Source organism: Larimichthys crocea, chromosome III, assembly GCF_000972845.2.
Source record: "Larimichthys crocea isolate SSNF chromosome III, L_crocea_2.0, whole genome shotgun sequence".
Lineage (NCBI taxonomy): Eukaryota > Metazoa > Chordata > Actinopteri > Sciaenidae > Larimichthys > Larimichthys crocea.
In genome coordinates, this window is record NC_040013.1 from 2,370,935 (window position 1) to 2,515,113 (window position 144,179).

The following is a 144,179-nucleotide window of genomic DNA, read 5'->3' on the forward strand; positions in this document are numbered from 1 at the left end:
ATAATATGTGCACAGGTAAAGAAAGGCATGGTGTGCCACAGGGCTCTGTTGTCGGTCCCATCTTATTCTCTCCGTACATGATTTCTTCTTATTCTTCTTGTCTTCTTTTCATCCGCCATGCTTTGGGAATGATTGATAGACTAAAAGTTGGACTTTTCTTTTGGGGAAAAAAATAATTTGCTAGACTTAAGAAATGCATGTTATAGAAATGTTTTCAATAGTTAAACACCCAGCTGAATCCTCGTACTTACTCTCAAGTTATCAGTCAATTACACCAACAAAAAAACACCTAAAGCAGCTAATTAACAAATAATGTGATGGGTTTGTCTTTAAAAAGTGGAACAAAGCTGCTCTTGTAAATTGGCCTTTTTGATATATGAAATAATGTTAATAGAGAAAGCTGCATTAGCTCCACACGGCAGCGAAGGTAGCAGGTTGGCGGTAAGGATGTTTGCTCTGAGGCACGGCGGGGCTGGGTGGGGGGGGGTGGGGGCTGTTTTCAGCCATCTCCTTGATGGGTTTGCATTTCAAAAGACCTTGGTCCAATCCATTAGGGGTGTAGGAAAACAAGATGTTCCTCTCCAGTCGGACTAATTAGGTTTTTTTGAGGGAACCTTCCATATCCTTAAATTGCTGTGGGGATCCAGATGTGTAACTAGGCTAATGACTGACTGGCTAACAAAGAAAAATGGGCTTTAATCCTTGAGCAGCATAATAAGTCACCTTCTGTGAGGCAGCAGTGAACAGTCATTGTCCATGTTGCGCCGTTCGCCGTGCAAACCGCAGTGTACAGCCAACCTTGATGTGCTCTGGGGTCAAAGTGTATGCAAGCTTCCCCCATTAGATACACTCTAAATAGAGTGATTACAAGTCCATTTACATGTGGCAACATCCTCTGTGCTGCGACAGAAGAGATGAAAAGTGACCACGAGAGGAGGGGAGTGGCCCGGGGGGTTGAAGGGTGAGAAGGCGCGGCAGTGTTGTGCTGAAGCCGCGTGTCTGCTTTGAGGAGGAGTGGAGCTGACAGAGGCCACCTCAAGAGACTCTTCACTCTCCATCAAAGAGCTGAGAAGAAGAGGCAGGGTCTGTCAGGGGTTCCCAATTCCTCCAGAGCACCCACATGCTGCACCTCCCACCCTAAACACCTTTAGTCAGTCTCGCAAAGGCTCCTCGCGCTGCCACAAGCCTCCAGATTCATTGGCAATGCATGACCAATCCCCAGCTCAACCACCCAAACATCACCAGAGTTTAGCACTGAGAACATGACAGACACGTCCGGGGGGCTTCATTTCCACACAGTCTGCAAACACTGGGATCATATGTAACTCCTATCCTATCCTATCACAGGTTAGCATCAGATAAAATGTACAGTACTGTTTCACAGCACAATTATCAAACAATATTATATTACGTCTGATAGAAATCCTAAACTATTGAGACAACTAAGATAAGATTTCCCCCAGTGGAAGCGGCCTGACCATATCTGGACAACCACTTTGACTTGTTCCCCCTGCAAATTGAGATTCCTTCATCCGCCCCTCCCACCCGCACCACATCCGAACAAGGCCTATCAGTTTTAATTTTCCAAACTTTCTCTTTCCCGTCAAAATTGGGTAGGTGGAAAAAGGGGGAATATAGAGGCAGAGACCACCATTCCAAGTTTTATCTGGTCTACAAAATGCCGTTATCTTAGTGCGGTGTCAAGAACTCTATCTCTTTTTTTTCCAGGTGACAGGCACAGACGAGAGATAAGATTGGAAAAGAATCCCACTCCACTGAGTAAATAAATAATCAATACTCATCTAAATGTAAATGAGAAAGTAGCCCCCTTTGATAGGAGGGTTTTTATCAACCAACCAATTTTCTACAGGCACTCACTGGGCCTCAACCAAATCACCATCATTCAGCTCCCATGTAATGGATAAGAAAAGGGGGTGAGGGTGGAGGGGGAGGCCATGGATGAGGAGAGGGGGGGAAAGAGGAAGGGTCATCTGAGATCAGCCAGAGGGCTGCACAGTCCCACCGACTACTGTATGCACGAGACTGTTAAATACACATTTGAATGACACAGGGTTAATAATAATGACTGAATGCACATTTCTTATGTTGGAAAAAATAAGAATCTGCAGCATGATTTGATGGGTTTATTGTAAAAGAGCCAGAATCCGATAAAAGAAAGAAAACATTCATCTTCAGTGACCTTCCTGGGATATTTGATCAAGGTTAAATATGAAATTAATGATAGAGACAGCTTCTTTTTGTAAGCAACAGAAGAAAAAAATATCACATTAACTTTCTGTACCTGAATAATCTCCATGTTTGGTGAACGTGACCAATCAAATTCACGACTGTCAAGTTAAATTATCTCAAAAAAATCCCGTGGACGCTGTGATTATTTCTCACGCTCTCTCTCTCTCTGCCGTGTTAACATTTCTGATACCTCTGCACTTTCTTTGCGTGATGTTTTATATATACACGGGGCGAGATTAGCATTTTATTGTCATCAGAATACACTGCTCTGACTTTAAATTGATCCAATAAAAACCCTCAAATACTATTTTCCTCATCCTCATTGCATTAGGTTTTATTTCATAACTCATAGATGTCAATAATGGAAACCATTATAAAGCAGTATACTCAATAACAGAATTTTCCTGCTTGAAATGCATGCAGTATTGATTTCATGTTTTTCTGGGTCCATAAGGGCAAGTAGCGTGGCGGAGGTTGTTTTACTGTACTCAGTCAGCAATGTGGAAAACAACATGAGGAGAACAGTGAGAGCTTCGCTGATAAAAAGTACAATAAGAAGGAGACTGGAACAACATTAACGTGTGAAAGAAAGGCTTTTATCTTAACATAAAAATGACTGTCCATGCACGTGTTTCAATGCAATAATAACAAAGATAATGTGTTATTCTAGATCTGACATCTTATCACATTTCAGATTGCTGTGGATGCAGTGTGTGAGTTCTGGGCTGCTGCTGCTGCTGCTGCTGTGCAGGAAAAGAAAAATGCTTATTTTCCAATGATAGTCCATTGTTTTATAAAGTCTAAAATGAATGTGGACAGCAGTATTTTTTACAACAGCTGTATAGTGTCTGAGGCTCGGTGCTGTACTGTGGAAGGCTCCAGGTGAAGCTGTGGTCTGTGGCCAAGCTGCGTTTGATTTTTATTGTGCTGAATTGGAATGACAGAGCAAAGCATTTCACAGAGTGTGTCTTCCATTTCTTCCCTGGGATCCCTCCAAGCTAGCCTCTCGCGTCCCATGGGAAACAGACCCATCCGGCTAATATGCCATAAGCTGACAGCCCTCCTCTGAAATGTGTGTTAAAGAGCCGGGTTTGGAAACATAAAGGCATTCTTCAGAAGCTGACGCAATTCCTTTTAGAAAATCACACCTCTCAGTACATGCAGAAAGCTCGTAGCCCTGAAATACCCACATAATACAGCGTGTGAAATGCATGTACGTTTTCTATTAATAACAACGATATAAAGAGACAAAATGCTTTTAAGATGAACTTCTAAATTCAGCACAGGCAGGCAACAAAGTCACAGAAAATGGACTTCACGGTATTATATGCCTCTGACTCACTGATATCTATGCAATTTAGCAAGTACATGAAATTGCCCCAAGTTTTTCCAACCTCAGCTGTAATCCGCTCAAGGAGGATTTGCAGACTATTCCTCCGAACCGTTTTAAATCAGCCAGAAATGCGAGGGGGTGAAAAAAAAAAAAAACTTTAAACGGAAAAATCCTGACAGGATAGTGCAGCGGTTGATGTTACACCACAGCTGCTTTTGTTTAAATCCAGCGAGTTCACACCTCCTTAAAAAATATTGCATCACCGCCGTTTTTTAAAGAAAAATATATATATAATCTGTTTGCAATTTCACTCTTTGATGGTCTTAAAGAATAAAAAGTGCTGCTTCTTGACTTATTTTCATAAGAATTACCGAGCGGCTAATGCGAGCGTTTATCACGCCACAAAGGCCGAGCGCAATCTCAACGTTTAGACGACATCCACACACCTACTCAGACTTCCTGTTGTGCCTTGATTCAATTTACACAAAAATATTAAAGCCAGAACTTTTTAAGTACAAGAGGCAATATCGCTGTTTCATAGAGCAATCTCTCACAAGCACATTGTTCAACAACAGAATCACCAGCCGTTTAAAGACCAATACCAGAGACCATAACGCCTTTATAGCTGGTGTTGTCAACTCAATTTTCAAATTCCACCCCACACTCTGGCTCTCCTATTGAAGTGTCATCTGATCTGCTGAATTACTGACAAGGCCACAGTCATCACCGTATCGCTCTCTGCCTTTCTCTCTCCAACAAACACCCATCAGCAGCTGCATTACATTCACCTTAAACCGGGGAAATAACAGCTCTGTGGAGGGAAGAAAAGCTGCTCGGAGCCGCCGTGCCATCAAACTCAACCAGCACCGCCGTCTTTTATCTGAAGGGACTGCATTGCTGCAGCTCACGGTATCACAGAGAAAGTGTTTAAATCATTTATTTAGATATCAGATCAAGACTGAATTAAGTTTAAATTCTCATTGATCGCGCGGGAGGACGACAGCAGCCGGCACGCTTCTTTCAGAGTCGGAGGGAAGTGCTTTGAAATATTCCAAAATGAAGAAAGATTAATTGTTCGATTCATTTTTTTAGTTTTGAGCATGTCTAATAAAAACTTATTTCTCTAATGTTGTGTCTTCCCAGCTGCTCGCATCATCACTGAAATCCAGTTCTACCTGATTCCGCCCTTATTAATGTAATCTGATTTTTTTTAGGTCATAGTTTGGAGCCGTATCAGACTACATTTCACTGAAAAGGTGTTCCCGATAGCAGGCCGTGGTATTGTGTTGCGCCGTATTGTACAGGTGTATCTAGCCTGGAGTCAGAGTATCATCAAGCAGAAGGGACAACGAAGTAAATAATCACTATCTACCATTGTTAAATGAGACATTTTTCACTGAGGTCAACAGAAATGAGTTCACTTTTGCAGTAGTAAGACCAGGATGACCCACAACACATCACCTCACAATGAAAGATTCAGCAATCTCACCTGAGACTTTGGTCCCAGGGGGGCAGCAGGAACGGCTGAGGGGAGGTCCTCTGGGAAAATAACGAGCTCGCAACCAAACAAAAACTCAAGGGCACAGGGTGTGGGATGGAGAGGTGGCCAATATGACCACTGGGGTAGAGGAGCGACAGACAGTCAAGGCAAAAGAGGAACGGTACTTTGAGCTGGCAGCACTCACTGCTCACTGTAAGGTTGTCAAGCACTTGCTGAGCTCCGGTTTCTGACAAGGTCACCAGGACACTGCGTGTTTTTTTTTGCTGGTCACTGATAGTGACTGTTTTTAATTTTCCCCTTTTATCATGCAAGAGAATGCTGCCATAATCAAAGCTGCACTACTGGGTGCTACAAGGTAACTTTGCACCTTCTAAAGACAGTGTGGGAAACTGTAGACCGCACACACTTGACCTACCTGCTGCTGCAGCTGCTGTTGCTGCTGCTGTGTGGTTGCTTTGTGCCAAAAGGGCCCAGAGAGATGAGTCTAACTTTCACTGGATGGAGCACTTCCTGTCTAGGAGACAGTTTGCATTTTATCCTTCAGATTTCCACTTGCCATTTCCAGCGAGTGGAGAAGCATCCCAAGATACAAGCGCACAGTTTCCATCCTGGAAAACAGGTTAAATATAGTCTCAATTAGGGTGAATGGAACTTTGCAAAATAAGTCTCAGGCATGTGCTGGAAGTTCAGCCTCTCCTTGTGGTAATCTGAATGTTAGGACGCTCCTCTGTGCTTGTTTTTTTTTTTCTTTATCAAGTAATTGCGCTTTCTGCCTCGGGCAGCAGCCGTCACATTACAGTTCATGGGGACACGTATGTGACTGCTACATAGACTTAAGCCTCTAAGAGACTGTTAGCACCTCTATTATTCATCATCAAATGGCCAAGTTGAATTTGGATGCACTTATGCTGAGAGAGAGAGTACGGAAGACTTTTTGACCTGCAATATGGAGGATCAAAATAAATGGCCCAAATTCTGTACATGCAGCAGCAAAGCCTCTTAAAGTTCAACACTTTTCTATTTGGCTTTTTAGTTTAGGGCTGTTTACACGTGCTGCAAGAAAGCAGAGGTACTGCCTCTATGCTGATGACATCTGATTTAAAATGACACCACACCTTCATTAGTCGTGTTTCTATTCATGTATGTTGATGCATTTTGAAGTATTGCATTCGGTTTGATGGAAACGGCAACATTTGAAATGAATTTAGCAAAAAAAAAAGGGTTTTACTTAAGGCAGCGTTTCAGTTAATGTTTTGAACGGGTTTAAACATTTAAGTCACATGACTGCTCAGCTGTTTCCGCTTCCATGGCTATATAATCCATCCATGATGGTTTTCTTGCATTGCTGTTATTGTAATTACGTCACCTTATCGTGCCCTCGTCTTTTGGTTCTCTGTGAACCAGCTCCTAATATTTGAAAACAATAGTGGATTTAAACGTAAAAGAATTAAGTCACATTTTCTTCCTATATTCTCTAAATTTGCTTCAGATTTAATGGAAACACAACTGCTGTTAGTACTTCTTTAACGGTACCGCGTGGATTTGGATTAGCTATGGATCAATGTTTTTATGGGTTTATTTGTCGTCTCATGCGATGCTACCTTAAACAGTTGGCTGGAAAACGTATCCAGGCCTCAGTGTGTTTAGGAAGTATTCACATCTTTAATACACCTTTAATATATTAATTCATATTTATTTATATTTCATGAGGTTCACAGAGAGGATTTCTGGAGAGAGATGTTGAGTTTTTCAAACCTAATTTTTCAGTTTGAACACAATAGCTGATATTCCATTCGTTTCCATTGTGTTAATGTGGTGGACTCAGTGTTAGAGCATGGCTCCATACCACTCGTGGTAATTGAGAAAATATGTGATTCTTTATTTTTTTTATTTGTGATTTGAGTGGACTGACCCTTTAAGTCGTGTGTGTGCATGTACAGAGCCGGGTCTCCTCTACACAGCTGCTCCTGGTAATGCCGTCTCCGAGCAGCATTCCTGATGCTCAGGTGAGTGTTCTCCTGGTGTGAATTGCAGACCTTGTGCTGAACATTGATGCACTGCCTCCATTACCGCCCTGCCTCCTTCCGAGGAGTCGACGCTATTGTTTATGACACTGACACATGCAGTAATGGGTATTTCACTTCTGCAGCTATACTGAGCGCGTGTTGAAACTGGAAACACAGATAAATATGGTGCGTATCCACAACATCAGTAAATTTCTATTTCATCAACTGAAGCATTAGACTGATCACTAGAAAACCACAGAGTAGTGGAAGCATCACTTGTTGGGTGCACCGCTATTAGAAACTGAAATCATAACGTTGTCTTAAAAGAGCTGAAATAATCCCCTGGGTAAAATAGTAGCTTCTACAAATTCTCTATCAGTCTACGTTTGGTCTCTGTTATATAAACGTTCTGGGAATTCAAGACGCAAAAACTTCTGAAAAGATTTAACTGGAACCTCTCTTCGGGAAAATCATCAAACATGTAAAGATGTGTCTCAGGGGATTGGAGCAAACTTCACACGTACTGTACGAGTCAGATGAATCCTCCAGTACAGTACGTCCCTGCAGACTGGAGAACATGGCAGCTGTCACTAACAAGGAAAGTCATATGCCACTCTGCTCCTTTATGTTCAAATACAAACACAGACTCTGGTGTATTAGTGCCAGATATTTTCAATTATCTCGTGTCAACCTTTATCTCTTCACGTTTACTGCCGTGCGGACGGATTGACGCCTTCCTTTTTTCATATTTCAAGCACTGTTGTGCTTCACAGAAGCAGGAGGAGGAGGAGGAGGAGGAGGAGATCACAACAGTTTCATCCAACTTTTATGTAGGTCTTTTAGATTCTGCTAGCCTCGGGGTATACGGTGCACGCTGTAAAAATCCTTTAACAATGCTTTTAGCCCAACAATGACTGTAAATAAAAACGAAAAGACTCCAAAGGAAATGTTTGTCTTGAAGAAATCTTGTTCGCCAAACGGGTCATTCATTTCAAACGCAGATAAAAGACTGATCAAGTTTGCAGATACAGAAAAAAGAAAAAACCCAGTGTAGTCCCAGTGCTGATGGTACTGTATATGTTTGTATTACAGAGCGCACAGCGTGCTTCTCACATCTCCTCACTAGTTTTCTATCACAGTGCGACAAAAAGCCTTTTTCTGTTTACACAGCCGGCTTGCATCAAGTGGAGGATTGTGCACATACAATTACAATAATAGGCGGCCACCGAGTTTGCTAATGTGCCTCTCTGGATGATAGGGCATGCAGAGACTTGCTGAGGAACAGACAATGAGGCAAAAACAGAAAAAGCCCCTTAGTATATGCTCATTTTTCCAGGCCCTGTTTAGTACATGGGTGTGCAGCCACCCCAGGAGCAGAGAGGTTACCCCACATCTGGAGAAATGAGTTTGACCCTCTCAAAGGGCACAGGAAGTTGCCCCTGAAAGCTGCAAACAAAAGCAGCAGTGGCGAGCAGGAGCCCAGAGCGCCATTCATCGCGGCTAATGACTTGTTCATTAAGAGTGATGATGGATAAAGACTTCTCACGCTGAGATGAAATCAAGATTTATATGCGTTGTTTCCTCACCCAACTTGTGGGAAGATCATCATCATTTAATTCTATCTCTGCGGCCGGTGATGGGCATCCAGAGAGCGGGCTATCAAACGGTGCAGTCAGCTGGCAAAATCCAAAACGTGCCGTTGGCACATCTGGAGCTTGCCGTCGCAGCTGAGGGTGAGCAATGGCTGCTGGCGGGTGGCCAAATTACAGGCAGAGACGCTTCAGGACTCCACAGCCTCCACCCCGGCTTCTCCTCGTTTAGATCATCATCATTATTTATTTGCTTATTTATTATTTTTTCCATTATGTGTGCTGTGTTGCATTTCAACAGCACTTTTTATTATTTTTTTTCCTTCTTCTTCTTCAGCATCAGCGTATTATCACACTGCGCTAGACCCTCGACCCACCTCTCTCTGTAGGTTCTTATCTCTAGCTGGAAATAGGCCCCAAGACACTTCATCAGTGTCCTTCACCCAGCTATCTGCTGCTCCCAACTTTTATTAAAACTTCAGCCTTTATCAGCTCCTGGGTAATTCAGGCATGACAAATTGGGCACCAGATGCCACCTCCATTTGAGGCCGCTGTACATCTCTTGCTCCCCTATCAAGACAATGGGAGGTGGCGGGCTGCAGCATTGTGGGATATCCACCTTCAGCCCACCACATCAGGTTACTCCAACAAACTTCCTACATCCATCTGAATGCTGGAAAACAGCGTGTGCCATTGTCAGAGTTCTTTAATATGCAGCTCCTCTACACTTTTGGAAATCTGTGATCTCATAAATTATATACATACATATACTTTTCAACAACCAGGTGCCAGATTAGCTTCTTTTCTGCTTTGTTTCCGTAAAATCTAAAAAAAAATCTTGTTGTTACGCAGTTTTATTTTCTTAAATCTCGTAAAATATCAATATTTCTGAACACCAATGTGCTCTTGCAGCCTACAAATACATTTTTCCATTCACAATAAATATAAAATACAAAGATTATCAAAGCTTCATCATGCCTCCATGGCTACCAATCTAAAAGTGTTATCATGATGTATTATTTGTAAGTTATTACATATCCCCTGATGGTTTCTGCAGTCGAGAAAAATCAACTGCAGTTTTTATGCTGAAGGGTGACAGGTGACTTATTTAGCCGTGTCAAAATCATTATTTTGTCTTTGAGCGCCCATGCACGTGAATCTGCTTTTGTCTTGAGAACACGAGCTGCATGATCATAAAAAAAAAAACAATAAATAAAGACGAGAAAGAATAATATTCATGGAGGATTGTGTTTCTGGGCCAGAAATGCACAATTAGCTTTCCATGGTGCTTTTGAATGCACTCATCTTGATGACATGGACAAGAAGAGCACCGGACAGCTCATATTTACTGTCTCCTCCTCTTGCACATTTCATTTTGGGCATGTTTAAAGATAGGACATAATTTATGATGCATTTAAAAAAGAGGGAATGTGGAGCAGAGTTGTACGCTCTGTTAAATAAAACCACAGCAGCTCCGGGATATAGAAAAAGAATCAGTCAATGCCATTAGTTCATTTATATCACAAAGATTAATAATCTGCAGGCTTTTTAGCTGACTGTGGTTCCTGAGACAGACAATACGTGTCTACTCACATGTGAGATAACCTAATTCTGAAGAAAAAAAGCTTGTTAAGTTGACAGCATTCATTGCCCTGCACATATTGAGGATAGTTGGATCGGTTACTGGAACTCTTGAATAGTATTCATAGTGATAGGGACAGTATTCATGGGATATGGTCTCTACCTAGACCTGCACATCATCTGCTCCTCAGGGGATTCAGCGAGGGTCCTGCCTGTAAATAAGAATCCATGATAGAGGGGCAGCAGGCGTGAAGCATGAGATTGGAAACCAAAGGCATCACACTGGGCTGTTGGATCTTAGTGATGTTTAGCAACGCATAACTCTACACATAGACCCTGAATTTGGCATGAGCTAGTACACACTCGTGCACACACACACACACACACACAGAGGGGCAGCCATGCATGTAAGCACTGTCTCTCTTGCACACTGCATTACAGTGAACTCGCTCTTTCACGCAAACACATAACGTCTTTCAAATGAGTTCGCGATAATCAAAGCCTGCATGTTCTTTTGCAAAGAGTTGTTGGTTCGGACAGGAATCGTGTGTGTCACCTCGCACACCTCAGCGTAGATCCACTCTCATCATTCCAACCGGATGTGTTTTAATTCCTCTCTCTCTCTAAACATCCACGTTTGGTTCTTTCCATGCCCAACACGGCCGCGCTGGCCAAGATGCCAGCTGTGTTTCAGGGCTAAAATGTGTTTTAAGAGCTGCTGCAGGATGGTAATGTGCTGTGCAACCTGCCAGCCCATGAGCATCCTGAGGCAAATGGGAGAAGCAGTGGTTAAAAAGCAGGCTTTTTTTGGGCTAGAGCCAGGGAGTAATCTACCACATAAAGGCATGGCATAACCGGGGGCTATCATATGGGATATGTTTCCCAAAAGACACCATTTTTTTTTTAATCTAGGAGACCTCCCATTATTTGGTGCCAATGGAATTTGGCAGCGAAAGCCTCTTTTAGTCAGTTAACGTTTAAAATTAAAAAGCGCTTTACACGGCCGTGTTAAGTAAATTAGCAAACAATAGATTCATTTGTCAGTGATGCTGCGAGCAGAGAAAACACTGAGTGTAAACAGGAAATACTGTAGAGGACGGCCATGAAGACAGGGCCGAGGTGTGCTCTCTCTCTCCACGCATTTACCTATTGGTTTGAAAAATATACCAATTCCCTGGCTGAAAAGCCTTTCATTTTGGCAATTTGTTATGTCAAATAAGTTTGCTGGGTAAACTGGACTTGGGTACAGAAGCCCGTGATGAATAGTATCCATTAAGGTGGAATCTTACAAACCTTAAAGTGAAAACATACCTAAAACAAGAGCATCATTAGGAAAATGAGCAAAGACCTGAACCTGGAGTGTTTCTGAGCAGAGATGAATGATGGCATCACACCTCAGTCCATTATAGACTCTATTTATACACAGGGACACAGAGGAGCAACACTAGTTAGAGGCTTCTCTCCAATTAGGTTATTACTGGTCTGGGAGCCTTTCTACTCAAGAAAATTTCAGAATAGAAATTGTGTCTTTAATCAAGCATAAGGAAATCTGTCACAGACCAGCTCACGTTTCTTCCCCTCCTAATGCTGCAGCGTGGAAGAGATTATTTTCCAGCATTAAAGAAAGTAAATATGCTACTGATGGTTCGCTCACAACACGAGGAAAAATGCACGGCTTCAATGTTTCTTATTTCTCAGTGTGAAAAATAAAGAAAACTTGAGATTATTTTGGTGTGATCATTGCTCAGGTATGTCAGTGAAACAATACTTACAGTACTTCCCAGTATCCCTGGGAATTGCATAAATATTGGAGGATGATGAATCTCATGGTTTATAACAACATCCGTCGCCTTTGCAGGAAGTAGTGCCTTTTTATGTAGCGAGAGGAATGGAAGGGTGTGGAGGACGGGGTGGATGGTGGATCTACAATTAATTAACAAATTAACAATAAAAAAATCCTAATGTTAAGTTGTCTAAGGTTGCCCATGCGCCACCATATAATATCCATAGTTTATCTGCCATAACCACAATATTTCTCTAAGTTTAAAAACACCTTATTGCAATATTAAAGATTTTTTTCTTTTAAACTATAAAAACACAGAGATTGAACTTCATCAAGTCTTGTCGCTGTAGGGTTAGCGTCATATCTCAATGCACAGGGCTCCGAGTTAACGAGTAACATGCAACACCTGGTCAGACTTTCAAAATAAACTGAGCAATATTTCAGATTTTAGGAGTTTAAACTGTTTGCAATTTGTTTAGGTTTAGGCACAAATCTACTTGGTTAGGTTCAGGAAAAGATCGTGGTTTCCGCAGTTAAAAGAAGTCAACATGGGAACACTGACAGTGGTGAAAGCCTCCCCATTACGTGGACGTTCTTTATCCTACATTAAGCCAGCAATAGTAACGAAAGGGACATATTTTTATATGAACATGTTAGAATTCAGCTCTCATGAAAACACCAAAACAAACCAAAAGCAGTCGGCTGACTCGAGCCCTTTGTTTCCCACTGAAGATGCAAAACTTCATTAAAACAAAAAAAAAGGGTCACGAACGCTTTCATTATTTTAAAAAGTCTCTGACAAAACAGCTGTAATTTAAAAAAACAAAAAAACAAACTCACTTACTCAAACAGAATAAATTCTGCATTTGTTTGTCCGCCGTGAATTTACATGCACTCGTGGGCATTCGTGGCATTTATGTGGGATTGACTCAAAATGCACTACAGTGTGAGTGTCCATGATAATGAAGGGACGTGTCAGCGAGTGCAACAGTGTGAATCATTGATGTTTTTTGGACGGCACAGAGCAATAAGACATATCAGACTCTGATGACCTGACAATGGGATCAGTTCATTTTTGCTCTTTTCGTGGCGTTTGCATTAAGAAGAATATGACAAGTCACATCCTTTAACAACATAATCTATGCATGTGCTTGTTCTGAAGGGTTAAAAGCACCAATGTGTTGCCAATAAAGCGCGGGGCTAATGCGAGGCATGGTGTGGCCCCCTTTGCACACAGCCTGAGTGACAGGTCAGCGTACAGCCCTGGAATTCCCCCCGCGCTCCTCCTCATCGCAGGACATGGTGGCCTCACTTGAAGTCGAGCGAGGAATAAAGGATTGCCTTCTGTATTTTTTCATTAGACTTTTCTTTTGTTACTGAATACATAAATCCATTGTGGCAAGATGCAATATGTATCATGGCGCTCCACCTGCGGACGTCTCATAATGGCTGCCATGTCCCTCCAGTCAGGGATGATAAGTGAACCCCCCGTGAATGTTAATGATAGTGATCATTCTGAACCAGCCTGCCTCTCCGTCTTCGCTCACAGCCCGGGTGTCACACGCAGGGTGGCAAGGTTCAAGGGACTAAAATGAAAACAAACACTCGAGCAGATATATAAATAAATAAAGACAGAAATGAATGAATGAGGGGCTGAATGAATGCATGCACATAGCTGCACCTGAGAGAGAGAGAGAGAGAGAAAACAGGTTTGAGAATATAATGCAGTTTGGATTACTTTTACTTTATGCAATGTTTTGTTTCATAATGTTGATTAATTATTGTGTCATTTAATGCAAAGCCCGTGCTGCTGTAATATTTCTTATGCAGTAATAGTAATACGCTAGACTTATTTCATTATTTACAGGGCCGGTAAACACTGGGGAGCAGGTGGGTTCAAACAGATGTGGCTGTTTACATGAGCGCAATAGTCTGGGCTTCATATCTGGTCATTGCTCGTAAATAGCTTTGACAACATGCACACTTGCATGGCCAGACAAAGGCTCGGCTCGGCTAATCGAAACTGACAATAGTGAAATCACGACGAGCCTTTTTCTTTCAAGCGCTATGAGTCAAATAGGAGGTGAGCTTAAGTATCCCAATAATCTTGAACAGCACCCGTTCAGCAGAGATAACCTGCAGGAGTGGTACCTTGTTACAGAGATTATACAAACAGCTCTGCAGTCTAACGGGAACCTTGGCTTAATCACATTTCCACCACGCTTTCTGCAACTTTCTCCCCGTCTCTCTCTCCTTCAGCGTTCAGTGGATTGTTTTGACCAACACAGCAGCCTCTCCAAGCAACACGCCCAGCTCGAGTAACAGGCAGGGGAGAAAGCAAACACACAGTCCATGCCAGCTCATCCCCCTCTCTACATCTCACCGCTTCCTCCTTGTCTAACTTTGCCAAAGTCCTTGGAACTTGCCAAATCCGGTCATGCCTGCTTAGCTTGCTGGACTGATTGTGCCAGAAAAGAAAATAAGACACAGATGTATACAAACTCTTGGTGGTGCCAGTGGAGAGACAGCTAATGGCTTCATCTCGACCCTCCCATTGTAGCCGGGCACAGGTGGGGATAATTAGAGATCTCTCTCTCTCTGTCTCTGCGCTCAGAGTCGATTCTTTTCCAGTTGTGACAACAGAAAAGGAGGTTAGGATGCTGAGTTATGCCCCCTCCCCACCTCCAATCATCAACCTCCTTACCCCCATCACAGCCTTGGTAAGAACAACAAAACGTCAGCCGTACTGCTTCCTCCTTTATAGTCAGTGACACCGCTGGACCCTGCCTATTCCAGTGGTTTGTGTTGGCAACAATGGAGGAAACTCTGAGTTTTTGCAAATAGACACCGAGAAACATCCCGCTGGAAAACAAAAAGCTCCTTCGCAGACCTTCTCCTGTCAGGCCGGGGCCGTGTCATAGCAGTGGAAGAAGAAGAAGAAGAAGGAGCTGAGAAAAAGCATAGGCAGAGGGACTCAGGGGGGGTTCATAGCCAAGACTAATCTACTTCTCCAAACAGCTCAAGCTCGGTAGACGTAAAAAGTTCAGAAAAAAAAGCCAAGAAATATAATGTTTTTCATCCTTTGGAAATTGAATACCTCCAAGTGTACCATGAAAAACAGTTAGGTGTCTCAATCCAGATTGCTGCCTCATTTAATAATTTATGTTCCTGAACTCCAGATGTTTGAATGAGCTCCAGAGTGTGACCTCTGTCCTCTCTCTGGGAGACTCGTAATGAAATAATCCCGCATGAGCAATTCCTGATGCAAAGCGGAGCTCCATCATACAGCCGAAGCGGCCGCGTTGCTTCAAAAGGCTCGAAAAAAGCCCTTTTTCCTCCGTTAGCCTGAGTGACAGCAGAGAGACATGTGTCTTCAGATGAGAGGAGGCGAGTCTCATTACGCCGTATTTGGTTGACACTGAGTGATTCAAGTGTTCCTGGACAATTCAGACACACTGATATAAAACACATTAAATGTCTTTCACAGCACTTTACCTGACACTGTTCATCTGCGCTCATCTGTTATCCCTGACGAGCCGGCTTTTGTCGCTGCTTCAGGTCTGTGCTGAGAAGTGAGTAAAAAAAAAAAAAGCAGCTGTAATGAAACACACACACAATAAAATAAATAAATCAATCAGAATTGGAGATCTTAAGATGTGAAGATATCAAATCTCTCTTTGAAATTCGGGTTTCAAAGATGTTTTGCAACTTTCATGTTGCTCATCAGTAGGATGTTATTTAGTTCATAGGCATAATATCGGTGCCATGAAATAAGCCGATACAGACTTTGTCTGGCTTTGTCATATTTGACAGACCACATGCCGATAAAAATCAAACAGATATTGTAATCCTAGCTGGACGTTTGACAAGGTAAACCTTCCTAAAAATGATATTTCTTGTTGCACGGTAATCATACATGACACGCCGTAATATTGTTTTGACATTGTGCATTTAAAAAAACATAGAAGTAATACAAGCAGGCATGTATATGATGTACAGCCAATCACTGTGACAATGACGAAGAGGAGGCTCCTTCTTCCACCATTCAGCAAAAGTCAATGAATGAATGAATGAAGGTTGTCTGGCTGCTTTCCAAGTGCAGCGGCTGTGGAAAGCATGCAATCACAAAAAGTTTGAAAGGCTGGAGAAACTGCATTCTCTGTGTTAGTCACTTACGTTTAAAGTGAAGGTTTGTCACTTTGTCAGACTGGGAGAATTATCAAAACCCAACAAACCGAAGTCAGCACCCCGGAACCCAAACTTGTAAGTCCGCAGTCAGAAATTGTTAGCCTACATCTCTCCTCTTTGACACCGAGGCGTTGATCCTCGTTCTTTCCCTGCAAAGACTTTGAGGTGAGAGCGAGGCGAGGATAGAGATACGGTGGAGGCGGTGATAGGGCAGGTGAGCGGAGAGGATGCCAAGCCCAGTGGTCAGCGGGTAACAGAGAGAGGGCGGCTGTCACATCCTGCTGACTTAGCCAAGACAGATGAGACAATCAGCAACCCAAGGCCCGGACAGTTCTTCAACCCTGTCTGCATCCTGTGTTTGAGGGCAGCTTTCCACAACATCTCAGAGCTGCGGCGATGTGAAAGTGAGGCCGCCGCTCGGGAACGTTCTCCAATTCTTGAAGTCTTCAAACACACTGCATATGATGTACTGTGTTGGCAATGCTGATGTTTTAAATAAAAACAATGGGGCTAATCTTTAAGGGTTCACAGATAATTACCACCAGACTCCGAGCTCATATTTTCGCTTATTGTTTTGTCTTTGTCTCCCCCATAACTTCACTGTTTTGGATGACCTTCATGACCTTGTTTCCAGCAGCAATCTGCTGACAGATAAAGTTCATTAAATATTTGTTCTCAGGAGTCGGAGTAGAAAGCTAACCCAGAAGTTAACATTCCCCTGGTTCCCTCGATGGGATTTTTCTGTTGAAAAAACATTTGTGGCAAACAAAAGTTTATGATACTTAAACATTTTGTTCAACAGGATAATAAAATAGAAGTTAAAGGTAATGTTAGGCTATAAAGAACTACACCACGGGTGCATGACTTCACCACCACCATGTTTAATATCTCCAACATCCTCTGTAGCCTAATTTTTCATTTTTAGGACACGTAGACACTTTAGAATTCATAGGTTGGATATGTATTTATTTTATGTCATAGAACAGAGCATTCAAATATCTTAAAGTCCATGTAAAGTCAAAATAAATATTACTACCAAAGAAGAACGTGTTATAAAACCACACAGACAAATTTGAATGCTTAAAAATATTGACACATTTATGAAGTCAGGTGTCAAAATCAGGTAAAAATTACTTCTCAGCTGAATGTTGAAGCCACGCCTACATGTGGTAACAGTCAAGCGGCAATTTCGAAGCGACTGAAACGTGTCAGATGAGTTCAGAAAATGACGTGACTGACTCTGAAACACTCTGAGTGAGATGAATTCATCTCTATCTGCTCTGCTCAGGGAGACCTTAGCGTGTCATCGAGCCGCCCTTTAAGGACCGCCCACAAAAACCCTGAGACTGAAAACTCCACATTTCAGTGACACATCATTCAAAGTCTTTTCAGCAACTATTTTCCAACATATATAATGTGTTTTGACACGGACTTTAAGTTCCTGTTAATCCTTGTTTTGTGCATCTAACCAGAAACCCTTAGACTCCCAGACAAGTGCAAAAATGCAAACTCATTTACAGGTTTTATGACTCTTTCCTGCAGCACTCTATTGAGAGTAAAAGTCAGTATTGCCCAGATACACAACTCTAAGTCAATGTTGCTCCATGTGAATGTCCTGCTCACAGTTTAACATCTGTCACATGTTACAAGTCTTTGTGAATTCAACAATATACTGTGCATATAAATATGTATAATGAACATGTAATCTTTTGCGGTGTTCTCTGTTGCATGAAGCACGGTGGCTTTTCTTCCAACACAGACAGAGGTAAAGATTCCTCTGGACAGAGTGAAACGCTGGTGGCGACACATAGACCTTGAACCAGAGTCGAGGTATCAAAGGGGTTTATGGGGGATGTGGTCTTAATTTTGATAAACGCTAACATCAATAAAGGTGGTGTGAGACAGGGGGCAACCAATCATGTGGACCGTTGTCTCATTTGTTTGTGGTAATTACACCGAGGTGTCACAATTAATTTGACAATGACATACTGATATTTAAAAAGGTAACACGCTGCACCTTTAAGCAGCGCTTCACACATTTTGCTGACTGCTTCCTGGACGTTCGCTGCTCCTGCCGCTAACGACGACCTTAGTATGTCCCAAATAATAAAAGAGAAAAAAGTTTTCGAGTGTGTGTGTGTGTGTGTGTGTGTCAAAAATCTCCTAAAGACCATGCTGGACCCCAGGCCAGCTTCCAGCCTCTCTCCTAATTGCATTGATTTTTAGCACAGTAAATCTAGCTGTGTCACAATCTGCACTCCCCAGGCATGATGTACTGCTCCAACGCCAGCCTGCACGTCTGCTCCCAAATTTGCTGGCTTAAAATTTGAACTGTAACGGCGTGATTAATGGTTAAATTAATTAATTGCTAAATGTATGCTAATTGTTTAATTGGTTGCCTGATCTATATAAGATCATTTATAAATGAAATGAGTTGATTTACAAAGTTTATTGATTAAATGTGACAATGAGTTATACGGCTGACTACCTGATTTGCAATTTTACCAATTAAATTCACAAAGTATGGTTTTGCAAAGTGTGCCCCATCCGAGTGATCTATACCAGAGCTGACACTGCTGTACTTATTTATGAAATCAGACAGCTGATAATGATGCATTAATATTAATGCAAACTGTAAATTTTCATATTGCTCCGCGGAAACCAATCCAAGAACATTTGTCACTGTAAATCCATCTATATTTCACATTTTTAATGCAGATTAAAGTGGAAGTCCTCGGTAAGGTCAAGTATCTGGGAGGAATCTGATTTGTTTTTGGTTCCATGAGCTACAGGTGAATTATCTTTGGAAGACATGTGAAGGACAATCTGAAGGAAACGTTTTGTGGTTTAAAAAGTGCAACAATAAGTAAAAATGTGTTCCTTTAAACAAAAATACTCAATGTGCTCAGTATTTCTTTACAAGGCTCGACTAACGGCGGATGTAAACTCGCCCCGGCTGCATCCTCAGCTCTGATTTATAAGAGCTGTTTTAAGATACAACACAGCTAAGCTCTCCGAGTGTTTAGATCGTCTCAATACAATAAAAAATAAAATAAAATCCACAGAAACAATCACCAGTAGTCCAGCACTACACTCCACTTCCTGTCTGTGAATTACCATTTTTGTTGTTTCTCCCTCGGGGCCTCGAGGACATGCAGGGACGATGGGAAATGTGGCATTATGGCAAACCAATACAACTGCCCCTTTAGGCGTGATGGTGTGTGTGGCACCACAGATCATACATATTATTTTTCTCAGTAGGGTTTTTTACAAAAGTGTTTTAATATAAAGCGTCAGTAAAATGTAGTTTTAAACCGTTTCAGGTGATTATTGATATATTTTTGACTTTATTTGATGATGTTGTGTCTCGTCAAGTGTGTTAATATTAGTCATGTTCAGTGTTTCATGCTTTAAGCACTTCCTGTTTTATTTTGTAGTCACCTTTTCCCGCTCGTTTCAGACCCTGACTTCCTCCCTTTGTGTGATTTTCCCGCCTTTGTAATCGTTTGCCCCGCCCCTGATTGGTTTCACCTGTTTTCACTCACCTCATGTAGAAGTAGTCCTCGTCTTCTGTCGGTTCGTCTTGTTCAGTTTGTGAAAGAGCATAGTCCAGTGTTTTTGAGAGCGCCTCTTGTTTGATGGTTTTGTTGGGAAAAAAAATATATATATTTTTGTTACGTCTCCGTCAGCATTTTGTGTCTGAGCTCGTGAAATAAACACACAGATGTGCATGTAGTACCAAAATTCATCAGAATGTCAGAAAATCTGAAAAACAAAAACAAAATAATGTTATAATTTCATTAATGTGTGTTTTTGGCAAATGAATCACACTCAGTTATAACATGGCAACCAGCATTAAGGTTCATAATCTTTTACAGAGTGTGACTCACAAAGCGAGAACAGGAAGTTTTGTACAAGATATCAAAGTTTAATCGATTTATCGCGACACACCTGATCGCAATAAAGTCGCATGACTTGTTTCCATTGGTGGGGAAAAAGGAAGTGACATAATATCCATAATATTTTTATCAAACAAACATGAAAATAAAATAAAATAGATGTTCCACTGATCAAACTTACCCAGCATTGAGTTATTTTTAATAACACAGTTTGTTCTGAGCTTTTGAAGTTTATATTTTGTTCTAATCATGTGGCCACTGAGCTAACGATGATGATTCATTTAAAGCAGGAATCATGTTTACGTAACACGTACACTTCCATTATTAATTAGAATGTTTAATTAATGAATACATCAAGTGTGTTTATATGTGACAATAAATGATTTAGTGTGTATTGTAGTTATTTTTTATTAATTATTAAGGGTTATTTCACTCTCATGACAGCTGAGCAAACTGAGGCAGATTCATCTGAAAGTAAAAAATATTATTTCTAAACTTTGAAACTCAACGTGTACACGAGTTTTGAACACAGAACGTCTCCAATGTATCGATAAATATGATTACAGCTGTCCATCTTTAATCAGCTGTTCTTCATACGAGAAGTTGTGATTCTTAACAAACCCTAATAGCTCGTATATCTTCTTGTAATTATTAAAGTGTATTATTCGCCGTTTATTGAGTCCATAGCTGCTAAACAATGCTAAGACGCTAATGGGCAGGCTCCAAATCAAAGGTCTGGCCTCATCGACGTGCCTGAACTCAGAATGAGCAAAAACAATCTGTTGATTCCTCGTCTGTTGCTCTTCCTGAGCTTCCTTCCATCTTTTCCGCGTTAAAAGGTTTTTTGGCGCCGTTTTTCACGATCCGAATCGAAGGACAGAGGCTGTCGCACGGCGGACAGATTGTAAAACCTCTCGAGTCAAATTGTGATTTGTGATGACGCGCCGTACATAAATAAAATCTGACTTGACGTGACGTGTCACTCTTTTTTTTTTTTGGTAATGGGCTTCCCTGCTTGAAGTTAAGTTTAGCCATCAATACACGACTGACACGTCATACTTTTTGCTAATGTGAGTAAATATTTTACATAAAGACTGTATGTAATAAATAAAGCCGTGGTCCAATCTGGCCTGCTAAGCTCAGCACTAGATTGATGGGGAAGGTAATTTACAGTACTGGCCTACAGGAAAACACTTTGAAATAAGTACATGGTGTGTGTGTGTGACAGTGCACAGGGCAGCCACCGTCTGCTGCAGAGTCCGGATGGGGTGGCAGCGTGGAGGCGATGGAGGCCGCCCAGATCTGAACTGATTTAAGTACATCTCTGTCTGTTAATTGCGTACAGTATACAGTTGAACTGTTCTAATTTGGAATAATCCACGAGCATTTGTTCCAACTTTGCAATCAGCAGACGTCTGAATGAATTACTGATTTATTTTTTTACCTCCATATTCACAGTGACCCAAGCTGAAGCTGGCAGGAGAATCCTGATAAACAAACGTATGCTCAACGAGAGAGCGAGAGAGAGTTAGTCCACGATCAGTTTGGCTTGTTTCTGGAGGTCCATGGCCAAAAACTTCTACGTGTAAAAGTCCATGTTTTGTCTGGACAAAACATCATGCACAAACAGATAAACTCCAAAAATGTAATCCAGGTTTCTCGCTGAATTCAGAACTGCCAAGAATCCTACCTTTCAGACACATTCATCTTCTTCTTTGTCTTGTCTCCCACCGTCTGTTTATTCTGGCATTCATCAGCGCCATTACTGCCATGCCCGTCAGATCTCTTCGAGGGAAATGAAAAACAGCAGTCATTTTAAGGTGCGGGCTAAAGGTTAGTTCATGTAGTGGGAGTCTGGCACATCATTTCTTGCGTGCCTATCTCTCTCCCCATGCTGGGGTATTACTGTATTGTATTGAGCTGTGCATACCAGAGCAACGAGTACAATGAAAGTTCATAAAAAAGCCTTAAAAATTTGGTGTCCGGCTTTGAAAAAGGTTAAAAACTGCAGCAATAGTTCTGAAAGTAACAGACACGCGGGATTTGATTTTATAGGCTGTCAGGATCAGTTGTTAAAATGACAAAAAAAACACATAAAACCTGTCCTCAACTTTGCACTCAACACTTCTGAAGAGATTTACTTTTTTTTTTCTGGAGAGACAGACACATTTTCCATCTCAAATGCCTCATTAGATTATATCCATCCCCGCGAGTAAATGAAGAGCAATTAGCTCTGTTAAATTCTCCAAAAGGCCACAATGGCAATAAAAAGGAATGATTGTACAGGTGGCAAACATTCCCCTTGTCTTCAGGAGAGGAATGCACTTTTACTAATGTTGGCGGTGTTTGGTCCAGAGGTTACACGAGTAGCTGCTGGTGAATTTTTTTTTTTTTTTTTGTGCTTTTTTGTAGTTCCTCGGAGGTGATGAATGGCAATGGGTATAGTGCCAGTAGCGATGTCTCTAGAAGTAGCTTATTCTGTGCTGCCAAGCATGATTTATGACAAGAAAGGGAGGGGGGACTCTCTGACTTCACCATTTGCCCTCCTGCACTTTTCCATATCGTCCGAGAGGAGTTTGGGGGTATTGGATTGACACAGCAACTGCACACATCTGGTTTGGAGATATAGGCCCCGGTCCCCCTTTTTTTTTTTCAACAACCATTTGAAGGAAATAGGTGGAAATGGGGGGAAAATGGAAATATGATGTGGCAAGAAAGAGGGAATAGTCTCCATGACAAAAATTATTATTGCTTTTTTAAAGGTTCCATGTTTTCGCAGGAGTTTGTTGTCAAGTCTAACTCGGAAGAAGAAGAATAATGCGCCCGTGAGCTTTTTTTCAAGTAAATGTGGATTTGAGAGAGGATGTATCTTTTAAGCATATGTTCTCACATGTAGAAATATTGGATGCTGACTGGTTCGAATAACACTGCTGAGTGCAGGTTTTCTGTAGGGTGTGTCATTTGAAATATTACTGCAACCTGACTGACTGGGAGATTTAAGTCTTTTTTTTTTTTCCTCAGATGGAAATCACGTCAAATTGTGATGCATTTACGGGAGCTGGAGTTAATCTAAATCAGGATTTTCCTTTTTTTTTTTAAACGCTACTGTTGCAATACACTTTACTGAGAGAAATTTAAATAAACAAAAAGAAACTCCACAATGATTTTTCTATTCTTTCTCATTTCCCCACCTCTGAAGTCTAAATCAATAAGAACTTCATCATAAGTTTATTTTCAGACTAAATGACAAATCAATTAAAATTTTAAACCAATCTTTTTTTTCTGTTTAGTAAAAGTATAAATGCTGTGTTGTAAACACTAGTTTTTGTATCATACACATGCATACACCCTTAGAAATAAAGGTTGGAGTCTATGTGGGAACCTTTTGTGGTTCTGCAAGGAACTTTTAACCTGCTGGTTCTTCAAAGAATTATTTATTATCAAGCTTTTGCCAGAATTTAGTGCACATGGTATTGGTCCAATAGTTCATTCAAGATACAATACATAATAATTTCATTAAAATATTTATTTTAAATGCAACGCTGGGTAAATTACTTTAAAAAAAAGTATTTCAGTGAAGTTATTTGTCACTTCATATAAATTATTATCACATTACTAATTGCTTTCTAAAGGTAGTTGCAGCTGTTTTTCCCTTTTTATAATAAGAAATGTCACAACAATAATTTCTACACACAGTCACAAGTTATTCTGTATGTGAGTTGGCATATAGTTAAAGCCATACGTTCACAGAAAAAGGCTGTTTAACTGTGTTCAAACTGTCTCTTAAAGAACCAGTAATCAGTACTGCAAAGAACATAAAGATATGACATCAAAATGTTCTTCAAAGCACAAAAGTGCTGCAAGTGTGACTTAAAGAACTATTTTTTTGCATTCAGTTCTCCGAATGACCATAAACGTGCGTGACTATTCTTTATAATAACATATTTGCACCTTGTATTATTGCTGTCTTTAATTATACTTTTACCAACACTGGTAAATTAGTCATAAAAGGTTTCCACTTCGACAAAAAAATCAGATTAATTTGACGTTATGTGCAGAGGAAATAAACGTCACGAGAGTGAGATGATAGAGATGTGTTCCTCGGGTCAAGTGCTGTATTCAAACTCATAAAAATATGGTAAATACTATAACCTGTGATGCCAAAGAGCTTCTTATCTGCCCCATAAACTTTGCACTTTAACAGATTTGTAGCATTAAAGTAGCATACTGTGTCCCGGTAACCTCAGGCCATTAGTCCACTCAAACAGGCGTCCAGAATTTACTTTGGTTTGTTTTTCTCCTCGATCATAAAGCCGAAGCATCAACTGAGCATGTTCCAAACAATCCATTATTATATACAGCAGCTCTGATAAATCCAATGCTAATGATGGAACTTGAGTCTCAAGTAATTCTGGCCGAGCGTTTTATTGTTCAGACACGCTTTTAAGGACCTCTGTCTTCCTAAATAATATTCATATAAAATCAATGCGGTTAAAATGTTCAAGGAGGATTTTAGCACCATAAGGATGAATCAGACATTCAGAAACTCTATTAATTTCAGCAGTACGTGGCGTCATATTTAGATTTAATAGAAAGTTTTTAATGAAGCAGATTGGAAAAGGGATCCTTGCCTCCATTACCGGATGATGGATAACTGAGAAAGGTTAGCACCAACTCATTAACACTCTCTTAAATTACGAAAGTACTTGCCGCTTTTTTTCCCCCCTCTTTTTTTTTTCCACCTTTCATTTTTTCCCTTAAATGAGATAAAATAATATTGAGAGGATGAGCGCTGAATCAAGTCCAACCATAATTAAATACACTGATGGGGTTAAAGTGTTCTCTGGAGCTGGTGGTGTTTGAAAATGTTGCTGTGAGTTAAGATCATGTGGAGCACTTATGTTTCAGTCCGCCCGGCTGTCTGTGGGAGTGTGATGGATAAGTGCAGAGTACAGATCTATGTGTTGGAGACAAAATAAAGTACACACATGTGTGTGTGTGTGTCGTTAACCCTTTAATGAGATCATCCAGAATTTCTTCATTCCTCTCAGGACTCCGAACAAAAATGTACTTTTTCTCCTTTTTCTTAATTATTATGAACCTCCAAAAAAGTACAAGTTAGACCACAATTTGTGTTTTTCTTCTCTTTCCATTCATCAGCAGTCTTTGGGTAGCTTCAAACGTGGATGTATCACATGTTTCTAAACAGGACCGTTTAAAAATTAAGATTCATTTCATGTGAATAGTTGGATTTAAGATGGGCTATACTCTCTATATCTATACTACTACAAGTAAAATTTAGGTTCACTTAGAAAAGTTGTTTTATCAGTATTCTGAAGGTTTCAAATAATTTTATTATATAGTGTGTATATATATAGAAACTAGCAAGGGAGAACTAGATTTTAAAAGTAGCCAATAGAAAAATTCCTCCCCCTTCCCTCCAGACTTCTTTCCAAAGTCATGCCCTAAAAATGTGCAATTTATTCATTTCATCCTGCCCGAGCAATGATGCATCCTCTTTTTGTCATTTATAAAATAACATCTCTGATTTCTTATAAATATTTCATCTGAACTTCAGTCTAGATGCAGCCTTCGGGTAGGAGTTACACCGCTACAACATCACCCTGTTTATACTATGAACAATTACTGTATTTTCATCAAATATGAAACCGTACCCGGATAATAACTTCAACAGATATAATGAAATAACATTGGATTTATCACACAGACACGAGTTTATGATCAGAAAACTGCGTTGGTAATCATGATTCAGTTTTTCTAAATGGTGGAAGACATTAAAGGAAAACTGTGCTGCTTTTTGAGTCATCTGCTCCAAATGAATGCAATCTGCTAAAAAGAGGATTTAATGTTTTCTTTTTGTAAACTTTCTGAATATATGCATGGCATAAATTCTCACCTGTCAGATTTATCCTCGTGGCAGGTTAAGAACTACAGTAGATACACAAGAGGGAGACAGGGGTAACAGAGCATCTGATAAAAATAGAGGTCATAAGGTATTCTTCATTTCGCTGAGTGCTACAGAATTGGAACCACTTGGGATGTTGGTATATAGGACACCCGCTGCTAAAACACCGCCATGCGGCACCATGATTACGACTTGATCCTTCCTCCACTGAAAGCTCATGCTGGCGGAAATCAAGTACCCCGAGGCGTACAGCACGCAGCCCAAGGCCTAAAAGGTAATAGCATGAAATATAGATACGGAGGTGACAGATGTTTACAGTGCGTCGCGAGATGGCATTGAGACACAACACAGTGGCTCCCTCCATTGGAGAGGAACCTGATGAGTGCTATAGTAAAGAGATGGAGTGATATAGGAGGTGCTCCGGCAGTGTTTGCAGGCAGATCATTAGGGCCCCTCTTTAACTCAACCCCCAGTGACAATCTATTGCTCTCCTCCCCTGTCAGCGAATCATTATGGTCTGATCATTAGTGACATCGCCACATGCCCATCACTCAGGCTGGTGCCATATTGGCAGATGAACAGCCTCTGCCCCAGGCCCACTAATCTAAAGACTTCAGACAGGGAGGATGAAGGAATGTTCGCCGGGAATCAGAAAGGCCGGACTGGCTGCTTTCACTCACATCTAATGTGGACTTCTCAGCACCGATGTATGCAGAGGGGAGCCACAACAGGAGTGATAATTAAAATCAAGTGCTGTTAATTAATTAAGTCTTGATTGTTTTGTTTTTGCGCGTTTTTTGTTTTTTTTTGCGAGCCATCCGTAATAATCACTGCCATGCAGATATCCTTTACCCTCATCATACAGACTAATAGATGGGACTATTTATTGAGTTCATGTCTGCTGTGGGTCCAAAGTACAGCTGGGAATCTTTGCCTGAACCCGTCGGGACCCGACGGGACCTGCCGGGCTTGGACACATGATGCGTTTCGATTTATTTTAGCCGAGGCTACTTTCTTGTTCATACATTTGTAGTTCTGAATAAAAAATGTTCAAAATGTTCAGCACAAATGACTCAATCGAGACTGATAAGCCATATGCGCACAGTTGAATAACGTCGGGCTGCAAACGGGTTCGGGCTCTACAAAGCTGTCAATCCAAACAAGCCGGGCCGGGCTCGGGTCGAATTCTATCAGGCCTGGGCCGGGTCGGGCCTGACTTCTAAGGCCCGTTTCATGCTCTAGTCCAAAGTATCACTAACTGTGAGACCTGGATGTGGGATTGCCGCCCAGCCTTGGTTCCAGTTTTGCCCAGTGGCCACTCGTAGTATTGCAGTGAAAAATTCCCCTGCAGGCCAAACAGCGTTTTCCGGAAAGAGCGCCAGGTTCTGACTCCAATTTGACATTGAAGGTGTCCGTCGCGTGTGAGGGCCCAAAAAGACTTTTTATCATAATCTGACATTATGAAAGATGCATGGTGACAACCGTACACAAAATAATTTGTGTCACGGTCAGAATTTGATAAATTTGGTTCAATTACATTTGGAAAGAAATGCACAATTCTAAAACATTTTATAAACCTGAAGTTAGCGGCTCGGTTGGGCCCCACACTGTGGAAGCTCAGGGTCATTTTATCAGATCTTCTAGAAGAATGAGCGCAGCTTCCAATGCTTCCAACACTGTATCCATATCTGTTTATGCATCCAGACTACCATTATAAAAGGGACACCTTTAAAACTCCACCGAGGTTAAAATGTTCCTCAAGTCGAGAATTTTAAAAACCTGCGAAATCATCGCAATGTGAAGTCTGTGGGAAGTAAATTCAGAGGCTAGAGAACGTTTTTGACACGTGTGACAGGTGAGCAGTTCTTATTGTACATCTTTATTTCTTAGGTTCCATCTTTAGTTCTTTAATACATGCACAGGGTCACTGTGAGGAGACGGACACAGATTCCCCCATGTACTGTACAGTAAGATGATGTTAAGATTTAACAATACAACACAGAATAATGTTTGTTTCTTACAGTAGTCTGTTCTTTGAGCCCAGTCACCAGTTGTTGTACGTTAAATATGTTGGTAGGATGAATCCCGTCTCTCAGGTTAGCTCTTACTGTTTCCCACATCAGAAGACGTGGATGAAACTCATACATTTTATTTGAGAAAAACAGAGCTGATGAATTTGTTAAAACCCCTCAAACTTCACCGAGCCTCCAAGAATTTAATGTTAAATCCTAGAGAAGATCCAAAACACTGAATATGTGAGGCTTTAAATCTTTAAAAACGATGCACAAGAACTCTGGGAATCCATTTGATGTTTCCATTTGATGGGATGATGCAGCCATAAAACACACGAAGTCTTGGCTTTTATTATATTTCACTCAGTGTAAACATCACACAGCTTCAGTGAGGAGTTGATACAGGATATATAAATATATATGCAACGCTGTCACACGTGGTGGAATAAGACGATTTTTCCAACTTTAAAGCCGCTTAATGGAAAAAAGGTGTTTTAATTTTTCTGTTCATCACTTTGATTTGCAGAAGTCTGAGTGTTGATCGTTTATCATTTGCAATGCCTCAAATCATAAGCAACAACATTTGTTCAAGTAACTCACCTGCTCTGCTTTTAGTTCTCACTTTTCAACGTCTGCATGGCAGAACAAAGTAAGCAACTCCGTCTCACAAAACTTTACTTTGACAGACTCTGGATGAGGTTGATTATTGTCTTCATACATGTTTGTTTGGGAGGTGATAACTTGAGCCAAGTCATACAGGACGGGTTTAGGACTGACACACTGTTAGACTGTTGTTTCTGTTTATATTGTTCATTCTGTTCATACCGCCACATTTATACTATTTATATCTTCCAGACTTGCCACTGTCTTTTCTTGGATGTCAATTTTAATTCTCTGTATGTCCTGTACATATGGCAGCACTGATAATAAAGTTGACTTGACCAGTAGGGACGTAACGATGCATCGTGACACGATTAAAAATCGGTACAAATGCGTGATGACTCGCATCGGTTGACAGAAAAAATGAATCGCGATTCTTGGCGAATGGGAACCCGCACTGGTCATACAGGCTTCCCTGTGCGTTGCGTGAGCATGGCGTATTTGGTCCGTCCTGCACGCGACTTCATTTATTTTGAAAATCCACCGGATTCTCTGCTTTTTCTGTGTCTGGCTTTCGCCCACTCGAGGTGCTCTGTGTAAATTGACGCGTGCTGCTCGCAAGTTTTAATGTTTTTATTCTATTGTTATGTACAAAACTTAACAGCCACATTGGCTGGTGATCAAAAAAGTGAATTCAGAGCCCTGGTTACGCCACCTCGTGAGCGAAAACTGCACATCACAGCAGTTAACAGACGTATACTGTGAGATTGTTTCTAAAGAAAGCAGATATTTGTCATGTGTTTTGTTGTTTAAGATGTAAGTTGCACTTTTTATAAGCGAACACAAACTGTTTGAGAGTTTCTGTAAAGAAAGATTTTTCTTTTCTGTAAAGAAAAAAATATCGTGAACAAAACAAATCGTGACTCGAATCGAGTCGTGAGTTGAGTGTATCGTTACATCCCTATCGACCAGTGTACTGTACTGTACAATGACACCAGTTAATATGTTAGCATGTCGCTCTTGTTGCTATTGTTTCATTCAATTTAATAATTCATGTAACAAAGCAAAAGCTCATAGCAGTTCATTTATACTTTTAAAATCTTTGTTTTAATCAAGTGGCGACCTCCATGTCTGTGACGTGAAGCCAAGACAGATATGCCAAAAAACTGCAGTTCCTCTAACGTCCACCTGAGGCTGGCTCCAGAAGTGAGTCAGTCTCCATAAGTCCCCATGTTAGACAGCAGAAATAAACATGTTTACAGCCTGGTACAAAAAACAGTTTTGGTCTCTGTAGCTAATTTCCCCGTTCATGACAACTGTACTGAGGGTGAATTTATATACAACTCACCTGTTCACATTATATTAAGGCTTAAAGTTATGCAGGATTAAGAGCGTGGACGCTCTGACTGACAGGTTAGTACCATTACAGGTGGCTTATTTGAGCAACCAAGCGTCCTCCAGCCTGCTTCAGGTCCATCGATGAGCCTTCAGATCAGGCAGAGACTGGATTGCCAAATACAGTCACCGTTGCATACTGTACACTTTGTAATGCACAGTTTATGTGTGGTTGCTTCTTCCTCTCATTCTTTCACATTTAACACATGCTATGATTAAACAGCAGAAAACACAAATCATGCATTCCACTTCAACGTGCGCACAAATACCAGCACAAAAAAGTAATTAGTTTTGAACATAGTATGCATGTCATGATTGATTTCATGTGGAGGATGCTCTCAGCTCTGCGCTGTGCATTTTGAGACGATGATGCAAGGAGAACAGAAAATGCTTGGCCTCTGCTCTGTGACCTGTAAATAATTGATAAATCAATTTTCTCGACTAGAACACCAAATAATGAAGCAACGCAATTCTTATCAATTACATTTTCGTCTTAATTGTTGACTTCACTTAGCACAAAGCAGCACAGCGAAACACCATGCCATTTTTCAATTAAAAGGTCCAGATGTTTTTGGAGGCTTCAGTAGACACAGGCAGTTGTGAGAAATGCTTTATCTGCATTGTAATAATCACTAGAACATCAGCTCCAGGCTGCATTTACATACTCATGTTTTATTCCAGCCCTCTTTCTAATGCACCGCTTAATTATACCGAGCGCAGACAATGTCAGACCCCCATAGCCCCAAATTTATTATTGCACTGTGTGAAGCTGCAACCATCAAACCTCGTGCCCCTCATCACAACGCACCGCACTCATCACTGCTCTCACACTATGAAATACATATCGTGCTCGCAGTACTGAACACATATCACAATCTCTGATTCTGATTTTCCTTGCAATGCTCACACATTCAGAAGAACAACAGACAGATGTGACTGTAGCGTATTCAGAGATGTCTGTCAGTGTTGACCCACACCTGCAACATAGGAGCAACAACACTGTTAGATAAACACACGCTCATTAATGTCTGAATAATTCCCGTTAAGAGTTTGCTTTGTGTTTCATAAGAAAGATTACGTTGTTACAAAATGCACGATATAAATTTGATTCAAGATGTATAATCATGACACCTAATTACTTTCAAAAGGCCAAATAGCCGTCCGTCATAAAGAACAACACGTCACGTTTGTTTCAATCGTTTCTGTCATGAACGGTTCATCATGAAGAGGAGGAAGCATTCACAGCACAGCAGAAATACCATTACAAGGTGAATTCCTGCATTGAAAAATAGATAAATATATAAAAAGTATTAGAAGGAAAACACTGATTGTAACATTATTATTATTACCGATGCATTCATATGTAAGGAGCATTTCAAAGTTGGAGTAAATGTCTATACTGTTTGATCTATAACTAGTCTGATCTATAACGATAGATCATAACTGGTAAAAATTCAAATCAAATGACTCGGGAACTAGTAACTAAAACTCTAAGTAGAGTTTGTAGTTGTAGAGGGTCAAAAAGCTGCAATAATGTGTATTCATTTTATAGATTACATGATTTCTTGGCATTATTAATAATAACTATTTGTCTTTTGTTGTATCTTTTAGAACAGGAACTATATTTTACAGTACTTTATGAAGTGTCGTCAGCGTTGCGTTGTGCTACAGTTGAAGCAAACATTAAAGTAAACAAGTTCGGCTCAGAGAAAGCGGCGTTACATTAGCATGGAATGGAAATGATCAAAAGTATTTTGAGTGCTGTATAAATTAGACGTCCGTAAATATGTTTTGAAATTTATTTCAAGTAATTTTAATAAACATCCTTTCCTCTGTGGTCGATGTATATTTACTTCAAGGGGAGTATAATTCCATGTGGACTCATCTTCAGAGACATGAATCAAATCTGCCGTGCAAACAAATAAAAAACTAAAAAAGACAAACTCGTACTCTAAGTACAGTCAGTTTATATAAAAGCTTGATCTGTGGCTGGGTTCTCAAACTGTTTCTCATATCTCAGGATAAAAAAAGACATCCTAAGTGCACCGTACATTAAAAAAAAACAGTTCTTATAGCAATACAAGCCGACATCTCCGGTTTGGTAAGGTCACATGTTCCGTCACAGTGAGCAGAAAGTGGACCCCGCCAACCGCCAACCGCCCACCACCCAAACCCCCGCCTCATACATGCAACAACTCAGCCAATCCTTCTGAGAACAGCCAAGCATGGAAGAAATATTCTTATTTAGATGAGGGCTCTGCGAGGGGCATAGCATGGGATAACAGAAGAAGAATACAATGTACTGTGGCATGCATTGAGAGCGACTCCAATACAGCCCCCTTTACAGAAGGCAATCAAATCTGGCAGTCATGTGTAAAGATACTTATCTGCCTGGAGAGGATTTCAACACCATATTTCTGCGAGAAATGGAAATCAATGCTGACAGCGGCATGTCAGTGTTATATATTCAGAACATCTGATCTCAATAGAGAAACTTCCTCGCGAAAAAAAGGGGGAATAATGAAGAGATGTTTCGCAGTGAAAGGTCAATCCTACATCGTGAATAAAGTTAAAACAGGGCAGGGGAGGATTTGCTCCTGTTGGAAGTCTTCAGTATCCTGATGAGAATAGATTTTTCAGGACAACACACTGATCTCACAGCACGCTTTCTTTTGAAATTTGTCCCGTTTCATTCCAACAGATTTCTGAATCCATGCCTTTCCCCCGATATGTTTTCGTACCGTGTTCCTTTGACATATCTATAAATTTAGCACCAAAACTCACCACGGTGTCTCCTTCTGGGGGCTCATGAAATACGAGACTACTCCAGTAAAGAGAGACTTTGGCATGGACAAAGGCACTTTTTATGAGCTGGTATTCCTGCAAATGTGGAATTATCGCCCAACCAGCGAAACGACTTCACAATTCCAGCAAGCGGCGTTAATCAGATTTTCCCTCCAGAGCTGTAGTTCATTGTCATTGCTAATGGAGCCTCCTCTGCAGGTTGTTGCTCTTCACTAAATTAGTGTGAAGTCTTATCCCAAAAACATTGACTAATACTGCAGTTAATCTTAGAAACTCTCAACTCCCGTGAAAAATCTCATCTGGAATGACACTGATGCATCGGAGCGTCGGCCCGCATTGCATTCATCATGTTCCTGACAAAATTAATCTTGATAGACTGAAACCAAATTACACCTGAGTTCACACCCATTGCTCACCACAACCGCTGAATAAATATTTATTGATGATATGTGTAATTTCTCCCTGCAAACATGGTAAAGTTGTTTTAGAAAATAAAGATGAAATGAGAAACTTTTGAGAACAAAATGCTGTAAATATCTGTGCCGGCCGGACTCGGATGAAGACGATGTGCTCAGAGAAAGAGCCACAGGCATTTCCTCAAGGTGGAAGACTTGAAAGACTTCAGTGAAGGGAAGTTAAAACTGAACAATTAAAGGCTCAAACACTGCGCTGTGCTTTGACCGTACCGGATGATGCAGTCATGAATTATTTCAGTAAGAACTGAAGGCAGCCTTTTACGTATTTGATGCTGCTCATTGTGGGAACAGAAAACTCCAAAAACTTTCAAAATCTGACAGAAACAAGGCACCAAAAGGATTACTGTTACATTTTAAGCAGCGTTGGACATGATTACAGTGTAAGGTTTGGCAATATTTTGAGAATACTTCCATTAAATCCTTATCCACAAACATTTTATTTGCATCCTACTCCATAATTTTCTATTATTTATTATGAAACCTCCTGTGTTCCTGTTTAAGGAGCTTCGTAATCTATGCAAATTGCGCCTCTCTCCTCTCCGTGAAGACGGGCTGAAAAACACCCATCTTTAGCCCTGCCAACCAAAAACAGACATGCACAGCTCACGTTATTTATCTTCCAAATGAACTCATTTTTCACCACTAATTAAAACATGTTGAGAAGAGGAGGAACATGCAGGAAGGGGAGCATTTGTTTGAGAAGTGCACAGTCATTCATTCAGACACGTATGTTTGGCTTCTGTTTAAAGAAAGCAAAGTGATGTACGAACACAGAGCAAGTTGTTGTCACTAATAGCGGGAGGGAGTCGTTTGTATTGTTGCGTGATGCTGACGCACCAAACGGATTGACAGGCCTTAAAAAAAATAAAAATATCGGGAGCTCTGCCAGGCTTCTTCGGTCGCCATGTTTTAAAATAGATCATCCCGTCGCCTCTTTAATGTACCTTAATCTATTAGGTACACAGCAAACCAACAGGAATATTTTTAGATGATGGGCTTTTTGGCTTTGTGTTGGTGATTAATTGAATAAAAAGATGGCGTTTCACAAATCATCCCTTTAATTAGTCTGTGAGCGTCAGAGTGACGACGCTGCCTCCGTCTGAAAACACCGAGACGGGGGCTCGAGGTACCAGCTCGAGCTCCAGCAGGGGCCGGGGGGCCGTTAGGGGGCTTTGAAGGCGGAGGTGGTGGTGGTGGTGGTGGTGGTGGAGGGGTGGGGGAGCCAGCGCAGCCCCAGGCAGCCTGTGCTGCACACCCAGGTGCTGTTGTCAGCTGGAGTCCTGCTCCAGCTGCTCGCCAAAGATTGATTTAATTATTTCCATTCCCTCTGTCCCTGTGTTTCTTAAATTCTTTGTCTTCTCTACCTTGTTGCCTTTTGGCTTCTCTCTCCATGGTGATGTGGGAAAAAAACCTAAAGGTCTATTGTTGTCAAAACAATACGTGATATATATTCAAATCCGCCCGTTTAATTCCATGCAGATATATCACACGTTTCAGAGCTGAAAAACACTCGATAACTCACATTTTTCTAAGCCAAATTTTGACTCGCGTATCACTTCATCTAGTTCCTTTCATTCGCTTCATTTTCACACATAATGAGACAGATTCATTTTATAATTACAGATGTACTGTATTGTTACAGTCCATAAGTGCTGAAGGAGATTTCGGCTCCGCTCGCTGAGTTTGAGGTCGTACGACTCGTGTTATCAATTCTCAATGATTTAAATTACCAAAGTTCTTTTTCTCTTATCTGATCTTTTAAAGGGCAATGAAAAGGCCCATCTTTTCACTGAAACCCGTCCTCAATCACTGTTAATGTTAACTCCATGTACACATAAGAGGGCTGATAAAGAATCATTAGTCTCGTTAATGGAATCACAGGTCCAATCCCTCTCTCCTTTTCTATTGAAAAGCGCTCTTCATTTCAAAGTTGTTCTGCTTTATTAAAGCTCATTACCATTTCTCTTTTAATAAGCACTCTTTAAAGTCATTACCTGCAGTGGAGTTAAAGGCTCAGCTATTAAAAGGTTACTTTAATGTGAATAATGGCCTCCCGATATACTCAAGTTAATTACTATTGGATACTGGATCTAGTTTAATCTAATGCTTAAACCTTAATGAAAGATATGTCACAGTACAATGAAATGGCAAAAAATTGTTCCCGATCAACAGAACTATTTGCAGCAGGCAGCGTTGCTCCATCTTCAGCTCCGAAGCGGCCTTCCGATACTCTGAATTACAACGGGCACTATTTTCTCAGAATATCAATAGACACACGGTTAGCATGGTTAATTGCAACTGAAGTCAATCTTATTAACACCGTCTTCATCAATCACTCGCTCTAACGTTACGTCGCAGTCAGTTCCCGCCCTTTCATGTCATAATTTTTCATTTTAAAAGCACAAAAAGCAAGCCGGCATTGCAGACGGTGTGTTCAAAGGCACGGTGTCATTTTCCTGTTTTTAAACCATTCCCAATAAATGAGATTTATGTAATACAAACACGCCACAGCAAAGACACATTTCAGGCCCAACAGTATTTTATCTAATGACAAAACTTTCTTAATAAATATAGTATATCTGCTCACTCACAAAACATGTTTACTAATGATTGTATCCGCCCTGAAGCATGATACAACTTTTCTGAAGGGTACATATCGTGACTCACAACACTTATCTCATACTGGGAGGTATTTAACGGATTAGTTTGATGTTTTAATCACTTTTTATTACTTAGAAGTAAACAGGTCATAACCTCACTTAAAAACAGCCTCTGGAGTGATCTACATGTGAAGGACTCAAAGACTCAAAGTCAAAGCTGACATTAGTGCAAAACATGTGAAATATATTGTGCTTGTGATTTAAGTTAGTTAAGTTAGAATTAATAACTAACTAAGATGTGTAATATCAGCCAGTTTCAGACTCTCAGGGCTCATCTGCTGCTAAATTTACTGGCTTGTTGCTCGCAGACTTGTAAGACACATGTTAGTTCTCACTGTCTAATGTTATTGTTCGCAAAACATCATGAGTGCTGCAAAATGACACCACCTGCTAACCTGACCAATGATATGAACATGTTAATGCATGTGGTGTTTATTTTAAATAAATTATGCACTTCCCTCAGTTCTGCATCTCCGTGCACAAACATTAGCAGAGAACAAAATCATTTCTTTCTTTCACTGGATATAAACATCCACAATTATATATGCAATTTCCTTAAAACCTTACTGGGAATATAAATTAGTTATATGTATATGTAAGGATTGCAGCCAAGGCCACAAATGAGCGCCGAATGAAAGACCCGCTGAGTACAGCGACACTTCCAAGAAAAGCAGTCAAAGCCCAGAGTGAGCACATCAAATTATTCACCGCTCAGAAGTCTCTATAATCCAAGCCCACCTTTGAACTGTGTTATCTTCCTCTTCTGGGGGCAGCGGGGGCCACATGGTCACATGATGAAAGCTGACCTCTTGCTTTCAAACCGTTTTAATTCACATGTGAGAGGCCTAATTGCTGCGATCCGCACAGAAGGCCAGAGGTAAACGCTCCGGAGAAACATTAACCTTGAGAACTTGATTGTTGAAACGCTTTCCACAGAAATTGGTGACTGCAGAAAATTGGGATAAAATGTGGAACAGATTTTTAAAGCCGATGTGAAATTCACAACATATCTATCATCAGTGTTGTTAAAACAAAATCCTGACATCTTTCTTGCACGCTCACTAACTTCCCAGCACCCCTCTCGGGGACCCACGTACACACTATATATAATTACTGAATTCCAAGATGCTCTCGCTGACACACACTGAAAACCTTTCAAATCAGCATTTTTTTCTAATTCGCATATCATCACGAGAAAAATAATTATAGCCGCGATGATATCACCAAGTTAACAAATTACGTGCGGCCCTAATTGCCAAAGAGCAGATCCCCTTAATGTTTAAGATAGAGAAAGAACGCATCACTCTAAAGCTCCATTTTTAGTTTTCCTGAAGTGAAATATGCGTCGTATTCATGCACAGAATTAATGTGCACCAAATGCACCACATTAGCATTTTCCAGTGATACGTTTCCCTCTTTCTTAAGGTCATGTGGCTTTAACGGGAGGCTTAAGTAAGACTCATGTGCATGTGTATGACCCATTTCATAAATCCCATCGCCTTCTCAGTGAGATAGTGGATACTAAATGTCACAAACCAGTGGGTCATCTAATCCCTTCTCCTCGACAAACTGCATTAAAACAATGATAAGGAATGAGCAGCGGCTGTGTTGGAGGGCCTCGCCGTGCTAAAATACTCTGATGACAACAAACATTTTTCCATCATGTCAACAACAAACGGCGCATTCATGAATAGGTTCGTTGAGACGTGGTGGACGGACGTTGTTCTACTCATTGGTCTCCATGCTTGACAGATTATCTGCAGAACTTCAATGTATCTTTGAAGCCCGGGGGTCGCCCACTGCCAGCCAAACAGAAATGGCACTGACAGAGAAAGGATGGACAAGTGACTTGCAGCAAAGCACGGCATGATGAAAAGACATGTTGTTTCTTGATCAAGAGCACGAGGCTTCTATTGCATCGGCTTTTAAGATCAAATATTTCAACGGAAAATTGGCTGTAGGACAGACTGTACGGTGGTGTACTTCATAAATATTGTACTGTATGTTTCACATGAATGCCTGGCTAACAAGACGAGCGGGACACAGACAGACACGTTCACCTGGAGATGTTTGAAGAAGGCTGACAATAAAAAGTCTAATGACTTCACACAAGCTAAAAATAAAGAAATTTTGCTTTTAGCATTTATTAAAATCCTCCTGATTACACGCAGCAGGCTGACTGCTGAGACGCTCCTGATCTTTCTCTTGTTTTCATTTTCCTTTCCTTTGTACAGGACACACACACACACACACACACACACCTGAGAGGTAAAAAAAAAAAAGACAGCTATTGGTGAGTACGGTCACACTCGCACCACTACTTGTCAGCATCCAACATTAATGAACTCACTGTTGAGTTGTTAGGTACAATAGAATTATTTTCTATCTGCCGTGTTTTCGTGAGAAATGAAAGGTGACAAATGTTTGTTCTTCACCGCTGCCTGAATGAAACATTAAAGCAAACATCTTCATGGCTGAAAAGGAGCATCTGAAGCTCAGATTGTAGGAGTTTCTGTTTACTCATATGGAAAAGTTTTAGTTTTAGTATTTTAGTTCATCTCACGATTGCATTGTAGTTTTTATGCTGCAGAAAATTGTGCAAAATATGTTTAAAAAAATGAACAATTACACTTATTTTCTTTCTTTTCCAAACAGAACAGTTAATCCAAAATATGCTCATTCTTCTTTTTAGCAGCTATTTATCTATCTAGATTTGTTTTTGGTGTGAGCTGCCCAGTTTTTGGAGATTTCGGCCACAGAGAACAAAAACCAAAATTTACCGACCATCTTAAAAACTTAGCATTCCATCTTGCTGTTTAATCCTTGTGTAAATAACATGCTTCACCCTGTTTTTGAGCTGAGATGCTGCAGTTTGTTTACAGCACAGACATGATGGTGGTATCTCTCTTCTCAGAGCCTCCTTTCTTTCTATTTCAAAATTCAGAAAAACAGACGAGCTGTCAGTGACTCCATATCAGGCATGAGTTGTGTATTGTGTCCAATTAAAACAAATTTAATTAGCACGAAACAATTTGATCCTATCAATTATAAAACCTGAAGTTCTTGCCCACAGGCTTTCCCGAGTGTTTTTACCTGGATAGCATCATATCATCTGCAAATCGTCAACGCTTCTCTACTCAGGCTGTTTCCCAAAGGCCCAGAGTAACTTAATAACTGCTGTTATTAAGCCATGGTGCTTTTGTTTGTATATTTTAAAGTCAGCAGTGCTTTAAATGGAAAAAAATATATGCCAGTATTCCCCATTCACTGCTGTTACTTCTGTATGGACAGTTGTATACCTTCATTTGTTTTGATAAGAGCCAAAGACAAAGCAGAGAGCTAATATTACAGCAACAAGCCCAGCTTGGCGTCCACCATTCACCTTTTTATTTCACGAAGCTCCCGCAAACAACTACGAGCTCAGAGACATCGCTCTGAAAACCTTCCTCCTCCGAGCAGTCCAAAGATCGCTGTAAATGCAACACTCCTCCAGCGGCACTGAAGTTCTAATTTTAAGATTATACAACAAGTAGGTCTGACCGAGCAATCTGATTGGTCAGCTAGACGTTTAGAATGATATTTCTGTTTAATGTGTTTTTGTTTGTTTGTTTTTTGTTTTGGCCTTTTCTATTTTTGTTTCTATATCTTGCTGCTCTTACAAGTGAATTTCCCCATGGTGGGATGAATAAAGTATATCTAATCTAATCTAATCTAATCTAAATCAGCATGACAGCACACCTGACTAATTAATAAAAATATTACTCCGTCATCTCCACATGTAAACGAACAGGAATAAGTCCACTGGAAGTGAACTTTAATAAAGTAATGCATCTGAATTTACAATTTCAGCTTTCTTTAATGGATATTCTGTGTTATGGAGCTGCTAGACCACCTCGTTAATACAGGTGTGTGCCTCGTTAACACAGGTGTGTGCCTCATTTGTGTTCAGCACGTCGGAGATCAAACAGTTCAGTGACAGAGAAAATATTTTTAAAGAAAAGGTGGAAAGGTGGACTAAAGTGGAATATTCCATTAGATAAAAACATGTCGTTCATTTTGATTCCATCAGTCTTTGTTTTACACATTTTGATGCTGTGGAGTTACTGAAATGTTTGGATCGTCCTCCATCAGCTGTGCAGGTGAGTAAGGCTGATACGGTGCTAGCTTCAAAATAAATGTGAAGTCCAAACTGTCCATGGAAAAATATATTTGTCAGCAGATATCTGAGTCACTAAAAGACTGAACCAGCAAAGCAGTTTAGTGTTTATATGTGCACTATCTATTCAGTTTGGGAAACTCCACGATCTCTATGAGCTCTGACGGGACGAGAAAGCATCTCAGGCCGTTACTAAGACCCGAGCTACTTGCTGGAGTTCCATTACATATACAGTAGGTATGTTTTCCAGGTATTAGTCATACCCCATGTATCTCAATATCACAATATTACACTTGAGGGTGTGCTTTAACTTATTATTGGTACTTCAGTGACGCTAACGGACTTCAGAATCCTGACCGCGTCACTGTCGTGGCACTAATGAGTTTAAAGCACACCCTCTCGTGTCACATTGCTTAATTACATAATGTTGCTTTACGTATATCACATTCTGAGTTTCTACAGTGAATAAAAGTTAGTAGGAGATATTGCTGATGTTCACAGCTGTTTGAAAGATTAGATTAGAACTAACTTTAGTGTGGTACAAAGAAGTCACCAGGCCCGGGACGCCCTTGTATTCCGGGCTAAATCCCTGGATGCTTTCTCTTCTCTTGACTTTTAGTGTGTCACACAAGTGAAGCACCTCTGCATCACCATTCCCTGTGTCCAGCTGTCCCTCAGGCTATCTACACTAGCTTTAATTTGACTTTCGAAGCTCTGTCATCATCTGACTCTCTTCGTGTTCTCTTTGTGCCCTTTTGGAGCTAGGCCAACATTACTGTAAGGTTAAAGTCACGTTACTTAGACTAGCTGCTGCCAACAGAGAAAAACGGGCAGGTGAGACTGGGATTAGGTGAACGCCATGTAGTTCTAGTGCCCCCTAGGTAATTCACTTTATTTAGGGCTATTATGAATCATCCAGAGAACCTGATATGGAGAGGGCAGAAAAGAGTACCGGCAGCTGTGCAAGAAAAAGTCACGGTACACCAAAGAGTAAAATGAGGTGCTGTCACTGTTTACCTCTGAGTACTGGCCCACTTTGAGCACTGTCAGTCAGAGTTTCAACCAAACCACAACACAGAAACTGCTCTTGTTAAGGTTTTCAATGACACTGAAACAGACAGTGAAAAGTTTTAATCTTAGTGTATATCTTCGTGCTGTATTTGACGTAGCAGACCACAAACATATTGGAAAGATGAACTTGTTTTAATTCAATTTAAAGAACTGGGATGACTTTGTGTCGATTGGTTGGTTATAAAAATGACTTGGAGTTCCCCAAGGCTCCATTCTCGGGCCACTTCCCTTCTACTACATTCTTCCAGTAGTAAAGATCATGAAAAACAGCAAAATATATCAGTATAATTATGACATTATTATGCAACAACACACAGTATGGTCCCATACAAGCACCTACTAAGTGTTTCAGCCTTTACAATATAACAAGAATTTAAGGACTTCAAAATTTGTCCGTCTTCAGATCTTCAGATCTTTGCACTGGTCTCTTGTGTGTCACAGAATTGACTTTATAATATTGCCGGTTTATAGTTTTTAGAAACTTTTAGAAACATTAACATTACTTCACTATCACTTTAAATCAGGGTTTAAGACTTTTCTGTTTGCCACTGCTTTTTATTAAATTAAATCTGGGACTACTGATTCATATTTTAGCTGCATTTCAATTTGTGTTCTCCTGTTTTATCCTTTTTTTTATCTTACAGTTTATTTTACTCAATCAAATTTAAATGTGACTTTTGAAAGGTGCAACACAGATAAAGCTGCCTTGTCTTGCCTTGCCCAACTCTTTGCAAAGTTTAGACTTTGTCACTGCTTAAAAACATTGTCAGGCTTTACATGCAAAATATCCATTATGTCTCCTTTTCGCTATTGTTTCATTAATTTTCCATCCAAAATGTGATGTTTGTTTGCGGCCCACTATTCTTTCATGCACCAAAGATTTTCAATATGATGACAGTTTTAGATAAGACAAGCTATTTCTGAACAATGCACAATACACCGCTCATACGCTCTTTCCCTCAATTGAGAAAAAAGATAGCAACACTGCAGCTCCATAAGAGCCTCATAAAAATAATGAAACTCCGATGCTAGCTGCTCTCCCTGCTTCCAGCAACACTACATTTGAACTGTATGTCGACAAAGCAACAAAGTCATCACTATCTACAGCGGGCGCTTGCATTTTGCTGATGAATGGAGAGCCCTGCCAGATTACTTGATTTGATAAGTAGTACAACCCATCGGTAACATAATACATCACAAATTGTTTTGTCAACAATTTATGATACCATTTATCAAATGACCATCGCAGTGGGCTGAGTTATGGTGTCATAGCTGGCATAATGTCAATACTCAAGCTGAGTTGAGGGCAGTCTGGCCACAGTGATTTAGACACGCCACACTCTGACCTCTTTGGAGATTTTCCCTTCATTACCAGACAAATTGATGTTGAAGGGAGAGAAAAAAGTTGTAAAATTTAATGTTTAAATCTTTACAATTAAATATATGAAGGAGATAAAGCAAGTGAGATAAAGTCCAAAGTCAGTGTCGTGCAGGCCAGCTGCACTTCGATGAAGACTTTACAAAATGGGAACTTTAGGAATAAAGCTCAGAATAAATGAACATTAAATGACTTCACTGAATACTAGTTGATATTTATGGTTTGCAAGAAAATCTTTCATTTTATCTGAAGATAACCGAAGATATCTTTTTACACCATCAGTGTCAACAAGACCTTTCAGACATCCTTCATCCGAGCAACATCATCCAGTTTTTTTGGCGCATAAAAACTCAAAATCTGTCAAATTTGCAATCAAGGTCTGATTTAATTCCACTGAGAGAATCAATCTGAGCTGCAGCCTGGATGACAATTAAAATGTAAGGCTTTAAACTGCCTCCTCAAGTCAATCCATGTCTCTGGTATTGACCACGGTATATGGCGCGTGTCCAAGCCGCCACCACCACCACCATCTCTGGCTAGCCAATCTTAAAGGTTACTGCAACCACTACATGTACCCACATTAGCAGGACACTCACCTCTCTGGGTTTATGGCCTGTGTAATAATTTTAAGCAAAGAGAGAAGTGCATTCAGTGGAGACAGTAACAGCGAGAGAGTCGAGGGAGGACAAGTATAGTATGATTGATCGCGGTGAGCAGGATAGCTGTGTACCTCTCACCTTCCCCCCCTGATTACTGCCTGCTCCTGATCTCTCACATCTGTCTTGACTTCCTAAAGAAACAGATTCCACAGATGTGATACTTCTCACTCCTGGGATTAAAACTTTGTCAAAAGGTTGGCTTTTTAAGGAACATACCGCTTTATATTTGTCCACTTATGTATTTAGCTGGTAGCCGTCTGGGGGGAAAGGACACTTCTTCTTTTTTAGATGTTTATCACCGCAAACAAACTATAAAGTCACCGGCTGAATTCACGCCTGTCCTACCAACATGTTGGAAATGTATCAAGTCTCTAATTGTGCATTTACCATTCTTAACAGTTTATTAGTTTACCTCCCACACTAACACTTGGAATGATTTAATAACTGCAGGGGGAGTTAACAACACTCATTAGCAGATGCAATATTTCCTACATAGTTATCTACCTTTCAAGCACACAACACTGTATGTGCAATCTGTGGCAGGGAGTAGAATTTTAAAGGTACTGTACTACAAGTCGGAGGAAAAATAATATTATTACTAGTTACTTTGCAGATTCATATTTTGCATGTAAATGATCAACTCTTATAATATGACACGTTTCTGCAGATTAAACAGCTCAGCAGGATGTATAGGATTAAACGTTAGCTCCTTCTCAACCAGCGACAACAGTAAAATGCTGATTACAAGGTTATGCATCAGGAAACACAACAAATACATTTAGCTGATAATGCACTTTATTTGTAATGTTTTTTTTTTGTACGCTGTAGTCCGTGCTGCTCTTTCTTAAAGTGACATTATGTAACCGTCAACCTTAAAATCACAGCTTCAGAATCGCTTTGATGCTGTGGTGACTTGTAGTCAGGTGTTATTCCCTCTGCTCTCGCTCTCACTGCAGTAACTTTGTTGATCTGACACGATTATTTTGATGGAATTGAATCGATATCTTCTCCCTCTGATGTCCTTTTGTGATTTTTTCCAAACTTCTGCCAACTGTAGCTGCTGTTAGCTAGTTAGTTCAGTTGGCTGGGGGAGTTGTTGGTGTTTATATTGGTAGTCAGGATCTTTGGACTGTTGCAAGAACAGCGGCTTCTTTGGCAGAGGCGAAGAGGAATTTGACAGAGGAAGCTAAAGAAAAAGTGACTTAAGTAAATCTGGGACTGACGTCTAATTGTTGGCGAGAGCTTCATGAAGTTGTCCGCTCGTTTTTGATGAAGTAATGTAATCATAACAGGCGCTGTGTACAGCTGTCCGTACTTAGAGCGGCACCAAATCGTGCCAAATTGCAAAAACACCAAAGCTTCTTCCAGCGCTGTGTGCAACATGCTGCCCTCTGAAACATACATCTGAATATTTACCATTCCTCGTGCATCAGTTTAATGCATGAGACAAAGCAGCAGATTCAAGAGATATTCATGCTACCTCTCTCTGCCTTCACATGTGTAACCGTAATGAAGATGAAGTGCATGCATACCAGCGACAAATACCGGGAAATAAATAAGAATAAAGTATCCAAACCGAATGAAAGACTGTTCATAATTGGGTTAGTAATGTCTCTGGCACCGTCTGCTCGGTCATTTCCTCCAGTCTCCCCGAGCATCAGGGGATCATACAGGCGACACTCAAACCGGGAGCTGTGTCACTGCCGTGTTGACAGGCTGCCTTTCACCGTCTCCAGCGCCAGTTCTGATAGAGAGAGAGAAAAAGAAAAACACGAATCTTTTAATGATTTGTGACCCCTTTGTGGACAGCGAAATTGTGAAATCATGCACCCATAACTTCTCACTTAATCTGTGTTACTCTCATCACAACAGAGCAAGCCACTCTATCAGTAAATGCTAATCTCCTAATTAACAAGCTAATTAGGCAATTACAGCTTTGCAGAAGGATGCCTAAATGAAATATGACAACACAGTCACTTTCTACAGCACCTGTGGGTCTTTTCAGATGTCACAATGAGAAGCATGATGACAAAGTGTTGTCTCTACACTCATAGGTGCTAATTCCTGCGCCTCGCTCAGCTCGTTTGTAAAAATATTGTCGTTTTATTTAACCTAATGTACAGTGCATGTGGAAACAACTTGTCGAGTTGCATGTCGTTTATTTCTCCTGAAATAAACTGACCTGCAGCGTTTTTTTTGTTTTTTTTCCGGGGGCATTTTCACAGCATTATGATTTTAGAAATGAAGTGCACAGAAAACAGTGAACAGCACAACCTCTTGGTTATGTAAACAAGGTTTCGTGAACTAGCAGCGCCACGGAGTCTCGCTGTAAGGAGCTGTCACATACGGAAATGAATTATGTTGACATATGGCTGAAAACAACGGAGAACAGGCCTGCTATGCAATGCAATGAAGAATCATGCACTGCAACAGAGGAGAGGAGCCGGAGCTGTACCTTTGAGCCCTTCTTGACAGGTATGTAGTGTGACTTGACAGCTCAGTATTTCAATGATAAATGCAGTAGTCCTGGGACTCCCAGTCACTAAACTCAAGAGTGTGTTGCTCTGATACTTCAAGGTCAAATGAATGAATGAACCACACAGGCCGCTGAAGACAGTCTGGAGTGAAGCCCTGTCATTAACACATGCAGATGTGTCCTCACGTTACCTTAATCATCAAGCACGATGCTGAGCTTTGTATTTATAAAACCGGATTCACTCTCCTTTAGAACCAAACGTGCCACAGTTATTGTCATGTTAATCCTCGTTTATTTTTGGACCTCTTTGGCTCATCCTCATCTAGTGACTCAAACACTGAGGAGCAGACAGGAAGCAGCAGGACGATGTCCTCTTTCTTTTTCTAGTAAAATAACCAAGCGTTATTTAAAGTAGTGACTCACCGTATCGTGACTGCAAAGGAGAACTTTCTTCGATTTCTAATGATTAATCCAGTCACTCGGTTCAGACTCGTGAAGATGAATCATGCTCCATCAACCACCAGGAAGAACATACAGTATTTGAGAGGATTGTTATTTTAACGAGTAGGAACATCTCAGCATCCTAATAATGATCATCATGATCAAAGGGTTAACTAAAAACCATGTAACACTGCGTACACCTTAGAATTATTACTGTAAATCATATTTAAAGCCATATTTAGCTTCCTATCGTGACCACGTTGCTCTACTGGCACTTCATCTCAGTGTCACAGTGTTTCAGCTCAGTTTTCTTTATTTCCTAACATTTATTCTTCTTGTAGTATTCTTTCTTTTTGCCGTAAAGCAGACGAGCATGATTAAAAGTCAGTCAGTGATGGTGTGTTGATCATAGCATCCTTGCATGTTATAACACTTTGTGCACACAACAATACTCAACACAACAACAAGACCTTTTCTTAGAGTGTCCACTGAAGCTGTTTCTCCCCCAGCAGATCGGATGAGCCTCCTCAGAGGATGAAGTTTGTCAGGACTTCACTCTGCGTTTGGCTCGTCAGAAAGAGAAGACGGAGACGGAAATTAAACAGCGTAAAAGTGGAAAGTGTTGCAGACAGTTACCGGCCAGGTAACGCTGACCATCGCACATTTGTTTTTCTTCTTCTTGGGTGAGTCCAGACTACTTAGAGGCCACAGTTTAACACGTGTATTGATTATCTGGTTTTGTGAGAAACGACATCGACAGTGGTTGTTTTGGCTGCAGGAGAGGAAACAGTGAAGCAAAATACTGTTTGTGTTAGTTTTTGCATGATCACCATCAAATCAGACAAACTCCTCCTGTCAGAAGTTGAGCATGGAGGCCTCGTGTTGCACACAGATGTCTGTCTTTCTCTCTTTATTTCTGCATTAACTCACTGAAACACCCCCCAAAACGAAGGCAAACCCACTATTTCGCTCTCCCCCTTCATAAACCCGTGATCTAGATGCTCACTGTGGAGGCTCCACGGTATATTTGCTGCCTTGCATCCAGCTCAACAACTTGTCTGCTGCCATAGCAACTGCGGAGGAGCACAGAGCAGCGCCGCCTGCTTGTGCAATGGATGTCACTCGTGGCAACGACCAATCAGAAGTTCCCATCCTTTTGTACGAGCGGTGTGAAGATGGAGGGATGGAGTGGGTGGGCTCTCGGCATCATGCATCTGCCAGCAATAGGACACGCGGATCGTCAGTCTTCGTCATCCTGCGCTGGGATTGGTCGAGGAGCTTTACTTTCCAATAATATAAACATGTCTACTGCTCGCCTGGCTTGAACCAAGGCTTACAAGGGACTATGCAGTTCTACATCAAACTGTATAAAAACTCTCATTATGCATCTGCCTGTGTTGTTGCAGGACTAAATCTTTATTATTGCTAGAGAATATGCACATAGCTGCACGTGCACGCGTGAGGAAACGAGGATACCGCGTGCTGCCGCTGCTGCAAGAAAGAGAGAGGGGGACTCTGCGTGCTTTCATCATTATAATCACCATCCTAAGTACTAGCTCTTAACATTTTGTTTTTCGGTGTTCAGGCGAGAAGTGACAAGAATATAGACCCCTCCTCTGCAGGGCGGAGCGTGCATTTTCATTTCGTATTTTGTATTTTTTTATTTTTTTCTCTCCTACCCCTGTTCCCTGCTCTGACACGTCTGCACTGAGTGAGTGGCATTGGCACACTGTCAATCGCTCACTACCGCTGCCATCAAACAACATAAAACACACACAGGCAGAGGCTGGAGCTCATAAATTTCAGCAGGGCTAGATATTTTTTTGCGCATCGCCTTTATACAGCGCTGTGTCCTCATTAATTTCTTCTCGTGCTTTGCTTTTTTTTATTTTTTTTTTCTAAAACAGAAAATCTCCCACAACTTTTTTTTTTTTTTTTTTTTTTTTTTTTTTTTTTTTTTTTTTTTTAAAAAAAAAAATCTCCCCCAACTTTTTTTTTTTTTTTTTTTTTTTGTACATTTCATATTTTTTATAGTCACATTTGGACACCTTATGCCGCAGATTGTGTATTTTTTTCTAATACTCTCAGTTGTCGCGGGAATCATTTCTGCACATTTATAGTTGGCAACACCTGCAAGATTTTTTTTTATTATTAATATTATTTGTTTACACGTTTCCACATTGGATATTTTTTTTTTTTTTTTTTTTTTTTGCTTGCCGGTGCTTTTCACGAAGAGGATTTGGACATTTCTTCTGGAGAGGAAATGCGCCGGGAATCCCATGAAGAGCGCTAATAAATGAGAGATCACCAAGGAGCGTTTCTGTGTCTATAGCAGCCGTCAAATCCCAGAGAAAAGACAGATTGGCGTGAGGATTCGTGCGGGATACGATGGACCGTCAATTATGACAGAGAAGTGTTGAGAAGAAAAATAATAAAAAAAGAGATTTATGCTTTTTTCTACAAACACGCTCGCGCGTTTTGGCACTTTGGACCGCGCGTAAAAAAAAGAAGAAGAGGCGAGAGGACAGCGAGAACTTGGACACAAGATTTACGCTAAAAACATCTTTTTTTAAAAAATAATAATAAATCAGAAACGTGTGCTCTGTTCCCCGGTGAAGAGCCACACAGCCCGTTCATCCCCCCTCCGTGTCTGCGGCACATGTTGTAGCCGATTTCGTATATGAGTTTTTCAATTTGTGTGGCTCAGTGCACAGACTCTTTAGCGGCTACTATGGACGATCAAGCCCGGATCATGCAGTCGATCGGCGGTGTCAGTCTGGCCGGCCACTCGGTACAAGGAGGCATGGCACTGCCGCCTCCACATGGACACGATGGGACAGACGGAGACGGAAGAAAACAAGACATTGGTGACATTCTCCATCAAATAATGACCATAACTGATCAGAGTCTGGACGAGGCGCAAGCAAAGTTGGTTGATTTATATGTTTTATTAACTTCGCCCCCCTCTTCTCTCCCTCTCTCCTTCTCTCCATGCACAAAACGCTGAACGCATCTTTACTGAGATGTGGCCCGCTTAACTTAACTCCCCCATGTGTAACAATAGGCAGGAGTGGCTTTAATGATAATCTTACACTAAGGTGTATTTACTGCCTGGCAGAGCTTTAACACATGAGCAGGTTGTCACTGAGGGGAACAGCAGCGTTTTTATTTAAACTGTGTTTGAACTCCTTCAGAAAGTTTGCAGTGTGCACATGTGGTGAAGAAAAACCTTCATCAGTCTGCAAAACTAGAACTGATGCTGAAATTCACGTCAGGAGGCTGATTATGTTAATTAGTTGTCATTGGGCATTTTGTCTTTAATAATCCAAAGTCATTCACTTTGATTTTTTTTTAACTTGGAGCTGTTTGTGTGAGTTGTCAGGCTAAACTGTGACATCTTAAATAATCCATACACCTGCTAATATCTAACATGTGATTTATCAGTGAATTTATTTCAGTATTATGTCTTGTCTTATACTGAAACAGGAAACATGGGCTGAACTGTCACAGAATGAAACCAGCACTCTTCAGCGTTCTCTGTGAAATCAAAGAAAAGACAGGTAAGATCTTTGTGTCCAAATAATACTCTCACATGAAGTCAGAAAAAAGAATAATATCAGAAACGCACACACACATTTTTTTGTCTTTGTTTTTTTTTTTTTTACCTCACGGTGACCCGATGGCAGGTTACAGGAGACCTCTGCCCAAATGAATCAATCACTTCTTTAAAAAAAGAAAGAAAAGAAATGTCATGGTGCCACACAGAAACAGTCAGAGGTGTTTTACTTTCACTCATCATGCATCTTTTCCAGCACTGGTTGCTCAGGCTCAGGCTCCAGCTCCAGCTTTCACCCTCACTGCCCTGGCACTGAGCAGGACGGGGAAAGCCCGTAGCATATGCTCCACATAGATCACAGTGAATTCATGCTTTATAACCTGACGACAAACGCTACGTTTCCAACATTCGAAGGCGAGCACACTCTCTGACACACTCAGTCAATAATTGGAGTAAAATTACACACACACACACACACACACACACACACACACACACTTATACTACAAATGAGTAAAATCGTCAAATGCAAATATCAGAATCAGCATATTGAAAATTCTTCCAAAATATAATTTAGAAAATTTAAAAATTGTTGCGTGTTGTCAAGCCTGCAGATTTGTGAGGGAGAAATTCCAGTTCATGTTTCCTCTTGTGACTTTTCTGAGAGCTCAAACTTTGCTACAGACAGATTTCTGTTTCTGCACACGATAAACTCTGAACTGAATTGATTTTTAGCTATAGCAGACCGTCTTTTATTATGCCATATAAACCACGAACAGAATAGATGCTTCAAATATTCAAACTACAGCTCGTCGCTTTTTATAATTCCAGACTAATACGTGTATCTGTAAGTCCAAGAAAAATAAGAACACAAAGCAAACAGTGCCGAGGCTTTGGTGTAATTTACCGGACCTGATGCCTTGTCAGATTTGTGACCTTTGTGCACTTTATGAGGAAATTGGCTTGGGAGAGATCATAAAAGTTTATGAACTTCCCCCCAACACAGGTGGCGTCCACAGAGGCAGGCAGCGAGGAGGGGAGGGAGGGAGGGGGTCCACAGTCTAGCCGAGACGCTCTGCTGTGCCTGTTGAGTTCAGACAATGAAAACAGATATAGAGGATGCAGGTCACACGTCACACACACACTTTTTATTCTGCACGCAGACGTTGGTGTCAGGTGAAAGTGTTTTTCAGTATGAAAACATTGCTGCATATGCAAGAATGGAGACTTTTATTTTGTAAGTTATATATTCAAATCCTGCTCCAGAGTCGGAGGGTTAACTCCACCACTTACTTTTAATCAGATGCTTGTTGTGTGTTTCTGCTGTTCTCTGAAGTTTAAATCAGCCACTTCATGAATGGAAAAAGCACAAATAAATATGCACATGCACTGTGGAAGAAGTGTGTGTGTGAGAAAGGGATGAGATGGAGGAGGAGAGGGAGGGCGAGCATGTGTGTGTGTGTGTGTGTGTGTGTGTGTGCATGGTTAACCTGTGGTTTAGAGTCACAGCCTCCCCCTCTTAGCCATTGACAGAGCTCAGCTGGTCTGGTGGCCTTGTTGACCGCTCTGTTTTTGCAGCACACAGTGAGCCTTTCACTGGCTGCTTGTAGCATCGTTCACAGGGGCTTCCTTGGCCCTTTCATGTCCGTTCAGATGGCACAGGGGAGGGAGGGGGGGGCCGCTGTCTTTTTTAACCATGGGATCCACCGTTGGCTGAAAATGACTTTTAATAATAAATTTGAAAGCGCTCCAGGAATCATCGGTGTAATTACCGCGCGCATGTATCATGTTATCCCGACTTATTGTCTGGTGTGGAGATGAATAGCGAGCGCGGGGTTCAGCTTCGAAGCTTTTGCAAAGCGTTTGTGTTAAAAATCTTTTTCTGTGAGCACAGAATCAAAGCGCTGAGAGCGACCTCACTCTGGATTTTCTTTGTTGTTGTTTTTTGCAGAGGAGAGGTATTCCAGATATTTTCCAGACTTTTCAGGCTGTTTAGAAGTTTCTGGCACTCTCCTGACTGTTATTGTAGAGCTCCAGCGTATTTCTGCATTGCTAATGCCCTAGAAGTATTAATTCACTTTGATATGCTAATTAGAGAGCATTATGCAAGAAATGAGATTAAGTGGCAGCATGAAGTCATTTGCCTGTCACTAAATTGAGTGTTTTTAGCAGGAGGGATTTTTCCCCCCCAAAATTTTCTTGGTTTTGCATTTAGATAAGCTAAATGTGAGATTCGGTTGGCAAGTTCTTTGTCTTTCATTGTGTGATGTTTTTCTTTTGGTACATACATTTAAAAAAAAAAAAAAGGCAATTAAAATGTTTTATTCCCCCGTGTTTCTGGCTGGTTCAGGACAAAGGATGCATTCATGTTGTACCTTTTTCCCTGTAGGCTGCATGAGAGGACAATGAATGCATTGAGTGAGAATTGCCTGCGATTCAGATGAGTTTTGCAGTTATTCCTCTGTGCTGGGTTTGTTTTATCCTGCTGGCTACTCCCTTGTCTTGCTCTCATGCTTGGTAGAGAGGCTCTCAGCAGCAGCAGCAGCAGCAGCAGCGGGAGCGGCAAGAATAACAAAGGTGAAAGATTACCTCCATATGGTATTTCTGACCAGGAAAAGAGAGGTTCTGTAGCAAGACTCCTCTTTGATGTGAGGTTTAATCAATAGAAAGAGATTACAGAAAACTATTACAGGCTAAATCACGGAGTGCCACAGAGAGGCTTAGCCTTCTCCACAGCTCTCTCAGCTGCATGGCGCTTCTTTTGGCTGCGTATTGACTTGTTGTTTTCCTGACCTTTGACTCATCAGGTTCAGAAACAGGGGGTCTGGAGAGGTAGGGGAGGGAGGGAGAGAGAGAGCGTGGCAGATTCAGGCTGATAAATGCTCCGAGCCAGCGTTCATAGCAGTGGATTAGGGAGGGACTACACTCACAGTCCGAGCCAATGTCGGTGTTTTGTTGCACATGTTTGATTTGGTGCTTGTGAGCCCGCCAAACATGCTTTCATGTGTGTTTATCGGTCTGTCTGCGATATATGTAATGTTGAGCTCGGAAAGACTGTGTTAATTAAATACAGTTCAGGATGAGCCTGTAATTAACCACATGCAAGGCTGACTAAAAGCATTACCTGGAGTAAATAGAGTTAGGGCTGAGGAGGTAAGCATTTCTGAAATCTGCAGGGAACATTAATTTCAATGTTTCCTGACAAAGTTAATGACCCCTCTCATTCCAATTGGGTTATTATTATTAATACAAATTTATTATTATTATTATCATTATTATTATTATTGTGGCAGCTGCAGCTAAATTTTAAGATTTGTTCTTGCAAGTCTGTGAATAAAAATAAATTTTATTTTTCTACCTTGTGATTTCCTTTTTTTTTTTTTGGTGCTGAAAAAGCTCCAGTAAATGCCTGACAGAGAACAGAAAGCTATTCAGCAGCAGAGACAATTGACTTTGGCTGCTTTTTGTCTCAGACAGCCCCAGTGATGCGGCTGCACTGACTAGATAGTGTTGTGCCGAATAGCTCGCGCACAGCTGGGTTCCTGACTGGCTCAATGGCAGGGCCACTAGTGCTTCCTCCTCCTAAAGCACGAGGGGGACCGGGGGAAGATGTGGGCTATTATCTAAGTAGCTCCCCAAATACCCTCCATTTCCCCATCAGCAAAGATGAAAAGAAGGGAGAGCCAGACAAAAAGGAGAAGGAGGGAAAAAACAGGAGTATACATATCAGTTTCATTTGGAAGGGAAAATGCTTTTGTGCTGTGGAGGAGATAGATGCCTGTGCACGCCGGTGCTGCTGCTGCCGCCTGTATCTGCACACACGGCTCCTCAAATCTGTTTTTTTTCCCTCTCTCTCTCTCTCTCTCTCTCTTTCTTTTTTTTTGTACGATGATTCAGTGCTGTCCCTCCATCTGCACACACGATGCACCCATCTTGCAAACATCTCCCTCGCTCCCCCCCCCCACCTCCATCGCTCCGAGCGTTTTCTGTGGGCTCCTGCGCGATCAACAGCTCATAATTGTTTTTTGCACATACGTTATGCAAATGAGTCTTTATGGCAACTGGCATAACAATTAGCATCCTCCAACAATATTTTAGTAGGTTAATTGCGAAATTTCTGAATTGTACATCTGAGTTGTTAATTAGGCATGACAGAGGTGGTGAAATAGTTATCTTCAGGCGGTGGCAGCCAGCAGAGGCTGCTTGGGATGCAAAAAGGAAGGATTGATTGAAATTAGTTTACAGCAGTAGGAGCGTGGCTGTTTATTTTTGTTTTTTTGAGACTTGTGTCTGTCACCGAGTGTGAAAAAGTGAACCTGAAGCAGCAGAGGAGGAGAAGCTGTGACCCCCTGTGGAAACAGACTGCACCTTTGTGTCCATTTGAAGAAATTATGTAAATAGAGACGTGATACGATACAACTTGTTGTCTTGTCAGCGTGAGTTAGCTTTGGTTTTTTATTTTTTTTATTCCTATGCATCGTGCTTCACTCTTGTCAAAACAGAGAAAGACCTTTTACCTCTGCAGACATAGTTAAACCAATTTTATTTTATTTTTTTTACAAGATGCCATGTGGAGTCTTCACTGCTCTCACACACTTTATATCATACTTATGTTTCTCTTTTTATCTCTTACAAAAAAGTCAGATTTGTGATTTATTTTTAGGCGTTTTTGGCACCAGAAAAATAAATTTTATTGACTTTAATGAAACACAAAGATTTTAATTTGATAGTAAAACTTTTAAAGCACTCGTGATTTTGAGAAACTAATGTGTTATTATGTACTTTAGTTTGACAGGGCTGAGGTTAAGTTTGGGGCAGTGTGACTTATTTATTGATGTAGCATAAATGTATTTACAGCTACAGGGGAGAAAAAAAAAAAAACTCAGAGATTTATTTTTTATTTTTTTAAACATGACCTCTTCCCTGAGTCTCCTGTGTCATGATGTTCATTACCGTGTCAGTCGATGGCCGAGTCCATGTGATGCCCATAGAGCTGGTTATTAGTGTAAAAAGGGTTAGAGTGAAAGACTGGTGCAAAGCAAGTCCTCTCTCAGTAATGACGCTGCTATTTATAGGTCCCTATTTCATTAGCTCTAGTGTTTCAGGGAAGAGTTTTCCTCATGGGACAATAGACACCATGATGTTCATTTACTCTGTACACATTACATGTGGACAACTAAATGACCTATCATTTGTGAGCGCAAGAAAACAATCCTGCTTTTGTCAGGATTTCAGTAACATTTTGATGGATATAGTGTTAGTTATATTTTTGTAGGCAGTTAAATGCCTGTGTTTTACATTGTTTTGTAGTGTGTGTGTGTGTGTGTGTGTGTGTACACTCCTACAGGTGATGTATTTCTGTAGATAAAGTGAGGAAGGAATTAGTCGGTAAACGTTCACGTTTTAAATCTCATTTGTAATATTTTGACACTCTGGCAGTCTGTCGCTTGTTCCCTGACAAAAACAGAGTGATACATTGTTGTCACCTTTTCTTTTCTTTACTCAAGATTGTTTTCCAGAAACACACACACACACACACACACACACACACACACACACACAGAGAGAGAGAGAGAGAAAGAGTCTGTGCTGTCTCTTCCCTCATTTGCAAGCTTGAAAATGAAGCCCCTCTCCCCCATTGTCCCATATGCCATTGTTCCACATGTTTCATACATTAGAATGATATATTGAAGGCAGAAATGGGAAAAAGACTGCAATGCAATGAAATTTTAATCAGCGTCTTCTGCTGCTTTAATAAGGCAAATAATTCTTATTGGCTGCTGTGTTAAGATTTCTAATATTTAATTCATAACAAACCTTGCATTATTCTGCTTTAGCCCTGAGACAAGCTCCACTCTGCTGCCTGCCAAAAGGAAACTACAGTATTGGGGAGGGAGCAAAAAGATATAAAGGGAAGTGCACACTGAGCATTTTGTGGCATTATACGATCACAATGTTGTGATACTGTTTGTGAATATTTTAAATAATTTAAAATAATCCTGGTGATCAGCGTGAACACCTGAAAATCCACACACACACACACACACCCCTTTGTGATTTTGTCAGTGGTCAGTGAAGTATGACCATTCCCTACCATCTTTTTTATTTTCTTAAGTCCTTGAAGTTCATTTTTGTGCCTGAAGTAATGGAAAGATGGCGAGGGGCCAGCAGCTAGGTGCTGGCTCATGTTACAGCGAAACGGCGGGCCCTGTTTTCGTCTCTCGGTTGAAATGGCTTAATTGGTGTCAGAGCCCCAGGGATAAAGGCCTCTTGCTCTGAAACACAGCCACACAGGCCCCTGTCTTCCCTCAAACCAGGAGGAACGGCCGGCGTCTGCTGGTGAATGAGGACTAAGCCGTGGCATAACAATACCAAATGATGTTTGGGATGACAGAAATTAATATGCGCTTGCTCCCAGAAAGCTATGATTAATGACGGCGAGCGGGGGAATGCTGTCCCTCCTTTTTGCTCCTCTTTGATGGGGATTGAAAAGCAAAAAAAAAAAAAAAAAAAAAAAGGTTTCTCCTCTCTTTAGAAAGTGGAGGTCATCCAGAGTACATTACTGCTATTCTTCTCTTCTTTTTTTTCCTCTTCTTCTCGAGCAGGAAGCAGGAACGGAGTGAGGAGCTCGTGTAATGAATTTTGGAATGATCCACTAACATTGTGAGCCGGCGTATTGTCCCGTGACATGCGGCTCAAAGAGACGCATACCTGTGCAAAGACGTTCCCACACTGCTCATGTTTTTTTTTACCTGTTATAATTAATAGCCTGAGTATCACACTGATAATTACAGATTCCTTTTTGTCGTGAACTCGTGCATGAAAAAGAAGCAGTTTTAATAATCTTCTTTTTACACACACACACACACACTGATTCAGAGCCAAACGTGTGAACAAAATGGTGGTGTGCTGTTGCCATGATAATGATCTGTATCTGTTGTGTCCTAGGAGGAGACACATGAATATTTAATTGTGTCTGCTCCAGAGATCCCCCCAGACCCTTCTGTTCATTTCTTACTTTCTCTAATGTGTTTCCACCCTCCCAGGTACTTCCTCTCTAAGTAATGGAGAATTAAAGCGCGCATTAAAATGATATAAATTGCAATGTAAGGGATTTCTGAGGACATTTGTCTCCGCGCAATATGGTTGAAAATTCAAATGGCAAGTTTTGACAACGGACATTGTGCTGACACGGCGTATTTGCCTCACGTTGGGCTCCTCAAATAAGCATTTCCTCTGTCAGGGTGATTGATATGTATTAAGCATGCACTTTTTACATCACGGCGCTCTGGAAAAGATGATGTGGGTGCACGGATATGAGTTTTAAACAGTGAACGAGTCCCCCCCCCCCCCTTTTCATATTGATCTATTTGTGTTGCCGGAGTGGCAGGTGCTATACGAAGACTGTGTCAGCTTTGATTGTTTGTGTCAGTGATCCGAGCCGACACTGAGCTCTCTTACTGTTCGTCACTGCACTTGCTTCCTTCTTGATGAATGGCAGCGCGCGGCACAGATCCTCCAGAAAAAAAAAAAAAGAAACTTGTGTCTCGCCAGCGCTGTGAATCAGCAGAGCTCCTCAGAGGTTATTCAGACACACGTGTAGATTTCTTAAAGAAAGAATTGTGGAACGTAACAAGGAGACGTCCCCGAGGGTTGTTGTTCTTGGTCTTTTAATGCAATTATGTAAAAGCTTTCCACGTGAACGTGAACATCAGTTGTGGAGAGACAGGAGGTGTGGTTCCTTCTCTAAATATTCAAGATTAGTTCTTAACCTGTGCGTGTGTGTGTGTGTGTGTGTGTGTGTGTGTGTGTGTGTTGGCAGGCCTGCTAGGTTGTGGCGTGAAGGTGAGGTTGCGTGATGCTCGCTGCCTCTGTAAGTATGCAGAGCACGGCGGGCCTCTCGCGGGGTGCTGAAGGAGAGCATGGAGTGGCAGAGTTAATTTATTTAATGACTGAGCGTCTTATATCTCCCCAGCCCTGATTAGAATCCATGCTTGATGAGGGAAGCGATAGAGGGGTGTGCACTGCCCCTAGGCCCTAGCACGTACGTTCATGATTTTTCTTTTTCCCTACACACCCCCCTCACACACACACACACACACACACACACACACACACACAATCCACGGGGTCTTACACGAAACATAAACCAGAGGAAAGAAACAGGAGGAATGCACCACCGGAGAGGATATTTTGCGATTACGTCTGTACGTGTGGTCATTCCGTTGAACGCTGACAGGAAATGCAGCTCTGAGGCTGATTAAATGTGTGTGTTTATATGTGTGTGTGTGTGGCGTGCCCCCGTGATAAAGACGAAGTGCCGTGGAGCTCTATGAACGTGGGAAAGCCAAACAGAGTGTGTCACTTTGGCAGCACGGGCTGTCAGCATTGGGGGAGCTGCAGTTGTAAAAACCATGACCTTCCTCTTTGCCAGCATGTCTCTCGCAGAGCCAAAGCGCTGCCCTGTAGATCTGGAGCTGGCTTGTGGGAGGGAATACAAACACAGAGAAAGGACAGACAGTGGAAAAAACCGGTAAGAGCCATAATTGTGAAGAGGGAGGTGGTGGCGGTGGTGGTGGTGGTGGGGGGGGGGTTGGTGGTTGAAGTAATGAAATACTTCTTGGAGCTATCATGACTGAGAAGGTGAGGGAGGGAAAGCGAGAGGACCGGCGAACAGGGGGAAAAAATACTCCTCGGCTTCTAACATTTCCATGAGCCATCATCAGTAATGCCGCAGCAGCCTCACAAACCAGAAATTATTTCTTCAGGCGTCGCTGTCAAGTGTTATTCAAATAACACCAGCCTCACATTTGAATAACAGCCGACATTTTGAATTAATTAATCAGACAAGATAGTCTGGGCCTTTTCTCATTAGTCTACAGGTCAGGCTGGGGAAGATATATGCGCTGGTGATGATATACTTGTCTTTAATAGTGATTTATGGAGATTTTGGATTGTACTCGATTTGTCAAAGGGCCCGGTAGCAGAAAATAGGACAGTGCATATTTCATTACCTAATCTTTGATACGTTCCATGATGCTAAAAGATACACTCCTGTTGTTTAGATGCACAGGAAGCCTCTTTTTATGTCGACACACACTCATCTCCTGCACGCACACACACACGTACACACGTTTAATCTCCTCTCATAGACCTCTCCCATTTTACTTTTCCTATGCAATTAAGCGAGGGCTGTAAATTATAACTGTGTCGTACTTTAATTATCATGGTGTAAAAATAGAGTTCCTGTCTTTGAGAGGATTTCATTAACTTACTCGATATTCCATGTCAGCTCAGAGAATCACAAGATTACAGTGAGGTTTGTGCCTAACGTGCTTCCAGTCACGTGTGTTATTTATGTCCAAGATTTAAACTCTGCAGAAAGGTAAAAAAATAAATATATATATGTACATATAAATGTGTGCTGTATTTTTCCATGACTATTTGTGGATTCACCTCGGTATATCATCTTAGTATAGCTGCTGTGACATTCTATCGGGTTCATACAGGTGAGTGTGTGTGGTCACGGAGGTGTAAATGGAAATGTATATTTTTAAAAGGATAACGAGTGCTAACGACGTAGTGTCACCTGCTTTACTGGGTGTTAAATATTAATGAACACATTCAGTTTACCAACACTCTACCTATTTATATTTTTTTTTGTACATGCACAAGCTTTTAATTATCCAAAGTAGACATGCAGCACATGCGGTATGCATCTGTGATTTTGTGTGTGTGTGTGTGTGTTAGAGAGTGTATGTGTGCACAAGTGTCAGGAAGCTACGAGCTGTTGCCATTCCGGTGAGCAGCCCACACAAAATGCACCAACACCAGTGTGACAAAACATTCAAATAAATTGCTGTCAGGCTGCCGAAACACCAAGTGCAGCGATTTTTATCTGACATGTGGAAGACCCAGACATGCAGTCCTGACAAGTAGCGCCGGAGCACCTGTGAGAGACGGGCGATAAAAATCAGGATATGCCTGATCCTCGGCATAACAATACCTATCATTACTTGATATTATTATTCTTCTTTAAAGAGAGAGCTCAAGATGGAAAGATTGCACGCACGTTTTTTTTTTTTTTTTTTAAAGTCTCGATAATAAATGAGCTGAGGCCGGTGTGTGTTTTTTTTTTTTTTTTTTTTTTTTGGTGTAGATGCACTTAAAAATTTGCAGTGAAATTGAATTATGCAGTCTGATGGCATATCAACAAGTACTGAAGCGGCTTTTATATTCATGCAGAATTGTTTATTACTCGGAGCAAGCTGCCATGTTGATTTGTCTGCAGGCTCATTGTAAACAGAGTCCAAGGTTAGGACATTTATTTATTCTGGTCCAGCATCGATGTTCACAGGTGTATTATTGTTTAGAGAACACAGTCAGATTAATATGCACGATAACAGTCTGCGGGATTTACATTTATATTTATGTTCAAACCACAAAACTTTTCATGTATGATTTTTCCTGCGTGTCGTTCACGTGACGAGTCCAGATTCAATAGGACTGATGACACTGATTGACTTTGTGTTGCTCTTTAGAGCAGCATGCAGGCACAGATAAACACTAAGAGAGCTCGTGTTGCTTCACTTATTTTCATTGAGTCCACAGAATTGACTCAGTAATTCTTAAATCCAATTGAGAAGCGTAAAAAAAAAAAAAAAAAAATGCTTTTCAGAAACTCTTTCAGAGACAAAGGACTCGCTGTGGAATGCGCCATCCATTCTCCACTGTATTGTTATTTTCTCCCTTATAGGTTACTAATGAGGAATCGGCCCTCATTATGATTTTAAGGATGAGAGAGGAAAGCTTTTAATTAATGATATGTAAATGGTTCTGAATTGATTATGTTAGAATATCAAGAGAGATGGGTAGAAGCTGTGGTGTAATATATTTTAATTAAGAATTAATTAAAAATGATGGCAATTTTATAGAGGCTCACGGAAAATAGAAGAATTTATTCTCTGTCACAAGTAAATCAGCCCTTGATTAAATAAACAGACACATGCTGTATTCATTGAGGAGTTATATTTATACTTTGCCAGGAAGAATTATCCCGATTATTTAAAAAAAAAAAAAAAAAGATCAGTGCGGCTTGTCAGTGGTCGACCACAAGCTGGGCTCTCTGGGGTTAATGGTGATTTATCTCATTCCTAATTCATGAGATCCTCCTGGTCTGTGTTAGGTGGATCAATAAAGCTGTGTTTCCTTTTTGAATTCAGTGTCTACAATTAGATTTGCAACGTGGAACACAATTAGAAGTAAGACATGAATGCGTGTTTTTATCACTTGTGGCACCCCCCCTAAAAGATATCAATCTGTTTATGAGCTAAAAAGATTTGTGTGAAAAAGATGAGTTGTGACTTGGACGCGGACCCCTAGTTAACCTTTTTAATTGCTATCTGCTTTCTTTCATTCATTGTTCAGGGCGGAGGGGAAACACAAGACGTTAGCTGCATTAACGGCGCGCGCCGCTATTAAAGGGAGAGAGAGGTCTTTGTTTTCTGCTAACGGTGGCATGCATGCTCTGTGCTAAACTCCGCGATCAATGGCAGAGAGGCTGCTATCACAGTGCTCGGTAGCAGGCGTAGCTCCGGGGGGGGGGAGGCAAGGGAAGGGAAGGGAGGGTTGGTGGTGGTGGTGGAGGGGGTCCCTGGTGGTTCATTTTGATTGGAGCGCAGAGTTTTGTGTTGAAAGGCGAGGGAGAGACAGGCTGTTGGAAGCAAATCCCCCCGGATCAGTTAGAGCTTTGCAACAAAAACACCTTGATATTCCTGGGAACATTTGCTTAGGAAAGAGAATGAATTTAAATAAACGGGGCGACGAGAGAACGAAATGATCTAAAGCATTTCTGAAGGTTTGTGTGTTCAGAGAAAGCTTGTGTATCTCCGGCTTAGAATTAATTTAGAAAAGCACATTTCAAATGCTGCAGAGCAAAAAAAAAATGAAAAAGGAAAAAAAATCGATGTAACTGTATTCTGTCGATATGTTGTTCCTTTACTTCCTAAAGAGCTTCTCTAAATGAATAAAAATGCATGTTAAAAGATGCTGTGATTATATTACAGGGCGACTATCTCACAGAGGCAGTGTGTGTGTGTGTGTGTGTGTGTGTGTGTGTGTGTGTGTGTGTGTGTGTGTGTGTGTGAGAGTCAGTGAGCCTTTATGAGCTAACCAATCTGTTATGGGCGGTAGGGAGGATGTGCTGCTTGAGATGGAGGGAGTGCTGAATGGATTATTAGTCCGAGTCCCCCCATAGCAGGTCACATGTAAAAGCTTAGAGGCATCATGAACATGTGCACACACACACATCAAATGTCTGCGGGTGCACACGCACCCATGTACACATACATGATGTGCAGGGGGATGCACGTTCGGAAAAACATGCAGAAAGGAGGAGGGGGGGGTGGACACAGACGTGTGCATGCATGCATATATACAGTGCATGGACGCCAATGGCTGGCAGAGCATCTTCTTTTTGACACCTGCAACTAGTTGCAATACATCACTGTCAGTATCGCCTTCTCCACCTATCCGCATTTGTGCGTTAGTTATCCGCGGAGGCCTTCGTCAAAAAGTTGAGCAGTCTTGACACCAGCTCCCTAGTGGGAGCGGGGAAAAGGTGAAGTTGTGCTGGGAGGTGTCACGTCGGGTGTCTTCGTCGGCTGCACTCCTCTTGCACCCAACAGCATCCTGATGACAACTGAGGAGAGCAATGACGCTTTAACATACAAATATTATGCCACAATTAATTCCGCAAATGACACGTGAAGAGGAATTCCGAGCGGCAAAAGCAAACATCTTGCTTTTGTTGCTCGTGTTTATCGTCGAGTCGCGCGGCGTGCACTGTTTTTTATGAAACGAAGGCTGAGGAGTGACATAATACAGCCGAGGTCGAGGTTTATTTTGTTCAGGGCCTCTCGTAGTGAATGTTTGTGCTTATATAATTGACAGTGAGTGTAGCTGTTGAGGAGGAAGCGAAGGGGCACGGGCACCTCCTGTGTGAGCTCACTGTGGAGATGGGGAGAGTCTGCCAGTGGCACTGCTGCTAGTGGTGAGCACCAACAGCTCCGGCCACGACAGAAGAGAAGAGGTGGGGAGTAAAAAAAAAAAGGGGGGGGATGGAGGGAGAGAGGGAGGGGGTCAGTGTCTGAACTGGCTGATGGGAGCCAGAACATGAAACAATGCCGGGGGAACGTCTGGTGGGTTCGCTGCACAGAATTACAAGCGAGGGAGCAGGCCTGCTGAGGCAATTACAGCTTAATGGGGTCATTTGGAAGGCAATTGCCAGGGGTTAATGTAGTATGGAGAGATGAGGTGAGATTGAAGTGAAATTTTTGGCTAGAAAATGTGTTCAAATGAAAAGGGAGCAGGCAGACAAGTTGTGCTCTGATGGGGTGGGAGGTTGATTGGGGGGAACTGGAACGCCGGCTTCCACTGCCACACAGATAGACGCGAGGCCCGGTCACTCGCTCGGTGCAGGAAAATGCACGTGAGCACAGGTACCTCTGACCTCTTTCTCAAGCTTGTGCACCATCATCCAGCCTTGTGAGAGCTCTGTTTTACTCACAGACGAGCCCGGCGGTGGTTTCCTTTTGTCTGGAATTACCTGTGATATCATTTCCTGCGTTGGGAGCTCCAGTCAGCGGGAAGCAGAATAAAAAAAAGCAAAGTGATACAGAGGAGCTGCAAGAGGCACCTCAGAGAAGGAGGATAAAAAGGATCATTATGCGTTGTTACGTTAGCCAGTTCATTACCTTAATTGCCCAACATAATCCGGTGTTGGAAAGGGTGCACTGGAGCTTTGGGAAGGAGTCTTTGCCAGGACCTCCTAGTCCAGGTCTCATCCCTCTGATCCCTCCCTGATCTGCAGCAAGCGGGCCGATCGTGCTAAACTTTGATCAAAGCCAAACTTATTTAAGGTCAGCCATGTGAAATCCCCCGGGAGCCGCCGTGTTCGCCGAAGCGGACTGCAGTATAGGAAGTAGTACAGCACTGTGCCTTGCTGCTGCTGCCTGTGACCGTGCTGGATCACTGGACAGCAATAGCATTATCATCAGCCCCTTTCAAGTCTTCAGCATTTTTTCACGATTATGCTCAACAGTGGAACTTAACATCGTCCATGGGTGGAGATTCCCTGAGAGTTTGCTCTCTCTCTCTCTCTCTCTCTCTCTCTCTCTCTCTCTCTCTCGCTTTCTGTCATCTCTGTGAAGTCTGAGCGCCCACCCACCCTCCTCCCCCTTCCCCCTCTGCACAGGGTTTTTGGCCAAGAGCCGGCCACTTCACTGAGGCAGATTTTCCCAGGCTCCCCAAAGGCTATTTTACCAGGATTCCCATTAGGTCTTTACCCATTACCAATGTTCCAAATCATTTACAGAAGAATCTATTTACTTTATGTGGTAATGGATTCATTTGACATGGCTTGCTCTGAAGAAACTCAGCATTTAACATGCACTTTCCCTCCCACCAATTGAATCTCGTACTGTATTTTTCTCCTGTTTGGTTTATTTTTATCTGTTACAGCAGCGGTTTGTCTCGTATGTGCCTTCAAATCATCCCCACTATGCTTTCCATCACAGTGCAACATTGCACAATGTCGAGGTGGTGGAGCATTGTGTCAGTGCTGCAGGAAAAACAAGTATGATGCAACTCTGTTGTCATTTAGGAGTGACAAATAGACAGTGGCAGACCATCAGAAAAGGGGGAGAGAGGCGGAATGGTGTCGCTGACAAACTGCTATGACCTTTTGGGTCCTCTGGCCTCCAGAGTGCAAGGCACATACAGTGTTTACCTCAGGTCAGCAGCAGCAGCAGCGGCGGCGGCGTCGAGAAACGTGCCGGTCCCGCATTGGAGAAAAGCCAGGCCTATACTGTGCTCATCACATCTGAATCATCAGAATCAATAATCAGATAAGCTTCAGTCAAATTGGATGCATGTGTCTGGAATATGATGAAAAATACGGAGGATGCAGAGTCTGTTTACGCTTTAAAATACTATTAGTTCGCCGTGCTAAATCAGACTTAATTCACAAACGCTCCATAAAGCAAAAGAGAAGCATATCGCCTGCAGCTACCGCGCACCTCTCCTGCCTCCATTCCATGTCACCAAAGCATCCCATCAAAGCCTGCCTCCTTCCTGTTGTAAGGTAGGAAGAAAAAAAAAAATCAATGCCGCAATCTTTTCTTTTTGCCTCCTCCAATCCGTAATTGAAATGGAAAATCAAATGAACGGCAAGCAGATAATTGTTTTATCAATATTCCCTGCCTGCCCTACAAGGGTCAGTGCAGAATGATCATGAGTCGGGGATATGACGAGGACAAAATGTGAAATTGAACAGCTAGGAGGCAATAAATCAGCCCTGACAACTAAGAGTGACCAGCATGTAGCTGCAGCAGGCAGCTCTCCCTTCAGAATTTGTCCTAAAGCTGTCTGCACTAAATGGGGGAATATTCATCTCATTATTGTTGCACTTAATATTGCTATCAAATATTATTCTTAGAGTCCAGACGGGAAGTCAAGGTCACCGGTGCTATTATTGTTGTCATTGTTAGTGTGTGATATTGAGAGTATAATAGAGGGCAAAGCCGTGGTGTGGTCTGCTGGGCTCATGAAGAGGCAAAGAATAAATTTAGTCATTTGTTCGAGTCGAGGAAAGAAGTGCTTTGCTGTTTTGACATGTTCATGACTATTGCTGCTGCTGCTGCTGCTGCTGCTGCTGCTGCTTATAAATAGCTGTGAGATTTTGTGAACCAACATGATGTTGTACAAAAACACTCACTGATAGTTGATGCAGTTGCAGGTTTCACTGTCAAACTGCTGATGTGTGCGGTATCGTGTGTGAGCTCCAGTCCGAAATAAGAATGAACGAGTTAACAAACGACCGACATTGATACTTTGATGATCAGCTAAAGTTCCTCTGTGCTTTGAGGACTGTAGACATACACTGCACACATATTTTAAGGAGATGCAATGATTTTTTAAATTATTCATAAATGCCAATTAGTATAAAATCTCAGAAAATAGAGAAAACTCTCCATCAGTCCAAATAACTTTCTGTATGAAAGTTCCAGCAGTAAATAAACACTCTAATGTAGCTGTAAGCAGATATTCAGGCTTATTAATGTATTTGTTATTGACTGTAACTCTTGTGGAGGCTGGTGTGTACACAGTTCATGAATATAGTAACCGTAATAATTAGAATATGACTTCGTCTGAGAAGTCAGAATTATTAGACGTCCTCACAGCTACATTACAGTGTGTTATAAACAATATATATAACCGGAATTATTCAATTAATTAAAATATAAGACAAAGAAATCTGGAAATCTTCATAGCATTTAGATTTGTAGCTTCAAAAATATTTCTCCGTTCTTTCCCCTAATCGATTAATTGCTAATAGCTTCAGCTCTGTAATAACACACGCCGGCTTATTCTCCGTTATATGTCTTTAAATAAACCCATCGTGCCAGCTTTCTGAGTCTTGTAAAAACTGCAGATAAAACTGTTGCCAGAAAATCGACATCCTAAATCATGTGACGTCCCTTCCCATCTGGCTCATCCAGTTGCAAGGCATTGACAAAAATATGAAATTGATTTGGTTGAAGGGTGTTAAAGAGCCGACAGGAGAATGTCACAAACAATGAATGGTCACAGCTTGGAGGAAAATCAATGACAGAGGTTGAAGCCAGTCTGGAGTGCTACTTGGCAGCGTTGCACTCTTCCTGGAAAAGAGCTGTCTTCTGGCCTGTCTGATCAAAAGGAAAACTTGATAGGTTTAATGAAGGAGGCTACGACCAAACTGACAAATGAAATACAGACACTGAAGCCAAGATTGTTTGACTGTTTCACTGGTTGAAATTCATTTTTAATTTGCTGCTGACATTTTATGTCCGTGCTTCATGTGTATCCGGGGGTTGTAATGCAGAATGGCAGAGACTCCCTTTGCTCGCAGGGCAAGAGTTGTCACCTTGTAAAGCCTTTATGTGCTATAATGTGTACATATCATTAGAGTGTTTGCAGTACAATTTAACATTTTGGAGATATGTAACAGCGCTGGCCCATGAATCACACCAGCCTGGAGTCAACAGATGAGAAAAATGTCTGCGCTTTACAGGAGTTATGTTCTTTTTACTGTATAGATTATGATCCTTGGAAGGAGAGGGAGAAAAAATGAATTGGCAGAGCGTCTTTCAAGTGGACAAAGTGATGAAAATCCCCCCTACTTTGTTGGGATTGCAGTTGTAAGCTTTGCACCATATGCTACTTTCCTCTTTAGCTGGGATTATGCCATCATTATTGCTGATAAAAGCTGTTTACTGCCTTGGCTCCAAATCGATGCTCGGGGCGCTCTGAAACTGGCATTCCCTCTCCAGAAGAGTTCATTCCATGCCAGCTGCTCAGGATTCAACCCCCTTTGTTTAAGATTTCACAGTTTTTGTAATGTTTATTTTCCATTTAGTTTCCACCCCCACCTCCCCCTCCTCCGCCTCTCCCTCTCTCCCCTCACACATGAGGTTTGTCCTGCATTAGCATATGTTTGCAACATTTTGACATTCACATTTGATTTGCTTACAGCAGATTGAAGATGTCTGCAGACGTGGTTGTACAATACTCTTGGAGCTAGCGGTGCTAGTTAACACAGCTGACAGTGTAGAACATAAATAATAAGGCCCCGGCTCTGAGGAGACGTTTTGCACGCCAGAAATGCAACCGCGACGCTGGAGAAGGAAGCTGAATCCGTATAGCGACGTCCTAAAGGGCTCTCCCTTCTCACAGTGTTACCAATCAATGGCATAATCAGTCAATGCAGATTCAGCCCGACAGCTGTGTTAAGATAACAACTGGTTCTCAGGACTATAGCGGCCCCGATGACCTTGTGTGCCTCAAATTAATAATGTAAAATCAACACAAGACAACCACCCCCCTGGTTCCCATGCAGACAATGATGGACTACCTTTTCGCCTTACCATCAAAGGCCACTCAGACTAAGCCATGTTTCAAGGCATACCACCATAATGTCAGGTTTTTTTTTTTTTCTCTCTCTTCCATGTCCCTTAAATAATGTCTCTCACTCTTCCTCTACAGCTCCCGAGTACCCAGGGAAATCATACTGATCAATATTTCCCATTTTAGAGGAACTGCAGCAAACATTCACACAGGATTTACTGTAGCCCTCTGTTAGACTTTAATCAAGCTATAATTTAGATCCAACAAACAAAAGGTTTTGTTGAAAATAAATGGAAAGTCTGTTTGCAGTTTTACGGATTTTGTTCTTTTGTGGTTTATTACCTTTAGTTTAGTCACTGTTAGCCTCACAGACACAAATATCTATCTATCTATCTATCTATCTATCTATCTATCTATCTATCTATCTATCTATCTATCTATCTATCTATCTATCTATCTATCTATCTATTTTTACATCTACTTATTTTTCAGCAGCCGTGCGTGCATGTGTGTGTGTGTGTTCATGCATGTGCTTGCATGCATTCATAATGTCTTCACAGGGCATAAATCAGAACATGCTATCTCAGTACTTCTTTATATTGGTCAAGGGCCATTGAGCAAAACAGCTTAATGCGCCCTTAACCGTTTCAGTCGTGGCAGGAAGTGGAAAGACTGCTGACTGGCTGACACCGGGACCACCGACACCCTCTGCAGTCTGTTTTTTGTTTAGTAAAGTGTGTCGGATTTTGGCTCCACAAAAACAGAGATCGGTGGAAATATTATAATATGTTTTTATTGGTGTAGAATCGCCTGAAAATAAGAATATTTTTTGTTTTTGTGACCTCAGAATGAGACACCACAGGTCCTCTAAACAACACTGGCTCTAGCTAGAGAATCTCACGTTTTCGTTTTGTCGTCATAGTTTCTTCTTCACGCTGGGAATGTTGCAACGCCGCCGCTAGTTACCTGAACACAACAAAGCTCGACCATCTTGTCTCCAGATCAGTGTTAAACGTCGGTTCATTGTGTCGTGACCTGCAAAAAAGAAACGTAAAAAAAAAAGAGGGAACACAATGATGAATGAAGTGTTTATCTGCTCCTCTAATGCCAAGGTTTTGGCAGTTGATATTCCTTCCATACCTCTCGGGCATTGTGCAGCAGCTCCTCGTTCATGCATGACTGTCGGCACACAAACTCGAGCTTAACCCTATCGAGGGGAGAGAGAGCTCACAGAGACCTCCCAAAGGTTTGGAGAGCTCAGACAGGATGTGGAAGACAGGAGGCAAATCCATAACGAACACACAGACAGTTTCATGTGACATATAGAGTCGTACATATGTGAGAGACCGGAGATATGCACAGCGAGGAGGAAGCAGGTGGAGGATGTGTGGTGCACTTATAATATTAGCTTGTTAAATCTCTACAAACACACGGTGCGTGTTGTTTAAGGCGTTTCGTGACAGGACGAGAGGACGAGATTTGTCTCTGCGATGATATCTGTTTGAACTTGATGATAACTGGATGACCACGGTGCAGACTGGTGTTGACTGTTCTCCATGGCAGGTGGTGACAGAGCATGTGTGGTCCCCATCACAGGTGTGTGCAATTAGCCTGACAGCTAGTCTTGGATTGCCGTGAAATAAGACCTTCAACTGTTTATGTGTGTGTGTGTGAAGTGGTCTGCTCGCAGCGTGCTCGTACGTACCGCCAAATATAAACTGCACAAAGTCCCTTTAACAGAGCGATGTGGCGCAGCAGCAGCAGCAGCGTTGCGTGGTGTTATACAGTATGCACGGTGTAGATCCAGACTGTGCGGTTGGAGAATGTGTGTGTCATTTATTCAGCCTCCTGTAATGGGGAACGGACTTGGAAGAGAAGAGAGGGTAATGTATTGGAAAATATCCCTTTCAGCACCTCAGCATTACTTGTCATAGGTCAGGCTTAAAACGTAGCTTGATACAGTTATTAACTCTAATCCGGGCATAAACACAAATCCTCAAGCACCAGCCCAATTAATAATTTGCATAATTAACATGCATTTTAAATAGATGCTGGTCTTGTCGTTGCCAAAGTAGGGATGGGGGTAATTAGGGCTAAAGGAGCGGCGCCTAGGGCCCTCGCCTGCGGACGTGCTGCAGTCGTTTCCAGCTCAGGGATTGACAACTGCAAGACAAGCTCTCCCGGCTCAGAGCGAAACCCCCTTTGACAGAATTAATAGTTGACAAACTGCTCCTAAAGCCCTGGCATTGTTTCTGTCAGTTGTTTGGTTTGATGTCACTGTTAGACATTATAAATCAATAGTGTCAGGATTTAGTAATGTTTATCGCCATCCATGGTTTATTATTTCATGTGACTGTCATGGACAAATAGTATTTATCATAGCTGTCTATAAATTACTGCAGACAGACTGTTGGTTTACCCAAACCCACTCTGCTCTTACAGGGGCCCATTCCAACGTCCACTTACATATTTAGAGTAATTTATTTTCTCAGCCGTAGGCCCACATTAACCCTCTGCTTTCTCACACTCCTCTGAGACTTATTGTGGCTTGATTGCTGCGCCTCCGCTGACACATTAACACATCAAAAAAGCTGATCAAAGCTCGTTCGGGGCGGCTTGTCGCATCTATTCCGAGGACATATTTTATCTGTGAGTTTGTTTACAGAAGGTCTTAAATTATGACAAACAGAAGTGACAGCGAGTTCTTTTTTATGTTTTTACAGTACGCCTCCTCTCGTCATTGGCTCCTCTGTCCTCAGCGTAAAATGGTGATTATAGACTTAGTTTATTCAGAAATGAGTCTGTAAGTGTTGTGGTGGTGGGAAAGTCCGGCCCTGCTCCATCAGTGTCACACTTTTAGGCGACAAATTTATTAACGCGTCGGTTCGAGCAGTCGGCTTTCAAACGCAGCGAAATGGTCTTAACCTTTGCATCAGTGCCACACTCATCAAAAACAATTAGAATCATCACTTTTAATGAGATGATTGATTAGTCAGCTCTCGCAACACTCTGTCAACACAGAGCAAGAACGCAATTCAGTGATTGATGCTATCAGGTAACATTACTTACATTAACACATGGATTTGTCTTGTTTACATTCTCCATCATAATGAATACGTAACAATGAGGCGCTATTGACGTTATTGTGCTTTGTTCAGGTGCATTGATGAGCTTCAAGCTTGTTTTTTTTTCTTCATTTAGACATGAACGTGTGACTCATCTGATAACCTGGTTTCATTTTGTATTAAACTGTCTTTGATATCTTTTCTAAGGCTGTGAAAAGGATTTCGGTGAAAGCTAAAAAGAGAAAAGAGAGGGTAAGCTGAGCTGAAGCGGCCGTATTGATCAGCTGTGCCATGGATTATAAGGTCCACTTTCAGCAGGGAGGTCATTAGTTACTCCTGTGTGCTAATTCATCCCCGGGTTGAGGCGTATCCGTTAGAATGCTAATTCACTACTATGATCTGACAGCTGGGGTAAAGAAAGGGGCAAGCAGGCTGCCGCAGAGAGACGAGGGGAGGGGGGCTGCTGCTGCAGAGGCCTCGTGGTCTGGCTTATGTTTGGGTAAAGACGAGGACTCCTGTACACGGGATGTGGCGGAGTGTGCACGGGAAAAAAAAAAAAAAAAAGGGGTGCAGAACTGACCCCTGCTGTCTTTGCCCCCCAGCACTAATGATGTAAAAGAAAGATGACATTTGGTGTCCACATTTAACTTGCATTTGCAGTCCACTTGAGAGGTCCAGTATGCGTGACCTACCTTGATTAAGCCCGGGGCTTCCTAGGACTGTACCCTTTAGACTGAAACAAAAAGTGGAAGCTCACAGGAGAAAGCTGAGCCTGTATAATTGGGCCAAGTAGAGCTGCGGGAGGCAGCCAGTCTCCGCTTTGCCTTTTGTATATTCATGACCCCCTCGACTTGATTGATGGAAGGATAGCATTTGGTGACACTGTCATTTGCAAGTTGAAAAGGTAGTGCAGTGGCTGGAGCGGCGCTGTGGCTGTGCCTTAGAAGGGGCATCGAGAGGAGGCTCATTTCTATGCTGATGATATCCAGCCCCCTCTCATTTTCTTTGTCTCCGTTAGAAGGACATCTGCTGACAACACAGAGTTTAAAAAGAAGCAAGTTGAAAATGAAAAGAGAGGGGAGAAAGGAACATACATCTGCGTGTTTGCATGTGAAAAGCACACGGCTGAATCAGTTCAGAAGTTTGCCGTTTGATATCTGCATAAACGTGTCGTACGTTTCAGTCAAATCGAGCATTTTGAAGCAGAAATATCGTAATGGGACTGTTTTCTTTTTTTTTTAAGTTTTGGCTTTGAGCTTGTTATTTTAGCTGTCAGAGGATCGAAACATTAAGATCAGGTATCTTTGATTTTGACAGATTGAAATCATATCTCATTAGTTCTTCCTATTTTATTGTTGTCAAGATATTTAATGACAGAAATAGAATGAATGAAGAAATCTGTGCCCACCGTTATTAATTATGCAAGCTACATGAACAACTTGTTTTTATTGGGCCTTCTTATTCAAAGTGACCTGGTGTTGTTTGATTTCAAAGCAGACAGGGTTGAGTAACGTTGACGTCTTGTTCGTTTTATGGCACAACTTTTTTGCATATGGCCATAAATATGAAACATATTATGTTTTATTATTATTAAAGTCATTTTTAGGTCCTGATCATGTCACGTCTACAACACAAAGAAAAGAATCACGGTTGTTGATGTCTTTACTGCTGCAACTGAGGCAACTTCTCATGTTTCTATTCCAAAGATAGGAAAAGAATAACTCACCAGAAAATTATTCTTATTTTTCAAATCTATGCATATTGTGTTTGATTTAATATTATAGAGTTGCAGACCTGATGGAAATGCAGAGCCATACATCCTCACTCACTGCAGAATGGAAATTTACATGTCTTGACATGTAAATTGACAACTTGGTCTTGAAATAGTAACCGTGACATTTGACATCCGACGGTAAATGAGACTTTCATAGCCAGGCCACGCAAAGAACGTCTTAAGCTGTCCAAATATTTTTCAAGCTGTACTGCGCTTTGAATGTGTAAAAGAAGGACGAGGGCTGCTGACAGAAATATCAGTTTCCTAGAGACACTTCTGCTATCCCCTCAGCACTACAACCCACACTTATCAGAGCCACAATTTATAGCTGCCGTGTGAAGTGTTCGCCTGCAACTCCCATCTTTGTATTTACACCAATTAGCACATAAACTCTAATTACCGAGATCAAGGCAGCCGGGAGTCCATAAATGCAAAGCGACACGGAGAACCGAGTCAGCTGACAGAGAGGGAAGGTGACAATAAATAGGGAAGTATCAATTAGGCATCAATGACGCGATGATGCATGTGCGTGCTGGGAGGTGTCACACAGAGGGGAGGTGGGAGTGTGAAATGTGTGGGGGCAGCACGGTCCACAGAAAGTTGCACAGACTGTGGGGTCTTGTAACTCACAAGCTGACACACAGCGCGGTGACACGTCGACTGTACAACACGTTCCCGTATTAACACCACGGCACAATCAGGGACTTCTGTGTCTCAGTGAAAAGTAGTATTTATCACAGCGCTGCACCGAGGATAAGGTAACAATTAACACGTGCTAATTTAAGGGGCATGCTGCAAAGTCAAAAGGCATAAAAGTTAGCTCCAAATCACAAGGAATGAATGCACGTTACAGCAAAGGGTCATTAGAGAACCGTCATAATTGGAGGACAGATTTGACAGTTTAAACTTGTGTTTAATTACAAGGACTAGAAACTCAATCACAGCTGGAGAAAATAAGCGCTTCTAATAATGACTTGGAATGGATCATAGACCACGCTTGAACCTCAGGTTAATCCCAATAAATTGAACTTGATCAAAGACTATAGCAGTAAAAAAGTATGGCTCTGCACATTAATCTAACAAACACATAAAACGGGACTGGCTCAGCTCTATAAATTAAACTCTGGCTGCAATAATGCTGATCAGGGGGAATTCTGCCAGCATTGGCTCAAGCCGCCTTTCTATGTCTGAAGTCTTGTTATCCCCTTGTCTTGATGTGGAAGGGTGTTATCTGTTCCCCTCTCCTTGTGCAGCTTGGGTTTTTTCTTTTGCAGGATGGCCCAGTGATGGATTTGCAAAGAGGCTGTTTACAAGGGAGCGTAGAGCATTAAAGAGCTGCCAGAAGGTCCATTAACATAAATGTTTAAATCAGACACACAAACTTATGCACCCAAAAATGAAGATGTTTGCAGCATTAATCTGCCACAGCTGCTTTCGGTCCAACAATTAGTCCCCCCCCGCCCCCCTCAGTGACCGGTGTTTACAGAAACAAAGACTTAGCAGCAGAGATTTGGTGCACGATGTCAGTGCTGAGGCAGCAGCTTCCAGAGACCCCCACCAGGATTCAGAAAATAATTGTCAGTCTTGTATATTATGATGGACTTTGTGGCGTTACCGTGAGACCTGACTTGAAGCAGCAGACAGTTTACTTCTTCTTTTTTTTCCCTCTCTCTCTCTCTCTCTATCAACACATGGCTCCACTGCTGATTTAGAGCCCTGTAAAAATGTCTCATTTTAAATACTGTTTGCATGCGGCCCCTGGAAGACATTTCATACTCAGCAGATTTACATTATAGCCATTATTATGATTTTATGATGCTGAAGCCTTAAAAACTATTTCCCCAAAAATGCTTGGGAATCGTCGGCGTATTGGCGAGTGTAAATATTTGCCTACATTACATCTGAGCCTTTTTTTTTTTTTTCCCACCAAAAGCCGGAAGGTCCCAAAGTCAGACATCAGCGGTCTCAAGATAAAAGCCTCGCCCTGCGGGGGGAAGAGGTTAATGACATGCTTCTCCTTGACCCAAAATCAATCTCTCAGGTTTAAGTGGACTTCCCAGAAATTTGGAGAAAACAGTAAAAAATAAAAAAAAGGAGCGCCACATGAATAGATTTCCAAGGAAATGACCTTAATCATGACAAATTCCACGTGGGTTTCATGTTCCTCACCTCTCTGCTGTGATAGCAGATCAGATGGATTCTTATGCTGCTAACAGCGAGGATAAGATGACAGGAATAGATTAAAGCAGAATTAGCCTTCACTTATCCTTCCATTATCTTGTGTTTCGAGACATCGCATCCTTTCTTCCTTTTTTTTTTTTTCTTTATCAAAACTTTCAGCACATTTTTCTCTGTCCGCTTCACGTCTTGGAGATCCTGGAAACACTATTGGAAGCTGAGACGAATAAAGCATGTGAATTGATTCCTCCATCACCTGGATAGGCTGTTGATTTTGGGGAGAGTTATCGCTGTTTTCCTAAGTGTGGCGTGGAGATTTGCTGGAGGGCTGAGTGATCGATTCAGCAGCCTGGAGCATCCTAGTGTGTTTATACATGGCTTGTATGGCAGCTTTCATAAGACATTTACCCCATGATTTGCGATGAGCTTATGTGTGAATAATTAATGGCAATTAATCCTTAATTACAGTAATTAGGCAAGTCACAGGAAATTAGGCTGCAGCTGGAGAAGCCCGTGCCTAGGAAAGGGAGGACTGGGGCTGAGAGAACGTGCCATTTAGTGACAGTGGAGCCGTGGTACAGTGATTGTGTGGCAGGCCTGTGCTCGCTTGCCAGCAGAGATAAGAACGCAGGAAGACACAGATGCTGCCGGCCAGCGAGCCTTTCATCGGAGAGCCAGGCCTGGAAAGCAATCACAGGCACAGAGCACCAACACACCCAATAAAAAGCAGCCTATAAAAGTCCCAGCAAGGCGACCTCTGACCTGCTTTAGTTTGCTCAAAATTACACGCTAAGAGGTGGCCGAGCACTTCAACAGGTTGTGACTGATGAGCTAACGGTAATTGGTTAATGCTACACATCGAGCTGTTTGTTTTTTTTTCTTCTCACTTTTATACAACTAGATTTAGCACTTATTGAGGCCCCCGAGGCTGCAGACTTTAGCACCCAATGTGCAGTTAACACCAAGTTTATGAATCCGCCGTGGCTGGAAGGTGAGACGGTCCGAGAAATATTTATTTGTTACCTCTGATAAAACAATTAGCCTGCTTAGAATTATTAAAGGAAACTACAGCGGGCAGAGTTAGTTTGCTGGCTGATTTCATTGTTTGGTAATGGTCGGAGAGATGAGGTGGATCTGTTCTGGGCAGAGAGGGGGGACGAGGCTCTCTGTGTCTCGCTCGGAACTCATTTGTGCTTTTTCCATGCTTGCCTTGATGAATTTCCGCTTCTTTCTGCTCCTGTTGCTTTCAATTACACTCTTATTCACAATCCTAATTGATATGCCAGTCTCAGTAGATGAACCATGGACTTTTTACAGTCCATTTTTCTATTCTTAGACTAACGTTTCCCCATGACAAAATGAGACTACGGATACCGCAGATGTGAATTTTCTAGTCTTTTGTTTTCCTCAGACGGTGAAGAGTGAAAACATTGAAACAGAATTTGCTTTTAATCTATCAGGCCCTGTGAGATATTATTTGAGACCTCTTTGTGGTCGTCATTGACTCCCACAGTCGTCATCTCCGTCCATGCGTTGCATACTTTGTCTTTTTTTTTTCTTCTTCTTCTTTCCACATAAGGACTTTTAAGCTAACAGGGAATGTAAGTGAGTTGAGGAGGCATCCAACTGTGATATTACATTAACCCATAGTGCTTGGCCATGTCTGTCAGTGACTGCAGAATAAAGAGAACATGCTCTGCTCTACTCTTTAGCCTTCACAAGTGCTATTAGAAATAATGAGGATTTATAGTAAGATAAAAGACGCTCTCCTTGCTTCTGAATCCTGAATAGCCGGTCATACTCCACCAGCAAATCCCAAATAAGGCTCATTGGTGATGCACAACCATAGTAATATGATTAGTGTTGGTATTATATTATGTATCGCATTGCCTCAGAAACAAGCACCAGATACGTTCAGAACCAGATATTGCATTTTGCTACGATACGCGCTCGTGTAATAAAATCTTTTAATCAGAGCTCAATGTGCATGTTATGTTGCTCAGCCATTCAATAAGCAACTGTTCTGCTGTCACACTCAGGAGCCCTTAGTCCCTCCGTTATGTAGAACACGAGCAGGAAGCCACAGAGCGGTTTGGGTAACAGAACCTGAACACCAGCAAGGCTCCTCACCAGCACGGGGGGGAAGGTGGGATGCTGCTAACAGTGACAAGGTCAGCATGTTCCACGGGCCTCGCGCATGCATTCCTCACTATAAGTAATATAAATGAGGTTGTGTTAGCCGTAAACTCACAGCGTGTTGCCTGTAAGCTAAAGGGTAACTGCGCAGGAGCAACGCCTCCAAATCTCCTGAGCAGCTCCCTGACTTTACACCGGAGTCTGCCGAGTGAAAGATAGAGCCACCTGCTCGGGTCGCACCTCAGACGTGAAGGTTTCTGCAGGATCGAGCGAATCACAGACATTCCAGGGAAGGGTTTTTTTTTTTTTGAGTATATACAGAGAAGCTGCTGGAATTTATTTCCATGATAAATGTGACAGAATACAGTTTGTATGCAGCATTAGCATGTAACTGGAAACTCATCCGAATGTGTTGAGTGTATACAGCTTTAAGTGGGAGCAGCAGTTTGTGTTGTTAGGGGCATTCTTGTATCTACAGTGGTGTTTACTCACATTGGCAATTAATTATTAATGCAGAAACGCTGAGAGGTTACAGCGATATGGCGCTCAGGCTTTCCAAGCACTGTCTATATATGAACAGTCAACATAGTGAGAGCTTCAAAGAAGCCCTGTGAAATGTTTCAGACTCTCATGGAGAAAGCTTATTACAGTTGAAATGTTTTCTAGGAGCCCCAGATATTCTTTGTGAATGCTGGAAAATATGGAGTATTTTTTTTTTTTTTTTGTTTGTCTATATCAAGAGACGTGTGAACAAAGAGACAGTCAGCATTTGCAGCTTACTTGGCGTGAGTGTTGCAGTTCACAAGCGAGAACTTGTTTGTGCAAAAAAAAATTGTTTTGCACAAAAAAAAAAACTGTGAAGATTTGACACGCAGCAGATATGTAGGATTCCATTTAGCGTCTTTCTAATGCAACTCATCACACGTGACGTGCACAGTGCAAGGCTAATCAATTTTTCCCATTAATTTCAGAGATCATATGTCCGAGTAGACGCCGGCTGTGAGGGTTTTAATAATGAGTCTGGAGATAAACATCAATTGGCAATCTGCTCTTTTTTTTTTTTTTTGAGGTGTCTTTGTTGCCTGCAGAGCCCTCCTGATGACACCTCTGTGGATCTGCTAATGGAGGAGGACCTGTAAGGCTATCCCCTGGCCTTTGTCTGACCCCTTTGTGGAGCTGAATTCTTCAGATGTTTGCAGGATCAAGTCACTTAATCTGTAGCACAGACTAGGGCCAGAAAAAAAAAAGAGGACAGGGAGAGAAAGAGAGAGAGAGAGGAAGGTGGGAAGGAAGGAAGGAAAAGGAAGGAGGGGATGGTAGCAGACAAGCGCCTCACTCTGTCTGAGGGCAGAGCATTCAGCGCGCCGGGTAAAGAACTGCAAATGTCTGCCTGTTCTGTTATGCACCATTGTTTCATACAGAGCTGGAAATAGACAGACACAGTGTAGCAGGCGAGCCCTGCCAGGCGCTGCGTTTTATTACCGCTAGACCATAGACTTAGACATTAGTGAATATGGCTCATTAAATGGCATGGAATGTTACCATTTTACATAATTCCTCCTGTATCGTTGTTGTAAATGAAATCCTGTTTCTGTCTCTCACTGCACTCCAGTCACTCAACAGCCATTACAGCTTTCCCATCAGACCCTAGCACTCCTTGAAAGCTGCTATCTATAATTTCAGGTCTGTGTCACACACACACACACAAAAAAAGAAGCCTGCTCTACAAGCCTAATGGTTTGGCGTGGCTGATGTGGAAAGGATACGGCGCAAATAGGAGGAAATCTGAAGAAATATTTGAGAATTAGGCAATGATGTATTCAGATGACTGGAGAGACCAGGGTGGGCAACAAATATAAATAATGTATGTGGCGGGGGGGCTCCTGAACGTAAGCTGGAATTTGCCGCCGCACTTTTTTGTTCTCAATCACCTTGATGAAACAATCCCGAAGCGATGGCTGCGTGAATGAGACCACTGACAAGCTGATTTTCCACCCCTGGCATGAGGCTGCTTTCTCCACTTAATGTTCTCCGATAAAGTGTTGCACAGAAGTAAACTAGAAGAGCCTCCACTCCTGACACATGTGACAGTATTTGCATCAATTATGCAGTCTACGGCTGCGGCAGGGAGGGAGGGAGGAGGGGGGGGGTTAGAGAGAGAGAGAGAGAGAAAAGGGTTTGTGACAAGATGCAGAGGCAGAAATGAGAATTTCTCTTTTAAAATGCATTCTTTAGAAAATAGCATTCAAGATCATTTACATGAAAGTGTCCGCGGCGGTGAACTCGACAAAGTCTGCAGAGCGTTTTGACACTAAAGACTTTGGCAAACAGAGTACAGTATAATGGAGAGTTGTTTGTCTCCTCTGTATTCACTGAATATCTACCCTGAAGAGTGCTGGAGGAGACAGTGAAGTGAGGAGAGAGAGAGCCTGAGAGGGAGGCTCGAGTCCAACGTATTGCTAAAGTTCAACCAGAAGAGTCGGGTCTAGAAGGCCAGATAAACCAAATAAACCGCGGTCTGCACGGGCTGGACTGAGTCTGGCTGAGAGAGAACACACACAAACACACAGTGTCATGATCAAGAGTCCAAAAATACACGTTGTTTTTTTTTTTTTTCCCGGCATACAGAATCCAAATGCAGCAAGAAAAGAGGAGCGTGTTTGTTAAAATAATGCGCTCGGATTGCATTTGACAATTTCATATTGTGCTGCCGAACAGCAGAAATTCAGAAATGTGTGTGACAAACAATATTAGCAAATCCATGAGCTTGTGATTCCCTTTTAAAAGCAGCAGCAGCAGCAGCAGCAGCAGCAGCGGTAGAAGGAGATGCCTGCTTATTGGCAGAGGGAATAACTTTTAAAACCGTGTCCCAGTTTCAACAGACTCCAGCACAGCATTTTATGTCACTGTGTCCAACCCTATTTCACATCCTAGTTAAGTACACTTACAAATCTGCTGTGCCATGGTTTCTAACCTCTCATACACATGTGAATCCACACTAGCACACGTACACACACACACACACAGTCACATCACTAGGCCTGTCACTGCCTTTTATCCATCGTCAACCTTCAGCTGTATGGTTTATCCGTAGTGACACTATAGCAAAGTGCTTGACTGCTTTTTGCCAACAGACTGCAACACTTTAACTGTACTTAGTCATGCATCATTATGGCAGACTCAAAGCGGTGTGTCTGGGAACGCCTGCAGATGGTGGAGGCTGAACCATTTGGAGAGGAAGCCTCTGTGACAATGATGCTTATTGCATGAGTAAGTGTGTATGGACACAGGAGTGTGTCTGTGCCGGGATGGAAAGCAACAAATAGTGTTAATAAAAAGAGGTGCTGCTAATTCAACAGGCTCCAGGAGAGGCTCTGTCTGTTTGCGTGATATGATATATGAAATCTACATGCAAGTCTTTGTTAGGAGGATCCTTTTATGTGTGTATTGATCAGCCATTGTTTACTCCAATCGATGCTGACTTTGTGAAATGCACCCTCCTCTGTGCTCTTTACAGAGATTTAACCCTCTTCGCGTTGCATTCTGCTTCTTTGTTCTCCTCTTCAAACCTTCCTCCGGCTGAAAATGTGATAGCGTTACTGTCACTTGTCACTTTCTCTTTATTTCAACAGATGACAAAGCTTCTTCTTTTTTTTTTCTTTTTCTTTTCTACATTCGGTATTCTGCTCCACACGTGGGTCTTTCCAACAGATCTCTCTTCTCTCTTTCTGCTGCTATTGAAAGATAAATGTTAACTTCATTCAATAGAAACCTCATTCAAGGTTCATTCAGAGCTGACTTCTTTATTCTTTAAGGAAATGAAGAAACCATTAGCGAAATATTCACTCACGGAGAAAGAGAATCTTATCTTTATTCCGCATGACCATGCAGAGCCATATTCCTTTTGACATCATTATGTAAAACCAATTTCTCTTTCATATCATTTCCGCTGTGCTGCATTACCACATCTATACACTCGCTATTCTTTATTACAAAGTAGGTGGCCTAGAGGAAAATATATGCATTCGTTCCCTATGGCATAAAATATGCATATAGGTGCCTCATTTCATCTCCAATCTGTGTTATTCCTTTAAAAATTCACCACCGCCTGCAGACCCTGTTTAATATTTAATTTGACAACTTTTTAATCTGTCTTTATGCGATGATGAAGTAATCGTCAGCTGTCACAGAAATGATTGAATTATACAATGGGATTGAAGTGACTCATAGGTTTGTAGGCTTCGTTATTTGTTTTGCTTCAGCCGTAACGCGAGCTTCGGGGAAAGAATATCCTTTCACGCGCTAATTTATCTTCCGTCTTTATTCATCTTTTCTCCAAGGCCCCCCCTCCGCGCGCACAAAGCAGAACTATGTATAACATTCATACATCATTCATACTTTTGTTTGCTGGCTTTTAGTTTGAAGCAGATGAAAACACACTGTTGGTATTTAAAGACAGGGCCTGTTTAATTGTGCCTACTTGCTGCTTTTCCTACAAAGCCCTTCACTTATTAGTGAAGCAAATGATAATTACTCCCGATCTTTTCTTAGCTCTTCTGATCTTTAATGATCACAGATTATCCATCACGCCAGCTAAATAATTAGCGGGAGTGTCTCGTGAACCGGCCGCCGACAGATGCTCCGACAGACACAAGGTGAACGTGGGTGCGCGGTCTCCTCGGCGAGGTGACCACAAAAGAAAAAAAAAAAAACTAAACAAATAGATAATGGAGCAACTTAAATGAATGTTGCAGCGGATGAATGATCAGCTCCTGCTTACTCTGTAGCACCACCTCTGCTGGCCTCTCTGGCAATCTGGCCATGTTAGGGCCCCCACTGTGGAACAGCATGGCACTGGGAGTTGTGGTAGCCAGTCCCCCCATAGCCCCAGGCTGCCTCTACCTTTGGTATGCTACTCAAGGTTAAAGGGATCCCAGTTGGGTGTTTAACAGTGTTGTGCTCGGATCCGAATGGCTTTTTCTTTTTCTTTTTTTTTGACACTATCTGCACTGTGGAGAACTCTGCAGAAGCGTTCATCTTTGGAGGCTTTTTACATCTACAATGTAGATCCTAGTTGACTATTCCAGCTGTAATTTCTCTACAGCAGGCCCTTTAAATCCCCACACCGCTCTTATGAAGTAGCAGGGGTAAGTGATTGGAACCGTTTCGCTGTGAGGATCTGCTGTTCGCCGCGTACACGTGCGAGCTTTTGCTGACATTCATTTTGAAACCACTCGCAGCACTTGCGACTCAGAGTAACAATGCTGAGGGAAAAGTGCCTGCTGAGCTCTACAGTGAATATACCTCTGACCCAGACCGAGGAAAGGGAGATTTATGAAATCCACATGTTTAATACATTTCATTTTGTCCAAGGGATTTGTATTGCTTACCACAGTATTTTAGGGTTGAAACATTCTGTATAGTCACAGCTTGTATTGTCTGAGGAGAATAAACCCTGTCCGATTCCGGCTGCTGAAGATTTGTTTTATAGCACCTCCTTTTGCCTCACACACATCAGCCTGCCTGAGGTATTGCATTTTTCCGTTGTTGTGCTGAGGTGTTAGCTACACACACCCTTAATCTTTAATGCATAATCCCTGCAAAATCCCGCTACGTAAATGAAAAAGATAACCCTCACATCAGAGCGCTGACAGAAAAGAAGATAGCTGGGTAATTTAATAAAGGATTGACGCTGGCCCCGGCGTGATACGGTGTGTGACCTCTGTGTGTTCATTGTGCGGCGTGGAGCAGGTGAGCCGCTGCTTGTTGGACGAGTCGTTCTTCCCATTGTGACAAAAAACCCATCCTGGGAGCGCAACATCTGCGGTGACAAACAGAACGCGCCATATGGATTAAAGCGCAAGGAGGGTAGTCACTGAAATATTTGCTTTCCCAAAGTGTTGACACAGTATGAAAAAAAGCAGAGCGGCGGCCGCGCTGTAATCAGGTAGCAGTTATCGCGGTGAAGTGTTTGCCTACCTAATGGTGTTTCCATTTTGTGCGAGTCTGTGTCATCGGCTTCCCATTTGGAAGGATCCCGGCCTTTCTCTTAAAGCGAGCGCCGACCTGCCGAGGCTTAGCGTGTCGGCGGTGTTTGCTCAACAAAAAGACAAACTGAGAAAAAACCGAGCGAGGAAGAGGAGTCAAATCAAAAAACACATCACGAGGAGGAGGCGTTTGGTTTGTTCAGCAGCTGACCACATCACGTCATAAACTGTCCTCCCGGAGGAAGCGCTTGTTTTACATGTAAGAATGCACTTGAGTGTAATATTGACAGATATAGCTTGTGACGAGTGATAGTCAGAATGTATGAGCGCCCATTATGCCGCTGTCAACCTCTGGTGCCAGACTGAAAATAAGCAGTTCACCTCTGTTTTCATTCAGGAGAGTGCAGCAGACAGCAGCGGCTTCTCCGCTGTATTTATTGACTTGTTTTACTAGCCTGAAACAGGGTGCTTTTATACGGGGGCCTGCTCAGTCTTAAGACTCTCCAGACATTTACATTATTCCTGACTGAGTTACACACACGTATAAAGGAGCACGTCCGCAGGCTAGGTTAGATATATGCTCTCTTACATTCATACACACTCCATGCACCATTTTATTACCCCACCATTTTAGATATTGTTGCACAGTGCTTCTCTTCTGTTACTGTTTCATATCTACGACACTGAATGATCTTTTTTTGGTTGTTTGTACTCGGGCTAATTAATTGTCTTTCTCTGTTTTTTAAATGTGCATAAAGAGCATTCTGTTTTTCTTTTCTTTTTTTTTAATACTGCATCCTGAGAAATATGTTTCTGTTTATGCCGCGGCTCATTCTGGGAGTATAAAAGCACAGATTAAAAAAAAAAAAAATCATCTTTCGCTGACTAATCTGCACGACTGCAGCGGAAGATAATGAATGCAACACCAGAGTCACAGCCGACACTGTGATCCACCCCTCCCACCACCACCACCACCACCCGGGCCTAAACCTCCAGCAGTATTTAGATGATATTTCATTTTAGAATAAACCTCTTTTCTCTCCCACTGTGAAGATATTGAACTCTTTCACACAGATGTCATCTTAACCAAAGCTTATTAAAAAGATGGACATCAAAGTTGTGGGTGCCCATTTATCTTATAGCACTCTAATTGGCCACCACAGGCAAGAGAACAACTAACTCCAAAATAGGAGGCGTCGAGTGGTTGGGCTAAAGAAGAGGATGTCTAAAGACCTCTCAGTGGATTCATTGCCAATAAATCCTCTGGAATGAAAGCAGGGCTTTTCTAGTGGGGGGGGTGGGATTTCACAAATACATTATGAAACCTGATACGCTGAATTAACTGAACACTTATGGCCACAGGCTTTCGCTTTCTTTGTTCTGCCACGTTTTCGTGGCTACATTTGTCCTGCGCCTGACCCGCGACTTCCAGCGTTTGCTTGACACGGACCATGAGGCGATCGGCTCTGAAAAGGTCACGCGGCGCGGCGGCCATGACTGAGCTGTGATTTCATTTTTGGGCTAACTCCACGTAGCATTGTTTTGAATTAAGCGTTCACCGCGATGAATGAAACTGATTCTTCAGCCCAGAGTCACCGCTACTCCATCAACCGCCACACACACACACACACACGGGCCTGAGGTGAATAATGTATTATGTTTTCCACTCAAGTGGGCAATAAAAACACAAAAACAAAGTCATTAATTGCCCACATACAGTAACCAAATGCCATCAAGAGCCTGTGCTCTCATTAACCTGGCACCTAATTATCTGCCTCCAGTCTGAGTCCTGACAAGCCCCGCCGTCTGAACCCTCAGCTCGGTTGTGTTGTGTTGTGTTGTGTCAGCACTCGCCAACCGCAGCCAAGGCACCATTAGGTACAGAGAAGACAAAAGCTTCTTGCAGCAAAGGTTCCCTCTGCACACACCGCCACAATGTTCCTCCTGTTAATGCCTTCCCTTCCAATTAAATCTGCAACTGTTAATTATTGTAATTATGAGAGTGAGCTCCCAGCTCTACCACCCCACCCTTCCTCTTCTCATCCCCACTCCAACCCCTCCCTCGCCGGTGTGTGTGTGTGTGTGTGTGTGTGTGTGTGTGTGCAGAGACGCTACGGGAGCTGTTGTGTTGCTTCAGTGGCGCCTCGTCTCTGCTCCACTGAAGCCCTAGCAGGGAATTGGATGCGGAGGGGGACTCGGTGCACATGACAGGGGTGACGTGAGGGAGATTGCACGGTTCATCTTGGATAACTGGGCGAGCGAGTCACAGCCAATGGCCATGCCTCCAGTCTAACTCATTAAATGGTGTGTAAAGTACATGCTGGGAATAATTAGCACCAAATAACCTTTTTTTTTTTTTTTTTTTGCAACCTTGTTCACACAACAACAATAAAACAAAAAAAAAAGGTGGAGCATCATCTGTAGGTGTACAATAAAAAGATTCAGCTGGTCAATGATCTCCTCCCAGCAGTCATTCACTCATGTGCTTTGAATCCTCCACACTTATCTGGCTCCTTTCTTATGGTAATGTGAAACTCTTTTTCTTTGAGAGACACTCGCGATGGATCCGAAGTGATGTGTTGAGTATAAGGAGAGCTGAAAAAGAGTGGCTGGCAGGCCGGCTGCCTGTTAAGTCTCTGCGTGTCTCAACATCCTCTTTGGCCTGCTTCTGTCACAAGCTGTTGTTTGGCCTGGACCTGATCCGCCCATCCTCTGCTTGCACCTCCGCTCTGCAGCACCTATAGCAGTAACCTGCAACATCAGGCTCAGGCTGCTTGCAGAAACAGCACTTCCTTATTCAGATGCGTGCAACTGGAGGTGGATGTGTCTTTTTTTTGAGATGCTCTGAGAATCAGCACATCAAGCGCAGTCTCATTCCGGTGTCATAACCTCAGTTGCCTCGTGGCAGAGTCCTTACACGCTAGCACAGCTAGCAAAGGATTCTGGCTTTACAATTTGGAGCTGAATTCTTCTTCTATAAAAGACACTGAAGGAAAGAGCAGCTCCTTCTGCTTCAGGCAATGCAGCCTTTTCGTGGATACACTGCAAAATCTAAATGATGGACTGTCAACTCTCTTGCAGAAATGCCACTGCAAAGAATAATCTCTCTGGCAGTGGATCATGGCTGGCTGTATGCTACCAATGCCGTTTCTTTGTTTATGCAAGCATGTAGCCTTCACACGCACGCATGCAGACATGAGCACACACACACACACACAGACATACAAAAGACAAAATGCTTCAAGCCTAAATCCTTTCTGTGAAATATATGGGATTAATAACCTGAATAGCATTATTTTCTTTCACCTCTAGCCTTTAAAATAATGCGTGCTTGGCTCGGTGTCTGGATGAAGTTTTGCCTGCACACTGTATTTGCCTGGTTATCGGTGTGTACAAGACCTGCTGTGTGACCTGGTTTCATGCAATCTCCATCTTCTAATTAGGAGGCTGCAGAAAGGCTGGAACGAGAGGAGGAGTGATTAGTTGCCTTTGGGTATTTCATAAGTGGCTTTCAGTGCCACATTTGCATTATTTGCTTGGGGTCTGAATAACAAATCAGCCTACCTTTGCAGCAAAATTGAGGCTAGCAGCTAGACCATCAATACATGAAATATAAAATGAAAGTGAGGAAAAGAAATAAGCAAAACGTGCTAACACAATATAGGTGGATCAAATGAAATATTGAAACACAGGGCACAATAACTGTCTGAGAGGGTCCACGCACAGCTCAGAGATCCAAACGTTCTTTGACTGAGTATGTTTTCCTTTATGTTCGTCTCAGCTCTGGGATGTCTGCCTTAATAACACACGAGTGTCTCAGTGATCGCGGCTCATTCTGTGACCAGCGGACCATGTGAACCATGTGAGCCCTACGTCGGAGCCCCATGCTGTATGTGTCCTGTAGGGTCAGTCAGTGTGCTGATCTGTAGCGGAGGTCCTGTCCACTCATTTGGCCAGTCTCCCCAACCGCTGCGTGCGGCCGCCACCGCCAGGCCTGGTCAGCCATCACTACACCACTTGGCCGTTTGCCCACATTGAGTCTTAGAGGGCAGGAAACAAAGCGGGCACTCACAATGTCCACATATAAACACACACACACACACACACACACACACATGATCACAGCGAGTGACAGTGGCTCTTGTTTACCCAGCCCTCCCCCCCTCCCTCACTCTCCTTTCATCCTCTCCCTCTAGTCTGTCATGTTGTGTGTCACTTCCCACAAATGTCAGTGCCACCATGGGACAGTGATTAATTTTGGTGTGCTTGGCAAAATGTCTTCAAGATGTTTGTTTGGGTTGTCTTTTCCCACCCCCTTTTTTTTTTTTTTTCCGCCCACCCCCCGCGTGTCTTCGGAGTCGTGGGTCGAGAGTGGCAAGCCCTCCCCACCCCCGCCCCCACCAACCTCCATCACCTCCTCCACATCCTCCTCCTCCTCCTCTCGCCCCCGCTGTCACATCCTCCTCCTCTGGAGGTGGGGAGGGCTCATCATCATCGAGGGACAAAGGCTACCTGAACTGACAGAGATCTTCTTCTCTGACCAGAGCCACTTTTTTTGTCACCCCCCACCACCACCTCCATGCGCTGTCTGTTTAGTGTGTGCTGGTGGTGTATGATGGGAGAAGTCTTGACCCAGCACTGAGGGGCTGTAACACTTCACTGTCAGCGCGGCTGATTAGCTTATCACTCACCGCACTGGGAGGAAATACATCATCATTGTAGGCAGGGATTCCCCAGTTTGGGCTCACTCCCTGCCTCCTTTTACTCTCCATTTAATCACCCGACTCTCTGTCCCCCCCCTCCAGTATTTCAGCCTCACCTCTGAAGCCCTCAGAGGTTTACGACGAGAACTTTTGGTAAAACCGGAACAGCCACGTTACCGTGCGACACTGATGCACAGAATCTTCCCCAGTTTTTCCTCTTTTCTCGACAAAGAAAGTGAAACAAAAAGTGGCAAATGTGTCTCAGCTTCCCCACAGTGTGCTATCAGGTATGGTAATTACTCTGCCATTAACATTGGGAATAGTTAATGTGTATTAATGTGTTAATGGCATGTTAATTACTGTACATGCTAGAGAGAGAGAGAGAGAGCGAGAGAGCCCGCAGGCATTCTCTCAGATTCTTTGTGCCATGTGGATGTAGGCCAAGCTTAAAAAAGCCTTTAAGAACGTCGATGAAAGAGGATCCTTATGTTTCATTTGTCAGAACAAAAGATTTTCAATGGTAATTTGATCCAGCTCCCTGCTTCTGGAGCTGAAAGTCACTGATCCAGGCGCCACGACAAAGGAGATGATATGAAGTCAAAGGAGACGTGGAACGCGGCTGTAGTGACACTGGCCTCTTTGTGAAATGGATACTCTAAGCCCTCTGTAGTCTCTAGTGTGTTGCTTTGGCAGAGGGTTTTAATAACACGGTGGATTAGAAGCCTTGGATCCTGAGTGCCAAGCCAGAGTTAAAGCTCACCTTGGACGAGCCTCAGTAACAGGCTAGATGCCACGGTCCTCCTCCTCCACCACCTCCTCCGCCTCCTCCTCCGAGCCGCCTCTCTGCTCACACCGTCTACTCGGCGGCTTTAAGAGAGATGACCTTTGCAAATATTGACAGAAAATAAATTCTGTTTCGATTAGTTAGCTTTGGGAGACCTTTGCGGATCAATGCAATTAGATGAACAGAGTGTCGATATATACGTGGCCGGAGCTGTTCACTGGAGGCAGTGGCTAGGAGAGGAGCTGCACGAGGTCAGGGTTACTTGTAATGAACAGGATGTTTTGGAAACAGCGGTGGAAGTAACAGAGTCGCCGGCGTGTATCGTCAAAACACACACACGCTTGACCGCGATGCACCTTCTGCAAGCTGCACACACCACTCTGAAAAATATTACATAAAACGAAAAATCTCTGGCTTTATCTGCAAGAAGCGTTACTCTTCAAGCGCATTGTCTGACAGTGCAGTCAGTGCAGCAGAATGAGGTGGAGAAGCCCAGAGCCACCCCTTCCCTCTTCAGCAGGCCACATTAACCCAGCAGGGCTCTGCCTTTATGGCTCTCCTGCTCACACTTCAGTGATGAGAGTAAACAAGCAGCGGGCCAAAGGTCAGCTAAGCCCACAGAATAAAAGAGGGCACAGGGGGGAAAAAAGAGGTGGGAGGAAAGGAGAGCGGCCCGAGGCAGTGCTCAGATCACTGTCAGGGCTTCAAGCAGGGAATGATGTACGAGACAACAGCCCAGGACCGGAAATGATTATAAACAGAGAACAGGGGAGAGTATATGAGAGAAAGAGGCTGCATTGTCTTTATCTGTCAAATTTGTTACTTCCTCGGATCTGATACCGACGGTGAAACCTGTAAAAAATGAAAAGGAGAACCACCTCTGACTGATAGGGATGGATTAATCACAGTGTCTCCTTTTGTCTCCGTCACAGAGGAGAAACGAGGAACAATCATATAGGCAAGTGCTTCTCCCCCCCCCCCCCCCCCCCCCCCCCCGTCAGCTGCTCCACCTGTATTGTTGAATGACAAATGAGGCAGATTAAGGACATGTTACGTTATTATTACGATTTCTGAATTTTTCCTCTTGCATCATTAAATTCATCCTGGTAATTAAGCGAGCTTGGCATCTTCAGAATTTTGTGAAATAACTTAGACCACGTATAGATTTTTCATTCTTAACTTCCCGTTGCTCGCAGGCTTCAGCAAGGTGACACGACTCCTGCACTTTCCCTTTTTGCACTGAGATTAATCCCACTTTGACTGCGGAGGTGGATTAGAGCTAAACTCGGGTGCCCAAACTTGTTTTAATACCCATATCATCAGACAAAAAAAAAAAAAAAAAGACGGGATAAGGATTTGAGCAGCATCGCAGTGCTAGAATGTGACTGTGGCTTTGCAAGTTACTATACAGATTTGTCAACCGCACAGCAAATTAAAGATATTATCTGGCTCCAGCCTATTTTGTGGAAGTTGTGTGATGATGCCGAGCTTAGACAGCGAATCCGCAATCTTTAGCTCCTCCAACAAAAGGTGCACGGACACAGACAGCCAGATACATTGCACCTGTTTTTTTTTCCTCGTCTGTAGGCTATGTGCGTTTTTTTATTTTAAATCTTTAGTATTTATGTGCTCGAGACAGACGCACCATCCCTCCCCAACATGTGTGTTATGAATGGCCAGCCGTAGCCACCGTGGCACAAATGCACCCTGGTGGACTCCTGCAGGGGCCGCGTGCTTCTCGGGGGCAGCGCCGTAATCATTTTTATCCTGCTGATTTCCCAAATAGAAATGGACACGTATGATAAAAATGTCACGGCCACTCCACATGTCAGTGGACTAACAGGATTACATGTCACTTTCTAATGTCTCGCTCTGTTTTTCCTTTGCCCGTGAATGGCCACATTATTGCACACAGGAACTTTGAGGTAATATATGGTAAGAGACTAGTAGCTGTTTATGGCCCGTGATTATTTAGTTTGAATGAAACCAGTGATTTATGCCCATTTAGCTGAAAAGCCCTGTAAATTCCCCCAGCTGCATTTCCCCTGGATATAGAGTGAGTGGAGTGAAAGTGACAACTGGGTTTGGTGTGGAAATGTACGCTGCGTCCCAGAGTTATATTTAATATACCTGACATGAAAAACATGCCTACCTACTTACCACCACCCGCAGCACAAAGGAAAAGTGCAGCCTGCTGAGCTTGTGTTGAATCAGGGAGTGGGAGTAAATACTGAATTAGGAAAATATGAGCTGTAGTGGCAGACAAACCACCAGCTATTAGAGCACGGTGAGATATGTAGCCAGGCATCTGGTCGGTCAGCGTTTGAATCGTGTGCGCCGCTCACAAACTGGAAGAGAAACAGTCGAGCCCGTCCAGAACGAGAGCTTTGGGGTGGAGTTGGTGGTGCAGATGCAGCGTGATGTGGATGAGGGTTAGTGGAGCAGCGGCATATTGTCCACATGGATGCCTTGGCTCCTGCGAGCTCTGATGGAGCCTTGTCCAGCATCTCAATGTCTCCAACACAAATAGCCACATTCATCCACTCCTCTCACACCATTACACCTAAAAGACTCAAAGCCAGCCGATCCATAAATAGAGGCAGATTTGTTTTTCAGTGGCACTGCAGCCCAACAAAACACGCACAGGGCTGAAAACATCAGAGGAGTGGCTACAATATGTTTTTTTTTTTAATTCAGGAATGTGTTTTTATGAGAAAGAAGAAAAAAAGGAGTGTTTACTCCCGCGCGTGGCGTTCAGGGTCAGTCGGTCAAAGCGTGGTGAAAGGACTCCTCTGATTGCATGCCTACTGGCTGACACAATAGAGCCACTAATCTTCTTATTTAGAATCCAGAGGCTGGCCATATCTTAATGAAGCTGTAATGAGCTGTTGAAAATCCCTGAATTGCAGGAGGGATTATTGAATTGAAACAACTCTGGTAATCATAACGTTCGAGTAGCCACTCAGTATTTACTGCCCATTGAGCCACATTTTTATCCACTTATTAGAGTGGATTGCTCCGGCTTGTTTTCGGTGTAATTCTGACCGGCCTTTTTCTGTTGGTTTGTTTATTCCTCGTGAAGCTCCGGCATTGTGGCGCTTGCATTGCCGATGCATCAAGGTGTGCACGTACGCTATCTGCTGGGTGATTACGACTCGCTGACAGACCGGCGAGACAGAAAACCAAGAGGAAGCAAACAGCAGGGTCTCTGAGCACGTTACATAAAACTGACTGCACTCTCCTGTGTAGATTCCTTTTATTACTTCTTAGTAACACAGCAAAATCGCTATCGTAAAATAATACAAGATTCAAAACCTTATGAGCAGATAGAAAGGGAGGAAAGCGGCAGTAACTTTGCAGGAGTTCCCGGCATCCACTGTGTCAAACACAGAGACACTTACTAGAGGTATAGTTTTCTGTTTAGCATCCTTTCACAGAGTAGAAGTGCCACTTCACCATTGAGCATTTGTCAGTTTATGGATGTTGCTGTCATGTCAGCCTTCCCGTACACACAGTGTGCAGCGCAGTGTGTAAATAAAAGAGAACAGGCATAGACACGGGCGACAGGAACACAGCACATACACAAGGAGGCACCCAGTTCATACCTGCAGGGGAAACATCACTCCACAGCACACTACGCAGACAAAATGCTTTTAATTGCACTTAACTGTTCAGTCTGGGCTTATTTGTTATGATTAGGATGATTTTTTTTTGTACATGTCCCTGGATTAGCATTGGCTGACTGTCTTGTTCATCTCTGTGTGTCGCTGCAGGTCTCAGCATCCGTGGCGCCCAGGAGGAGGACCCACCAGACCCCCAGCTCATGCGTTTAGACAACATGCTGCTGGCAGAGGGCGTGGCGGGACCAGAGAAAGGCGGCGGATCGGCTGCCGCCGCAGCTGCAGCCGCCGCCTCGGGCGGGGCGGGCGACAACTCCATCGAACATTCCGACTACAGAGCCAAACTCACCCAGATCAGACAGATCTACCACACGGAGCTGGAGAAATACGAACAGGTGAGGTTAAGATGCGCTTTGGTTCTACATCCAAGAAAACAGGATCAAGGAATCTTTATTATCACAGAGCGTCTATTAGATTTACAGTTAGGTCCTGACGGCAACAACATAATGCCAGGACTGACTGTCCTAGTCTCAACACTCTCACACTCAGTAGTTTACGATGAAAGAACATGTCGCCGGTCAGAACATGTGGCTCGCTGAGATGTTTTTCCATGACGTCGACAGCTTGACCATCTGTGATGTTAGAGGCGAGGGCAGGGGGACTCTTTCTAAAAATCTATCATCAGTTCTTTAGTTTTTAATAAAACACAAACTCAAACTTGATGATATGTCCATGCCTGGTGTGTTGGCTTTGGCACAAGTTTGTGCATAAATAATAATAATAATATTTTTGTCTTTTCTCGCCAACCAAAGGTTAAAATAAACATGTGACTACTCGCTGTTTGAAATTTCAAGATATGAAAGGTGCCTATTAGTTCGTACAGTTAGAACAGCTCGTTCTCTCTCTGCATTAGCAAAGAATATGCACGATGAGGGAGAATGTGTTATCAGCCTGGAAAAAGAAAAACGGTGTTATTCACCGTGTTGTAGCTGATTATAGAGATCCAGAGAGAGAGGGCCTTAGTCATCTGTGTTAAATGAAAGTATGATCGGCTCCTTCACCTAGCACTTTGAGCCTGCCATTAAACACAGAGGCATTATGGGTGAAAATAGAAGGTGTAACAGTGATGCCTCAGCAAGCCATTGAGCTAAATTAGACTAATTTACTCCGTGCTCTCTCCGAGAGAGGAGGTTGGGTATGCGGGGGCACACAACACTTCGGCTGGAGTAAATGCATCTTTCTTAAGGGTGTTTCCAGGTTTTAATTATCTAAATGTAAATACTTAACGAATTTTACTCAGAGTAATGAGCTAAAGTGTGCACTACGTAAATGAGTTATTCTAATTAATCATGTATGAACTACTGGTTTAACGAAAAAGCTGTTTAAATTCGCTCCGCATTAGGGCCCGGACAAATTGCAAATCTGCATTTATATTCAAAGATGACTTCACCTATTATGTCATCAAGGTAATATATAAACAGCTCAGTCAGTTGAAGCTTTTAACCAAAAGAGCTCGCGTGTAATGGACTCGATTCTTCTATGAGAAATGTATGCAACTTCAGGATATCAGTCAAACAGCTTTGGAGGGTTGCTGCTGTGATTTGGGACGTTTACTGAACTCTGGCTGTTTTTTTGTTTTTGTCTCTCTTTTTGTCACTTGGCAGGCGTGCAACGAATTCACTACCCATGTGATGAACCTGCTGAGGGAACAGTCTCGTACGCGGCCCATCTCTCCCAAAGAGATTGAGCGCATGGTGGGAATCATCCACCGTAAGTTCAGCTCCATCCAGATGCAACTGAAACAGAGCACCTGTGAGGCTGTCATGATCCTGCGCTCCAGATTCCTTGATGCCAGGTCAGTGGATCGTGTGTGTGGAACATATACTGTATGTACATGTGTGTGTGTGTGTGTTTGGTATCTAAAAACTTTTATTGCTTCCGCATGACCCATATAACCAAATCCAGTGGGCGAGGTCATTTTTAGACTGTGTGCAGGTCTGAAGTTTTGTTTTTCTGGCACAGCACACAGTATGAGCACTGCAGAGATGCATGATTTTAATTGTGACCATGTTCCCATGCATTATCCATTTTCAAGACAATCATGCCCCACACCTGAGAGCAGTTAAGACCAAATGAAATGGGTTCCCGAGTCATGCGTAATGGATGGAGGGGAGGTCATCAGCAGGTGTTGTGGATTACTCTAATCACTAACAGTGTGGTGCAGTGTGTGCAGCTCTGCGGAGTGCGCCACAAGTTCGGGGGGCCAAACAAGCCAAGTGGAAGCACATTTGCTGCCCACTGCCTGTGTGAAGCGCGGCAAACAAGGCAAAAATAAGCAAATGCTCAACAACATGATAAGTAGTGCCCTTGGGACGGAAGGGGACCCAGATCTAGTTAGAGTTTGCTTGTTTCTACTGGAGATCCCTGGGGCTGTGGCACTTCAGGAACAATGCTCAACTGTGCATGCCGTGATTTCTATAATGTACCGAGATGCACTCCGACTGGGCTTTGCGCTCCATCACAAAGCCCACCCATCCGCTGCACTAAACTCTACACATTACACGCTTGGACTGGAGATTGGAGACCAACAGACCAAATTAAACATTGTATGTGTTTTGTGACTGTGTTTGTTTGTGTGTGTGCGTGTGTGTGTGTGTGTGTGTGTGCTTGTCAGTTCATCGGTTGGAGTCTGGTCTTCTGTGTGTTGACGAGACTCTTGGAGCAGGACACGATATTCTGCTCCTGAGGGGCCCTTAGAGCCCATTCCTCATTATTTTCACCATTTATGTGTGAGATTGATTGTGCAATTTGTGCGATCCAAATGGATGAGTTAATGCTGGTCCCCACTAATAGGCTCACTTGGCCTTTCTCTCGTTTTTCTCCCCACTCAGGCGGAAAAGGAGAAACTTCAGCAAGCAGGCGACGGAAATTTTGAACGAATATTTCTACTCGCACCTCAGCAACCCGTACCCGAGCGAGGAGGCTAAAGAGGAGCTGGCCAAGAAGTGCAGCATCACAGTTTCCCAGGTGGGTAGCTCTCATCTAACAGTAGCTGGTGGGTAATCAGGGTGGGAAAGGCTAAAGCCTAGAGGGATAGTTACCGTAGGTCACACCACCAAGACACAATGTCCTTAGCTAACCTTGACATTGTGGCTGCCTAATGATGCTTCAGTCAAGGCTGGTCCCAGTCAGTCAGAGCAGGGCCACAGGGAGGGGAGGCCTATATCATCTTGGCCTCAATCAAAGCACTATGCTGTCCTTCCTTAGTCGCCCCGACGCTGGGTCCCCTGCCATTTCTCCCTCTCATTCCCATCCACCATGTGTGCTCTCTCTGTTGCCTGGTCAGTCGCTCAGGTCATAATGCTGGGAAGAAAAATGGCATCATCCATTACTTTAAGAAAAAGCAGTTAAAGTCTGGCGCTTCAAAAAAAACAAAAAAACAAAAAAAAAAACACGGGATGATGCCGGCTATTTATTTGTATGTTCTGCTGTCCAGGTGACCTTGCCGGGCTCTTGCTAATTCACAGTTATATTTTTCCAAAAAAAAAAAAAGATGCGACTTTCCCACTTTATGTACAGCACGGCCTCCTTGTTGGGTAAACCTGAAGGCAATATCTCTCACACCTAACCCCCACATCCAAAGTATTATTATCCTGTGCTCTCTTTTTCTGCTATGACTGTGACTACTATCTGAGATTTTTTTGATACTCTCTCTATTGTTCTATGGTTGTCCTCATGAGACACAATATCAGAGAAACATGAATCTATACAATAATCTGCAGTGTTTTTTTCTGTGTGGGGAGGGGGTGTTGAGGGGTATATTGAGTGTAGTCATGAAGAGTCAGATACTGTAAAAGCCCATTCTTTTTTGCCTTCAGGGGGTGGGAAGCACCATCACAGTATCACAGGTATGTCATAACTTCTCCTGATCCACTGTTTTCATTTTTTTGTACCTCCTTTGTTTATGTATGTATAATAGCCTCACAGTTTTCCACTGCACAGAACCTCCCTCCCCTCACACTACTGGCTCACTGCTAATGCTGTCATGAATTGCAGTTTGAATTTTACATTCAAAAAAAAAAAAAAGAAAGAGTGGATAAGAATTTGAAGCATTTACATCCCACCAAGAACATAACTTTTTAAACTTACACCCATGTTTATCACCATATTCTGTGTGTACAAATGTGTCACATGAAATTTTACTTTTTGGCTATTGTTTACCACATTATTTATTTATTTATTGATTGGTTTATTTATTTTTGTTTGTTGTAGAGCGTCGACTAATTGTGTGGTCTTTTGAATCTTGCGCTCTGAGTTTACCTACACCCCTTCCCGTGATCGCTGTGTGCTTTAAAGTCCGTGTAAAGTAAGAATGAATATGTGTTCTGAGTTTGTCAGACCAAAGAAGAAAGTGTTATTAAACGACCCAGCCAAATTTGAATGATTAAAAATATCGACAAGTTTATGAAATCGGGTGTCAAAAAATGACTTCGCAGCTCCAGGACTGTGGGGCGTGTCCTCTGAAGGCACTGAAGCCACGCCCACTTGTGAGAGAAGTCGAGCGGCAATTTTGAAGCGACTGAAACGTGTCAGATGAGTTCAGAAAATGACGTGACTGACTTTGAAACACTCTGAGCTGAGATGAATTCATCTCTATCTCTCTGCTCAGGGTGGCCTCAGTGTGTCATCGAGCTGCCCTTTAAGCACCGCCCACAAAAATCCTGAGACTGAAAACTGGTGAAAAACAGTTTTAACTCCACATTTTAGTAAATAAGTCTTTTCATGTGTTTTCAGCAACTATTTCCCAACATATTTATTGTATTTTGTGTTTTCAGCAACTATTTCCCAACATATTTATTGTATTTTGAAAGAATTGCCTTTACACGGACTTTAAAGAAATGGCCACGACCCTCACAAATGGAGCTCTGTGATTTTCTGAGTAGCCCACACCGTGTCAGTTCCCATGAGAACAAATCAAGTCTGTGCAGAAATTAGAGGGCTTTTAAAAATTCACTTGAACTCATCTCAGGCCCCATTAGTGGCGTACTCCTCGACAAGCGGAGGCCACGGCAGACATTCTTATTGACTTATTCTTAGTGCTTTGGCTCATTTTAAGTGAGTAACAAAGTCGGAGGCTCGACATGATGCCGAGTGCACCGTAAGTGTGTTATCCCTCACCGTGCGGCCGGCCTTTCAGGAGTCACAAACTCTCTGGCCGCGGCTACGCCGAGGGCCTCGGCTGAGTCATTTTTCAGACACCCCCCAACCCCCCAAAATACCTTTTGCAGGGCTTTGTTGATTGCACAAGCAGTTCATTAAGTAAAAAACCATCCGTCGTGAATGGAATGCCAATATCGCGCCGCAGCCTTGCTCAATACATCATCGCTGACGAAACACCCTGCATCATTTTAGCAGCAGCAGCAGCAGCAGCGAGTGATGCACAGTCGTGTTCCATGAGAGTAAAGTCGGGAGATTCCTGCACTTCTTTCATTCCTATCTAAACGCTGCAGTCATAACCTTGGAGAACAAAAAAACGTATACGTCATCTGACTATGTCGATGCGTGTCTGATTTGATTAATACTGAAGCCCGCTCGTTTATAGAAAACAGCTTAAGTGCAATGAGCTATTGACATTGTTAGGATTAAGTGCCTGGAAACGCAGGACGCCGTCTTGTTCCCTCTGTCACTTTGCATGCACTGTGCTGGACCCCTGAATGAAGGCATGGGATTGGATGGCTGTGGTTTGTGTCAGGGGTTAACGGGAGCCTATATTTAGTATCACGCGTGTCATTTAAGGCATAGATTCCTTTACATCGCTGACATTTTTCTTCTGACTGACACTTTTCAATATTTCAATTCCTAGTGAATATAGAGAAGCAGAGACTTGAGTTCTTATTCATTATTAATGCGGCCTGTATAATTGATGGTATCACAGCTAGTGAGACCACCTTTTGTATTTGTATTTAAGGCTTAGGGCATTGTAACCTCAGATATATTGAGATCATAGACAGATCATGCATTGCCTTACAATGACTAGTGAGGAGTATTGACCTGAAATAGGGTGAAATAGTTTGAATTATTAACCACAGCTCCACGGCCTGTCTAGTGGGCAGCAGTGAAGGCAACGGTATCGTGTTCTTGCAAGGAGTCTGCATGGTCATTATACAATCGCTGCCTTTGAGGCTGCTGATGTCAGGTAATTCAATCTCACAACCTGGTTCTCACCACACATAGGAGTCAATTGAATGCATGGCCTGCCACAAGATAAAAGGGAATTAGTTCTGTAGATTGGGTTGTGCTCCACACCTTACAGTGCAGCGCGTTTGTTCAATATTTAGCTGAACCCGAGAATCACTAAAGCCAGAGTTCAGTGAGCAGGAGAGAAATGTGTAGCAGCGTCCAGAGGATTTGATACCAACACTGCTGAGTGTGTCCGGGCTTGTAACACCATACAGTGGTAGAATACAGTCATAACACACTTCAGAATAAAGATTAAAGAGATGAAAGTTTCTGTTTCAACTGTTCCTCTTATGAAATAATCATGAGTTGCATGCTTATATCGGCATATGGTAAAAAGTAAACTGTGTTTATCTGCCACCGTTAACTTTCAGACTTAATGATACAAATACGTCTTCATGTACAAACACCACAAGTGACATTTTAATAAATGCAGTTGTGTTTAATGCACTGTTTGCATGAACATTTTAAATTAAACAAAGCGACGAGCTTTAGAAGAACGTTTTGGATGATTTCCTGGGGTTTGCGGGCTGTCGAAAAAAGGGCCGAGAATATTGCATCGTCTTTGGCTCCACAATCCACCATAAGCAGGTTAAGTAAAAAGGATGATGGCCAGGGCTTTCATTGCTTCCAATTAAACCTTGCTTGTTAGTTTAACCTCTAGGTAAACCCATCAAACAATTGATGTCAAGGAAGCCCTGCCAACAGTGGGCCTCGCCTGAATGGTCATTAATTTTAATTGCCTAGATATTAAAGATTTAGAGCACAGAGACGTGCAGGATAGAAATGATCTGATGTCCTGCAAATCCAGTCAGTTTTTTACGCCGCGGCATCGGAGGGCTGCTGGGGATATTAAAATTTAAGCACATGGGTGGAAATTAAATAAAGCGTCATTAGGGGCAGCTGCTCTTTGGCTGGTCCAGCCGTGGGGCTGCAGGGCCTGAGAGGGGGGCAGCACAGCAGCAGCAGCAGCAGCAGCAGCAGCAGCACCGCGACAAGACACTCTAATTTATAGAACCATTAAAAACAAGCATCATCTCATTATTATTCCACAGTTATTGCAGAGCCAGCATTCACACATAAGGTTCAACACCCCCCCCAACCACCACCACCACCACCACCCACCCTCTCATACAACTTTTTCAGCGTCTGACTGATGTCGGATGTCTGCTCTAAATCTGAATACAGCCGACACTTCCCTCGTGCCTTTTTTTAGAGATCCACGTAATAAAAATATTTCTTCTTTTTCTGTTCTTCAACACATCAATTAACACCGAGTGCCCTGAAAATCTGTGTTTACTGCTTCACGTGTCTGCAGGTCTTTTACCCTCGAACTCTTGTTTTTGATAATTACAAACGCACGCACACACACACACACACACACACACACAAATGTTTTATTGCTGTATTAATGTTTTGGTATGAAAGGAAAAGCTGCTCAGAATGTAACGTGAACATTTAACCCTTGTTTTAATGTTGTAAAATGAACGTGCAGCCCTCCATACATTAAACAACATTTGGCTGTATCTGCTACTTTGCCCTATAATCTTTAATAATGTAATATTTCTGTGTTTACATAAGGCGTCAATCACCTAGACTCACTGATCTGGAATCGGTGGGAATTCTTCAGAGGGTGAAATATCATATATTTCACTGAGGGATTTGCATCTTTAACAAATCAGCCCCTGATGTGAGGAATATATAGAATACTTTAGTGTCTGTGCAGTCGGAGCCCCTTGTGTTTTAGTTTTGTCAGGAGACACATCTGAGAGCGTGTCATGCTCCCATCCATGAGAAGACACAAGTGGCTCCTGATTATGGCTTAATTAGCTTGTGTACCCGGCGGACATTACTGCAGGGGCTGGGAATTGGGTACTTGATGGACCCAAACATGACATCTTGAAACAATCACACTGCTCAGTGCACGGTGCTGTGGCTGCTTGACGTCTGACTCCTTCTGCTCCTCCTCCTTCTGCTCTCGCACACAGGTATCCAACTGGTTTGGCAACAAAAGGATCCGGTACAAGAAAAATATCGGCAAGTTTCAGGAAGAGGCCAACCTGTATGCCGCCAAGACTGCCGTAAATGCGGCACACGCTGCAGCCGCTGCAGTGCAGAACAGCCAGGCCAACTCCCCTACCACACCTAACTCCGGTAGGCACTCCTGCATATAGACAAAAATAAAATCAAAATAAAAGATCTGCCCTCTACCTCAGCCCTTAACCTGCTGCCTACCTGCCTCACTCTCTCATGCACGATTCACACAGGCAAGAGTGACAGGCTCTGCTCCCAGCTCGGGGATCACAGCGTCTCCTGTCTATAAGACAGTTGATGCCGAGCAAACTCATGCATAAAGAGAGCGTTCCTGACTTGTGAACCGAGAACACATGTATTTTTGGCAAAATAAAGAGAAGAAAAAAAGAGAAATCAGAAGGATGCCATTTGTTTCCCCTTGACTTTCTGTCAACTTCCTGTCATTTGTAATGTAATGGTATGTAGTTGCACTGAATGGTTAGTGCTTTTATTTTGCTAAATAAAGGGAAACATAATTGCTGGGAGCATTTTACCGTATAATAGCAGTATTGTATCAAAAATGGCAGTTCATATTGAATAAAACAGGAAGCCTTTAAAAAAACAAAGGGGCATGTTTAGTCCGCTTTAATGAGTAATGTAATGCTGAGTTTGGACTTGGTTGACCTGCGTCGGGATGTGGTAAGCTTATGAAGTGGTCCCTTTTTCTTGCACCCAGGATTCCAGATGAAAGATGAAGAGTTTCAGCTGGATTCTGCAGAGAGCAAAAACACTCTTTTAACCAACATGTTTACTGGTACTGGTCTTTTCATAAGCTTCTTATTGTCCTTGTCATTTTTTTACCATGTGATACCTCCCTGCCACAACGTTAGATTGGAAGTAGGTGATGTGGAACAATTGGGAGCTTAAGCGACCAACCGCATATAGACCCCGGTCCCCCCTTTGTGTCATGTGATTTTCATTCCATTTGTGTCCACCGCATTCGTGAACAACAACAAAAAAGATCCTCTCGAGTCCTTCTGCATATCGTCCTCTTCTGTTTGTTCCTTCCTCCCTTCCTTCCTTTCCTTCCTTCACCCTTGTAGTTGCTTGCTTTATGGGAGTCTTCCTTCAGTGTATATCTCTGCTTGAATTGGGTCTGTGTATGCAGACACATGCGTGGTGTGTGTGTGTGTGTGCTCTATCTGTGTGTGTGTGTGTCTGTGCTATCCCTTTATAGCCTTCTCATGTATTCAGCTACTTACATCCTCCCTTTCCAGGTTCTTCAGGTTCTTTTAACCTCCCAAACTCTGGGGACATGTTCTTGAGCATGCAGAGTCTGAATGGGGATTCTTACCAAGGGGCACAAGTCGGAGCCAATGTACAGTCACAGGTAGGATCAACAATCAGGGACAGTTCCTGACTACCAGTGCAGAGAGCTGTCCTTGTCTTGCCTGTGTACTGAGCCATCCACAGTGCAGTCTGAAGCACAGCCAAAAATAGAAGAATAAGAAAAAAAAAACAAACAAAAAAAACACGCTGCTCATGCGAGGGCAGTTCAAATTACCACAGCGAGGCCTCGCATAACCTCCGATTGACTAACGTGTTGACTGACTCTTTCGCTTTGGATGGAATATTTTGGCAGCCAAAATATAATCCCACCCCACTGCTATCATGCCACAATTTTACTGGTTACTATTCCAAAAACGTCTTAAAGTAAAAAAGAAAGAAAAAAAAAAGATTTTGTGAATGCATTTGGCTTTGACTTGAACTCTTGGGTTGGTATTTTGGGTTTTTTGGTACTGTGTTTTTTTCCCCTTTTTTCTGTATCTCTATATTCTCCCTGTCTCATCTTGTTATCGTGTGTTGTTGACGTCCTCCATTCTTTGTCAGTTTAACGCAGCTGCACAACACAGACACACAAATCGCTGCCACGCACACAAAGATAAATCTACGCTTACTCAGGTCAAAAACAAAAACAAAATCTATTTAATTTAAAACATTACATTGGTGTCACTTATGCTTTTTTTTATTATTCCATAGCCGCTTTAGAAAATGGAATTGTTTTGAGCATGCTAGTAACGTTTTTTAAAAATTATTATTAGAAAATCTGTTAGAGATGTGACGAGCTGTCTCAGGAGTTCCTTTTGTGATTTCACACTAGTCAGTATCTGTTGCTTCACCGAGCATGTTTAACAGTTAGTGTTGGCCTGCTTCGAGACCCCGGGGTTGACCAGCATGTCCACCTTTTGTCTGTCCCCCTTCAGGTGGATACCCTGCGCCATGTTATCAGTCAGACGGCAGGATACAATGATGCTCTTGGGGGAAACACGATGTACAGTCCACATGGCTTGAATGTAAGTGATTGAATTAGTTAGCATTGATGATATTTAATGAAGGTGCTGCATGACACAAATGGTAAATATATGGATATTAGATATTAGACACATCCTGTCATTTTGTCACCTGATATGAACAAAAGTTGTATTTAATAAAAACACATCACGCAGCTTCACTTTAATAAACATCTTTAATACTTTCAAACCACGAATGAGACACACACAGAGAGAGAAGCTGCACGGTATCTGTTGCATTTAGCTGTTTTTGAAAATGCTTCACAGAATTTTCCGTAGCCTTATCTCCGTGATAAAATATGAACATGTGATCGCCCGCAGCCTCTTCCAGACATGAATTCCATCTTCCTTGATGAGGTTTGATATGGCGCCTTTTTGTAAAGCAGCGCATAATCTGAAGCTATCAGAGTAAAGATTAATTTTGTTGATGAGAGAGGATGAAGAGAGAGAGAGAGAGAGAGAAATGGTATCAGACAGCTCTCTCTCTGTCTCTCTGCACTCTATCAGAAGCTCTCTTTATATTGTTATGCCTGTTGGGTAAAATGCACGCATATTCACAGTGTAATATTATTTAAAGCATGCACATCAAAAGTGAGGTATTAGATTTAAAGCAGTGTTACTGGAAATAAAATAAAAAAGATTTCACGTAAACAAATGGAGGGGGGGGTCGCAGCGTTCTCTGCTCTCGGTGTCATCTTGGCTTTGCTGAAGCCGTATTGCTATAAGCTCTTTAGACGTGTCAGCTCCTACCAGGATCAAGTGTGTTTTTCCACTTTCTCACAAGGTTTCTCACTTCCATGTGCAAGTGTAGACCTGTGCCTACCGGCTCACCAGAGCTCAGCGCGATCCCCCGCTGAAACAGCAACAAGCCCGGCACGAGAAAAGAGAGGATCAGAACCAAAACAAAAAAAGAGCAACGCGGCCGTGAAATATTTGGAAGAAATTTGTGGGACAGATTTTTGTTTTGTAGCAACAAACCCCCCCCTGAAAGTGCCTTATAGATGTATTAGCATAGACTAACCTTTAGCTCTGTTGGTGGTGACGTAGGAGGATCCAGTAAAGGCTAGGTCACGCCTGGAGCAAAGCAAAGTCAGGCAGGCTAAGACTGGCTCTCTGTTGGAGAGAGAGGCCCTGCCCTGTCACTTCCACTCAGCTCTCCCCACCTCAGCCGGGCCCGAGCCCTCCCTCTTCTTGACTGACAGGAGAATATGTAGCGACAAGCTGTCGGGCCCGCCGCTGAAATCTGCTTAGACACTGATTTCAGGGGCTGCTCCCATTGGTCGGGACATGAGACAAATTTGCTTCCAAGAGAGTCTCTTTGCTGATGCTACTGTAACGCAAAGACTGCTGGACTAATCACACGGCATCATTGTATGTCATAAACATTTTAATATCAGCTGACACAGCCAGAAAGTAGAAGTCTCCTTTCCATTTTTCGGAGCGTTGTGTTAACGTTTGGGGAATGAGAATGTTGTTTATAATCTCAACCTTTTCCCGTTCTGTGTCGCAGGCTAATGGGGGATGGCAAGATGCAACGACTCCGTCTTCTGTGATCTCTCCGACAGAAGGACCGGGAAGTGTGCACTCCGATACCTCGAATTGATCCGCTATTAACGCATCTTCGCCTCAAACCGGGCATGGACTCTTTTAAAAACCTGGCTGACCCAACAGCAGAGGATTATACAAGAAAACAAACAAACAAACAAACAAAAAAAAAAACTTTTCACAAACAGATTCGTTTTTGTTCCCGTACCTTCAAATTTCCCACGCGCGTGCAAAATGACATCCTCCATCAGTGTTTCCTGATCGTTCAGTGTTTCCTTTCTGTCTCCATGAATCAGCTCTAATCACCGTGCTCTTATTTGTTTGTCGTAGGGGTAAGCACACACACACACACACACACACACACACACACACACACAGAAATCAGCCCTCGGATGACGCTCGATAAACTTTCAGGATCTGAACTTTAAAACACCGGATGACACGTCATGTTTTTTTTATTTTTTTAATATCATTTTAAGCGGCCATTTGTTTGATTTCTTTGATTTAATTACCACCTCCCACTTTGATAATTGGCTTCTCCTTCAGTTCATACAATACATAGATTAAAGCAGCTGTTTCTGTGACTGTAATGTGCTCGCAATCTTGTCCGGCGACTCGACAATGCTTCCGTTGACAGCTCAATGGCAGCTTTGTAGTTACTTTCAAGATTTATTTTTGCCTTACAGCCGTATACATTAGTAGAAGGAAACGACTATTCAAACTCTGGAACATAAAGAAGTGTAATTGATTGCTCCACGATAACATGACACCATTCCATATTTTATAATTTTATGTTTAGTATGTACATATGTAAACATTTTTTTTGTACTGCTTTTCACAACAACAACAACAACAAACAAATCCCCACCGCGGTAGATCATTCCTTCATGGCACACACAGCAGCGGGCCTCCCGTCACACGGGAAAAAGTTGTACATAATATAGCTAAAGAGTAATTATACATCCCACCAATCAATACACAGCTTTATTACCTCATTCAAATTCATACAAACCAATAATTTCCAACATTTCTGTAGCTTAGAGTGCTCACTTACTACCTCTAAACAATACCACCATCACCACCACCGTCATAGTTTCTTTCGCCCTTTTATTTAATGTTTTTATGTAGTTATTTTGATTACATCTTGTAACACTGTAAACTCTCCATTCTCTATGTAATCTAATGTATATTTTAATCTTTTAATAAAATGCCGTTGCTGTAAAGCGCAACTTAAAATGACAAAAATAAAAAAATGAAAATGATAACAATATTAATACCATGAAAAATGGCCGGGGGGGTGGGAGGGAAATGGGGGAGGTGTGGGAGGCTGGGGATGGTGGGGGTGTGTTGAAGAAGTTGTTGGTCTGTGGCTTTTACGACTGGGGTGGTGTGGAGGGGTGGAGGGGCGGGTGGGGGTGCGATGAACATTGTTGATAAATTAACAGCGAACAGTGAAACTGTTGTAAATAGTGACGGAGAAGAAAAAAAAAAACATTTTGAATGTTGCTCATCTTGTTACTAAATCATGCAAAAAAAGAAAAGAAAAAAAAATCACTATAAAAACTGTAATGCATAGAGGTTTCAGTATTCAGAACTGTACATTCTCAGCTCTGTTCAACAGGGTTCAAAAAACTTCTTTTCTCTTTTTTCTATTGTATGTGATTCTGAAACTGAAAAAAAAAAGTCATGACAAATGATTTGTGGCAGTGATTCTAATGTATTAAAGATGTTTAGTGTTACTTTCTAACCAGACTACACCCTGGACTGAAAAGTCTTCCTTGTGGTAGTTGTGTAATTTCAAACATGAATAAACCCTTTTGCTTTCATGACAGCAAGTTGTGCTTTCTTTTTCTTTTCTCGGCCACTTCCCCTAACTTCTCTCCAACATTTAAAGATTTTATTATTATTATTTTCGATAGAGACAGCTGAAGAGTGACAGGAATGTGGGGAGAGAGAGACGGGGAATGACATGCGGGGAAAAAGCCACAGGTCGGATTCGAACCCTGGGCTGAGCCTTCGTACATGGGGCGGCTCTGCCAGCTGAGCTGAACGACACCCCCATTTAACATTTAAAGCAGTATACATAAATATATATTCATCATTTGCATGCAGTGATCCCTGCACATATAAGCTCTGCACGAGGCCTTTCTTTGCTCCATGTTTCATGTGGTAGAAGAGGAAGACTTAACCTGGTTTGCAGCTACCGTGCCGCTGACATGGTTAGTGCAATTAACTGAAATGTCAGGCACTTCTAATTCAGGCTATTTTGTCTGTCTGTTGTGGAAAAGGCTGCCTTAATGGATCATTGGTTACCAATTCCACATGGAGATTGACACCCATTTATCCTCATTTTCTCAGCAGAGTTCTTCATTCCCGTCGTCCTCCTGTGCTCGTGTCCGGTGTTTGTGTGTGTCCCTTCAAACACTCGACCCTCCTGGATTTTTGAAACACAGAGACGATGATGTGCAGCTCATTTGAAACTTTTTTTCTACGTGTGCATGCATGTAGTGTGCGCTTTCGGTTTCAACACATGAGTGTCGATAGACGGGAAGACAAGAAAAGAGATGTAACAGCGTAGCATGGGTTTAATTCAAGCGCAAAGCACAGACGGTTTCCCGGGAGAGCATATTTATCCACTCAACCAGTGCAGAACTTCATTGAACACCTTCCTCTGGAAATCATATCTTTATCCTGATATCACACACCCATGACACAGATTTCCAAACGCATGGAGATACCTGCTTTTTTTAAATTGCAATTTAAATTTAAAAACGGGTATTGCCTTTGAGATTAATCAAAAAAGAAACTTTGCATACCACTATTTTTCCTTCATTATTTACGCTGATTGAATTCTGCTTGAGGGAGATTTTGCAACATTTAACATCCATGCTAGTTTCTCTCCACAGCAGTGCTGTTTAAGAGCAGTCCTTTCTAATAAAACCGAGCGTGCATATGCATACATATTTACTCTCACAGGAATCATAAAAAGCATTTGGAGTCTGAAGTCCACTCCTGCTGCTGCTATGCCATTTGGATTACAATCTATTTGCTCATTCTACCTTTACAAATAGATACATTTGCTTCCTCAAGACTCCAACTATTGGATTTTAAGCACTGCACTCAGCAAAATTGGCCTCAGAACCTTTTAAATAAAGAAGTTACATTTTCTGAGATTATGCTTATTAGAGATTTTTCTAAGGTTCATTAAAGACGACATTTTCTAAGTAAAATTCACCATGAAAAGCATGCATCATTAAATATGGAAATCCAGAGTTATATTAGCAATATGCACATAGCTAGTGCCAATTAAATTAGAGAAAGATATCATTTATATTATTAAGGTAGAGTTCATATTAGATTAAATATAAAATGTAATTTTTTTTCACGGTTTGATTTATAGCTCACGGTGCGTTGCTCACAGACCCGTGTTATCCTGTATTTCAATAGAGAGATTGTTTATATTAAAATGTAAAAAGCTGTAATTGTATCACACTATGGCTGAATTAAACTGGTGGGAGGTTCAAACAGGAATTCATAAACTGGCACGTATCTATGTTTCATTCTTAAATGTGACTCTACATGCACAGCAGTGCAAACACAAGGCGGCGACCACTTTGTTTTTCACTTTAGATTTGATTTGAATAATTACTACTTCCTGAAAGCCTTCAGGAATATGATATCAGAATAAAATAAGCAAGTCTGGAGTGGAGTCCAGGAAAACATGCAGTATGCAGTGTGAGGAAACAGAAATCCTTGGAATTAATTGGGAAACATTTTGGGAGATATTCCAGCAGAGCAGGTTGTTGTTGTGGAATCAGTTTACAGCAGCTGACACGTCCACGATCACTTAATGCACCTGACTTTAAAACACATACCGTATCCCAGATGCCAAGCAGAGATCACGCCGACTCCCACACCAGAAGACAGAGATTTTAAGAGACAGACGCAATGTTCAGATCCACGGAGAAGCACGTACACGAAGCAGAAACCGACGAGACCATTTCAGGTCGGTTTAGTTGTAGATTGTTGATCTGCAGCAGAACTCAGACATGGAGTCTGCTGTTGGGTTCAAATGTTCATGGATCTTCTGTGCGTGAAACGAGCAGATTTAGATTACAGGTATTAAAAACATCGATAACCTTTTAGATTAAATCCTCCGATTTATAGATTTACCACTTTATAACACATTATGATGTCGTTGTATTCAAGTAACATGTTCTCCAGAGACATATTACTACTGTGTTTGGCTATATTATCATTCATTATGTGTTTATACACCAGCCTAACTCTATGGGTTCACAACAGGAGTCATACTTTCAACAAATACATTAATAATCTGTTCCCAACTATATACTGCATTACAACCATTCATTAAATGTTTATAAGCTGCTCATAATGCCCCTTTATCTCTAAAGAATTATGTTTTTACAAAGTCCAACAGAGCTTTATGATTACAGTTAACTATGAGAACAGTGGAAATGACTTCTGATTGGTTTTCTGACCCTTTAATTTTCTATTTTCTATGATTCTAACATACTTATTTAATTTGATTTGAAGAGTTAATGCTGACAATGCTGCAGTGAAAACGTGATGCTGCTCCAAAATCATATTCTTTATTTTAATTGCAAATGCGTTTTTTGCGTCACCTCGTGTGCTTTGTCTTTAAACAGAAGCAAACATGTGAGCTCTATATTTCAAACTTAAGAATCCATTCTTTCCATTCATTTCAGTGTGAACAGATCTGGTTAGGTTTCTGTTTAATTCCTCTCCCCTCCACATAATGATTCTTGCTTTGTTAGAGCTTGCTTCATGAGCTGCATGAGAGAAGTGTACAGTACTTTGATTTAGTGAGCGGGGGCATAATGGAGCAGAGACTTCCTGCACTGATCTCCTCAGCAGCACTGACTTCTATTAAAGGGATGAGTCCTGGGTGGCCTTTGAGCTTAAAACACTGGAGTTAATTAACATTTGATCCTACCTCTCCTTACGTCATTACAACTTCCTTTTCAGTTTCGACCCGTTCGCACATTTCGGCTGCTCGAAGATTGCTTTACTTATCACATGTAGTCCTCATCTCTGAACCGATGGTGGCTTATCGTAGCTTGTTGGGCAAAAGCAGGCATGTGAAGGCTTGTGACAGGAGACAGATGTTTGCCTTACCTCTTAGCAGACGCGTGTCAGCAAGCGAGGGCTGCCTTTGTGCTGCTCAAATATACTGACACCAAGTCAAAAAAAAGAAAGAAAGAAAGAAACAGGCCCTGTATCTTTCTCTGCTTCTCTTTGTCGCTTTCTCTCATGCACACACACACACAATAAAAATTATATCATGTAATTTAATTAATCAGTAGCTTTCTAATTTGGCTTCATAAAGACTTCATTATTGAGGCGAGTCTGTTACCATTCAGTGAGCTGCACGACTTACAAAGCAGGTGCAAGTCACGATGATAGATGTAACCTACAGTACAGAGCACAGTTTCATATAAAGCCACGAAAGGTTCAAGTAGCGTAATATAAAACTGATTATGGTGACAGCTCTTAAATTCATTTGATCTATAGAGGTGCAGCATCTGCTTTTGATTAAAATCCGTCCTCCGCGGCCTCGTTCCTACTCGATCCTCAGCGTTTTTAAGAAAATGTTAACAAATAAATGGAAGACGTGTTTTAAAGGCAGGGAGCATCATCCACTGACACGGTGCAAACATGGCACCTGTGACTGGGACAGCTGGGAAGCTTAACACATGAAGATCTATTGGATCCACAGCTGAACTCAATAAATAACTTCAAAACACAGAAATTAACCACAATACATTTAAAAAAATGATGTGTATGATTTAAAGTGAAGCTTATTTTGAGTCTGTTGGAAAAAGTGATTAAAGGTCCGGTGCTGTGGATCGTGTGCATCCTCACCTGAACCTTTAAACTATGATTAACTGTACATACAGTATGTCAGTTTGAATCTAAAACACTGTGCGCTCTGCATGCCCTGTGCAGTGTGAAGTTTTGATACTGGTGCATGATATGTAAGAGTATGAGTTGGCAGGGCGTGACCATGGACGAATGTATAATAAGGCTGGTGGACAAATTTGGATTATTTTGGCAGGGCACCGTGAAATGAGTGCTGAATCATGGGTACACCCTGAACTTGTGCTTGGCTGAGACAGAGACAGAGACAGAGACAGAGACAGCTCATACTGGGAATTTGGACTCCTGGAGACATTCTTCCTTTTTTTTATGATTCATATGTCAGGACAAATATTTGAATTCATTGATTTGTGTTGCTCTCCAAGATCTAAAGTATAATATGTAAATTCAGTGTCCTGTGTTCGTCATGTCTTCTTCCCCTCTCTCACAGTGCGTCTCATCTCGCGTCTCCTCGTCTTTTCTTGGATATACATCCTGACATCCAAAAACAAATGATCCTGTTGTCAAAAAAAAGATAAAGCAGCTGAACCAATTTGTTATCCAAGATTAGGCAAGTGGGTCACTGAATAAGTCTCGGCAGACAACAGACTAAATTCATTTACAAGCTTTAGAAAAGGTAAAAGGTAGAACAGTGACAGGTCTACCTAAAGTGACAACATGTTTGTGACTACAGGCCTGTGATGTCTGGAGGTGGGACGATTCAAACATGACGACAACATGCTGAGAAAGATTATCAAAAGCTTCTTTGAGTGTTCAGAGCAGCTGAAGGGAGTCTACAGTCAGAGTTTGAGCTTCAGAACCGAGATGAACCTCATCGCTCACCTGCATCGATGTTTGCTGCTGCAGCACAGCGACAGATTCACATCGCCACCAGTCTGCGGAGAAACTTGTTCTTCCTGAAATGAGAAGACCATGGAGGTGGTTGCTTACGGTGTGAGATGTTTCTGTATGTTCTCCTCATGTTCTCCTGTGTGTCCTCTGTGGAGGCATCGTGAGATCATAACTACTGTCACTTCAGTTTCGAGGAAAGAGCTGGACGATAAGAAATGAGTCTATCTAAAGCTGATCTCCGTGTCCCTTCAGCCTCAGTTCAGACCCAACAGTTGTCTCCGGCGTATCGCGATATACCAACGTTGTAAACAACACAGCACCTCTTAAATCATTTTTGCTCCGTGGTTCACCCTCCAACATAGCAGGTGACAGTGATGCACTGTAACACTCACTGTCGATATATAGAGCATCTATATATATATATCGTGATGACATTATTGTGAATTCTTTTGGCCACGATAATCGTATAGCGTAGATGTCCTGCACAAACTGTTTCTGCCGTCTGATGCGAGCAGGTAGGCAAGGATGCACGTTTGTTCAGACTTGAATCTGGAACATGTTTCTTTATGTTATTTTGCATATACAGTGGTCCGCGAAGTAAGTTTTACAATTATTATACATGTTTTAAGGCCGTTAAACCCCTAACCACACACTTTTATACACCTTTTTACACACATTTTGTACAGTACTCCAATAGGTAATCAGGACGCAGAACACATGTGCGGTTCTCCCTTAGCCAATTTAGGACGCCGAACACAATGTGTGTTCATACTGTTACAGTACGCTGTAAAAAAAAGCAAAATTACGCTAAAAACTGTATACAACTTGTCTTGAATCTGTACCTCAACAAAAGGTCTTGACATTTTTTTCTAATATTGCAGATAAATGGTATCCAACAATGTTATGCTATGTTATCTTTGACACTTAGACACATGGATCCAACAGAAATATGAACCATTTTTTAAACTGTAGTATGAAATCCACAATTTAAAATAAATACCTGAGTCCTGACCATGTTCTTCTCCATCTTGAGGCTCACTTGCTAACATGTTCCCATAGAAACTGAATCTGTTTATTTAAAAGTCTTACATTAGTTTGAAATATTGTCACTTTGTAATTTAATAATGTCATTTTTATGTATCTCAGCATCAAGGTCACAGTTAGGGGACGTGAACAAAAGTGTCTGGATCCACTGAATGCTTCATAAATTTCATCAGATGACATAATTTACTAATTATTTTTATGTGCAGACTGTGTATATGTTGATCGAGCTTCACAGGTGCCGATCAGGTGATTATCTAAGCTAAGCTAAGCCAGGCTAAGCTCATCCATATTTACAGATTCAGATACTGTAGCAGCGACGATCGTCTCATTTATATCTCAGCACAAAAGCGAATCCACGTCCTGTAGCGGCTTCACCGAGCCTCTCTCGTCACGTTCTTCAGGATTATCGGACATTGTTTGAAACGACCACGTTTTTAAAATGTTCATTTTTACTGAGATATCTCCAACCGCCCAGCTGCTTTGATTCTGCTAATTACATGAAATAACGGCTAATTTCTGCAGCACATTTTCCCTCCTCCATGCACCGTCTAGTGCAGTGTGGCTATAGGCTACGTCGTGTAATGGGAAGTCATTAGCTTTTGGTCTGATGCAGTTTGTTCTCAGTCCCTCGCTGCTACATTTATATTTCATATCTTATGTTTCACACTGTATTAACAGCTGTGGCTTGTTTTTGCCATCTGCAGACAATTACTTTAGTTTACTTGGCTTTGTAATAATAACATGTTTTCTTCTTGCAACTCTCTCAATAGACAACATACTGCAAATTCTTGACAGGTGCTGAGGCATTTGCTCGGGAGACATGGTGAGGAGGATTATTACTGCATTATTTAGTTCTCCTGAAATAAACAAACACATTCCCTTCCTGGCATCATGTGCGACTACCAAGTCAGCATTGTGTTGTGTTGCATCGCTCCAGCTCGGAGCCAAGCAGCCAATTATGATTTACGTCGAGTACCAAGAACCTCGGTGCCCCTTTTCACTACCAACAAGACCCACTTAGTGTCGAATATTTTCCCCTTCCATACCCTCTCATTTGCTCGGTATCTCCTCCTTTTATGACCTTTTTACATTCACCTTGCCTTGTTTCACCTACTTGCTATCACCACAGTGGCTCAGGTTCCGCTCCACAGTCTAGTTTCAGTATAATAACTTGACACTTCACATTGCATTAGTCTTAGTCCCGACAACAAGGTTATGTGACCTATAGTGTCAGAGAGCATACACCATACTTGCCTGGAGTAGCTATTTATCAAGACAGCTTTGGGCCACCTATGATTCAGAGCAGAACAAATACAGATGTGAGGCGGTTATACTGAGGACATATTTGTCCAGCAACCAGAGTTTTAGCCAGCAAACACATCAAGCTGTTTTCTCTCACTTGAACGGGATATTTAATGTCATGCAAGTCACCAGAACGCATGTCGTTATGTGGTTAACATAATAAAAGCATGCATAAATGCATTCAGCGCGGTCTAAAGAGGAGACGCTGCATTCAAGTGCTTCATAAATGTATATTTTTGATTAACAACATCAAGCGGAGCGGCTGCAGCTCGTAGTGGGTGCATGGGGAGAGAGAAGGAGGCCGGCTCTGAACCCCGAGGAAGTCATTAGCAGACCAGTGACCTCACTGGTGCAGCGCTCAAAAAAAAAATGCTGCCCACTGGCGTGATGTCATATTTTACATGCCATCAGTCATCCTACCACCCCTGGCCATGAAGACGGACGAGCGTTCAGATATCGACCACTGGAGATGACGGCGAAGAGGAAACACGTTGAAGCGAGCTCGCGTTTTTTGTTTTTATTACAATAGATTTTCTGATCATGACTTTTGAGCTTCTCGTCACTTTAATCCAGCGATGTGCAAAAATCAAGCCTCGGGCGACATCCCCCAACACACACACCACACTGCCTTAGTGCACATGTGGCCCTCGTAACAGATGAACTTACAGAGTTCAGACATAAAGCTATGGTTATAAATGTCTTGCATTCATTCAGGACTGTTGTTAAGCTTTCTGAGATGAACACTCTGGACTTTAAAGTGACCTCTGACCACGCCTGGACCAGAAGATATTTAACCCTTAGATGCATAGGTGGGGTCAAAAATTACTCCATGGGTTGTAATTATTCAAAATCTTTAAAATTAAAAGTTTAAATATTTTCATATTCCAGGTATTCCTCATACAACAGGTTTGAGACATGAGGCCGTTTGCATTTTTATTTATTTTTTCATAAATTTTAAGAAATTGCACTTTTTGTATCAATGCGTTTTTGCAATAAACATAAGACATTTCTTTCATTTTGCGGTAGAGATGATATATTTTGTTCAACAAAAGAGTAATTTCATTTTTGACATGTTCATTTTTAACTGTTTATTCACATTTTACCACATGACAATCAATCAATCAGGTATCAAAACATGTTAGTGCGTCCCTCTGTCTGTTTGACTATATGGAGGACGAACAGAGAACCAAGGTCTGGAGACCATAACACTGTCCACGCATATGTACACACACAAACATCTCTCTCTTCTCACTGTGTGCAGCTATATCAAGACATGTCAGAATCCATTGTTTGTGTGTCCATCTGTCTGACTATGGAGGACGAACAGAGACATATAATAGGTCCGGAGACCATAACACTGTCCATTGAATTGGCAGGTCATGCATCCAAGGGTTAAGACAAATGTATTTATTTTTCTCTGGGCATCAGCTACTGTGGGCACAGGATGTGGAGTCTCTGCATATTTATAACCATCTTGAGATCTTGATGTAGGCCTGTTGAGCAGGAAGCTCTGTAGAGACTTCATACTGTGGAACATGGACATATATAAGGACTGACAACAGTCTCCACTTCCACCCACTGCACAAAAATGTTAGTGACGTCATTAGAAGCCACCTGGCATGAGATAATTTATTAAAACCAAATTTGTCAGAATAATGAACAAACATAAGTATGACAACAACTACCTAAAATAACAGAAACCAAAAATATTTGGAAGGGGCGTGGTGCATCAGCTGCAGGAGAGAGGTGTGGAGAGAGCAGCGCCAGGTGAGAGTGATTGGCACACCTGCATCCAGTTAGCTAATCACTCTCCCTATTTAACACAGTAGAGTGCTGGACCTGCGAGAGAGACCCAGACACACAAGGAGTCAGCAGCAAGAGACCGTGAGGGCAAAGCCTGCAACGACTCTGGAGGAAGTGTGCATTGTTGTGGTCTGTGAATAAAAGCTGAACAACGTCCTGACTCTCCGAGTGTCTCTGTGCACTTTGATTTTATTTATATACTGCAGCCAGCCACCAGGAGGTGATTTTGGTGTTATGGCTTCATTTTTGGGGAGCGCTCATATCATATGTATATATGCTGTGCACCTATTAAAGGGGGGCACTCCACTGCATCATGGGAGCTGAAGGTCACAGTAATGACGAGACTAGGATGCTTGATTGCATCATGGGTGACGTTTGGTCAATAAGTTTAAAAAACAATGACTTCATGGTGTTGGAACATAACTTTCTGTATGTCACTACATGTTTGGAACAATGGTTATTTTGATATATACAGTAGATTAATAAATATATTATATATACACATCAAATTGTACATATTATTTGCATCATTTCATTCAGTTAGTATTTCCCCGTCCTCTGGACTTCACTATACGACATCAGACAAATCAAGCTTTGATTAAACGTCATTTGCAACAGCACAGCAGATCTGTGACTGACTGACATCGGCTTATCACGATCAAACCAGAAGAAAAGAATAATTGTGAGTTCATCGGTGAATCGGGAAGTGACATGGAGACAACACATCTGCATTCATCGAAATCCCCTCGAGACTTTTTCACGTCTCCGCATTAATCTTCAGCGCGCTTTAAGAATCGCATCAGACAGCAGAGTAACCACTGCGGCTGTGCTGTGTTGATCTGTGCTACAATCTGCACCACTGTGCTGCATAATTTATTTTATTGCACAAGAAGTAAACCCCTATCACTCTTCCACCACAATCGCAGCCTTAGTAAATGTGTTTATCTTGTTTATTTCTGCCTCTGCCCCCCCACCCCTCTCTCTCGCTGGGTCTCTGGGGTCCTTGTGGCCCCTGTCTGCTTCCTGGTGGTGTCTGGGAGCCCAGGTCTATGAGGCACCAGGATCATTTTCCCTCTGTAGCTGTTGTCACTAGCATGGACCCAGCTAATTCATCTTGCTAATGGCAGGTGGGTCAGTTGAGCGCTATAATTGTGATTTCCGTTTTTTTTTTCTTCCCCTCTCTCTCGCTCTCTCTCTCTCTCTTTTTTTGTGGCTGTAGTTGCATGATCTAATAAAAATATAAAAATAGCAGCTTCAAAAGAAAAAACAGCTCTACTGTACCTGGATGCAAATTCAACAGTTGAAAGCAAAGAATCACAAATTGTCAGCATGAAGAGTTCAGTGTTTTCACATGCCGTGCACATCTGGACGTCTTATTAACTCCAAAGACTTTTTATTCCGGGCTGAAATACAGATTTTAGTTTGAATTAAGTGAAGTTGTACCAAATTAGGTTAAGGTTTTATGTCATTTAAGCCCTTCAGTGGAACTTCGATGGTATCTACAGAACTAACTGCTGGTCACGAAATAAATAATAAAACGCTCTCTTCAGAATGGATATAATGAAGTCGAGGCTTTTTTTTTTTTGTAACAGATTTTTTTTTCTCTCAGAGTTACCAGAATGAAGTCAGCAGTCAGTTGGAGTCACTGGGGCATGAATCTCCAGAGAGCGGTGGACATGGAATGAGCTCGGGCTGATTTCAGTCAGGAGGAAGGTCGTCACCACACAAATGAAAAACATGAGAAGTGGTTCAAGGTCTAATCAAGTCCTCAGACTGCGCTCACTGGGAGCAATTAAGTTCCTCCCTCTCCCTCAACATAGGTAACCAGATCCTCCTATTGACATTCTCAATAAAAGGTCATTTACTGTATGGATAAAATGATCAGCCTCCATTGCCTGAGAACCTTATAGTATAAAATGAACTTGAAGATTGTGGTCAGGACTACGACGATCAACAAAAAAAAAAAATAGTACGACGTTATTTACAAAAATTGACAGGGACATAAAATCGAAGAAATGATTCACATAAAAGAACAAGAGGAATACATCTAATATAATAAATGCTTGCGCCGTGTATCTGGAATCTTCATGCAGGATCTTCACTGCATGAATTTGCAGACCTTGGCACAGAGTCCAACCCAACCGCAGGAATTCATTACCATCATTGCTAGTCTGACACAAATTAAGTCCTGGTACTTTCTGTCTTGCCTCTCCGACCACAATACTTCATCATAAGTCATCCTTAATTTGTATGGCTGTCGCAGGCACTTGTTGTCAAGTCTGTTAGCTCGCAGCTCCCTTTGTCAAAGCCTGTCAGGACGGCGCAGACTGGCAGGGAGAGAGAGCGACGAGGGTTTTTTTTTTTTTCTTTCACACTCTGATCACCCACCTAGACTGCCTGCAAAACTCTTGTTTGCCTCTGAGCCAAAATGTAAAATATAGTCCTTGAAAAGTGCTGGATGAATGCTGCACAGTCCGAACTGTGCCATTGTGTCTTTAAAGCCCTTATTTGAAATCAGGATTTTCCTGATGGTGAGAACATGTTTCCCCTCCTCCATTTTCACCCCCAGGAGGAATCAACCTGTCTGTGTTTCATCTCCGAGCATCTGGCTTTCTACAACACATCCCTGTTCAAATGAAATGCAACTTTGATGCTCAGCAAGTCAAATTGAATAAGGGGTGAAAATGCTAAATGATCCCGTACGGGTTGCGATTGGCAAGAAGGTTTTTAGCCAGAGAAAATACACAGATTTAGGCGTGACTAATGAGTCCGAGTCTGTCTTTTCCCTTTTCCCAGGGTAATAATGAGCACATATAAATTCTCTTAAGCGTGTCTAGATCATCTTAAGCTCTAACACAGTGAAACAGAGTAACACACATTATGGCCTTTCTTGTGGGCAGCTCTTGAGGGTTAACAGCCTTATGTCCCCAGTCAAGCACACATAATGGAAATGGGATGAGGTTGGGAAATCACCGCCCCCCCCCTCCACATCCTCAGCTTTCTGACCAAAGAACGGACACGTAACTTCTCAGAATATTAACAGAAGAGTCCTATGGCATCTAAAAATACTCCAGGACAACATTAGGAAGGGACAAAAAATAGCAGCAGAGATGAAAAATTTAAATGTCTGATGGCGGGGAGTCAAATTCTTTTTGCTGCCACCCCTCCATCGAGGGTTAATTACCACCACAGCAACACACGCATATTCCCCTGGGCTCTTTACTGAAAAAGCAATAAACACTGTACCACACTGACTCCACAACTGAAAGAAGAAAGAAGAATAATAAAAGTAACCAATTAACAGAAAACCCATTTGCCCTGATTGGTAACACTTTAACTTCTCAGGGTCTGAATCAGAAACAGAAACGCTTTATCGCCGAGGAGGTTTTCACCTACGAGGAAGTTTTCCATGGAAAACAAGTAAAGAGACAGAAGTATAACAGAAATTTATAATTAAAATATGACGTGTGTGTGTATATAATTTTCATATATCACTGTGCACTGTTTAAAACATAAAGAAAAAGATGTACATTATTATTATTATTGGTTGGCCTCGAGACACCATATGAACGCTCTACCTCATTTTCATATAAAAATAGTAAGCGCAGGGCGGTCGGTAGTGTAGTGGGTTAAGCGGCCGCCCCGTGTGTGGAGGCCACAGTCCTCGCTGCAGCTGGCCCCGGTTCGAATCCCGCATCGGACGTCTAATTTACTGCGTGTCACTCCCCCTCTCTCTGCTTCTGGTCTATCCTCAGCTGTACTATCAATAAAGGCATAAAAGGCCAAGAAAATAATCTAATAAAAAAATAGTAAGCGCTTATGAAAATAGGATCCCCCCACAGTAAAAATTATACATATTTAAATACCTGTTTTATCTATAAACATGTTGTATATGCAGCATGATATGCCCAGAGTCAGAGGAGTAGATTGATACCTCACATGTATACTCTGTATGATAAATATAAGGCTATAACACTGATAGCAGCTTAGCTTAGCACAAAGGTAATGAAATCTGCTCAACACGAGGTTGTCGGACAACTAGTGCAGACTTCAGGAGGTCAGTGTTGCGGGACACGCAACAATCCCACACCTAACCACAGCTTGTTGTGTTTGCACTTTGGTTTTTGTACGAATGAAGCTTATATTTAACAGACAAGCACGAGAGTTATATCAATCTTCTCATCTAACTCCAGGCAAGGAAACTGTTGCTTTATGATGTGCAGATTGTATCCGTTATGACATGACAGTGTAACCATACTGAAGTAAAAAAACTCTGCACAAAGGCTTTACTTTATTCCTTCTTTCTGCAACATATTAGAAATCTGAAGCGTACTTATTAGGCGTGTAACCAAATCTAAAGTCTGTAGAGGACGATTATCATGTTTGCTCTAAAGACTTTTCTCAAGCTCTAGTTTTAGATGATCCAGTTCCTTCACATTTCACGGCCGCTGTTTTGTCTTAGGTTTAGGTAATTTAATACAGAGGCAATAGAAAAAACATGAGATTCATTTTTTACAGAGCAGTACACACTTTGGCACTCCATTGCAACGTGCAAAATCTCAGCAAGCATTTATTACATTATAGGGAAGGAAATGGTTTCCGGAGCAATAAAACAAATTCAGCGTTGCATGTATCTGCCTTCACTTGTTGAATTATTGTTTCATGTTATTTGGAAATATTTCATCATCTGCTTATTTTTTTACAACAACAAATTCACCTGCACGAGCGTGCTTTATTTTACCAATTAGATCAAGCAGGAAAGCAGCCGTGTGAAATGAGAGCACAAAGAGCCGGAACGTGGCAGCAAATAAACGGACGATTATTTTTATTTTTTTTCATTGTTTTCTATCATTTTCTAAAACACAACCAGCAGCCCAGCAGGCGGCGTCGGGGACTAATACGGAGAATATTGTGTACTTTGAGTCTGTGGTGAATTGGGCGTGCAACACGCCGTGCTCCGGCTGCGTCTTCCTGTGGTAGCACTGCAGCAGAGGAACAAATGCCAAGTTGTCTGTTTCCTAGTTAGCACTCTTGTGTTCCTCACATTTACATCCAGTTTAATCACCATTTAAAAGCGTGATGATTGTGTTTGTGTGTTTTGCAGAGGAAAGTCATAATTGATGGTGAATGAGGAAAAAAGGGTGATTAGTAAATGTGAAACTTTACCGAGCATTCTGTCAAACAAATCTCATTTTTATGAGGAAAAATCTGACCCCTTGTTGATGAGAGATCTGTCTGGTAAATATTTAGCAGCTTTTTTGCTTAAAGCTACCTGGATAGGTAACAAACAGAACTTCTAAAGCTCAGAAATGAACATGTCATATCACATTTTTAAACATTTCTCTGATTTAAAAGAGGATTTGTTTGACTGGGAATGGTGAGAATAAAATCTCACAGCTATGTACAGACTATTCTGATATCCATAAACATTCTGGGTCAGTTTTGTTAGACGAAGCCAAACAAGCTGTTTCCCCCTGTTTTTATAAATGTAGCTAAACTGGCTGTAGCCTTATGTTTGAGGGGAGTTGTACCATTCTTATCTTCGACTGTAATTCCATGTATCCATTGCATAGGAGCTGGTATCTGGTTTGTTGTTTTTTTTTTGGATCACCTCAGTTGAGTTTCCTCGCCACAAGAATCATCTCTTGAGACATCCTTCACAAACCTACCGACCACATTTGTGCAGACGTTCATCTGTTTGTTTTTTCTCTATCACGTTAACAATGATGTCATGGCACTTTCACTATGTGTTGCTATGACGATCAGCGAAGAACCCGGCCTACGTTGAGGTGGTACAAGCTCGGGTGGAAAACAAAATTGAGAAAAGTACCATTTAAAAAGCTGAGCCGGGCTGTACCGTGCCCAGCAGGAACATGAACAAGTGTATTTCCCACTTTACCACGGGTTACACGTGTCGATGCTACCGTTGTGTCTGTGGTTTTCAGTCGAGGAAACAAAGCAGCTCAGTGTTTTGAATCAGCGACACATTCATGTTGGCACTATCAGCAGAGAATCATGGATGTGGTGAAGGGCTGTATTTATCTGAGAACAGGACAGGGACTGAAGAGGGTTATCAACAGTTTCACACATCCATTTATTCCCATTTGAAGTGAGACACACCACAAAGACGTACGTAAGAGCAGGAACAGCAACTCGCAAGAAGTGTTGGCTGAAAGCGTCCTCCTGTAATCATTTATGGAGCAGAGCGTTTAAAGTAATTATTATGTTGTGCGTTTCCACAAAACAAGCCGGGCTGTGAGGTCTACGTTTTATCGTCCACGTCAACTGATTTGTTCTGAACGGCTCTAATGGAAAAGCACGTTTCAGCAGAAGGTGTCACACCCATACATCTTGTTATGTGGTCATAGTGCTTAGTTGCAAAGTGCCATTCTTATTCATGTCCGAGCGGGCATATGCCACACAAAGTGCGCCTCACGCAGAATGGACTGCAGCCAGCGTGAGCGCGCACGGTGAGCAGAAGTGAAGGAGTTGTACTGACACGGTGACATCAGAGCAGACCTCCACATCAACACATCGCTGGGTATCTTTGGAAAGTGATGATGATCTTAGCTGTGCTTCTCATCAACACTGAGAAAGATTGCAATGTACAGCTGTCTGCGCGCCGCATCCATTTGACACGTTGACACAGTGGCTCCTTAAAAGTGCATGTGTCAGGAACTCGGAACTAATAGCGCAACGTCTAAGTTCAGAAGATTAGCCAAGCAATGACATAAGCCGCGCTCTGCTCCGGTGTTTAGAAGCCGTCTTTGAAAAATGTGTGTGGCACTCGTACGTGAGGAGAGAGAAATGAAGACGACGGGGAAGGCTCTGCAAGAGTGGAAAATAAGTGAAATGTAAGTCACAGGTAGCAATATTTTGATAAAGTAATCATGCTTCAGGAGCGAAGCTCGGACTCTGATATCAGCCTTTGGTGATTCCGCGGAGCTCCTCCGAACATGGCAGCATCAGATTTACAAATTGAAAATCATTAATAATTCTAACCAGGATGTGATAAATCTGGAATCACTCCCGATGAACCTGGACACACTTTCATAAATCAAAAAGATTACTTGGAAATTTTTTAAAATCCGATGTCAAAGTGTCAGCCTTACTAATGGTTTTTGTAGATCCCTCGCCGTGATATATCATTAATCTGAGATGCATTTGAAGTGTGTCACAGGGGCAATATGTGATCCCTCTAATATTTGGAATGTGCTGGTCTGTGTCAATACACCAGACAGAAGGGATAAAAGCAGGCGGGGGTTGCCGGGGAGTAAAGTTGCCGTGGGTTACATTTTGATAAGGCGGTTCGATGAATATTTCAAATGACCAGCAGGAACTGTACATCCTTACATGTATGAGTGCAGCAGCAGCTCTGCTGGTGCTTTTGCATCATAATATGAGAGATAATGATGATGATCAAAAGAGAAACACTTTTTTATATTTTAATGCAGCGCCTCTTAAATCCTGAGAATATCCACACAGAAAAACTCTGTATCCCCAAAATCCACATCACCGCTGAAATACCTCCTTTATTCTGAGAGCAAGGCGCCGCAGAGACTTAGGAGTGCTATTGTGAAGAAGGAGGTATTGACCGTGATGGTGAACAGGGCACCTCTGTAATCTAAATGTCATTCCCTGAAAAGCATCTCCCACACAGCCAGTGGCTTTCATCTGAATGTGCCTCCAAAAGATTCAATTACTTTTTCTCTCCTTCTATTTCTTTCACCCTCTGATCTCCACCCTCCTTCCCATGCACTAGTTGCTTATCTGCTGTGATTATAGTCATTATGAAGCAGCCGTGTCTGTAGTGAGATTTCATCAGGAGCAGACATGCTCAGCCAGCTGCCTCTGCAACCAGGTCCCGTTTAGTAAAGGAGCTGTACAAAGAAGCTGCCGGCTGGAGATGTAATGCTGGATATTTCAACTACACTCGGCCGGGGCTCGCCGAAGATTCGTGGCGAAACACGGGAGTGAATTACTAATAAATATCTGCGCCGTATATCCTGTAAACACACATTAATATGAGTGTCTCTGTGCATGAAGCCACTGTGGTGATGCACGGCTCCTATTCTGGTGAGGCAAGGGTGGGAGAAGTATGGCAGCCTGAGGATAAAGGGCTGTATCAGACAACACAGCTGCTCTTTTCATGTTCAGAAATCTGTTTCTCGCACGTCTCCGTCTAGGTTTCAGCGGCGAGGGGTGGAGTTTAAACGCGATGGAACAAAACTCATTTTTTGACAATGACATCAAAGGCGATGGCTGCTTTTGTGTTTGAAGTGCAGCATGTTTGAAGTGTTCTGAAGACAGTGGAGTGGTAGGGCAAGTTCATTGTTGCTCCGCTCTGGGGATGATTATCAGCTGCTATCGGCTGCGAATCTCTGAAACAACTGTCAGCATGACATGTGAATAATGATCTCCCTTTTTCACCTGCTGACGCCTAACCAACTCTGACACCTAAATACCTCCAGCACTACTCCGGCTCAGCCGTTCATTTCTCTCTCCTCTCTTTGGTTTTAGGTAATTCTTGGAAATGACTGAATTCATGGCAACACCCGCCCTCTGCAAACACTGCGTAGACAATTAATAAACAATTTAAAGTGTTCGTTAATGTATTATAAGCATTTATAACAACATCTTTGGTCTATACACAGCACACCTGCTGCACACGTGTACGCACTGTTCATAAATGAGTCATAACACCCTGTAAAGTCGTTATAAGCCACTATATGAACATATACATATTATCTTATCATTATTATGTATTATAACCAATTTCCAGCTCCAACCTGCAAATGATCTGCACATGTGCAGAGTCACCTAATGAATCCTGGAGAGCTGTCAATCCTGATTCATGCACTAATAAAAACTGAATCTGACATTATTGTTAACTGTTGTTGTTGTTGTCACATAATATTTATCATCTTAAAGGGCACTAACATATGCATATTGTGTGCCCTACTACTAAAGCATGTAAATAAAAAATAAACATGCTATTTATCTTTGCTGAGCATGAACGTGGATCTTGTACAGAAGTCTATGCATCATAATAGAAACGTATGTATTTATTATCTTAGTGCATTCACCAAGTAAATGTGTTAATATGGAATAAACATACCTGAAGAGTGAAAGTGAAGTCGTCATATATAAATCTAATTTATATTTAACTATCTATGATTTGATAATGTTCACGATCATGAATTATTAGTATCCAAAATATAGAAATGACAGAAAAGACTGAAGTTTGATGTTTACATGCATGTTACAGGCTGCTGTGTTCAGTTCTAGATGTTTCATAGAAGGAGTTCTTAACACATTAACAAACATCCTTAGGTCTGCGTACAGATTCATCGTAGTGTGTTATTACCATGTATTAATTCTATATAGCACTCATCAATAAAGTGCTACATCATTATATAGTGTATGATTACAGCTGTTACAATATATTATCCTATAAAACATTTAAATCGTCCTTAAATGAGCGCACACCTAATCAGTAATAATAAGTTATAAAGCATTTATGAAGTGTTTGCAGTGTTCCACTGCCTGTAACTGCTAAACAGGAGAGGTCGAAATAAAGTGTGACACGATTTTTTTACATCCTCCTCCACAGGAAATCGCATGTTACCTCTTTCCTCTCTGATAGCTGTGTGAGTCAGGGAGCAATGGCCTTAAATATAAAGCCTTCTTTGATATTAGCTCCTATCACATAACTGTGGTTCCTTAATGGTTACATTAACCTAGTAAAACAGACGAGTTAACAGTCCTCCCAGTGCGTGTCGTGAGCTCTGGATTTAGCCGGGCCTCTAAAAATCCTCCTCCGCTAACTATTATTGTACATGGGTTGGCAGTCTATAGTCCAGCCTGTAAAATCTTTCAGGAAGGGTCATTAAGGATATTTCATTATCTCCATATTGCCAAGGTCAGGTTGTCCATATATCCACTTTACGGCTGCTAGGGGAATATGCTGCGACTGTAGTATAATAGACCAGAAAATGTCCACACCAGGAATGATGGGAAATCAATATTGGGCCCAGCTCATCAATACAAACCCCATTTTCACAAGCAGGAAGAAGGTACTCTGGAAAAAAATGTTGAGGAAAACAGATTGAATCAGAGGGAGAAAATAAAATAAAGCAATGTTTTATTGTTAATAAAATGTTTGTTTTTTGGTGTACAATATGCTGCGAGACTCGTCACAGAGAGAGCTTTAAACCGGTTTGGCTTGATTTTGTTTTAATCTGCCAGCACTGGATCAGGCAGTCCATAAATGTCCCCCATGCACAGTCGTGTAACCGCGTTAAAGGAGAAAGAAACATGGGTTGTGACAATGATTTGCCCCATTTGTTACGGCGGTGGCAGGGGCCTCAATCTGCCTTTGGTTTGTTAGAGGAATGTTGATGCCTTCAGTTTATTGCGGGGTAATGGACGTGGAGGACGCCGACAAACAAAGGAATGTTGATATCGGTGCAACTTACAGAGGAAGTGCAGTGTGAAGTCATTAATAAAACAATTCCACCACGATTATCGACAGATTTGTATGATTTTCTGAAGTTAAATTAATTAAAGCATGCATATAAATCATGCACGACGCTCACATCGCGAGCTGAAATTGTCAGTATGTGTAGGCTATTTGTTAAATAAACGTAGCAGAGCATGTTGTGGTCCAACAAGGAATTTACAATGTGCTATGGTGGAGAAAAGAGAAAACAGCCTGTGGTTGTTTAACCAGCCAGTGGTAGCCTTGGGCGTTGTTTGTTTATGCAGCACAGCTTCCAACAAATGAATATCACACTGGCAAACTGATGTTGGAAAGAAAGGAAAAAAAGGACTCTGCATACAAAAGCTTCTCCTTTCCTTTCCAAACGTCTGCTCGCACCGAAACAATCCAAAATACTCAGAGTGGTTTCTCCATCCGACTGTTTGAGGTGTATTTCCGCCCCAGATTACCGTATGGCACAAACACTGACTCACTACTGTTACTGTACAGTAGATACATTGTCTTTGTGTGAACATTATATTGTCTGCTGCATGTTAATGGCTTATTGACCATGTATGGTGTAATGAGACCTTGGGTGCAGGGGCAGCCATGATATATGAGGGTGAAAATTGGCCTCTGCTGCACTGATGACCTAATTTCAATATTCAGGGACTTGGGGATGAAAATGACACTTTTCACATTTAAGTGCTTTGTATTAGCCCCTGGCTTACTGTACCTCTGCCTAATCCCAGTCCACAGACAGAAGCACACACTGCACAGAGAGAGAGAGAGAGAGAGAGCTGGTATGGAGCCGCCAAATTACAACCATTCATTGCGGACACAGCAAGGTGTGTACACCCTACAACCACCAGGCAGCGAGCGTGCACGGAGAGACAGAGCGAGAGAGAGAGAGAGAGAGCATTTGACTCGTTCTAGGAGTCACCTTCATCTTTTTCCCGTTCAGCTGACTTGATGCATGCATTCAAGAAAATAAAGCAGAGGCAGATTCCAAAAGGGCTCTGTCTTCAGAGATAACCTTGAGGATGTATGGCATTTAGCATTCCGCTCAACCCCGGTCGTGGCTTCCTGAAAGCGGTCATGGCTTCCCTTAAGCACATATTTTGATCCCCCTTGCCTTACATTGGGAAACATTAATACCTTTTTCATGCTAAATGGTAGAGCCTCCTATATTTTTCTTTTCTTAGGGGAAGCGCCTTCAAACGGGAATTTAAAGACTGTCATCGCGCGTTAGGGCAAAAGGGGGGTGAAGCTCAATGACCTATTTGAATTTCTGTCTGGGAGAGAGGAGAGGAGCAGGAGGTGTATAGTGGAAGGATGCAGAAACGGCGGGCTTATTTATCATTCATCCTTTATTTCTCTTGTATTAGTGAGTGGAGGTGTCATGTTTGGCACATCGAAACTCTGTGTTCTGCCAAAGAGATGTGACGCCAAGAGAAATAGGTGTTGTTTTAACCTTGAGCCTGATTTAAGCAAACATGAATATATTACGCACAGTATCCCTCACACACCCCCCCGGCTGACGTGCTCGCACTGTATTCTTGCGATGCTACTGTATATTAAGTGCAGTTTTTACTGCAGACAGGAATATGAGGTGTCAGGTTGCGCACAAAGGACAGGTGAACTGCGGCTTGACAGCTTTGCTTTCTTTCTTCTTTGACAAGGGAAAAAATCCTGGAAGACACTGAGACACTGAGATAGATAGATAGATAGATAGATAGATAGATAGATAGATAGATCGATCATTTATTTCTTTACTCACCTGTGACGCTATAGAAGAGCAGATGGGACAGCATGCCGGCCTACTGCTACGTAAAACGTGTGTGTTTGTGTATGTATTTCCGCGTGCCATGGGAACGGCAGTAGCAGTAGCTCACGGTGCTCCGACAGGTCCACTGTGTGTGGTGTTCTGCAGCATCAGCAGCCGGACAGGGGCCAGACGGTGGATTTATGATGCCAGAGAGCGGAAATGACCCGCTTCTGTCATTGGGTGTGTGCCCCATCACGAGAGGCCCTAAACTATATTGGCACAGCGCTGACAGACATGTTTGTCATCCAGTCAGTTTTGAAGATACCAAGCAAGGGGTATTAGTCCTTTGACAAGCCCTTCCACTCAATCTGTGTGTGTGTGTGTGTGTGTGTGTGTGTGTGTGTGTACTCTCTCTGTTTTTTCTTTTCTCTCACATCAGCTGTTTTGTTTACAAAAATGACATCTGATCCTAAAGAAATCCTCATCATAACACTAACATCATAGCGCATTAAATTACAGTAGCGCACTTGTAACGTGTATTGAATGTCTTATATTGATGCACAAAGTAAATATTCAAAGTTCACATGTAATCCATGCTCTTTAAATGTATAAGGAGGATTTCAACTCGTGTTGTATGAACAGTGACACCTTCTGGCACTCAGGAAAGGCCAAACCTGATGACCGGATTTAAAGGAGAGCACACAGTGGTCACACAACAGGACTAATAATTAGCACTGTAGCTGTGTCTTTAATTAGTATGTTGTTATGTGCAGTTTGTGACTGTTGCAAGAGAAAATAAGAAACTTTTATGTTGAACTGTCATGCAGCAGTGCAAGTTGTAAAATGTAGTCATACTTTGCATTGAAGAGCATTAGAGTACAGTTTAGGTCCAGTTAATGTTCATTCAGGTGATGATAGTGACGGTGTGGTGATACTGTATGAACTAGCTGCCAACATTTGATCATAACTTCACGTTAGTTGGACAAAGAACACATTTCTTTAAATATATATCTTAAAGAAGCTCTGATTTCTCTTTTTATTGATAATTCAGGATGTCAGGACCAAACACTGCTTCAGCAAATCATCATAACACAACATCAGTTTATCTGAGATATACTGTGCCTGCATGTCCATGCCAGCAGCACGCGCTCCTGAGAGGACACCGGCTAATTGCCTCAGCGTTCGTGTTTTAAAACCTCATTACTCACCATTCATTTTGGCGGCCAATTATCAGATCAACAATCTGTATTGAGCCCAATTTGGTAACGCGTTTGTTTGTTTGTTTGTTTGTTTTTGATGCAGGTCGAACACAGCTCGCAGTCGGCCAACTGAAGGAAGTAGGAGAGCGTCAGACTGCTGTAAGACACATAAGAGATAGCTGCTGTAACAGAAAAATGTGCAATCATTGCAGCACTGTCACCACATGCTTATTTAAACGTGGAGAATAAAAAGAAGCAAACATTGGCAACACAGACCACAGACTGCCAAGTGGGTAATAAAGGATCCAGCTGTAATTTAATCACCATCATATCTTAAATCAATCTTTTGTCAGTGTAAAATGGATGAAAGATGCTGTAACAAAAGCCATCGCACAACAGTAAATCACTTGATCAGCTCATTTACTAGATGCACACCATTTATTAAAGGACAAAGAAAGCCCCTCATTAAATACTTTGGACCATCTCTTTAAGAGGAGTACAAAATTCCAACAGAGTTTTTTCAGCAGTTTTGGCATTAAAACGTCTGACCTACTTACGTGATTTACACAGCAGACTACCAGATTCTTTCTCTATCCACTTGAACTTCCAAAGATTTCCTCCATCACCAAGCAACCATCTACAGAGCCTTGCCTCACCCATCCACTCCAATGAATATTTTATAAAGATGCAAAGATTTCCTCCTTCTCAGTGTGTAATCAAATGCACACAGTGCTGCAGGGATTTAAAGAAGAGATATAAAGTCACATCTTAAGGAAGAAATCCATTTTTCTCTAGCCTTGCATTCATTTAGGAATCAATGCGCCTCTCAAGAGACTGAAACACACACACACACACACACACACACACACACACACACACACATGCACACACACACCCACACAATTGGAAACCTTTTTGTTATTATTCTGATCTTCTGGCTTTAAATGCTTTCAGACAGCGAGCATTAATGGACTGCAGACACTTAGTAATCATGTAATGGTGCTTAACTGAAACATGTTAATGCAGAGAGAAAATAAGGTCAAAGCAGCGAACAAAGCACAATGCTTTCACATAATGCAGAAAAGAGTCGCAGTCTGTTATTTGGTTATTTTGAGAGAGGAAAAAAAAACTTTTCAACTGCTAGTAAAAATACTGGTGTTAAGTAGAAACGTTCAACGCATTATCAATAGCATCCACTTTAAACATTCTTTTGAACTAATTCTGAAAGTTATGGATCAAACTGAAACAAATCTGAACAAATCTAAAGATGAAATGAAGAATTTTGTGTGTTTAAAGCAAACTTTTGAACCTGCGTAGAACACTTCTAGCAAACAAACAGCTCGTCTGCAGCCTAATCATTTCATTTCTGCCTCTTCAAATCTTCAGTTTCTAAATATCCCGCCGTCTTCAGTACTCGTCAGTGTAAAAACTTCTAAAACTAGTATTGCGAGCCAGCTGTGAGTCTGTCTGAATCTGCCCAGTCGAGGCTTCAGTGGCGCTTCTGCCTCCTGTGTGTCCTCGCTGCAACCTCAAAACCGTAGATCAGGGGTCTCCAAACTACGACCCGCGGGCCACATCCGGCCTGCCTAAACTTGGGCGGAAATTGGAGTGGCCCACTTAATGATCCCAAACAATCCCTCTAAACATGGCCTATTTTTCAAAATTGCATTTTCCTATTATAAAATATCCACACTTAATGATTAAGCTTGTCATTCTAATTAAAATCTACCTTATTTACGAACTATTTACAGTACTAGCTAATTTTCATCCCCTCACACAATGGTATATTCCGACGTGATCAACTTCCGCGCAGTCTGTCCGGGGGATTCAACTCGGGTCAGGGATGATCCCCTCCTGGGACCTCTCCCCGGCGCTGGCTGGCCTCTGCGACCGGCTCTGGGTCGGCTTGGAAAGGCTCGGGGGCGAAAGTGCCTCACAGCTCCGGCCACGAGCTTTACAGCGCCCTCCTGCCTGGACCTCGCTGCTTCCCGGGGCCGTGAACTTAGTGCTCGCTGGGCCCTCTCCGCGACTGTCGAATCGCAACGTAACACAACTTTTACTTCCTCCCGCAACAAAATAGCAACAAAAATGTAAAAAGCAACTTTAACCGCAATTTTTTTGAAAATGTGATGCAACATCAGGGATTTTAGGCCGCAACTATTTCAAAAAAGGCCCCATGAAATCCTGGTGGGACTAATATTATTTCCGGTTATAGACTGACCGCGGCCCCCCATCACAGAAAGGCAAGTTGATGTGGCCGGCACCGAAAAAAGTTTGGGGACCCCTGCCGTAGATGAAAAGTTTGGATAACTTGTAGTGATTAAAACATTTAAAAGTAGCAAATTAGACTAAACAGTGTAATGCACCAGTCTTGGTTTGGGTCCTGGATGACTGAGAACCTTCACAGCTTTAAATAAAAGTAAAAATATACATGAAGATACAAGTACCCCCAAAAAATGACTAACAGTAACATGAACAGTTGTAATTCATCAGTTTCCTCCGTGTTATTACTGTTCTACATACAAACACTCTCATATCACCATGATTCTGGCTTCAAGTGACTAATAAAAGTAATAACTTTTCTCCTTCTTGCTCAGAGCTGATGTTTGTGCCTTCATTTCACAGATACTATTAGAGAAACAGACAAAAGGCAAATACAGAGAAGTGATTAATTTAATACGCATATTTTTTTTATTATAATTATATTTTTTTCTGCACAGCTACATTTCCATTAGAGTGGATTCAGCGCGCGTTGAATATCTGATACAGTGTTTTTCGTGGAACTATTGGCACAGTGTGCAATCCATTTGGGTCCTCTTGTTATTTTTATTGTCATGTTTGAAATGCTGTAAAGCTGAACTGTTTTAATTAGTACTCTGCACTTTATGGAGATCATTGTTCACGCTTGCCTAATTATGTTTAGATGGCCCAAATCTCCATCAAAGGAAACCATTATCCTACATCGATGGTAAAGCGACGGGATTCCATCTTCACCCCCTCGACAAGGCTATTACTGCTCTGCCTCGGCTTGGACACGCTAAATAAACACATCAATTTCATAGGTCTGGAAAGTTAGAGATTGTTGTTATCAGCTGCATATGGTTGATGATACAGATACTGTACTGTACATCACAAGTGTTTTTGTACCGGATGGATCGACCAGCTCGGGCTCGTGCTCTGCAATTTATCTAACCTCTGTTAAACCACAAAGCTACTTTGTGATGGGAAACCAGTAGAAAGAAATGAAATGCTATACTTCCATTACTTACATATTCCTTTGTAATGCCTTCCTAATGGTGGTATTTAAGAGCAGTGGGGGAGGAATATGATTGGTGATCTAGTCTTTTCTTTTTTCTTTTTGCATGCATCCTTGCCTGAGAGCCCGGCGAATGTGATGGTTTCAGATTTGATTAGGCAGCCCAGGGGCCTCAGCAGTCCAGCCCTGCAATAGGCCAGCAGGGGCCTTGTACAGGCGTCTCATTGCTCACCATGCCTCAGTGGTGATGTACACATCGAGTGTGACCGCCCGCTTGATTTAAACAGCAGTCCAGCCTCGATGTGGGAGTGCACTCACTCAGTGCAATATTGTGGCCCATTCATCCAGGAACCGCTGGACATTGGTCTCTGCCAAATACGTCGGAGCTTGCCACCACATTTGTGTTCGGAGTGAGAGAATCGATGGCGTATGAGCGCTGTGAGACTTCATGCTTGTGTGCCATGTCCCACCCCCCCCTCAACACTGCATGAAACAAATTTCAACACATATATTGACAAGAGGAGAGTCAGTGCAGCGTCACAGTGTTCAATCCAATGAACTGAAACTTTCTCTTCTGGGCAATCTGCATGTTTTTCTCTTCTTACCTGCTACCTGGTTCGCTCCAAGCCGGACAAATGACAAGTTTAAAAGGGTAGTTAGCTGCTTATTCTGTAGACAAACCCATTGCTTACTTAAAATGCAGTAAAATCTGGTATCACCAGTTTACATGCGTGACTTAATTTGCGTAACAAACGTAATTATTTTAACTCAAACGATGATCTTTCCCCAAAGCTTACAAACTATTTTGATACCTATCTGCAAAACTGCAATCGCTTCAGTGTAATGAACAGATGTATATAAGGTCATCTGACTATTGTTACCATGACGACAAAGGTCACCCAACTTCGTCTTTTCCTTGCATGTGCAAATGCGCTATAAGACATTAGGGGGGAAAAGCTCCAGGGAAACTGCATGTCCAGAAAAAACTGGACCTTTTGTTTTCAGGATAACGGGCTGTCGCACAAATGGGCTTTTTGGTCCAATGGGACATTTTTCGGACTAATGGGTTTTCGGGAACAATGGGCAGTCCCCCGTTAGATAGACACTGGTTTGTAACTGACATTGTTTTGAGTTAGTTTGCTGACTCTTCTCCATTTGTGCTAGATTTTAGTGTTTAGCATTACTCCATAATCTCCACTTGTGTCTACGGTTACTTAGCAACTGAATAGTCAGAAAACATAGTTTAGCAAATAGTCACACTATATCACATTCGCATAAAAACATAGATTAGGGTTGTAAATATTCACAAAATCCATGGTTTTACTTGGTACGTGATGGCGGGGTTTATAATTTAAGCTCATATATTTTCATATAATACCTGAGAGTGCATTGCATTTCCATTTTTTACTTTTCTATAACATTCAGCCTAATAAAAATGTCATATTCCAGACTTTAGAATAAGAAAAGCTCTGCATGACCCATTTCTGTGGGTCCTGTGAGGATACTTTAGATATTACAAAAGGAAAAACTTTGATAAGGAGATATATTCTAAAAATATGGTGAATTGTTCTCTTTACAGTGTGAACCCTTGTACTGAACGATGCAATACATTAAACTTCACAATACTGTCGCAGTCTGGGCGAAATGAGCTTCACTATTCAGTGATGCCGGATTCCTTTTTGCAGCGAGACGCCGAGGAATGTGGGAGCTGTTAATTCTGCTCAGTTAATCCAGAAATGACTGTATGTGCTGATGTTTGACTGATGGTATGTACTACAGACTGTGGGTGCCCACAAACTACTGAAAACAAGCAAACGTGCTTCCAATGCAACATATCTCACCTGCAGAGTCACTGGCTCGTGCCCCTCGTACCCACAAAGGCTAATGAGGAAAGGCACAGTGAAGTTTTTCTTTTCATGTTTTGATTTAAATCTCATTTTCATCGCTCTGCACCAAACAATGATTCTATTTGCAATTTAGTTTCTTTGTAAACTAGCCTATCACATTTCTGAGAGCATAGCAGCCCGTGAACGCCAAAGTTATATTTAGAAATTCAATTCTTTACTCAGACCCTCAGCCTAGAGGCCTTTTGCTTTGCACAAAATGAGCAAAGTTATTTTCATTTCCTAATGGTCACCACAGCCAAGCAGTAATGAGCAGGGCCAAGGAGGATTGTTATTTTCTTAAGGACCAAATTAAAAAAAGAAAGAAAGAAAGAGAGGAAAAAAGAAAACCCTGAGTAGTTCTATCATTACAAAGGGAAGCCTGGAGGAGAGTTTGCAGTTCATTAGTCTACACGCTTGGTCCTCCTGGTCCTACAGGGTGAGGGAATATGGGTGATAAATTGTGCATCCATTCACTTCCACAGTGTAAGTTGTCATTAAAGGCCCAGTCTGGAATTGGAATATAGTGCCACCTTTGAGATCCACCTGCTGCTGGAGCTGTGTTTGTATTTATTTTGTAGGGCTGGAGACTTTTATAACTCCCAGAGAGAGTGACTCAGTCCCTGAAATAAAGACTACCAGGTATGTAATAGCCTTTAAATGCATTTCGGAGCCAGAATGATTTAGCCGTGTAAAGTTTATAAACGCTAGAAAAAAAATGGACCCAGGTTTTCTTTTAGTGAGGCTGTTTGTAGAAGAATAAAAGGCAGATTCTCCATGTGACCCAGGCCCAGTTCTTCATGCACGCATGGACAACTGACTTATCCAGACTGTCACGAGTCTGGATCTTTTGGTTCTTAAGTCTTTAAGTCCAAACTCAGCAAGCGCAGAGTTATGTTAACTATGTTAACTGGATCGTGATCGAGATGTTTAAATGCAAACAACTCGCATCCTGAATAGTGTTCATATAAATATGACTTCAGACCTGGTGTAGTATTTCCTGTTATGTTGAAGGTGTCTTCCTTCAACCACCTGTGTGTAATTAGTTAATTAGTTCTCTTGTATTTAGTCCATGTGTTTTCACTCTTTCTCTCGGTCTCGGTGCTTCTCGTGTATCTCAGTTCTGTGTTTTTTATTTTGTTGAATCTGTTGATTGGATTTTATTTGGATGTCAGGATTCACTTTGTTTTTATCTTGATTCCTCAGCTGCCCTTTGTTACTCTGTGTTCATCTGTGTTGCGCGCTGTAGCCTGTTTGTCGTTCGACCTTCCCGTCTGCATTTGTGTTCACTTTCTTCAACTAAACAAAACGAGTGCAGACTCGGAGGGTTCCTACCTCCTGTACCTGCAGTCATAGTGAACCATAGTGCATCATGCACTCATGATGAACTGCATGCTGAGTGGATACATCCATAGGAATTAAATGTACTGGTTGACTGCTGGTTCTGGGTCAGTGCTGTATTGCTCATAGGTGATGCTCATCTGCTTTGTTCACCGCTGTGTATTCAGGTAAACAATGTGCTTTTTACAGTTCGGGACTCTTCACTGTGTCGCTGTGATGAAGGCTGACATGTGAAGTATGACATCACGCCAGTGGGCAGCTTTTTTTTTTTTGAGCTCCGCACCAGTGAGGTCACTGGTCTCCTAATGACTTCCTCAGGGTTCATAGCCGGCCTCCTTCTCCGCAGACCCCACAGGGTCTCCCCTCCCTCCCTCCAACCCAGCACACGGCTCGCACGACGTGGGCAGCTCGGTGCTTGGCTAGCCCCTCCGCTCATTGTTCTTAATCAAAAAATGTGAGGCATAAAGATGCAGCAAGTGAGTTCATGCATGCCCAGTGGGGTCCTTTTTTTGTCAGACAGTCAGATGAAGCCGAGTGGAAAAAGCCTCTTATACTGAACACACACACACACACACACATGCAGGGGCACTGTGTAGAGAAATGGCTTCCACTGGCTTGTTTGTATGTGAGATGATCGCATGAACATAAGCTCTCGCACATGATCTAGTATTGAATACAGTTGTTGTACATTATGAGATAACAACACGCCCTCAGATCTTCAAAGCAATGCATTTTAAGCACACTAATATATTTATTCTTGGTCCAAGTAATGGACCACAGGCCTAGAGTGATTTTTTTTTTTCCTGCATCTAAAGGCAGGATGAGAGGCATGTAAATCAGGCAGCCCATGTACTTCTTTAATATTTAACATAGGTTATTAGACAGGGCAAAGATTTGACCCCCGAGCGCTTCTGCACATCACATGAATAACTAATGTTGGCTGATTATGTTAATCAGTGGTACTAGGCAGTGATGACCAGGAACGCAGCTACCACCGCTGCAAGGAGAGAGCTATAATCTCAGACACATCACAAAAAACACAGCCCGAGCCCATCATTAGCTCTGAAACACAGCCCGCCGCATACTGTGTGCAGCGCTGGGCGATTTACACTTCACATGCTCTGCTTGAATTTTGCCTTTTTTTGAATATGTATACTGGAGATAAACACGCTGCATTTGGTGAGCTACTAGCTGTGATCTTCTTTAACAGATAATCAAATATTTGCATAATGATAAGGACGCCGAAGCTACACCCGGCAACTCTGCGGGTCGGCTGTGAAACTTCCATATCTAGAAATCATGTAATGTGACTGCAACTCAAACACATCACGGCTTATATTAGCAGCCGTGCTTGAGGCCAAATTATGCCAAAGACACGACAATAGAAAGATCGTCGGAGCGTCCAACGCATGGAAAAAAGTCTGTGAATATATTGTCATTTTCTGCAGGTGGATCGGTGTACATGCTGAACTTCAGCAAGATTTTTTTTGTTGGGCAACTATTGCAGAACGACAGCGCAGCATCCCAAATATAGACACCTCTGTCTCTGTCTCTCCACCTGAACCTATCAATTAGCGCTAGTGATAGCAGCTTACCTGTAGGAAAACTCTTCAGTTTGTGTGTCTGTGAGCATTCATGCCAGCTCTGACATTTTTATCATATGAGTGAATGAACTTTAGGTGAGCCCGACGAAAAACGCCAACAATTATTTATTTTTTTTCTTCCACGCGCGACAGTGCTGATTTTAAAAGCTTATTGCTGCGTCATAAAGCAAGTGCCTGTCTTCTCTCCTGTTTGTTTTGAGCCAAAGATAAAAACATACTCTTGGAAAGCCATTTAGAGGTAGAAGCGGGGTTGATCGTGGCTATATTCCATCCCCATCACCAGAGTTCTTTGGCCTCCACCATAAAGAATTCCAACGAGACAATTTTGCGCAGTGTGGGGTGAAGCTGACAGGGAGTGTTATTAAAGTGCAGGGTGCTGACCGCTCTCAAAGTTATTAAAGTGCTGTGAGATTGTGTCTGTGATAGCCCTGCCGGTCGGGATGTCCTTCACACACACACAGGTACATTACAGTGGGGATGCGGTCATCGCGGGGAGAGAGGGATGAGGAGGGAGGAGTGGGGGGGGTGTAGACACACCAGGACCCACTATGGAGCACTGTCATTGTCTTCATTCTTCCATTAACCATAACCATAGTTAACCCCGGGCTGGAGATTCTCTCTGTTATCAGTGTAAATTATTCAGGATTATAGCCTTTCAAAGTTCCGCGCTCGATGATCATACAGGACGTACGGACATGAAACCTATTCTCAAATGTAGCATAGTCAATTTAAAGGTCCAGTGTCTGGATGTTTTTCATTGTTACCTTAGAATGAGCCAACTAAACGCTGTAGACGAGGCCTCGTGTGTTTTCTGCAAGTTCTGCGATCGCCGTAGTTTCTCCTGAATGCCTGGAAGGGCAGGGTGAGGCGAGGGGTATATATCGGTTGGTTGCAATCTGCATGTTCACCACTAGATGTCGCTATATCTGACAGACCGGACCTTTAAGTGGAATGAGTTTGGATTTCTGTTACAGGAAATGTTGACTGCTAGGACTTGAATAGTTGTCTTCAAAAGCAGAAATTAAAGACACAGCTAACAACGTTTTGTCTTTTTCTGGTAAATGTCAATTTCTTAATTTTCTTGCCAAGAGTTAGACAGGAACACCGTGATGCCACTCCCCCATAAGCTTGGGTTAACATGAAGAAACAGCTAGCCTGGCATTGTTCAGGTAACAAAATCCACCTATGAGAACCTTTAAATCTTTGCTACAAAGATCAGTCTTCTCGTATAAATCAATCTATCTACTCTAAGTTCTACTTCACTCTTCTTTCCTTGGCTATCTGTTGCCATTTTGGCTCTGACTCAATTCTTCTCCCTGTCTTTGTTTAAAGACAACAAGAAAATAATATTTACCGCACTGAGCCAGCCAAAGGCTCGGCTGCTCTGCTGCTCGTCTTTTGCTTCAGCCCCTGGGTGAGTCTCAGATTTGAATGTGGGGGCAGCTGCCTGTGTAAAATGATAGGCAAATGGGAGGAGGGCTAATGGACTGATTCTGTGGGTTTTAGAGGAGAAGGAAGAAGCCCGAAACATCAATCTGCTGTCAGCTCCCTCTCAATCTGTTTCAGCTCCACTCTGACATGACAGCATGGGGGACTACAGGCCTCGATTCATCACCGGGTCTGGAAATAACAGGACACCTCCAGTTTGTCATACTAGATTAGTCTGTGGCCCGTAACCACTGTCCTTAATAGAGTCTCCAGCGTTTCATCTGAGGTGTCCACTAGACCACCACTGTAGACCTCAGGGGGAACACACAGGCTGTATCGACATCTCTTGTACTGGCTTACATGTACACACTGCTGCGGTGTATTTCACCTCTGTTGTGTAACATTCATTCACAGCTTCCGCCGTTTAAAAAAAAAAAAAAAAAAAGATTTGCATGGGTCATCATTGTTAAAACTGAGCTGCATGCACGTGTATTTCAATCCCACAGACAAATTGAAGCTTTAGGCACAATTCTCCAGAGCTCATGAGTCTGTATCTTGCACATAAAATCAATTGATTGTAATCCATAATATTTCTTAATTGGCGATTAGCTGTTACTTTGTGGATCACAGGTCCTGGCAGAGGAATTAGCCTCGGTCTTTAATAAGCACTTGACCAGCCGGTGGAGGAAGAGTAATGGACAGTGCAGGGTTAGGCCAGGACTGTGATACAGTAGCTCCTCACTGCTTTTCAGTTTCAATTATCACTGTGTGACCTGCCATTGTCTGGGAAAAATGTGATCTATGGCCTGAAAGTTTGCAGGAAAAAAAAAAAGGAGAGATTCTGTGAAACATCGACAGCACCAGCATGTATTCAATAAAGAGACGTTTTTTGACCTTGTAGACATAACCGTAATATAGCCGGCACATACAGACGTCCGGGCTCGCACACAGTGGATACCTCAACTCTCCAAGAGCAAAGCTGGATTTCAAAACAAACGTAAACCGGACAAAAAGACCAGTTCATGCATCAACCGCTCAATGATTTCTCCATGTAACTACTGTCAATTTTGTCTGCAGTCATATAGGCAACACGGTGAGGCCCCCTGATGGATACAGGACTGCTATAGAGGGGGGGGGTTGCTTATTTAGTCTGAGATGATGTGTGCTGTCTCCGGCTCCAGAGGCTGCCCCTCTTCCTGTTTACCTGGGAGTCCTTTGGGGTGAGGTTGAGCTGAAAAGCCCAGTCGGAGCCAGTCAAAGGGAGCGTGGCGCAGTCTTGACCCTGGCGCTCCACTCATTGTGTAGTGCAGCGGTGTAATGAGGCCCTGTGTGGATATTGATATGACAGAACAAAAGGCCAAGGTGCAGTAAGGACAGCAATCCACACGTTTCACACCATTTGTTTTTCACACCGTATCCATCACATTAATGGGTCACCTTTCTGTGACAGCTCATGATTACCTGCTTACCCATGGAGAGAAAAGGGGGTGAGAGAGAGAGAGAGAGAGAGGGAGAGAGAGAGAGAAAGCCCGGTAAGTGCAGAGAAAGAAAGAGAGAGAGAGATAGGCAGGAAGATAGGGAGCGAAGGTGCTCCAGTACTGAGGGTAAAGGGTGAGTTGGGGTTGGAAGGGGGCTCAGGGAGTCGGGGGGATGGGAACCTAGTGCCATTTTTTTTATTCTTTCATGAAGATTGGCTCCGGCCCTGTCATCATCCCCACAGAGTGAATTTATGACAGGTCAGCTCTCCATGTAGTCACCTGATGGATGGAGAACATCCAAGTTTATTTGGGGCATAGTGGAAATGGACGAACAATTCCCTAAAGCACCAACAGATTTTTTTTTCTTCCCCTCCCTTTTTTTTTCTTCTCCCTGTTAAGCGAGGCGACAAAAAATCATTGTCAGTTGTGAACGCAACACATTTTGTATTCTCTCCGTGTTTCACCTGTTTTGCCTTCCTGAAGTAGCTTTTTTAATTGTCGAGTTTATAAGAAATCATAAGAGCACGATGCATCTATAATGCTTGGTAAGTGAATAATTATTGACAATAAAATACTAGAGAGCAAAGCTTTTTCTCCCATTGATCACATATCTTGGTATGAAGTGTTATGAAATATGAACATTTGCTCTGTTTTCTCTCCATCTCTTCCGTCGATTATTGCCCATGCATGGCTCATTTGCCGTAATGTCCGGCAATTTCAAAAGCTGAAACTCTTGACTGGAATGTATTTTATTGCTGCAACAACGAGTCTGCTGCTGATACTTTGGAGAGAAGATTTATGCGGAATATCAATTTTTTTCTAATGAAGCCTGTTCTGACACTTGCTCCGGCCTCACTTGGACATTACTAACTAATGCAGAGGTACACTTAATGTTTGATTTTCTAAAAGTCGGAGCACAGCGTGGCTTTAGACCCAGCAGCGTGCAGTGAATACAAAAGGAGCTTTTGTTCTCGCCCACTCAGAGTATTTTAGAGCGTTTTTCACGTGTAGTTTTGCTCGGATCTTGCAGAAATATTATGTTCTGCTTAGCTCAACAGCTATTGATGCCTTCCACTCCCAAAGCACCACCACCGGTGTCATCCATGAAATCTTAAGTCACTTAAGACGAGCATTTCAACTTCCAGTCATTGCGGAGGGAAATGGCAAGATCCCATTTTATGATAAAATAAGACTACAGCTATGTATCTTTGGAAAGGCCTTAGCTCAGCACATCAGGTGAGAGGCAGGGGAGGATGAAAGAGGGGAGAGAGAGATCACTTTGTCCCAAATTAAAAGTCAGAGTGTCATCTTTCGGTCTAATTGCCTGGAACCATTATTGGACACCGCAAAAAATTGTGTCTGCATATGCATTTATTTTGCAATCCATTGATGTACTTCACTCTGAGCCCAGTCTACGGGGACCAAACCCCAGGCATGCAAACATGCGCTTTTTGTATGAATGGGGGAAGGATTGCAGCCTATACTGCAGAGAGACACTTTGCCATATGTCATAGCAGCCAGCAGATATGAGGTGATGGTGTCAATACATCTTACGTCTGCCCAGTGGAGGCTCACTCTGCATTACACTAAAACATGAATTATATGAGTGGAACAACGCCGTGTTGGACCGCGGCGTAAATCAGAAGGGAGAGAAATTGCTGACAAGTTTTGCTATTAAAAGATAATTGTAATCAAGGTGCAAGACGAGCAATGAAGTGGTGATAGCAGATAGATAGACAGCTGCAAAAGATGGATTGTTTTAATTTGCACCAATTAAATTGAAGTTCACTGGATCATCTTCCTCAATCTTCATGAATACTTGATTTTCTGGCCGCTACAAAGCTATTAAAAAGAGTGATTGGACTCTAACACTTGGTATACCATATTTTATGCTATACTTTCATTAACCCTTTGTAATAATACTTTTTTAATAAGAGGCACTAAAAGACATAGTCCTAAGCATAATATAGTATGCAGATTAGGTATACTGTCTGTAGATCTCATTATTATAATAACTGATGGATGGTCATTGTTTGTGTCCGGAGGATAAGTTTGACTCTCGGGTGCATCACACGCACTGATCCTTGAAGACTTTGGTCCTCTTGGTGATGCTGGAAAGAGATGTAGAGGCAACAGGGACGCACAGGGAAGTCACAGGAATGAACTGAAAACTCTTCACGTTGAATACTTTTGAGATTTGAGCGGCAATTATGAGATAGTCTGAAACATTCATCATCAAAAAAATCTGATCAACTTTCAGAGACACACAGAATAAACTAATTCAATCTAGTAAAGTAGTTGGAGACAGTTTTAATAACTAAAGGTCAGCTAACTTATTATAGACTGTTAATATTACCTCACCTGGACAGATTCAGGTTTTGTAAAGCAGATATTCTCCGTACATGTTTCATTGTACATTCTGCAGTTCACAGCATCAATTAATAATTATTCCAATGAGTTTGAACTTTGCACTTACCGTATAGGACTGCATGAGAGGAGGAAAATGCCGCCGGCATGTCTCCGTCTCTAATGGATGGATGGATAAATATGATAAATGTGCTGCATTGAATGTCTATACTTGTGGTTATGTTGTGGTGTTTCTGTGTATCTATGTATGTTTGAGGCTCTGCACAGTGTCTGTCTCTCTATGTAACCAAAGAAATGAAGTCTCTGCAGAGATGATATCAACAACATTGTGTTAAAATTACACTTTGTGGCTTAAAATCAACTCAGAAATGTTTAATCCTGAATCGTTTAATTAAATCAAAATGCTTCTTTTGTTTGTTTTTCTTGTATTGCTGAAATTCGGATTCCTAAAGGATCTCATAATCAATAAATTCCATAAAAATACCAAAGTCAACAATGCATCAGTCCATCCGTGAACACATTTTGTCTTCTGTACTCTCTGTAGCACTCAGCATCTTAGCACAGAGGCGAGCGGTTTCTACTGACGACGTAAATCCTCAAAACGGGGTCATAAATATATCGTTTCATTTTTATAAAAGGTTCTGTGTTTTCCAAACAGCTGGGCACTGTAGTTTTTAGCCAACATTACTCAAACTGGAGTAAATATGTTTGTTGGGGACCGTTTTCAGCCGTTGATTAATACGCATTTGGCATGCTGGAGAGTATTTACAACAGGGCTGACTCAAAATAAACTGCACTTCCCTCATTGGTTCATTTTAAATATAGAAATCAGGCGCAGCCGATATCGATCGGCTCATTGTTGATTTTGTGTCTTTTCGTGGGGTTTGTCGACGATGACAGAAATATAGATCAGCCTCGTTCTAACGAGCAGGTTAGGCGCGTCAAGGTTTGCCTTTCTCTGTTACTTAACAACATATTGAACAAATTACAAACCTCATCAGTCGTTAGGAACATTGCTAGAGGGTGAACGTAAGTGGTCATTATAATACCTTCCTTATGGTTATCCCACGGATGAGAAGAGAGCACACAAACACTGACACACACACTTGCATGCACGTATAAAACATGTGCACGTATGCACATTACAAAACTAAGTAAGTAATACATTGTTACTCTTTCTTGAACCTTTCAAACGGAGGTGGAAGACAAATTTTCATGGTCAGTTTCAAAAGAACAAAATCAAAACAAAGTTGCAGACGTGCATGTGCGTGTGTGTGTGAGTCTGAAATGTTTCTCCGTTAATTGATGCTGATCCTCTCTTGATGGTGACGTCGTGTAATTTGTAAAGGTCAGTGATCTTCGTGTTTGTTTGAGTCTGATATACGGTCACAGTGTGTTTGAAACGAGCTCAGAGGGAGAACACGGAGCCTTTGGAGCAGAAACTTCATGTATTTAAGGAAAAGTTATTTAGTATTGGCAGATGTAAATTGATGTTGTAAATCACAATTTCATACACAGGAAAGGCACAGTGTGTGTGTGTGTGTGTGTGTGTGTGTGTGTGGTGAGGCATTTCAGCGGGGGCTGGGAGCAATGTTCCACAGTGTTTGCTTCTGAGCCAGACTCGCTCCGAGGCAGGGGTGATTAGTGCTTGTTGGTAATTTGGCAACCTTGACCATGTAACCTTGCTAAAGCTGGATTAACATTTTACCCCGGAAAAGCCAGAGATGCCTTAAAACATGTTCCATTTTTCTGCCGCTTATTACCAGACAACAGCCTACAGAGGCTATTCAAACAGAGCGCCCGTAGTCCGCTGCATGAGCACTCAAGGAGAAACTCTTATTAGACTTAAGCATGCTAAGTGTCGAGGAAATGTTGACATATCCATCTGATCACTGGCTGAAAACATCACATATCACTTTACGTGCTGTGAGCACGTCAATTTCAGGAGACGCAACTTAAACATATGTGTTTATGAATTTATTATATAAAAACTACAGTTTCTATTCAAAGTCTATAGGAAAGTGGCAGCTTTTCATTCTTTGTTGTTAGGGACTGTATGAAAATTACTGGGGTGTGGAGGTGCTGCCCTCCTCTGCGTTTTTAATTTTTCCTTCGGACGCCAACTGCATAAGAACTTATCGTAATTATCGGTGTTATCATTTCCACACAGCCTCCAAACCACACAATACAAGTGGAATTAGACTTTTTTTCAAAAATCACGTCGAACGTGACAAAACTCAGCTTCCTGTTTATTATTAAAATTCGACATGAGACGTTTTTAAGACGTAGGATGAAGTGGAGGTGGGCGCTGCTAAAGGATCGTGACAAATGACGTGCTCCCCGGAGAGATAGCGTTCAATCACTGAAGCACCCTCCCCCCCCAAAAAAGCGTATGC

General features: G+C 42.2%; 1 protein-coding gene across 9 annotated transcripts; it reads left to right on the plus strand.

Annotated features, from left to right (window-relative positions):
* Positions 1-48,171: 48,171 nt before the first annotated feature.
* On the plus strand, positions 48,172-104,452 carry pbx3b (pre-B-cell leukemia homeobox 3b). Of its 9 annotated transcripts, none has more exons than XM_019274650.2 (11): positions 48,172-49,113; positions 49,666-49,745; positions 92,085-92,326; positions 93,596-93,786; positions 94,823-94,958; positions 95,810-95,839; positions 100,157-100,322; positions 100,918-100,995; positions 101,459-101,571; positions 102,446-102,535; positions 104,043-104,452. In XM_019274650.2, exons 1-11 carry the CDS (start codon positions 48,866-48,868, stop codon positions 104,133-104,135), a joined length of 1,467 nt encoding a protein of 488 aa, XP_019130195.1. In that variant the 5' UTR covers positions 48,172-48,865; the 3' UTR covers positions 104,136-104,452. The 9 variants fall into 9 exon arrangements, with proteins under 9 accessions (XP_019130195.1, XP_019130196.1, XP_019130199.1 ...); XM_019274651.2 differs by having other exon boundaries at positions 49,672-49,745; XM_019274654.2 differs by lacking the exon at positions 101,459-101,571.
* The last annotated feature ends 39,727 nt before the right edge of the window (positions 104,453-144,179 follow it).

What these genes read in the sequence shown, in the direction of transcription:
- pbx3b (XM_019274650.2), top strand. Translation starts at nt 48,866, where the DNA reads ATGAGTTTTTCAATTTGTGTGGCTCAGTGCACAGACTCTTTAGCGGCT. An exon ending in GCACCATCACAGTATCACAG is followed by an intron (nt 95,840 to 100,156) that starts GTATGTCATAAC and finishes TCTCGCACACAG; the next exon opens with GTATCCAACTGGTTTGGCAA. An exon ending in TTTAACCAACATGTTTACTG is followed by an intron (nt 100,996 to 101,458) that starts GTACTGGTCTTT and finishes CTCCCTTTCCAG; the next exon opens with GTTCTTCAGGTTCTTTTAAC.